The 129,461-nt window shown below is 50.7% G+C and overlaps 4 protein-coding genes and 2 non-coding genes across 9 annotated transcripts; 2 read left to right on the top strand and 4 right to left on the bottom strand.

Annotated features, from left to right (window-relative positions):
* Positions 1–37,415: 37,415 nt before the first annotated feature.
* LPO (lactoperoxidase) lies at positions 37,416–62,070 on the top strand. Its single transcript, XM_027517588.1, has 13 exons — positions 37,416–37,491; positions 38,835–38,922; positions 42,717–42,769; positions 43,472–43,714; positions 45,284–45,401; positions 45,813–45,942; positions 46,680–46,886; positions 48,324–48,648; positions 50,257–50,417; positions 58,837–59,089; positions 60,159–60,332; positions 60,956–61,193; positions 61,381–62,070. Exons 1-13 carry the CDS (start codon positions 37,416–37,418, stop codon positions 61,586–61,588), a joined length of 2,274 nt encoding a protein of 757 aa, XP_027373389.1. The 3' UTR covers positions 61,589–62,070.
* LOC113878727 lies at positions 41,414–41,520 on the bottom strand. The gene has a single exon (XR_003507141.1). It is a non-coding gene; the product is annotated as a U6 spliceosomal RNA (small nuclear RNA).
* MPO (myeloperoxidase) lies at positions 58,014–74,796 on the bottom strand. Of its 4 annotated transcripts, none has more exons than XM_027518966.1 (14): positions 74,686–74,796; positions 74,451–74,528; positions 74,208–74,301; positions 73,738–73,913; positions 73,426–73,549; positions 73,201–73,330; positions 72,923–73,129; positions 71,763–72,081; positions 69,516–69,676; positions 67,463–67,718; positions 66,850–67,020; positions 65,299–65,536; positions 64,339–64,553; positions 58,014–58,181 (listed from the first exon to the last, which is right to left on the bottom strand). In XM_027518966.1, exons 2-13 carry the CDS (start codon positions 74,524–74,526, stop codon positions 64,346–64,348), a joined length of 2,160 nt encoding a protein of 719 aa, XP_027374767.1. In that variant the 5' UTR covers positions 74,527–74,528; positions 74,686–74,796; the 3' UTR covers positions 58,014–58,181; positions 64,339–64,345. The 4 variants fall into 4 exon arrangements, with proteins under 4 accessions (XP_027374767.1, XP_027374764.1, XP_027374765.1 ...); XM_027518963.1 differs by lacking the exon at positions 58,014–58,181 and adding an exon at positions 63,540–63,622 and having other exon boundaries at positions 74,686–74,795; XM_027518965.1 differs by lacking the exon at positions 58,014–58,181 and adding an exon at positions 63,629–63,774.
* A 2,115-nt stretch (positions 74,797–76,911) lies between these two features.
* LOC113878610 lies at positions 76,912–77,015 on the top strand. Its single transcript, XR_003507039.1, has one exon. It is a non-coding gene; the product is annotated as a U6 spliceosomal RNA (small nuclear RNA).
* Positions 77,016–88,474: 11,459 nt separating this feature from the next.
* TSPOAP1 (TSPO associated protein 1) lies at positions 88,475–114,859 on the bottom strand. Its single transcript, XM_027516888.1, is given in 31 exon segments — positions 88,475–89,598; positions 92,103–92,213; positions 92,420–92,491; positions 92,575–92,678; positions 93,382–93,453; positions 93,829–93,997; positions 94,602–94,756; positions 94,841–94,940; positions 95,595–96,500; positions 97,060–97,236; positions 97,568–97,807; positions 97,900–97,998; positions 98,000–98,278; positions 98,671–98,822; positions 98,991–99,821; positions 103,167–103,276; positions 103,520–103,635; positions 104,851–105,026; positions 105,606–105,810; positions 106,515–106,535; positions 106,845–106,895; positions 108,501–108,605; positions 108,838–108,960; positions 109,127–109,216; positions 109,461–109,544; positions 109,630–109,707; positions 110,835–111,020; positions 111,578–111,757; positions 112,312–112,440; positions 112,727–112,834; positions 113,623–114,859. Coding segments are annotated over 31 exon segments (5,739 nt in total). The 5' UTR covers positions 113,953–114,859; the 3' UTR covers positions 88,475–89,418.
* Positions 114,860–117,075: 2,216 nt separating this feature from the next.
* On the bottom strand, positions 117,076–117,970 carry LOC113877469. The gene is made up of 2 exons (XM_027517589.1): positions 117,909–117,970; positions 117,076–117,645 (listed from the first exon to the last, which is right to left on the bottom strand). Exons 1-2 carry the CDS (start codon positions 117,968–117,970, stop codon positions 117,162–117,164), a joined length of 546 nt encoding a protein of 181 aa, XP_027373390.1. The 3' UTR covers positions 117,076–117,161.
* Positions 117,971–129,461: the final 11,491 nt, after the last annotated feature.

The raw sequence follows: 129,461 nt of genomic DNA on the forward strand, positions 1-129,461 counted from the left end.
CAAGGGAAAATCTCATGCAAAGATAGGTACAATAAAGGACAGAAACTGCAAGGACCTAACAGAAGCAGAAGAGATTAAGAAGAGGTGGGAAGAATACACAGAACTGTACAAGAAAGGTTTTAGTGACCCGGATAACCCTGATGATGTGATCACTCACCTAGAGCCAGACACCCTGCTGTGTGAAGTCAAGTGGGCCTTAGGAAGCATTACTATGAACTAAGCTGTTGAAGGTGATAGAATTCCAGTTGAGTTATTTCAAATCCTAAAGATGATGCTGTTAAAGTACTACACTCAATATGCCAGCATATTTGGAAAATTCAGCAGTGGCCACAGGACTGGAGAAGGTCACTTTTCATTCCAATTCCAAAGAAAGGCAATGCCAAAGAATGTTCAGACTACTGTACATTTGCACTTGTTCCACATGCTACCCAGATAATGCTCAAAATACTTCAAACTAGGCTTCAACAGTACATGAACTGAGAACTTCCAGATGTACAAGCTGGGTGTACAAAAAGCAGAGAAACAAGAGAACAATATGCCAACATCTGTTGGATCATAGAAAAAGCAAGAGAATTCCAGAAAAACATCTACTTCCGCTTCATTGACTGCGCTAAAGCCTTTGTCTGTGTGGATCACAATAAACTGTGGAAAATTCTTGAAGATATGGGAATACCAGACAACCTTACGTGCCTCCTGAGAAACCTGTCTGCAGGTCAAGAAGCAACAGTTAGAACCAGACGTGGTACAACAGACTGGTTCCAAATTGGGAAAGGAGTATGTCAAGGCTGTATATTGTCACCCTGCTTATTTAACTTCTATGAACAGTACATCATGCAAACTGCCAGGCTGGATGAAGCACAAGCTGGAACCAAAATATCAATAACCTCAGATACGCAGATGACACCACCCTTATGGCAGAAAGTAAAGAGGGACTAAAGAGCCTCTTGATGAAGGTGAAAGAGGAGAGTGAAAAAGCTGGCTTAAAACTCAGCATTCAAAAAATGAAGATCATGGCATCTGGTCCCATCACTTCATGGCAAATAGATGGGGAAACAATGGAAACAGTGACAGACTTTCTTTTCTTGGGCTCCCAAATCACTGCAGATGGTGACTGCAGCCATGAAATTAAAGGACATTTGCTCCTTGGAAGAAAAGTTACAACAAACCTAGACAGCATATTAAAAAGCAGGGACATTACTTTGCCAACAAAGGTCCATATAATCAAAGCTATGGTTTTTCCAGTAGTCATATATGGGTGTGAGAATTGAACCATAAAGAAAGTTGAGCACTGAAGAACTGATGCTTTTGAGCTGTGGTGTTAGAGAAGACTCCTGAGAGTCGCTTGGACTGCAAGGAAATCAAACCAGTCAATCCTAAAGGAAATCAGTCCTGCATATTCATTGGAAGGACTGATGCTGAAGCTGAAGCTCCATTACTTTGGCTACCTGATGCAAAGAGCTGACTCATTAGAAAAGACCCTGATGCTGGGAAATATTGAAGGCAGGAGGAGAAGGAGACGACAGAGGATGAGGTGGTTGGATGACATCACTGACTCAATCAACATGAGTTTGAGCAAGCTCTGGAAGATGGTGAAGGACAAGGAAGCCTGGCATGCTGCAGTACATGGGATCACTAAGAGTCAGACATGACTGAGCTACTGAACTGAATTGATATATATACATATATACACTCTCCCTCTTGAGTCTCCCTCCCATCCCACCCCCCACCCCCCATCCCACCCCTCTAGGTCATCACAGAGCACCATGCTGGATTTCCTGTGTTAAATAGCAGCTTCCCACTGGCTATCTATTTTACACATAGCAGCATATAAATGTCAAAGCTACTCTCTCAATTCACCCCCTCCCAGGACTTAATGTCAGGGTCACCAGGCAGAAATTGAAGAATCAGAGTATGAAGACCTTATCAGTTGCTAGCAAGTCTGCAAAGGACAAAAGGGGCCAAGGCCACACAGGGCAAGAAGCAAAATTTCCCAATTCAGTTAAGGGCAAGAGTTGAATGCCCAGGTACAGGAAGAAGAAAAAAGGGATTTCAGAGGTAGACTTCCATTCCTCCCCGCTCCTCTGCAGCCCCAACACCTGAGTGGAACTCCCTGGCTACTGTGACGTAGGTTTTGTCAGTTATGTTGGTGGTAGTGATGGTGGTTGGCAGGTTGATTATCTGCTTGTTTGTTTTTTAAAAAAATGCTTATTAATTTCCTGGGAGGCAAGGAAAATCCAGCCTTCTAGGACACAAAGCTTTTAACTGCTCTCTTGAGGGAGGGTGGAAGGAAAAGTATTTTTATTCTTTCAACAGAAGAAAATAGTTAAGATCTCAATCAGTTTGGAATGCTGCAATGAACAGATTTTAAATCTGATGAAACTGGCTGACCTGGAAAGATAGGGCTGGAAAGTTAACAATCCTGTTTGGGACTTAGCATCACAGCTCCCAGTGCTGCTGATCCATGGACCACCCTTTGTATAGCAAGGTGTTAAGCTGGTGTCCTGGAAGAGGGTCCATGTGCCATGCTTGCTGTTGCATTAGGAGGAGGTACGAGAAAGTCAGGATGCAGGATTGTGTGGCCAACTTCTTGTAGCCCTTGATAAGCCTCTTTTTTTCTACAAAAAAAAGAGGCATGCTTAGCCTCACACTGGCTTGTGTGAAAACAGAGAAAGAACAAAACATATTTCTGTTAAGAGAGGTTCTCGTTGCCTGTGAGTTACACTTTTTAAAAATGGCTGAAATGTACTTTTCACAATAGCCAAGATATGGAAACAACCTAAATTCTCATCAACAGATAAATGGATGAAGATGGTGATGATGATGATCACATATATACACACACACAAAATGGCATACTACTCAGCCATAAAAAAAAGAATGAAGGAATGCCATTAGCAGCAACATGGATGGGCCTAGAGATGATCATACTAAGTGAAGTAAGTCAGACAGACAAAGACAAATACCATACGAAATCACTTACGTGTGGAATCTGCAGTATAACACAAATGAACTAATCTGCGGTTCACAGATTCACAGATGTAGAGAACAGATTTGTGGTTGCCTGAAGGACAGAGCTTGGTGAGGGAAGGCTGGATTGGGAGTTTGGGACTGGTAGATGCAAAGTACTACATGTGGAATAGATAAACAACAAGGTCCTACTGTATAGCCCACGGAATTATATTCAATATCCTGTGATAAATCATAATGGAAAAGAATATGTAAAAGAATGTATATATATATATAAAATTGACTCACTTTGCTGTACAGCAGAAATCAATACAACATTGTAAATCAACTATACTTCAATAAAATTTTTTTAATTTAAATGGCTGAAATGTGATAATTGTTTCTCTTGTTCAACTTTTTAGAGTGTGCCCATAGTAACAGAAAATACATGTGAATGAGTGAATAACTGAACTCACTCTAAGAAACAGCTACTCAGTAATAAGAACCACCCACCAAAGAAGCACGTTGCCATGTAATGAGGTCTCCAACCAGGAGTTTTAAGCAGAGACTTGGTGATCTGTCAAAGATGAGATAGAGCGGTACTTCTCCAGCTTTAATGTGAATAAGTGTTACCTGGGGATCTTGTGGAAAGGCAGATTCTGATTTGATAGGTCTGGGGTGGGCCCTGGGAGTTTGTATTTCTACATAGCTCCAGAGGATTCCAATGCTGCAGGTGCAGACTCTTTTACTCAAAGTGCAGACCACACTTTAAACAGGAAGGATATAGCAGGGGATCTCATAGATAGATAGAAAGGTCAACTAGGTTGCGTGCAAGCTAAGTCGCTTCAGTCGTGTCTAGCTCTATGATCCCATGGACTGTTGCCCACTAGGCTCCTCTCGGCAAGAATACTGGAGTGGGTTGCCAGGCTCTCCTCCAGGAGATTTTCCCGACCCAGTGATCAAATCCATGTCTCCTATGTCTCCTGCATTGGCAGGTGGATTCTTTACCACTAGCGCCACCTGGGAAGCCCTCTACCAGGTTATTAGTTTCCAAACCTGCCTGTACATCAGACTCACCCAGGAGATGTACTAGAAATAAAGGTTCTTAAGCTCCAATGCCAGAAATTCAAATTCTGTAGATGAGGAACAGAACCTGGACCCTTGTATTTTTAACAACCTTTCCACTGATTCAGACACAATCTTTGGGAAACTCTGAACCAGAGGCTTCCTAAATTTATTTCAAACTCTACACTTCCTTTTCTCAAGAATCTGACAAATATAAAGCAGAATGGGGCAAGTGTAGGCTGACAGCAATCCTTCCGCTGTATGTGTGTGTGTGCTTAATCGCTCAGTGGTGCCTGACTCTTTGGCACCCAATAGACTGTAGCCTGCCAGGCTCCTCTGTCCATGGGGATTCTCCAGGCAAGAATACTGGAGTGGGTTGCCATGCCTTCCTCCAGGGGATCTTCCCAACCCAAGGATTGAACCCAGGTTTCCCGCACCACAGGTGGATTCTTTACCATCTAAGCTAACAGAGAAACTTGTCCTCATGTATAGATGTTGTAAATAGCACAGGGTCAGAACACGTCCCTGTTATTTAGGAGTCCTAGCTTTACACTTATTCCCTCTCCTGGGAATTTGGCATTTTCCATCCTTTTGCAGAGTAGACTTTGCTCGTACTCTCAAAATAGCTCTATTTAGTGATTCTTTCCTTGGAAGAAGGGCTATGACAAACCTAGACAGCATATTAAAAAGCAGAGATGTTACTTTGCCAACAAAGGTCCCTATAGTCAAAGCTATGGTTTTTTCAGTAGTTATGCATGAATGTGAGAGCTGGATGATAAAAAAGACTGAGCACTGAAGAATTGATGCCTTTGAAATATGATGCTGGAGGAGACTCTTGAGAGTTCCTTAGACAGCAAGGAGATAAAACCAGTCAATCCTAAAGAAAATCAACCTTGAATATTCATTGGAAAGACTGGTGATGAAGCTGAAGCTCCAATACTTTGGCCACCTAATGTGAAGAACTGACTCATTAGAAGAGAACCTGATTCTGGGAAAGACTGAAGACAGGACGAGAAGAGGACAGGATGAGATGGCTGAATGGCGTCACTGACTCAGTGGACATGAAACTGAAAGTGAAGTTTGCTCAGTCACGTCCTATTCTTTGCAACCCCATGGACTATACAGTCCATAGAATTCTCCAGGCCAGAATACTGGAGTGGGTAGCCTTTCTCTTCTCCAGAGGATCTTCCTGACCCACGGATCAAACCCAGGTCTCCCACGTTGCAGGCGGATCCTTTACCAGCTGAACCACAAGGGAAGCCACAAAGAAGATGTGGTACATATATACAATGGAATACAACTCAGCCATAAAAAGGAATGAAATAATGCCGTTTGCTACAACGTGGATGGAACCAGAGATTATCATACTAAGTGAAGTCAGACAGAGAAAGACAAATATCGTATGGTATTGCTTATATGTGGAATCTTCAAAAATGATACAAGTGAACATATTTACAAAACAGAAAAAAACTCACAGGCTTAGAGAATTTATAGTTATGCAGTGGCGAAGGGATAGACTCAGAGTTTGGAACTGATACGTACACATTGTTACATTTAAAATAGATAACCAACAAAGACCTACTGTATCGCATAGGCAACACTACTCAATAGTCTGTAATAACCTAAATGGGAAAAGAATTTGAAAAAGAATAGACACACATATATGTACAACTGAATCACTTTGCTGTGTACCTGAACTTAACACAAATTGTTAACCAAATATGCTCCAATATAAAAATGTGTTTAAATAAATAAATAGCATTGCCCACACCCTGTTGTTCACAGAATAGAGGGACATTCTATAGCACCTTAAAAACTTGTATTTCTTAAGACAAGAACAAGAAAGCAGGACCTTAAAGGCTCTTTCTCTCTCTTCCCCTGGCCTCTGCCCGCTTTCTAGGACTTTGAGAAGAGTGATAGGCAAATAACCACTTAGGCCTCCCTGGGTTCCCAGGAAAGCAGAACAGATTCTATTAGAGCAAGTCTACTCTAGCACCCCACCCCATTCCAGCCTCACCCCAGGCTTTCAGAGCTCATTCTCTTTGCATATCCCCAAATTATCTGGGTGGAGCCCCAGGAAGAAGTAGTTAGATCTCAACCATTTACGGCATGTCTCAGGCAGCCACCACCCACAAATGCCAGGGCTAGTCAGCCGCTGTGCGGGGTGCCTTCTCAAGAACATTCTTGTGGAATTCCAGCCTCCATCTGGCCAAGAGACCTAAGGATAAAGTTTCACAAGACCAGGGCAGGTGTGTCCTGCTGCTTCTGAAAGATTCTTCCGTCATTTAGGAAACAGATGTTGAATTTCCACCTCCAGGCTGGAAAAGTGGCTTGAGCTGCTGTTTTCATCCAACTCTAAGTGAAGTTGCTCAGTCGTGCCCGACTCTTTGCGACCCCATGGATAGTAGCCTGCACCAAGCTCCTCCGTCCATGGGATTTTCAAGGCAAGAGTACTGGAGTGGGTTGCCATTTCCTTCTCCAGGGAATCTTCCCAACCCAGGGATCGAACCCAGGTCTCTCATATTGTAGACAGACTCTTTACCATCTGAGCCACCAGGGAAGCCCTGGCTCATCCAACTGTAAAAGGACCAAAATTCAAATGACGCTCATGCTCTCCTGGCTCTCTTTGTTTTTGTGCATCCTAGGTTGGGCTCCAAATAAACTTAGTGGGGCTTCAAGTTGGGGAAAATGAAAGAAAGAAGAGAAAAATCCAGAAATGATCCCCTCTAGCTATGAATAACCACAGTGTTTTAGTCAATCCAGAAACAGCTTCCAAAAACAGCTTTAGAACCAACAGCTGAGACTTTGGATTTGAATGACAAAATTAGGCCAAGGTCATTCTTACACCCATGTCATCATCTTTATCCTCAAAATAAATATCATCGATTGCCCAATACAATTTAGAGCTCTTGAGGATTTTATTATCTAATCTGGGCAACAGGTAAGATGCATAAAGACATGATAAATAGGAAAAACAAAAGAAAGAAAAGGAGAAGCAGTATCTGGTGTTCCCTGGAGCTTGGCAGGTAGGGAAGGCTCCATGGACAAGACAGAGTTGAGATACTGGTTGGGCAAGAAGGGAGCCAGCCAGCCAGCCATGGAGGATAGCAGAGAAACAGTCAGAAGCAGGAGTGTGGGTGACACAGTGGGGGAAAGGAGAAGGTTAGTTTGGCTGCAATGAAGAGCTTGGGTAAAGGAATGGTGTATGAGGGACCGGAAGAGATGGGAGCTTCCAGGCTAGAACCTTGGATGAGACATGAGACTTTGTTCTGTGGTAATAGGGAGCTCGAGAGGGAAAACCTTGGTATAGAGGAGAAAAGGGTGGAGAGGATTGGTGGCAGGGGGACCAGTGAGAAGGATATGATCTTGGGGCAAAACTAGGGTGAGTCAGGGCAGAACCAGAATGTGGGGAAAGGAAGGAACTGACCAATGCAAGAGGCTTATGAAAGACAAATGGATAGGAATCAATGACTGAGGTGTGAGATGGGAGGAAAGCAGAGTGGGAAAAAAGAGTGAAAGTCACTCAGGATGACTCCCTGGTCAGAAAGACTTCAGTGGCAGAGGGAATGATCATGTTCCCAGCAGCATTTTCCTTCTCCTTTCTCAACAAGATTCCTCTCATTATTTTATCTCCTTATCCCTCAGAACTAAAGGCAACTCCATCCCAGCTGATTCTAACAGAGAATAAAATAAGATTCTGACCCCCTTTTGTATAAAGAGGACCTGAGGATACATGATTTGTACAAGATTGAACAGGTAGGGCAGAAGGAGGTGAGTACTAGGAGCTCCTGGATCTGATGATGCACAAGAGAATCCTAAACACCAGAACGTTGGGGAGCCAACACAAGTGTTTAGTGGGCCCACTTCTCTTTATAGATAAACTGAAAGCTGCAGATAAAGAGTGACTTCCCCAGGGTCACACAGGCAGTGGGTAGCAAGGTTAGCCCAGAACCTGGCCTCCTGAATCTTCATCCAGAGCTGCTTGCATTTCTATTTGTTGCTTAGTGTTTTATCTGTGTGGTGTGCACATGCTTGCTGAGTGATGGGGCATTTTGTTTGAATGATATTTTCTCTGTGGATTTACCACAAAATGTACCTCACCTTACTCCTCATATAATAGCCATAATACCTCAAGGTTGACTTTTGTTTAAAATCCTGAGTGTGTGACGTATATGATAGCTGGTTTATCTGCTCTTCTCTACCCTGACCATCTCTGGATCTATTTCAGGTCAAAAGGTCTTGGCTGAGCTGTAAGATCTGTCTGTCACCTTTCCCAGTTCTATCCCTACACCATTCTGCAAAAGCAAGGAACAGATCTGACACCTTTTTCATCTGAAGCCAACTTTATCAAAATGCATCATTTGTAAACTAATTAGGAAAAAGGAGGGTTGGGTAAGAAAAGGAAACAAAACAAGAAGCACATAATACCAGGTGCTCTCTTAGAGGGAGAGATAAGGAAGGAAGAGATCTTGTCAATATCTGACAGAAAACCACAAAATTCTGTAAAGCAATTATCCCTCAATTAAAAAATAAATAAAGAGGCAGAAAAAAAGAAAGGAAGAGAAATGGGACAATGACGGAAAGTAGGAGACTGGCCTTGATCAAAAAAGGATTTTAGATTAATGGAAAGAAGGGTTCATTGGTTCAAGATGGCGGAGTAGAAGGACATGTATGTGCTCATCTCCTCTTGCAAGAGCACCAAAATCACAAACAGTTATAGAATAACCATCAACAGGCAGATGCTGGAACTCAAGGGAAAAAAAGACGTGCCACGTCCAGCTACAAAGGAGAAGCCACAGTGAAACAGTAGGTGGGGTTATAATCATGATAAAAGCAAAATCCATACCCTCCAGGTGGTTGACCCACAGACTGGAGAACAATAATATCGAAGAAGTTGTCCCACTGTTGTGGAGGTTCACAGTCCCATGTCAGGCTTCGAAGTCTGAGGATCCAGCAAAGGCATTATAAATCCCCAGGGAACCTGACTTTGAAGGCCAGAAGAATTAGATTGCAGGACTTCCACAGGACTGGGGGAAATGGAGACTCTTACTCTTGAAGGACACAAACAAAACCTTGTGTGCACCAGGACCCAGGGGAAAGGAGTAGGTTAATGGAGAGAAGAAGGAACATTCTGCCCAGTCCATCAGGGAGGTTCTTGGAAATTCCCTCTGCCTGTTCAACCAGAGTGCTTCCTGGAGGCTCTGAACAAGACCCAGACCACGGTTCCAACATTCTATGGCTGATTGGAAAAACTCACTGATACTTGGTTTACCACTAAGAACCCGGATGTTATGCCAGTCTCAGAAGCCAGCAAACATCCAACGACTCTTCCCACTAAAAAGTACTTAGAGAAGACAGGAGGCCTCTTCTCACCTGCTGAGGAAAGCACACAAACCATTCCAGACACTTTTCTGTCCCACAAATCCCTCTTTCTCCTGAAGGGGGTTGTCTTGCAATGTCCCCGTCCCTCCCAAGGGCCTGTGCTGCCAGGGACACCATTCAGAGAAGCTCTATCATCTCTACACCTCTCCCAAGGCCAAGATGGCTTACGTCAGAGCACCTGGGTTCCTCCCTTCTCTGGGGTGAACAGGGGGTACATCCCAGAGACGGGAAACATTGGCATATGGAACCATACTGGGGACAAGAAGTCTGTTTGTTTGGTGTTCTGAGAACCAGCAGGAGGAAATGCATTTTAGCCAGGGAAGGAAAAAAAAATAATAACATGCCCAGCTGTGAATGACAGCCAAGCCAGCAGAAAGTGGGTGAAAACGGACAGCTGAGGAAGTGACTGGCTGGACTTCCAAGAAGCTGCATCACCTAAAACAGTGAATGACTGGAAAGTCAGAGCCCTGTGTGAGAGTTACAATCACCTCATACACATCTGTCACTTTGTCACTCACTGACCATGAATGTCCCTTGACCAGCATGGAATATATGCACAGCACACGGAATTGTACTTCTGGAAGTATAGGAGGACATCCAACCATGTCTGAGGTCAGCCTCACTTATAAACTGTGAATTCGTGGAAAGTGTACATGTGTGTGTGTGCATACATGCACACACTGCCATGCACCAGTGATGGACTTCATCTTCATTGGCTATGATATTGTGCAGGGCCCTGTGGGGCTCCTGGGCACAAGATGTTTCTGTGTCCCCCATTTCTTTAATTAAAGGAAACAGCTTCATTCAGCCTTCATGATCTTCCCTGGGTTCCAAGTGGCAGATACAAGCGGTTGTTAATTAGGAAAAGGAGGGGAAGAGATACCAGGGAGAAACAAACAGTCAGAAGCAGGCTTGGGCTAAAGTTCTCTTTTCCCATCAGCGGATACACAGAACAACCTTTGGCCTATTTTGCAGATACTGAAACCGCTTCCAAGTGGGAGAAGTTAATGATAAATGATAGTATGCTGCCCACAAGCCTGGAGACTCCAGAGCAGTTGGACCTGAAGGCTCATGATGCTGACTCCTCCTTACCTCACCACCAGCCCATCAGAAGAACCTCCAGGAGCTGATCATGCCCTCTTTGAACAATTACTATAAAACTCACTATCTTCCCCAAGTGTGGACACATGGTTTTGAGGGCATTCGCCCACTGTGGCTCCCTTTCCCTGGCATAATAACAAAGCTATCCTAGTCTACTTCATCTGAACTCTGTCTCTGAGATTTGATTTGGCACCAGTATACAGAGAAGTTGGGCTTTTGGCATCAAATTTGGCACCCAACTTGGGGCTGACTCAGAGACAGTCCCAGGGAGGGATCCCTAGAGGCCAGATTGTCTAGGACTCTTGCTTGAAAGGCTGAGCCCTAGTCATACCGATCTGCTATCCTGGCAGCTGGAACTCCAGGGTGGAGGAGGGACCACCCTACCAGCTGCCAAGGCCCTTTTGCCTTGAGGATATTCCTCTCTTCCTCTAGCTTGAACAGCCCTGGACGTCCTACTCTGCAGAATTACTTTGAGAAAGCAGAAAAGATAGTGTCTGACATCCAGACACCTCTACCAGAACCTGGTAAATCCCAGGAGTGCACTCTCAGGCTCCTTCAACCTTGTCCCTTTGAGGAAATTTTGGTTCTCATTTGGGATTGTTCATTTCAGAAAGGAGATCCCGTCTGTAAGGCTCTGCTTGGACTAAGGTCACAGGCTTAGTGGGACTTGGAAGCAGCCACTCTGAGCTTTGTGCTGTCTGTTGTTTTCTGGAATAAACAGAAAACAACATCTTCCGTCTGCTGGCAGATTTTGTTTTGTTTTCAGTCCACTAGTGAGGGTTTTTTGATCAGTATGGGAAGTGCTTCTTCAATCAATATGGAAAGAGCTTCAGTTTCATCTGATAGCCCCCAGGGGAAATTTTTCACAGCTTGGATGACCTATAGTTATAAACCTATGACTAACAAAAGAAATTGTTTCCAAAATTTTTGGAAATTTTTTTCCAAAAGAAAAAAAAAATTGTTTCCAAATCCAAGCTTGCTCTGCTTGCCACACAACAGGCCAGTGAATCAGAGAGACAAGGTGTGAGGCAAGGAATAAGCTTTATTCAGAAAACTAACTGACCAGGAAGGTGGCAGACTAATGTCTCATAGTAACCATCTTGTCAGGAAAGTTCTTTTATAGAGTAGAGACAGAGAGAAGCAATGAGGAAATATAGTCAAAAGGTATTATACAGAAGAAGAGGTAGAGAGGAAGTAAAGTAAAAAGGGTCTTCAGTCTTGCAAAACATCTCCTGGAAGGGTCAGCCTCCCACGTAATTTAACATACCAAGTGAACTTCATTAGGTTAATATCTTCTTTTGGGGTGTTTCACAGGCTGTTTGAAGCATCCCAAAGTTAGATACAGGTAATTTGGCTTGAGAAGTTTTGTCAGAAGAACTTAAAAGAAGTTTTTATAAACATAATGGAATCATAAGTCACTGTGAAATAGTTATTTATTTAGCCAAAGTAACAATAAAGGAGTTCAAAGGCAAATACAGAGCACTTAAATGGTAAAGAAACTTAAAATCTGTTATCAAAGGCAGTTTAGCATCTTCAGAAAACTTGGCCATTTTAACAGAAAGAAAAGCCAAATTTGTATTTTGCACTAGCTTACTTTTAAAGTTCATTTACTCAACCAAACTTATTTTAAAGTTAGTCAATCCTGACTGATCATGGGGTCCATTTTCCACAAACCTTTCATCATTTAACTTATTTTAGCACAATTTCGGAGAAGGCAATGGCACCCCACTCTAGTACTCTTGCCTGGAAAATCCCACGGATGGAGGAGCCTGGTAGGCTTCGGGTCCTTGGGGTCGCTAAGAGTCGGACACGACTGAGCGACTTCACTTTCACTTTTCACTTTCATGCATTGCAGAAGGAAATGGCAACCCACTCCAACTGTTCTTGCCTGGAGAATCCCAGGGACGGGGGAGCCTGGTGGGCTGCCATCTATGGGGTCGCACAGAGTTGGACACGACTGAAGCGACTTAGCAGCAGCAGCAGCAGCACAATTTTAGCTTGTTGTAGAATATCTGGAGAGATCTTAGAACATATATTTCTAAAAGTTCACTCAAAACTTTTTTCTCATTTGTATTTTCTTCCCTTAAATTTCTTTATCTAAAAAACTCTTATTTCATTTTCACTTCTTTAAAAGTTTCTTTACCTTGAGTTGGGCCACCACTCACCTGTGGGTGCATCACTTACTTTACTCATGTGTTACAAAGAGCATATACAGAGGCTCCAGATCTAGTGGAAGTAGACTAGTCCACCATCTTGGATCTAGTTGCTTATAAACAGCCTTTGTAATATCCCTGGATTATGTCATCCTTTCAAAGGTTGTACCCTGCCCACTACACTCCTATTTCATTTCCACCCTCAGAGGTTTTACTCCCATATTCTTCTGGGAAGCAGAGGAGTCATGGTCTATCTTCTGTAACTGCTTCAAGGCCGAGTAGGGCCATAGACCCTGCCTGTCAGGGAGTAAAAATCTCTAGATACCTGGTCTAGGGGCCCTAGGGGCAGGACAGCTCCTTGTTTTAATCTGTATGGGCTGGAGTCCTCACCTATTCGCATTTTGAAAATGAATCTTGAATTTGAAAATTAATTTTCAAAAATGAATTTTGAAAATCCTCACCCAACATCATTTTGATGTTGAACTGTTGTAACTGCTTCCATATTCTTCCTATGAATCTCCTTGATAACTAAGACCTTTTTGTAACAGGATCAGAGTACAAAAGTATCTATAAATGACAAAAGAATCATGTTAAATATCTGATTAATTGATAAAGAAACTTGGACAATAATTATTCCTTAACCAAAAAAAAACCAGACATCTCAAAAGCAAATACAAACTACTTAAAGGCAAAGAAGCTCACAAAATCTGTTATCAAAAATGGCAGTCCAAGAAAATTTTTCTCTGAACAGGAAAAGAAAAGCCAAATCCAACTCTTAGTTAAATGATGAAAAGTTTGTGGAAAATGGACCCAAAAAGGGTTTTGTACATAGTCAGTCAGGATTGACTAAGTTTAAAATACGTTTTACATGCTAGCAAAATAATGCTCATTTCACATGCTAGCAAAGTAATGCTCAAAATCCTTCAAGCTAGGCTTCAACAGTACATGAACCAAGAACTTCCAGATATACAAGCTGGATTTAGAAAAGGCAGAGGAACCAGATATCTAATTGCCAACATCCATTGGATCACAGAAAAAGCTAGAGAATTCCAGAAAAACATCTACTTCTGCTTCATTGACTGCGCTAAAGCCTTTGACTGTGTAGATCATAAGAAACTGGGGAAAATTCTTCCAGAGATGGGAATACCAGACTACCTTACATGTCTCCTGAGAAATCTGTATGCAGGTCAAGAAGTAACAGTTAGTACCAGACATGGAACAATAGCCTGGTTGAACATTGGGAAAGGAGTATGTCAAGGCTATATATTGCCACCCTGCTTATTTAACTTCTATACAGGGTACATCATGCAAAATGCCAGGCTGGATGAAGCACAAGCTGGAATCAAGATTGCTGGAAGAAATATCAAAAACCTCAGATATGCAGATAACACCACCCTTATGGCATAAAACAAAGAGGAACTAAAGAGCCTCTTGATGAAGGTGAAAGAGGAGAGAAAAAAAACTGGCTTAAAACCCAACATTCAAAAAACGAAGATCATGACATCTGGTCCCATAACTTCATGGCAAATAGATGGGGAAACAGTGGAAACAGTGACAGACTTTATTTTCTTGGGCTCCAAAATCACTGTGGAATGTGACTGCAACCATGAAATTAAAAGACATTTGCTCCTTGGAAGAAAAGCAATGACCAACCTAGACAACATATTAAAAAGCAGAGACATTATTTTGCCTACAAATATCCGTATAGTCAAAGCTGCGGTTTTTCCAGTAGTCATGTACAGATGTGGGAGCTGGACAATAAAAAAGGCTGAGCGCTGAAGAATTTATGCTTTTGAACTGTGGTGCTGAAGAAGACTCTTGAGAGTCCCTGGGACTTCAAGGAGATCAAACCAGTCAATCCTAAAGGAAATCAACCCTGAATATTCATTGGAAGGAATATTCAGGGAAGGACTGAACAACAACAACACATTCCTAAAACAATTATTCCTAAAGTGTTTACCCAAAAGCTCTTAACTCACTTGCATTACTTAACACTGATGACTCTAAAAATGGCTATATTAATCAAACCAACAATCTTAAACCACCTTCAATAACACATATCAGTTCAGTACTGAATATTTCCCAGATCATGTACTCCTAAAATTGAACTCGGCCTATTCTCTAGATGTGCTCAGTCATGTCCAACTCTTTGTGGTCCCATGGACTGTAGCCTGCCAGGCTTTCTCCTCCCACCTTCAATCTTTCCCAGCATCAGGGTTTTTTCCAATAAGTTGGCACTTTGCATCAGGTGGCCAAAGTATTGGAGATTCAGTTTCAGCATCAGTCCTTCCAATGAATATTCAGGACTGATTTCCTTTAGGACTGACCAGTTGGATCTCCTTACAGTCCAAGGGACTCTCAAGAGTCTTCTCCAACACCACAGTTCAAAAGCATCAATTCTTCAATGCTCAGCCTTCTTTATGGCCCAACTTTCACATTCATACATGACTACTGGAAAAACCATAGGTTTGATTATACATACATTTATAGGCAAAGTAAGGTCTCTGCTTTCTAATATATTGTCTATGTTTGTCATTGCTTTTCTTCCAAGGAGCAAGCAAATGTGTACTGAAGAATAATCTCTTTAGCTACTTGGTAGCTTAATAATTAAAGATAAATGGTGGAGGTTTATTGAATCAGTGAGTCATTTCCAAGTCAAATAAGGTGCTGAAACAGTCATTTGTGAATATTGGCTCCCCCCCCCCCACCTCTTTTTTTAAATCTGACTTTTTTCTTCTTTGAAAAAAATTTTAATTTATTTATTTTAATTGGAGGCTAATTACTTTACAATACTGTAGTGGTTTTTGCCATACATTGACATGAATCAGCCATGGGTGTACATTTGTTGTCCTTCCTGAACCCCCCTCCCGCCTCCCTCCCCATCCCATCCCTCTGGGTCATCCCAGTGCACCGGCCCTTGGCAGAGAGAGACTAAAGTATTGTATTTAGGAAACAAAGAGTTTGGTGCCATACTGAGCTATTCTCCATAAGAAAGCCTGTGTTTTTAGAGTTGTGCATGATCAGAATTTTCTTGTTGTTCAGTCGCTAAGTTGTGTCTGACTCTCTGTGATCCCAAGAAGGCACACCTTCTTGTCCCTCACAATTCCCAGAGTTTGCTCAAGTTCATGTCCATTGAATCGGTGATGCTATCCAACAATCTCATCCTCTGCCTCCCTCTTCTCCTCCTGCCCTCAGTCTTTCCCAGCATCAGGGTCTTTTCCAACAGGTCAGCTTTTTCCATCAGGTGACCAAAGTATTGGAGCCTCTGCTTCAGCTTCACTTTCTGCCATTAGAGTGGTATCATCTGCATATCTGAGATTATTGATATTTCTCCCAGCAATCTTCATTCCAGCTTGTGCTTCATCCAGACCAGCATTTTGCAGGATGTACTCTGCATATATGAGTACATATGCACATATGAGTTTGAGCAAGCTCCAGGAGTTGGTGATGGACAGGGAAGCCCGGCGTGCTGCAGTCCATGGGGTTGCAAAGAGTCGGACACAGTTGAGTGACTGAACTGAACTGAACTCTGCATATAAGTTAAATAATCAGGGTGACAATATACAGCCTTGTCGTACTCTTTCCTAATTTGGAACCAATCCATTTGTTCCATGTAAGGTTCTACTTCTTGCTTCTTGACCCACATACAGGTTTCTGAGGAGTCAGGTAAGATGATCTGGTATTCTCATCTCTTTAAGAATTTTCCACACTTTGTTGTGATCCACACAGTCAAAGGCCTTGGCAAAGTCAATGAAACAGAAGTAGATGTTTCTCTGGAATTCCCTTGCTTTCTCTATGATCCAGCGAATATTGGCAATTTGATCTCTATTCCTCTGCCTTTTCTAAACCCAGCTTGTACATCTGGAAGTTTTCAATTCAAGTATTACTGACACCTAGCTTGAAGGACGGAGAAGGCAATGGCACCCCACTCCAGTACTCTTGCCTGGAAAATCCCATGGACGGAGGAACCTGGAAGACTGCAGTCCATGGGGTCGCTGAGGGTCGGACACGACTGAGCGACTTCACTTTCACTTTTCACTTTCATGCATTGGAGAAGGAAATGGCAACCCACTCCAGTGTTCTTGTCTGGAGAATCCCAGGGACGGGGGAGCCTGGTGGGCTGCCATCTATGGGGTCACACAGAGTCGGACACAACTGATGTGACTTATCAGCTTAGCAGCAGCAGCAGCTTGAAGGATTTTGAGAGTAACCTTACTAGCATGGAGGAGAAGGTAATGGCACTCCACTCCAGTACTCTTGCCTGGAAAATCCCATGGATGGAGGAGCCTGGTGGGCTGCAGTCCATGGGGTCGCTAAGAGTCGGACACGACTGAGCGACTTCACTTTCACTTTCCACTTTCATGCACTGCAGAAGGAAATGGCAACCCACTCCAGTGTTCTTGCCTGGAGAATCCCAGGGACGGGGGAGCCTGGTGGGCTGCCGTCTATGGGGTCGCACAGAGCTGGACACGACTGAATCGACTTAGCAGCAGCAGCAGCATACTAGCATGGAAGTGAGGGCAATTGTCAGATAGTTTGAAACATTCTTTACCACTGCCCTTCTTTGGAATTGGGATGAAAAGTGACCTTTTCCAGTCCTGTGGCCACTCCTGGGTTTTCCAAATCTGATAACATATTGAGTGCAGCACTTTAATAGCATCATCTTTTAGGATTTTAAATAATTCATCTGGAATTCCATTATCTCCACTAGCTTTGTTTGTAGTAACGCTTCCTAAGGCCCACTTAACTTCACACTCCAGGATGTCTGGCTCTAGGTGAATGATCACACCACCATGGTTTTCTGGGTCATTAAGACTTTTTTTGTATAGTTCTTCTGTGTATTCTGGGCTTCCCTTTTGGCTCAGCTGGTAAAGAATCCACCTTCAATGCAGGAGACCTGGGTTTGATCCGTTGGGAAGATCCCCTGGAGAAGAGAACGGCTACACACTCCAGTATTCTGGCCTGGAGAATTCCATGGCCTGTATAGCATAGTCCATAGGGTCACAAAGAGTCAGACACAACTGAGCAACCTTCACTTTCACGTTCCCTTTCTGTGTATTCTTGTCACCTCTTCTTAATCTCTTCTGCTACTGTTAGGTTCTCACCGTTTCTGTCCTTTAGGTGCCCATCTTTGCATGAAATGTTCCCTTGGTATCTCCAGTTTTCTTGAAGAGATCTCTAGTCTTTAACATTCTATCATTTTCCTCTATTTCTTTGCATTGTTCGTTTATAAAGGTCTTTCTATCTCTCCCTGCTATTCTCTGGAACTCTGTATTCCCTTTCTCCCTTGCCTTTCACTTCTCTTCTTTTCCCAGCCCTTTGTAAGACCTCCTCAGACAATCACTTTGCCTTCTTGCATTTCTTTCTCTTCGGGATGGTTTTGGTCACTGCCTGCTATACGATGTTATGAACATCCATCCATGGTTCTTCAGACACTCTATCAGGTCTAATCCCTTGAATCTATTCATTACTTCCACTGTATAATCATAATGGATTTGATTTAGGTCATACCTGAATGGGCTAGTGGTTTTCCTGACTTTCTTCAATTTAAGTCTGAATTTTGCAATAAGGAGTTCTTGATCTGAACCACAGGTAGCTCCAGGTCTTCTTTTCACTGACTGTATAGAGCTTCTCCATCTTCTGTTACAAAGAATATAATCAATCTGATTTTGGCATTGACCATCTAGTGATGTCCATGTGTAGAGCTGACTCTTGTTTTATTGGAAGAGGGTGTTTGCTATGAACCATGTGTTCTCTTGACAAAACTCTGTTAGCCTTTGGCCTGTTTCATATTGTATTTCAAGGTCAAACTTGCCTGTTACTCCAGATATCTCTTGACTTCCTACTTTTGCATTCCAATCCCCTGTGATGAAAAGAACATCTCTTTTTTTGGTGTTAATTCTAGAAGGTCTTGATTCATCGAACCAGTCAACTTCAGCTTCTTCTGCATTAGTGATTGGGACATATATTTGGATTACTGTGAGGTTGAATGGTTTTCCTTGGAAATGAACCAAGATCATTCTCTCGTTTTTGAGATCGTAACTAAGTACTGCATTTTGCACACTTTTGTTGACCATGAAGGCAACTCCATTTCTTTTAAGGGATTCTTGCCCACAGTAGTAGATATAAAGATCATCTGAATTAAATTCACCCATGCCCTTCCTTTTTAGTTCACAGAATCCTAAGATGTTGATGCTCATTTTTGCCATCTACGGTTTGACCACTTCCAATTTATTTTGACTCATGGACCTAACATTTCAGGTTCCAATGGAATATTGTTTTTCATAGCATCGTACTTTACTTTCACCACCAGACACATCCACAAATGAGAGTCATTTCCTCTTCAGCCCAACTGCTTCCTTCTTTCAGGAACAATTAGTAATTGCCCTCCACTCTTCTCCAGTAACATGTTGGACACCTCCACCTAGCGGGGCTCAGCTTCTGGTGTCATATCTTTTTGTTTTTTCATATTGTTCATGAGGTTTTCATGGAAGAATACTGGAGTGGTTTGCCGTTCCCTCTTCCAGTGGACCATGTTTTGTTAGAACTCTTCACTATGAGCTGTCCATCTTGGTGGCCTTACACAGCATGGTTCATAGCTTCATTGAGTTATGCACGCCTCTTCTTCACCATGACAAGGCTGTGACCTATGCTCTAGTAAATTGCTATCAGTCATAATTCTAGTTATTTTTAAATGTTGCACATAACAACAATAACTCATTTTCTTCTGTCAAATTGTGACCAAATGCTTAACTGTGACATTTTAAGTCTTTCTATGATTTATAGACAGCTATTGTTGTATTATTAAAAATCTCAGGTTATGCTGGGGAACAGGTAAGGAAGAAAAAAAATCTTAAGGAAAAATGTGATAATTTCATTTAAAACAAGTTAACAGAAGGATTAAGAGGACTGGTTACTAAATGGACTGGTGAATATGGTTATAATTTTATGGATTTTGCCTGAAACATTACTGGTTTTGATCTGTGTTTTTTCAAATATAGGGAAGCCCTTCCCCTCAAGTTGGTTATGATTTACAACAATTTGGTAAGCTAGGACTCTGTGAGTAAAACTGAGATATTTTTCTTTTCTGTCTATTCCCTTCAAAAATTAGAGATTCGTGGGTTCCGAACAGCCTTAAAAGGTGAATGAGAAAGACTATCTCCTGGCGTGTGTTTGGGGGACTTCTGACAAAAGAAATCCACCTAGGCAAAATCTGATGGCATGCCTTTTGGAAATTTAGTCTGAGACTCCTTCAGAGGAATTACACTGGAGTCCATGTGGAAGAACATACATAGTCAACGGACCAAACTTATTTTAAAAACAAATTAGTCTTGGCTGTACTTGATGAATGGCTTCCCGGGTGGTGCTAATGGTAAAGAACCTGCCTGCCAATTCCAAGAGACTTAAGAGATGCGAGTTAGATTCCTGGGTCCAGAAGATCCTCTGCGGGAGATCCCGGCAACCCACCCCAGTATTCTTGCCTGGAGAATCCCATGGATTCTCCTCTGTCCATGAGTCTTATAGACTCTGTCCGTAAGGTTGCAAAGAGTCAGACACAGCTGAAGCAACTTAGCACACCCACATGTATTTGATGAAAATGTGGGTAACTTTAGGAAAACTAGGTTTCACAATTTTAAATTCTAGTTTTGTTAATAAAGTTCTGTGTTTACCAAGACCCACTTTCCAGATAGTTCCTTGCTGTTACATTATGCTGTTACAAGATTTTATTAAATTGTCAGAAGAACACTCCAAGTTTGTTTCTGAAACCTAACTTTGTAATCAATCTTTGGATAAAGATCAGATGCTGCAGGAGATTAACACCAAATTACGATCATCTAAATTTAAAGGCTCCCTTATGCTGGGGACAATTAAATCATTGTTACTGTTCAGTCACTCAGTCATGACCAACTCTTTGCAAGCCCATGGACTGCAGCATGCCAGGCTTCCCTGTCCTTAGCCATCTCCCAGAGCTTGCTCAAACTCATGTCCATTGAGTCAGTGATGCCATCCAACCATCTCCTCCTCTGTCATCCCCTTCTCCTCCTGCCTTCAATCTTTCCCAGCATCAGGGTCTTTTCCAATGAGTTGACTCTTCTCATCAGGTGGCCAAAGTATTAGAGCTTCAATTTCAGCATCAGTCCTCCCAGTGAAAATTCAGGATTGGTTTCCTTCAGGATTGACTGATTTGATCTCCTTGCAGTCCAAGGGACTCTCAAGAGTCTTCTCTAACACCACAGTTCAAAAGCATCAATTCATCAGTGCTCACCCTTCTTTATGGTCCAACTGTCACATTAATGCATGACTACTAGGAAAAAAAAACCATAGCTTTGACTATATGGACCTCTGTTAGCAAAGTAATCTCTCTGCTTTTTAATACACTGTCTAGTTTTGTCATTGCTTTTCTTTCCAGGAGCAAGCATCTTTTAATTTCATGGCTGCAGGCACTGTCCACAGTGATTTTGGAGCCCTCTTAAGAAAATAAAGTCTCTGTGTTGATTTTATATCCTGCAACTTTACTATGTTCATTTAAACACATGAAAAGATGCTCAACATCATTCATTATCAGAGAAATGCAAATCAAAACCACAATGAGGTACCACTTCACGCCAGTCAGAATGGCTGTGATCCAAAAGTCTACAAGCAATAAATGCTGGAGAGGGTGTGGAGAAAAGGGAACCCTCTTACACTGTTGGTGGGAATGCAAACTAGTACAGCCACTATGGAGAACAGTGTGGAGATTCCTTAAAAAACTGGAAATAGAACTGCCATACGACCCAGCAATCCCACTACTGGGCATACAAACCTAGGAAACCAGAACTGAAAGAGACACGTGTACCCCAATGTTCATCGCAGCACTGTTTGTAATAGCCAGGACATGGAAGCAACCTAGATGCCCATCAGCAGATGAATGGATAAGAAAGCTGTGGTACATATACACAATGGAGTATTACTCAGCCATTAAAAAGAATACATTTGAATCAGTTCTAATGAGGTGGATGAAACTGAAGCCTATTATACAGAGTGAAGTAAGCCATAAAGAAAAACACCAATACAGTATACTAATGCATATATATGGAATTTAGAAAGATGGTAATGATAACCCTGTATGCGAGACAGCAAAAGAGACATGGATGTGTAGAACAGTCGTTTGGACTCTGTGGGAGAGGGAAAGGGTGGGATGATTTGGGAGAATGGCATTGAAACATGTATAATATCACATATGAAACGAATCGCCAGTCCAGGTTCGATGCATGATACTGGATGCTTGGGGCTGGTGCACTGGGATGACCCAGAGGGATGGTACAGGGAAGGAGGTGGGAGGGTGGTTCGGGATGGGGAACACGTGTACACCCGTGGCAGATTCATGTTGATGTATGGCAAAACCAATACAATATTGTAAAGTAATTAGCCTCCAATTAAAATAAATAAATTTTAAAAAGAAAAGAAAGTCTGTCACTGTTTCCATTGTTTCTCCACCTATTTGCCATGAAGTGATGTGACCGGATACCATAATCTTCATTTTTTGAATGTAGAGTTTTTAAGCCAGTCTTTTCAGTTGCCTTTTTAACCTTCACCAAGAGATTTTTTAAAATTCCTCGTTGCTTTCTGCCATATGGGGGATGTCATCTGCTTATAAGAGGGTACTGATATTTCTCCCAGCAATCTTGACTTCAGCTTGTGCTTCATCCAGCCCAGCATTTCGCATGATATACTCTGCACAGAAAAGCAGAGTGATAACATACAGCCTTGATGTACTCCTTTCCCAGTTTGGAACCAGTCTATTGTTTCATTCAGGTACTAACTATTGCTTCTTGACCTGCAGACAGTTTTCTCAGGAGGCAGGGAAGGTGGTCTGGTATTTCCATATCTTTCAGAATTTTCCAGTTGGTTGTGGTCAACACAGTCAAAGGCTTTAACATACTCAATGAAGCAGATTTTTCTGGAATTCTTTTTTTTTTTTCTATAATCCAAGAGATGTTGGCAATTTGATTTCTGGTTCCTCTGCATTTTCCAAACCCAGGTTGTACATCTGGAAGTTCTCAGTTCACGTACTGCTGAAGCCTAGCTTGAAGGATTTTGAGCATTACTTTGCTAGCATGTGTTCAGTTCAGTTGCTCAGTCGTGTCCAACTCTTTGCGACCTCATGAATCGCAGCACGCCAGACCTCCCTGTCCATCACCAACTCCCGGAGTTCACTCAGACTCACGTCCATCAAGTCAGTGATGCCGCATGCGAAATGAGTGCAATTGTGCGGTAGTTTGAGCATTCTTTGGCATTGCCTTTCTTTGGAATTGGAATGAAGACTGACCTTTTCCAATCCTGTGGCCACTGCTGAGTTTTCCAAATTTCCTGGCATATTAAATGTAGCACTTTAATAGCATCATCTTCTAGGATTTGAAATAGCTCAACTGGAATTTCATCACCTCCACTAGCTTTGTTTGTAGTGATGCGTCCTACTCAAATTCACACTCCAGTATGTCTATTGATCACATCATCATGGTTATCTGGGTCATTAAGACCTTTTTTTGTATAGCTCTTCTGTGTATTCTGGCCACTTCTTCTTAATCTCTTCTTCTGATAGGTTCATACCATTTCTGTCCTTTATTGTGCCCATCTTTGCATGAAATGTTCCCTTGGTATCTCTAATTTTCTTGAAGCCATCTCTAATCTTTCCCATTCTACAGTTTTCCTCTATTTTTTTGCATTGTTCACTTAGGAAGGTGTTCTTATCTCTCCTTGCTAACCTTTGGAACTCTGCATTCAGATGGATATATCTTTCCTTTGGCTTTCACTTCTCTTCTTTTCTCAGCTGTTTGTAAAGCTTCATCAAACAACTGTTTTCCCTTTCTTTTTCTTAGGGATGGTTTTGATCACAGCCTCCTGTGCAATGTTACAAGCCTCCATCCATAGTTCATTAGGAACTCTGTCTATCAGATCTAATCCCTTGAATCTGTTTATCAATTTCACTGTATAATTGCAAAGGATTTGATTTACGTCATACCTGAATGGGCTAGTGATTTTCCCTACTTCCTTCAACTTAAATCTGAATTTTGCAATAAGGAGTTCTTGATCTGAGTCACAGTCAGCTCCTGGTCTTGTTTTTGCTGACTATATAAAGCTTTTCCATCTTCGGCTAGACAGAATGTAATCAATCTGATTTTGACATTGACCATCTGGTGATGTTCATGTATAGAGTCTTCTCTTGTGTTGTTGGAAGAGGGTGTTTGCTATGACCAGTGCATTCTCTTGGCAAAACTCTATTAGCCTTTGCTCTGCTTCATTTCGTACTCCAAGGCTAACCTTGCCTGTTACTCCAGGTATCTCTTGACTTCCTACTTTTGCATTCCAGTCCCCTATAATGAAAAGGACATCTTTTTTTGGTGTTAGTTCTAGAAGGTCTGGTATTCACAGAATCATTCAACTTCAGCTTCTTTGGCATTAGTAGTTGGGGCATAGATTTAGATTTCTGTGATATTGAATGGTTTTCCTTGGAAATGAACTGACAGAAAAAAATCATTCTGTTGTTTTTGAGATTGAACCCAAGTACTGCATTTTGGACTCTGTTTTCGATGAAGTCACTCCATTTTTTCAAAGGGATTCTTGACCACAGTCATAGATATAATGGTCATATGAATTAAATTCGCCCATTCCCATCCATTTTGGTTCACTGATTCCTAAAATGTTGATGTTCACTCTTGCCATCTCCTGTTTGACCTCGATTCATAGACCTAACATTCCAGATTCCTATGCAGTGTTGTTCTTTAAAGCGTCGGACTTTACTTTCACCACCGGACACATCCACAACTGGGCATTCTTTCCACTTTGACTCAGCCTCTTCATTCCTTCTGGAGCAATTTCTCCCTTCTTCTCCAGTATCATATTGGGCACCTACCAACCTGGAGAGTTCATGTTTCAGTATCATATCTTTTTTGCCTTTTCACACTGTTCATGTGGTTCTTAGGACAAGAATGCTGAAGTGGTTTACCATTCCCTTCTTCAGTGGACCACGTTTTGTCAGAACTCTCCACCATGACCTGTCTGTCTTGGGTGGCCCTACATAGCATGGCTCATATTTTCATAAAGGCTGTGGTCCATGTAATCAGTTTGGTTAGTTTTCTGTGATGGTGGTTTTCATTCTGTCTGCCCTACGATAGATGAGGATAAGAGACTTATGGAAGCTTCCTGATGGGAGGGACTGGCTGTGGGGAAAACTAGATTTTGGTCTAGTGGGCAAGGCCATGCTCAGTTCAGTTCAGCTCAGTCGCTCAGTCGTGTCCGACTCTTTGCGACCCCATGAATCGCAGCATGCCAGGCCTCCCTGTCCATCACCAACTCCTGGAGTTCACTCAGACTCACGTCCATCGAGTTGGTGATGCCATCCAGCCATCTCATCCTCTGTTGTCCCCTTCTCCTCCTGCCCCCAATCCCTCCCAGCATCAGGCCATGCTCAGTAACTCTTTAATCCCATTTTCTGCTGATAAGTGGGACTGTGTTCCCTCCCTGTCGTTTGGCCTAAGGCCAAACTGTGGTAAGGATAATGGTGACCTCCTCCAAAAGGATTTATGCCAGCATGCTGCACCTCCCAGTACTGCAGTCAGCGTCCCTGACCCCATAGCAGGCCACTGGTGACCCATGCCTCCACTGGAGAATCCCAAACACTCACAGGCAAGTCTGGCTCTGTCCCTTGTGGGGTCACTGCTCCTTTCTCCTGGGTCCTGGTATGCACAAGGCTTTGTGTGTGCCCTCCAAGTCTGTTTCCCCAGTCCTATGGAAGTTCTGTAATCAAATCCCACTGGATTTGAAAGTCAGATTCCCTGGGGGTTCTCAGTCCCCTTTGGATGCCCAGGTTGGGAAATCTGGTGTGGGCCTTGGAACTTTCACAACAGTGCCAGAACTTCTTTGGTATAATTGTTCTCCAGTTTGTGGGTCACCTGTTTGGTAGTGCTATATAGGGGCTAATGGCAACCTCCTCCAAGAGTGAAACAGGAATCCCAGTTCTTGGCAGCGCTGAAGAATGGAATCCACGAACACTCAAACACTCACTGTAGCAAGTGAAAAGGGTTTATTAGAGGGGAGGAAAGCACAAAGATCTTGGCAAAGACACTAAGAGGGGGTAAAAAGTCCCCCAAAGGTGGAACTTACAACAGTTTTTATAGCTTCAATCTGTGGATTTTTGGTTGGCTCCTGTCCTTAAATCATGTTATTTTTAACCAATCAGCTTAAAGGTCAAGATGCTTAACTTAAGTCTCTGTGGCTTTTCTTGATACTCAGATTAAGTCACCATCCTTTTTCATGCCCCCTGGCCATTTTACAATGGGCCAAATGTATAGGATTAAGATTAATGAAATAACACCCCAAAAGATGTCCTTTTCATTATAGGGGACTGGAATGCAAAAGTAGGAAGTCAAGAAACACCTGGAGTAACAGGCAAATTTGACCTTGGAATACGGAATGAAGCAGGGCAAAGACTAATAGAGTTTTGCCAAGAAAATGCACTGGTCATAACAAACACCCTCTTCCAACAACACAAGAGAAGACTCTACACATGGACATCACCGAAATCAGATTGATTATATTATTTGCAGGCAAAGATGGAGAAACTCTATACAGTCAGCAAAAACAAGACCAGGAGCTGACTGTGGCTCAGATCATGAACTCCTTATTGCCAAATTCAGACTTAAATTGAAGAAAGTAGGGAAAACCACTAGACCATTCAGGTATGACCTAAATCAAATCCCTTATGATTATACAGTGGAAGTGAGAAATAGATTTAAGGGCCTAGATCTGATAGATAGAGTGCCTGATGAATTATGGAATGAGGTTCGTGACATTGTACAGGAGACAGGGATCAAGACCATCCCCATGGAAAAGAAATGCAAAAAAGCAAAATGGCTGTCTGGGGAGGCCTTACAAATAGCTGTGAAAAGAAGAGAAGTGAAAAGCAAAGGAGAAAAGAAAAGATATAAGCATCTGAATGCAGAGTTCCAAAGAATAGCAAGGAGAGATAAGAAAGCCTTCTTCAGCGATCAATCCAAAGAAATAGAGGAAAACAACAGAATGGGAAAGACTAGGGATCTCGTCAAGAAAATTAGAGATACCAAGGGAATATTTCAGGCAAAGATGGGCTCGATAAAGGACAGAAATGGTATGGACCTAACAGAAGCAGAAGATATTAAGAAGAGGTGGCAAGAATACACAGAACTGTACAAAAAAGATCTTCACGACCCAGATAATCATGATGGTGTGATCACTCACCTAGAGCCAGACATCCTGGAATGTGAAGTCAAGTGGGCCTTAGGAAGCATCACTACGAACAAAGCTAGTGGAGGTGATGGAATTCCAGTTGAGCTATTTCAAATCCTGAAAGATGATGCTGTGAAAGTGCTGCACTCAATATGCCAGCAAATTTGGAAAACTCAGCAGTGGCCACAGGACTGGAAAAGGTCAGTTTTCATTCCAGTCCCAAAGAAAGGCAATGCCAAAGAATGCTCAAACTGCCGCACAATTGCACTCATCTCACACGCTAGTAAAGTAACGCTCAAAATTCTCCAAGCCAGGCTTCAGCAATATGTGAACTGTGAACCTCCTGATGTTGAAGCTGGTTTTAGAAAAGGCAGAGGAACCAAAGATCAAATTGCCAACATCCGCTGGATCATGGAAAAAGCAAGAGAGTTCCAGAAAAACATCTATTTCTGCTTTATTGACTATGCCAAAGCCTTTGACTGTGTGGATCACAATAAACTGTGGAAAATTCTGAAAGAGATGGGAATCCCAGGCCACCTGATCTGCCTCTTGAGAAATTTGTATGCAGGTCAGGAAGCAACAGTTAGAACTGGACATGGAACAACAGACTGGTTCCAAAGAGGAAAAGAAGTATGTCAAGGCTGTATACTGTCACCCTGCTTATTTAACTTCTATGCAGAGTACATCATGAGAAACGCTGGGCTGGAGGAAGCACAAGCTGGAATCAAGATTGCCGGGAGAAATATCAATAACCTCAGTTATGCAGATGACACCACCCTTATGGCAGAAAGTGAAGAGGAACTCAAAAGCCTCTTGATGAAAGTGAAAGAGGAGAGTGGAAAAAGTCGGCTTAAAGCTCAACATTCAGAAAACGAAGATCATGGCATCTGGTCTCATCACTTCATGGGAAATAGATGGGGAAACAGTGGAAACAGTGTCAGACTTTATTTTTTGGGGCTCCAAAATCACTGCAGATGGTGACTGCAGCCATGAAATTAAAAGATGCTTACTCCTTGGAAGGAAAGTTATGACCAACCTAGATAGCATATTGAAAAGCAGAGACATTACTTTGCCAACAAAGTCCGTCTAGTCAAGGCTATGGTTTTTCCAGTGGTCATGTATGGATGTGAGAGTTGGACTGTGAAGAAAGTTGAGCACTGAAAAATTGATGCTTTTGAACTGTGGTGTTGGAGAAGACTCTTGAGAGTCCCTTGGACTGCAAGGAGATCCAACCAGTCCATCCTAAAGGAAATTAATCCTGGGTGTTCATTGGAAGGACTGATGCTGAAGCTGAAACTCCAGTACTTTGGCCACCTGATGCAAAGAGTTAACTCACTGGAAAAGACACTGATGCTGGGAAGGATTGGGGGCAGGAGGAGAAAGGGGTGACAGAGGATGAGATGGCTAGATGGCATCACTGACTCGATGAATGTGAGTCTGAGTGAACTCCGGGAGTTGGTGATGGACAGGGAGGGCTGGCATGCTGTGATCCATGGGGTCGCAAAGAGTTGGACACGACTGAGCGACTGAGCTGAACTGAACTGAACTGATGCAGGACATTACAAAGCAAGAGAGACGATTTAGAATATAAGGGTCAAAAAGCAATAAGAGTAAAATAAGGCTTCCAATGAGGACCAGGGGTTTCCACAAGATGGAGGCTGATTTCCAGCTCCGTAAGCCAGTCCCAAAAGGAGGAGTGGAATCAGCCATCTCCTGGACTTGACTTTTCATATCTTAAAAAGAATCAGACACATTTTGTGAGTAATCATGTATATGTACACAACATTCTGTATAAATTATGGCACGGATTCCTCCCTGTGCAGTCATTAATATATCTAATGCCATTCTATTTTGGAGTACAGCTTTGCACAGTAAAGCTTGTTCTGAATTTAAGGCAGCAATCGCCATCGTACTATCATTTAAAGCTTGTCTTGTAAAATTAGTCAAGGCTTCTACACTGAACCTTATGTCAGTGGTGCCAAGTGATGGCACAAATTATAGTGGAACCAAGATCGTGTCCAAAGGGCCCAGATAAGTATCTCTTTTAACACAAGATGCTCAGACACACACTACCCTATTTTGTTCTTCTTAATGTAATAATGACCTCTCAAGTGCCTTTGGATTGGACACAGGATAATGTTTTCATTTCATGGGCACATTATTATGCAATGTTCCAAAACTGGTCAGACTGTTGGGTCCGTAGAGCCTTACCATTATCCTCCATTCACGGACTGCCTTGGTTAGTGTCACCCTTAGATGGACCTAATTTTCAAAAGGTATGTCATTCTATTCAAGAAGATCAAGCCAAAAATATAAAGGTCCTTAACATGACTTTATTGACTTGGTATAATAATATGAATGGACTGGGACACAATTTTCATTTTGATTATGATCAAACAGAAAGAGATACTTATAGCTATTATATAAAAGAAACAATCAATACTAGCCATGCCCACAGAGAAATTAAAACTACATGATATATTGCCCAACAAATATACCAAATTTGGCACCAGGATATGTGGATAACTCCAGAAAAGGGACGATAAAACAGCTCCCATTTGTTGGGGACAAAATAATCATACCAAGTTATATCCTGACAGTATTAAACCTTTAGGATTCTTACCAAAGTCTTTATGTAATCAAGCAATAATAGCAAATCACATGAGCTCAGCAGATTCAGTCATATGGCCAGGGACCGATTGGGTCACTGTAGAGGACTCATGCCACTCACTGTGTCTCCCAGGGCTGCTGCTGCCGGAGCCCCAGTCCCTGCAGTAGGCCACCTCTGACCTGTGCCTCCGCAGGAGATCCTCAAACACACAAAGACAGGCCTGGCTCAGTCTCTGTTTTGCCTGTTTTACAAAATTACTGCTTATTGCATAACCACACGTGTGACTGAGCTTTTGATAGAATGATGACATATAGTTCCATATGAGATCAATGATTGTAATAGTGTAACTCTGGCCATGGGAAGAAGGAACAAGAGGGAATATTTTCCTGGACCACAGGAGGCTAGTGAGACAGGTGGTCTGGAGCCTTTTGACAGTGTTAATGAGGCCTAGTCTAATATTAGCAGCATATTGAGTGGCCTATCAGGGAAATCTTTGCCAGACCTGGGAATAAGCATTCTTAGCACCGTGAAAGGGGTGAGAGAAATAAACAGTCAAGAGCAGCCTTGGGGCAAAGCCCTGGTTCCCCATCACTGGATACACACAACATCTTTGACCTATTCTGCAATATTGAAACCCTCTCCGGGTAATGGTTAAAAACAGTATGCTGCCATAGGCATGTAGACCCCAGACCAGTTGAACCTAAAGAATGACAATGTGGACTGCTGCTTCCCTCACTACCAATCCATCGGAAGAATGCCCATGAGCTGATCACGCCCTCTTTGAACAATTACTATAAAACTTCTCACTATCTTCCCCAAGTGGGGACACGTGGTTTTGAGAGCATTAGCCCACTGTGGCCCCCTTTGCTTGACAAAACAGTAAAGCTATCCTTTTATACTTCACCCCAAACTCCATCTCTGAGATTTGATTTGCCACAGCTGTACAGAGAAGCTGAGCGTTTGGCATCAGGTATTTCCTGATGCTGCTATTACTAAAATGTCTTGAACTCTCTGTGCTGACGTATAAGAAACTGTTGGCCTTTTTAGACTGGACTACTTGTCTTCCTGTCTCTATTTCTCAGGCCAGTTCCCTGATGGGGAGGCATCTAACTGTGCTAAACCAATATAACTAGACTGAGATAAGTCCATGAACACATGTCATCACATGTCAGCAAAGCTCTGAAAATGCTAATTAGTCTCAGGATAGTTACATGTCCACTGTGATGCCTCCAGGTCTGCTTCACACCCAGAGCAAAAGGAGGACCAGCTCAGTCTAGAGCTGACAATGTCCCATCTCTGCCCATTCCAAAAAAATTCAAACCTAAGACATATCGCATCATAACTTGACCAAGAGCCAGGGACAGTCAGACCTGTAACCCTGACTCCAGTAGCTCACTATATGCACATAGGAAGATAGTGTTATCCTACACAGTCTTCCAGAAGGAATTTCCATCTTGTAATTGTTCAGAACCAACTACGTCAAGATTCACCTACAGATACAGCTTCATTAATTCGTAAAGCATGAAACCCAAAGGTGAGAGCCTTGAGAATCATGCACCAAAGTTCAGGGAATGGTCAGACAAAGAAAAACTTGGCTGAAAAGCAGAAATGTCTTTCAAAGAAAACAAGAAGAGCCTGCAGGCCCTCACTTGCCTTTCCTGGACAGCTGCCTTCTTTTGAGATGCCCAGCTCATTTGTCTAGATTCATCACAAGAGAAGCAGCTTCTAACTACCTTGCATCAGCCAGAGAAAAGGAATATCACTTTTTGGAAGGTAAATTCAAGGGACTGGTTTTGGGGTGATGAATTCCTGACAGTCCCCCAGAGTATTTCCAATGCTAAGTATAATTTTATAAAGAAGTTTATATTTTAATTTGTCTGTCTGTAAAATCCATTTTCATGAAGTTTTGTATTCTTTAAACCCTCCTGTTTCATTCCTATAATGATCTAATGAACTGGATGGTGTATAACATTATAATCGGGCTTTAAATCAATAATGCCTTGAATATTGGTGTTTTTTAATGGCTCAGCCTGTAGAAGGTATGAAGTCATAGAATCCTAGGAATCATCTAAGCCAACCACTGGTTTTGCAACTAGAGTATACAAGGAAACAGAAGGTGAAGTGACTAATCCAGAGCCACACAGTGACAGAGACAGGAATTTAATCTACCCCTGACAACAAGTCCAGGGCTCTTGTCACTTCTCTGGTGGCCAAAATGGGACTGTATTTTGAAATTTTGACCATCCAAAAAGTGAACATTTGAAAACTATTGTAAACCTCAGAGATGAATCTATTGGCTTCCACAATGATAGGATGAAAAGTAAAAGAGAAATCAAAAGGACAGTGGATAAAGGAATGGGGAATAAGCCATTTAATTGTTCCTAATTTTAAGAGCTAAAGTGACAAGCCTGCTCAGAGACTGGAGTTTTGCCTTCCACGACTGCAGCAGGACCACATAGTTAAACTGGAAAATGAGAAGAGGGTTTGTCTCATCCAGGGTCAGTGACAGTGTACCAGCCAATCCCTGCCACTCAGCAGTTTCCTCCTGCGTGAGCCCGGAGTCCCAGGGTGTTTCCTGCTGAACCTGAATCTCCTCCAAGCCACATGCCAGCCCCTCAAAATCTCTCTTTCTGGGCCTTTCCCTGAAACTAATTCCTGATAGATGGTATAAAAGACAACCAAACCCTGCCATTTGGCAGCTTCCTCGTGCATCTGTCTAGAGTCACAGGGAGTTTCCTGCTGAACCTGAGTCTCCTGCGAGCCGCATCAGCCCCTCAGAATCTTTCCTTCTGGGCTTTTCTCTGAGATTAACTCTTGATAGACGGTATAAAAGGCCGGCTCCTCCAAGCAGAGAAACTCCCCCTGGCTGCCACAGGAGGCCAAGGCACTCAATAGGTAAGACTCATTGACTTCAATTTTTCCTGGTGTCTGCAAAGTCGATGATGAAATTTCCTAAAGGCTTCTCAGAAAGCTTGGTACAGTAAGTCTCCTGCATAGGAACCTTCAAGTTCTGAACTTTCAGAGATGGGAAGGTGCGTGTTATCAACGGCAGGTGTTAGTGAACTTGCCCCTTGCCCTCAATCTCCTCTATGTTGGCAGTCCTTCAGCTCTGCCATCTCCCACCTCCTCGCCCTCCTCTGGTGAGTAACTCTTCTTGCCTGTTCACTCGGTGCCAGTCATTGCATGCCAGCTGTTGTACTGTCCCGCTGTGCTTTTCAAGGTACTATACTGTAAGGTTTCGGATGTTCTATTGTGTTTGCTTTTTATGTGTTATTTGTGTGAACAGTGTTATAAACCTATTAGAGTACAGTGTCATGTAGCCGATTGTGTTAGTTGGGTACCTAGGCTAACTTTGTGGGACTTATGAACAAATTGGACTTACAAATATGCTCTCAGAATGGAACTCATTCGTGTACAGCGGGCTTATAGTACTGAATTTGGACTTGTCATCATCCAGCATTTTCTAGTGCCAGATTCAGCTGCCACCCTGAAAGGTCATCCCTGTTCAGTGTAAGGGAGAATATTATTGAATTCATTGTGGGGAGAAGAGGCCTTTCTGAGTCTAAAAACAGAGTCATAGAATTGTAAACTCTTAGGGCTTGAAGGTACCATATTACTCTCATCCATCCTGTTTGGGAAATAAAGCCTAAGAGAGACCATGTGTCCCAGACACTCAGAAAGTTGGGGGAAAAAAATACAGAATGATGCTCCATATGGTATTCTTGAGACTGATGCAATACAATATGATCCATAGTGAAAATTTTGTGGTGTATAAAGTATTGTCTATCATAGCCAGGCATATCATATCTTTATCTTATTTTTAATCAGTATTATCTCATGCTATCTACAGAAGACCTGAACATCTAGTTAACCCTGAATGTCTGCTTAAGTGTCTCCAATGTCCTGTGGACACTTGGTTGTTAATCAGATTTATGAATTGCAGCAGTATTTAAATGTGTTTCATCTGGGGAGAATACAGAGTGGTTGAATCATATTTTTTTTTATGGAATTGGGTAACCCTGGACTTCCCAGGTGGCTCAGTGGTATAGAATCCACCTGCCAATGCAGGAGATGGAGGTTCAATCCCTGGATAAGAAAGCTCCCCTGGAGTAGGAAATGGCCACCCACTGCAGTTTTCTTGCCTGGGAAATTCCAAGGACAGAGGCGCCTGGTGGGCTACAGTCCATGGGGTTGCAAAGAGTCAGACACAAAAGAGTGACTGAGAAGGCAGGCACATAACCCTATGGCTTAGGGGGATTTTTTCCTGCTGTAGAGAGCTTGATAGAGCTCTCTCTTTTCCATTTTCCTCTTGATACTGGAGCCGCTCAAAAGATCAAATAGAGTATTCCTGGGGGTGATGGGGAGTCTGTTGGTTTTCCTTCTGGCTCATCCCACCACCCTCAACAGAGCACTCACCATTCCTTTCTCAGGGCTTCCTGCAGCCCTTTTGGTGACTTCCCAGCAAAGTCTGAGAGCCCGACTCTGGGAGGTCATGGTACTCAGTGTGGTCTGTAGACCAGCAGCATTGATATCACCTCCATGCTTGTTGGAAGTGCAGGCTTTCAGGCCCCTTCTGAGTTAGAATCTGCATTTAACAAGGTCCCCCGGTGATTGGTAGCCACATTAAGGTGGGAGAAGCCTATTAAGGGACCACCACCATCCTCTCTCTCTGTACCATCCAGATGCTGAACTCCTCTGCCCTGGGAATTTCATTCATTCAGTGTGTACGCAACACCTATTACATGCCAACGTTAGGCTTGGGCACTGAAAAAACAGAAGACAGTTCTTGAGGAGCCCAAGGTCTGGTAGGGGAGACACATGAAAACAGTGATACCAAATGTGAATAAAGTACTCTGGGAAGACAGAAAAAATGACCTCACTTTGCCTGGAGAAATCTGGTACACTTCACAGAGAACGTGGCTTTTGGCCTGGGTTTTGAAGGATGAATAGTTTATTTGGCCAAGCAGACTTTGCATAGGAAAGAGTGTGAGTAAGAAGCAGGGGACTGTGGAAGCGCCTGGCATTTTAGAGGCAGAGGTTGTGGTTTTGTCTCCAGATAATGCTTCATGTCTCAGGAAAAGCTTTAAGCTTTGATGCAACCCAAAGGGCCTGGAAAATGATTTCTTCCTTGAGCATGATGATAAGAACGTGGGTAAAAATCCAGATGTCCCAGAAGCCTCTTGGCTCTGGCTGCAGACAGTGTTCCTCTGGGACCTTTCTGCACACCCGTTTCCCAACGGCATGACCTTGTGTTTGCTGGGCTCGGTGTTCTCTCCCTTGTGCTTCCTTCACACCTACCAGGAAAGATGATTCAGAGATGACAAATAACTTAGCTTTGGCTTTGAGGTTCCTTCCCATCACTTTTGCTGGCTTCCTTGGTGGCTCAGACGGTAAAAGCGTCTGCCTACAATGTGGGAGACCCGGGTTCAATCCCTGGGTCAGGAAGATCCCTGGAGAAGGAAATGGCAACCCACTCCAGTATTTTTGCCTGGAAAATCCCATAGATGGGATTTTCCATCTATGGGAACCTGGTAGGCTACAGTCCATGGGGTCGCAAAGAGTCTGACACGACTGAGTGACTTCACTTCACTTCACTTCCCATCACTTTTCAGTGGGGGGAGTATGAAGGGGGTTTCAAGGAAAGGAGAGGAGAAATGAGTCTCTGAGGACTTTTCCCTGTTCAGATTTCTCAACTTTTATTTCTTGGCCTATGATATTTTTCTTCCTCAGTCTATCTCAGCTGATGCCCTTTTCCACAGGCTAACCTTTCACTTTTTGTATTTGATATCATGACACACATTAGTCATTGAAAGAATAATATAATGAATACTTGTATGTGCCTCAGCTGTCTTTAAAAATCAATGATATGGTGGCTGCCAGGGCCTGGGAGAAAGGGGGATGGGAGAGTTGGTGTTTAGTGGGTACAGAGATTCAGTTTTGCAAGATGAAATAGTTCTAAAGATCAGTTGTACGATAATGTAAATACATTTATCATTACTGTACTCTCTGGTTAAAATGATTAAGGTGGTAAATTTTATGCTATGTGTTTTTACCACAACTTAAAATAATATCGATGATGCTTTTACTCCAAATCATCACCTGTGTTTGCCTGAAAAGGCAGATTTCTGCTGGCTCAGTGGTGTCCCTGAATCACAAAGAGGAGGACTGTGTTTCTTCTCAAGGCCCCAGAGGTGTAAGGACAGGAGCCCCCTGAGGAGTCTAACTGTTTTTCTCTTGGGAAGAAAACTGTGCCAGGGAGAATCCTGGCCAGAGAGGTATTTAGTCATACTTTGCCCTTTCTTTTCCTACAGTTAGCTTACAGAAAGCACATCCAAGATGAAAATCATCCAGGGGATCATCCAAGGTCAGAGAGAAAGAGTGACAGAGTGTAATGGAGGCTGAAACTTACCTGTACAGATACATGGTTCATCTTTTCTGGAGATTATCTGGAGGCGGTGCCTGGGTGGTCTTTCAGGCAAAGCCCCAGAACCACAATTTCTCTTGGGGAGCTTTGAGTAGACACGGAGTGGGCAGCCAATCTGAGGTCGTTTCTGGAGTCTGTCTGTTGAATGCAGACTACAGGGAGAACTTGTGCACTCTTAAGAAGAACAGAGTCTAGATACATGATCGTTCCACCTGGACACCATGGGTGCCTCCCAGGCTGGAGCTAGAATCTCCTCAAATGATACTCTGGGTCTGTTCCACAAAACCTAATAAACACTCTGAGCCCCAAAGCCCCTTATCAGCAAACAAAGCTGCCCGATTTTAATCTGATGACTTAGTTTAAATCATGAGTTAAAGTTCATGATGAAGGCGTTGATCTAAGAGCAGGAATCTCTCCAGGCAACCTGGGACACAGCTGTGAGCTCTGCCACAACTTTCATTCTCATGCTCCATCAAGTCAGTTCTTGAGGGAGGGTGAAGCCCTGCCAGGCCCTGAAGGAAGGAACTGGGTGTCCTCCTCTGAGGCTCACTCCCCTGGGGCTGGGCCAGAGCAGGATGGCTTCCAGGGAGCAATACATCCTGAGGGGACAGAGGAAGGGGACTCCAAAGATGTGTTTTAGGCTTGGTAACAGCATGTGTTACTGGTCACAAGACGGGTTCAGGATCTTGGGTCAGAATCAGACATCCTGGATCACCTGGTCCAACCCTCTCACTCAATCGGGCCAGGGGCCCAGAGATGTTAAGTAACCTGCCCAATATCACAGAGCTAGTTAGGGCAATGCATAAGTACAACTCAGGCCCTTCTGACCCCAAAGCCTAAGTCCTTTTCCTTCTACTATGGCCCCTTTTATCTCCCAGTACTTAGCATGTGCTGGGCTGTGCTTAGTCACTCAGTTGTGTCCGACTCTTTGTGACCCTATGGACTATAGCCCGCCAGGCTTCTCTGTCCATGGGGATTCTCCAGGCAAAAATACTGGAGTGGGTTACCATGCCCTTCTCCAGGGGATCTTCCCAACCAAGGGATTGAACCCAGGTCTCCCACATTTCAGGCAGGTTCTTTACCGTCTGAGCCACCAGGGCAGCCCAAGCATGGGTCTGCACATATTGCAAAAAAACTGCCTGCCAGTGAAGAAGATGCAAGAGGTGAGGGTTTGTTCTCTGGCTTGGGAAGATCCCCTGGAGAAGGAAATGGCAACTCACGCCAGTATTCTTGCCTGGGAAATCCCATCGACAGAGGAGCCTGGTGGGCTACAATCCATGGGGTCACAAGAGTTGGACATGACTAATGACTAAACCACAACCAGCATGGTCCAGTGCTTAGTTACTATGGTTTCCCCTCCTTTGCTCTCATGTTAGGGTGTCTGGTGTTCTCTGGGCTTTCCCTGCTTTCTCATCCTCTTTCTCTGAGTCAGTCCTACCCACAGGGATCCTGCAAGGCTCACACCCTCATCCGGGGTCTTGTTTCAGCGATGTGGGTCTGTCTCCAACTTCCAGTCTTTTTGGCTTCCGTGACCTTATTCGAGGTTGCAGCATCTGACACAATTGGTAAGTGCCACCCTGCACTGGTTTCCTGGGGCTGCGGTTACAGAGGACCACAGTCTGGGTGGTTTAAGACAAGAGATTTCGTCTCCTCCAGTTCAAGAGGCTAGAAGTCCAAAATCAAGGGGTTAGTGGCCCATGCTGCTCTAAAGGCTCAAGGGGAGAATACTTCCTTGCCTCTTCCTGGTGGCTCCCAGCCATCCTTGACTTACAGCTGCATCACTCCAACACAGCCTGCTTCTCTGGGGGGGTCCTCTTGCGTGTCCTTGCCCCTTGTGATAAAGCCACTAGTCAACAGATATAGAGCACCCTCTAATCCCGGGCCCTTATGACTTCTTCTTAAAGTCACATTCTAAGGTTTTAGATGGACATGTATTTTGGAGGGACACTATTTAAGCCACTACACTCCCCTTGTTCAAAGACTTCATCCTGATTCCCCACCACTCCAGACCCTAATAGGAATGCAAAGAAGGAAACCCACCTCTACTCTAAGCCATCTCCTTCCCTATCTCGGGATCCTGATGATTAGCTAAGCCCTTTGAGGGACTTGTGTATGGGTCCACCTCACCAAGAAGCAAACAAATCCCACAGTCCAGTATCCAGATCCAGTCTGAGTGGTCACACATCTTAATCCCATCACTGGATCCAGCCAGCCCTCTATCCGCAGGTTATGCATCAGCAGATTCAATCATCAGTAGATTGAAAGTATTTTATTTTTAAGATTCCAAGGACTTCCCTGGTGATCCAGTGGCTAAGATTCCATGCTCCCAGTGCTGGGGATCTGAGTTTGATCCCTGCTCAAGGAACTAGATCCCACATGCTGCAGCTAGAAGTTCAAATGCCTCAACTAAAGATGCTACATGTTGCAACCAGCACAGCCAAATAAATAAATATATATATATATTTTTAAGATTCCAGAAAACACACCCTCAAAAAAAAAATGCACTCTGGCAGCTATTTACATGAAATTTACATTGCATTAAGTATTATAAGTTATCTAGAAATGATAACTTATGATTTAAAGTATATAGGATAATGTGATAGATTTACAAATACATTTTATATAAAGGACATGAGCATTCTGGGGGTTCCTGGAACAAATCCCCTGCGGATACTGAGGGATGACTGTATTCTAGTGGACTCCTAAAGAGCGACATTGATAACCTATTGAGGATCAGAGAATATTCTTCTCATTCTTGGCTTTTCCTCCAGAGGAATGTTTCCTAATCTTGACCTCTTCCTGCTCAGATTTGAAGAGTGGGGATAATAGCAGAGAAAGAGGGGGACAGAGCAAAGGGCTTCTCCAAAGAGTGGCGTCTGATACCTTGTTCCTTGTTTCCCTCTCCAAGCACAGGCCGCCAGCACCACCACCATCTCTGATGCTGTGAGTAAGGTCAAGATCCAGGTCAACAAGGCCTTCCTGGATTCCCGGACCAGGTGGGTGAGACACACACACCATGCACATTCCTTCCTGGGCTTCCTGTTAAGGACAAGTGGGTCTAAACCAGTCCTGACAGGCCAGTAAGCCAAAGCAATTATACAGCCTGCCCTCCCACCCCTTGCCTGCGAGCAGGGGCCAAGCAGGAGTAAGAGCCCGTGGCTCCTAAAATCCTCAGCCTCGAAGTTTCCTCAAAGGGGATGTCTCATCTGATCTCATGAGCACTTTCTTTCCTATAGTTAAGTGATTCCTTGGGTCGTGCCTTCCAGAGTCTCAGAAAACCGGTCAGTAGTTTTTCGTTCGTTCAGCATGACTTAGATCAAGCCCTTAGAAACAGAAGCTAAGATCTGCATCACATACAGGTGACTTACCGGGGAGCACTCTCAGGAAGCTCTAGTGGAGCCAAGGAGTGAGGCCAGATGGGTAAAAAGAAGGCCGACAAGCAGGGATGTGGTTTAAGGCCCAGCCCCAGCTGACCCTGCAGGGAGATCCAGAGTGTGGGCTGCATCTCAGAGCCTGTCCTACCTTGAGCAAGGCAGCAGAGTGTTCACCTGCCAAAGGTGTCCTTGACTCAGCCAGATGTGCTGCAAGCTCGGTACTGGGGCTGGGGTGGGGTGCGGGGGCGGGTAGAGCGTATATCCCACTGTGTGACTCCCAGGCATTCAGACAGGCAGCTCCCCTGACTCAGAAGCCATTGCCCAAGAAAGTTAGAGGCATGAGCCATCAACTGCAGCTGCACCCGCAGTAGCCAGGGGAGGGGCCCAAAGGCCACTCGGGGAACATACAGGACACCGGCAGAGTCAGCTACCTCCCAACCCGGGGAGGGGCTGGGCTTCCCAGAATAAGCAGTGCAGACTGTGTCCCTGCCCTCAGAAAGCACATGCTTTAGCCAGAGAGGCAGACAAACCAGAGTAATCACTTCATGGAGCTGAAAACCACATTGCTCATTCCTCTTGCTGTCTTTTTACTGATCTTGGGGTTTCACTCCCCCTTGGCCCTTTCATAAACTCTCAAGAGGTCCCCCAACTTCTTGGCTGACTTTTAGAGGACAAGATGTGCTCTGATCTCTTCTAGTCCCAAGAACAGCATCCTTTCAGGAACTCAAATATCAGCAGAAGAAGATGAAGCCCCGAGCCTCTCACTTTCCTCTGCTCAGAGCTGCTGTAGACTTCAGAGAGAAGGAAGGGTCCACAGTCTGTCGTCCCTCTTTCCCGGGCTTCTTGCCATCCCCCAGCCCAGGTTTCTGACTCTTAGGGGTTAAGCTGAGGGAAAGAAGGAGAGATATAGAATGACAAAGCCTAAATCACTTGGATAATATAGTGCCTGGAGGTGGGATGGGGAGATCAGAAGTCCTTCCCTCCTTGGGCACTTTCGGCTCTCACACACTCTGCTGCCAAGTCTCTGACCCAGAGAAGTATCTGACCAGTAGCTCACAGCTCCAAGCCGCAGCCCGGGAGCTTGTGGCTCCCTCCCTAGTCCTTCCGTATATCATCTTGACCCAGGTCCCCTTTAAAGAGGCTCCAGAAGACCAAACAGTTTTTCAAGGCAGGACCCTGGTGTGTCTCCCTTTGCTTGGCAAAGCAATAAAGTTATCTATCCTTTTCTACTTTACCCAAAACTGTCTCTGGGATTTGATTTGGGACCACGGTACAAAGAGGGGCTTCCCAGGTGGCTCAATGGTAAAGATTCTACCTGCCAATGCAGGAGACGCTGGTTCCATCCCTGGGTCAGGAAGATCCCCTGAAGAAGGAAATGGCAACCCACTCCAGTATTCTTCCCTGGAGAATCCCCTGGACCAAAACAAAACAAAACAAACAGAGCCTGGTGGGCTACAGTCCATGGGTCCCAAAGAGTCAGACATGACTGAGCATGCACACACGGGTTAGAGAACTAAAAGCTTTGCCCTGCCGCTGGAGGATGTGTGGATCAGGGCCCTGCGCCGGCCTGTCTGGCTTACTCTGCTGTTAGGGGCGCAGTGTCAGCCACCTCCTCTTTTCTTGTTTTCTTTAGGCTCTTTGGGCAGGTGTCAACCACCAGCCACAACTCCAGGACACACAGCAGCACCCTCTTCTTTTTCACTTTTTTTTAAATTAATTTTTATTGGCGTATAGTTGCTGTACAATGTTGTGTTAGTACAGCACAGTGAATCAGCTACATGTATCATATATCCACTCCTTTCTGGATTTCCTTCCCAATTAGGTCAGCACAGGTCATTGAGTAGAGTTCCCTGTGCTATACCCTCAGTTCTCATTAGTAACCTATTTTGTACATAAGAGTGTATATATGTCAGTCCCAGTCTCCCAATTTGTAATATCCTCCCCTTGGTATCCGTAAGTTTGTTCTCTATATCTGTGACTCTGTTTCTGCTTTGCCAATAAGCTCATCTGTATCGTTTTTCTAGATTCCACATGTAAGTGATATTATACAATATTTTTCCTCTTTCTGACTTACTTCACCCTGTATGACAAAGGTAAAAATCTGTCTCTAGGTAAAAATATGGAACCTTTCACAAATTTGCTTGTCGTCCTTGTGCAGGGGCCATGCTAATCCTTTCTGTATAGTCCCAATTTTAGGATATGTGCTGCCAAAGTGAGCACCTGTCCTCCTTGTAAGGACCTTGTCACGGGACTGAGAGCAAAGAGGAAGCCCCACAGTGGTGGGAGGGAAATGTCCGGTTTTTCAGCCACTGTCTCCCAATGAACCTTCTCTCTCCCTCCTAATGTCAACCCTTTTATAGCCCAAGGTGGGGGGAGACTAAAAGCCACAAAATCCATGTTCAGCACCTCCTTTTTGAGTCATGCTGCCCAGGATGAGCAGCTCTGCCTTGGAACTCATCCCCACTGGTTAGTTCCTGGATTCAGGGACCTCGTGGAGACATAATCACATTTAAACATTTTTTTCACAAGCAAATAAACACTCCAGTGCCCCACAAACTGTGATGAGGACAATGAAGGAAATAAACAGAGCAGTGGCTGCTACTCTAGTTGCAGAAAGCAGGGAAGCCTGATGGAGGATGAGAAGGAACAGGCCATGTAGCGAGCCAGGGGCTAGCATTACAGGGCCTGGGGGCAGTGTAGGCAAAGGTTCTGAGGCAGGAAAGAGTTTCGGGTGCTTAGGACACGGAAAGAAGGCCATGCTGGTGGTGGCGGTAGGAAAAGAGGACACACAGGTGGAGCCTGAGAGTCAGAGGGTCAGAGGCAGAGCAGTGGCTTGGAGGGGCTGGGGGAGAAGGGGAGGTCTCAGGCATGACAGTTCATGGGTGTGGGGTCTCCTTTGCAGGTGATGAAAATGTTTGGGAGCTAGACAGAGGCAAAGCTCACATAATGCTATGAGCATGTACACTATAAGACCATGGATTCAGGAACGCCACAGGGTGAGCCAAGAAAGTGCTTAAATCAGAGTAGCCTGGTCTGCTTTTCATTCGAAAAAGCTCCCTCCTGCAGCCAGGTGGAGAATGGATGGGAGGAGGACAGGAGGGGAGGCCGTAGTCTGCTGCAACCATCCAGGTGGGGGAGGGTGAGGACTAGGAGGAGGCCAGAGGCCTGGAGATGGAAAAAGAGTTCCTCCACAGCCCTGCCTGCTCCCCCGGAGCCCAGGTCGGCCTGCTTGTCCAAGTCACCCCTCCGGCTGAGACACCAGGCCCCTGCATGCTAGAAGTAAACGACTTGATCCACAGGGACAGGCCAGTAGTCACATCCTGTGAAGTGTATCCCAAAAGCAAGGTTGTCTTCCTGAGAGTTTAAGCCACTTCCAAAATTTCAGATCATCTAACAGGACCCCTCATCTCACACAGGAGTGGGGAGAGGGTTCTCATGCAGGACTGCACCCACCTCACCTTGCTTAGAGGTAGAAGTCTATTTCCTCTCTGTTTTTCCAGACTGACCTCATTCTATTGACCTGTCTTCAATTCTGTCTTATGTCCACCTGACTGCTGGGTCTAGCCAACAAGCTTTTTATTTCAGTTAAGGTATTTCCAGGTCTATAATTTCGACTTGTTGTTTTCTTTTTTTAATAAATTCTACTCTTTTTTTCAAACTTTAACTTTTTATTTTGTACTGGAGTATAGCCGATTAACCATGTTGTGGTCGTTTCAGATGAACCGCGAAGGGACTCAGCCCTACATAATAAATTCTACTTTTGTGGAATGGTCTGGGTTTTATTTTTCCATTTAAGAAAAACTTAAAATTGATTATTAAACCATTTTATGACAGCGGATTTTAAATCATTTTAAAATCTTTATCAGATGTCTCCAGCATCTGGTTCACGCCAGTATTGGCATCAATTGGTTGCCCCCAAGGCTCCGTAAGAGGGGGTTCCACAGTCAAGGGCTCCTCAGTCGGAATCGTACATCCGGGGACTAAGCGTATTTGGTTTCCCCAACTGAGCCGCAAGCCGCCAATGCAGCGGCAACCCTTTGATTCTAATTCAGGAAGCTCTCAGGTCCATCTGCCTGCCTTCCCTCAGAAACAGACTGCACCAAGCTTAAAGACACACTGCAGCTTCCTCCTCCCAGAGGCGGTTTTCCAGAGGCATCCGAGGACAGCTGAGTAAAAGTCCTGAGAGCACAGACGTGGGGGGCTCCTGCTTGCTGCCCACACCCCCATGGCTCCCCCACTGCTCTCCACTGTAGGCTGAAGACGACCTTGAGCTCTGAGGCACCCACCACCCAACAGCTCTCAGAGTACTTCAAGCACGCCAAGGGCCGGACCCGCACGGCCATTCGCAACGGGCAGGTGTGGGAGGAGTCCTTAAAGAGGCTGAGGCGGGACACAACCCTGACCAACGTCACAGGTATGGAAATCCCACCAGCCCCCCAGTGGCAGGAAGGGCTCGTCTCCCTGGGGGAAAGAGCAGAAGCCATCAAGACTGCAGCTCCTATTGGGAGCCCTCTTCTCTCTCCCTCAGAGCAAAGAGGGGCTGGGAGGACAGTCAGGTCAGTGCTCTTTCGGCAGAGAAAGGAACTCGGGCCCAGCAAGGTCACATTGCCAACTCCAAATGAGGCGACATTCGTGCCCTTTGGCATAATACCAGCTGTAAGGCCTCTGTCCAGAGGAAAAACTAAAGTCAATAAACATGGGATCCCTGTCTCAAACCACAGTGCCACCACTTCCTCCTGTAAAAAGGATATTTAATCCACCTGTGTCAGGGGAGATTTACTGGGATTATGTCACGGATGAGGAACTGTCCCTCTTGTTCTGGATACTGTGGAGCTGAAACAATGAGCTTGCCAATTAATCATGAGCTCCTCGACCCCTCCACCCCACCCCTGGCCAAATGTCACAGTTCATGGACGGTCATGGAGGAAGGGGATTGATCTTGACGGAAGGAAGAGACTGCAGGTTCTTGCTGGGAAAACTTCAAGTGAGGGAAGATACCTGGCCTAGGACATGGGAAAATTCCAAAGTTCCCAAAGGAAGGAAGGAAACCAGGACAAGGTAGGGAGAAGGAGGGAGCGCTTTGAACTCGATAAGACTCAAAAGGTGCTGGGGCTTGAACCTTGGCCCCTGCCCATTTCTGCAGATGAGCCCCCTGAAGAAGCCCCCCAGGGCTGGATCCCCCTGACTCCTTTTCCCTGCAGGTACCAGAATGGAGTACAGGCTGCTCTAGGATTTGGGCGGCTCTCTCTTCTGTGCACTCATGAAGGCCTCTGATACCTAAAACAACCCACTGTTACCTCCCCCCACCCCCGCCCAAGACCACAGGGCTCCTCACTTAAAAATGGCCAGTCCCTTCCCAATATCTTTCCATTTAGATTCTTGTGTGCTTAGTACTTTAGAGGTCAGTGGAACTTTTTTACTTTTTTACTTTTTTTTTTTTTTTTGCAATGCCATGTGGCATTTGAGATCTTAGTTCCCCAACCAGGGGGTGAACTCTTAACCCCTATGGTGGAAGTGTGGAGTCTAAACCACTGAACCACCAGGGACATACCCATCAGTGGAGCTTTAGAAGAAAAGCAATCTTATCAAACTAACTCATACTAACATGCACCTAACCTCTCAGGGGGTACTTTTATTCTAAAAGAAAAGTCCATTGATTCAAATAATCTGATAGACCAAGAATTACTAACAGTTCTGGAGATACTACTAATCTGTGCTGCCTTGGACAAGTCTTGGGAACCCTGTGATCTCAGTTTCTTCTCTGTAAAATGAGAATTAAAAGTTTTACCTTAATGAGTTGTCAGGATTAAAGGTGAAACCCCTTGAGAAACGCTTGCTTAGAATGTAAAATGTATTCTCCCAAAAATCAGGTCCAAAAGATGAACCTCCCCTCAGGGCCTCGGAATGGAGGAAGAACCCAGGCACAGGAAGGATAGAGGGTTTTCTGACACCACCTTGCCCTGTGGCATCTCTTCTCTTTCAGACCCTAGCCTGGACTTGACTGCACTCTCCTGGGAGGTGGGCTGCGGTGCCCCGGTTCCTCTGGTGAAATGTGATGAAAACAGCCCTTACCGCACCATCACGGGAGACTGTAATAACAGGTGAGCGGCCATGGGGGTGTGTAGTGGGCAGGGTGGCCCACCTGCCCCACCCAGCCCAGCCAGAGGCTTGGCTCCTTGGGCACTACAGGCAGGACTCCCACGACCTCACCCTCCCAGGCCAGCGTCCCTCTGGAATCCGTTCTGTTGGAACCCGCCTCACTTTCCCAACTTGTCTAAAGAAACCACCGTATATCCGGCTGGAAGGAGCGCCTTTCCCGGGGGCGGAGGAGCCCGGAGCCTTCGGGGATGGGAGTGGTCCAGACCACCTCACACAGGAGAGGCACCTCCTCCGCATCCAGTCTCCCTGGGGCAGAGGCTCCCGTCCTTCCCTGGGGGATCCCCGTAGGATGTGCGGAGAAGCAGACCCGGGAGCCAGCCGAACGAGGCTGAGGGCCAGCCTTGCCGTTTCAGGAGGAGCCCCGCACTGGGCGCCGCCAACAGGGCGCTGGCGCGCTGGCTGCCGGCGGAGTACGAGGACGGGCTCGCCCTGCCCTTCGGCTGGACGCAGAGGAAGACGCGCAACGGCTTCCGCGTCCCGCTGGTGAGCGCGGCCGCGGGGAGGGGGCGAACCCCGAGCTGGCGCGGGCACATGGAGTCAGAGGGGAAGGGAGGCGCCCCGCTAAGTACCCAAGCAGAGGACGCAGACACGGGCGCGAGGAGAGACGGACGCGCGGGAGAACCACACCCGGGGAGACACGGAGATGGGGACTCGCTCCCTCGTCGTGTTCCGGAAAACGCCACTAGAGGGCTGCAGATCCCGCGTCCCGAGCCCAGCCACGTGGTGGTCATGGCCCAGCCGCCATCAAGCCAAGTACCCCGGGGTCTCCCAAGCAGATGGCCTCCCTGCGCCATCCTGCTGGCGCTTGTCCTGCCGCAGCCCCTGGAGTGCATCAGCTGTTGTTTGCCTGGAGGTCCCATCTATTGGCCTCATCTGAGTTGGCAGGCCCTCCCCAGAGCCCCTCTGTTCCTGGTTCCAGACACCTGGCACCTCCTCCGTGGCATTTACTTAAGGGACAGCCTGTCTTTGTTTACCCTCTTTGAGTGAAAAGGGCATTGGCCTTGAAACTATCAAGTCATACAGACCTGGCCCTTTGTAGCTGCAGGAAGTGGGTGATTGCTCTCACCCCTCTTGGACTCAGAACGGGAGTAATGCCACCCACTTCAGAGCTTGTCCTGAAGAGGAAGTGTACCTGTTACGTCATGGGTACTCAGTGTACTGCGTTCAATCTGAATCTTCAAAGCACCTTTTCTTCCCTCTCTTTCTGTCTCCATCTGTAGGCCCGTGAGGTATCCAACAAAATTGTAGGCTACCTGGACGAAGAGGGTGTTCTGGACCAAAACAGGTCCCTGCTCTTCATGCAGTGGGGTCAGATTGTGGACCACGACCTGGACTTCGCCCCAGAAACGGAACTGGGGAGCAACGAGCACTCTAAAACCCAGTGTGAGGAGTACTGTATCCAGGGAGACAACTGCTTCCCCATCATGGTAGGCCCCTGCAGCGGGGTGCCCCTGGCAAACTGCTTGCCTCCCTGGTGTAGCAGGTGTTCCCAGCCCATCAGCCAGGACCTCCTGGAGATCGTGAATGCTGATCTGACAGCTTCCCAAGCCTCTCACATTCTATTCATTCATTCGCCCACTTATTTAGTAAGTAGACATCCATCATCTGCCATCATCAGGCAACACACTAAGCACTTGAGATTCAAAGGTGAACGAGACAGCATCCCTTCCCTCCAGGACAGAGGACCTGTGTGGGAAATGGACAAGTAATCACTAGTGGCAAAACTGGGAAGCTCTGGAGAGGGTTTTCTTCATCCCTGGCCCAGCAGCCCTGATGTCACCGGGGGTCTTATTAGAAATGTAAAATCTCAAACCGCACCCCAAACATTGGGAAGCAGGATCTACATTTTATCCAGATCCCCAGGAGAGTCATTGTATACCCAGTAAATTTGTGGAATGCCACCGTGAGTCATCATGGCGTCCAGGAAGGCTACTCTCAGAAAGAGCTGAGTGATGGATGAGTCAGAACGAGCAGCAGGGACTTATGGGAATTTCCAACAGGAAGGGAAAGGAATTTGCAGTGGCGCACCTTTCGTCTTATTCGTGGGTTTTACAGTGAGAGCGTGATTTATTCACTCAAGCATATTAAGAATATGTGTTGTGTTATGAAGAACACGGGCTTCCCAGGTGGCACTTATGCCAATGCAGGAGACATAAGAGACATGGAGTCGATCCCTGGATTGGGAAGATCTCCTGAAGAAGGGCATGGCAACCCACTCCAGTTTTCTTATCTGGAGAATCCCATGAACAGAGAAGCCTGAAGGCTACTGTCCATAGGGTCGAAAAGAGGCGGACACAACTGAAGCGACTTAGCGCAGCACAGCACGTGAAGAACATAAGCTGTAGAGTAAGGTCAACCTAGATCTGAGTCCCACATCTTTCCCTTTCAGTTTGTAAGTTCTTGGGCAAATTACTTAACCTTTTGGAGCCTCAGTTTTCTCATCAAGTGGGACAGAATTACCTACCTTACAGGATTTTATGAGGACCAAAGTGAGATAAAGTATGCACGATACCAAGCACATGGTAGGTCCAAAATAAATAAATGGTAGCTGTTGTTAGTAGTAATTATTAACAAACTCTTTCCTGCCTCATGTCCTGCTTCCCTGTGCCCAGATCTCAGGACTCCCTCACAACCAAAAATTTGGAGCTTTTCCTCTTGGCCCTTTTACACAGCAGGAGGTAGTGAACTTCAGGGTCCTGGGGGCCCAGGATGTAGCGTCAGCACGAGGCCTCTGGAGCCAGTGTCTGGCACCAGGGTCCCAGGAGGGCACCATCAGCATCTTTGCCAGCTGCATCCAGACCTACCCTGGGGAGAGGCTGCTGGCTGTACCACCTCTGCAGTCACCCACCCCCATCTCTCTGCAGTTCCCGAAAAATGATCCCAAGTTGAAGACTCAAGGGAAATGCATGCCTTTCTTCCGAGCCGGGTTTGTCTGCCCCACTCCACCTTACCAGTCATTGGCCCGAGAACAGATCAATGCTGTGACCTCCTTCCTGGACGCCAGCTTAGTGTACGGCTCTGAGCCCAGTCTGGCCAGCCGTCTCCGGAACCTCAGCAGCCCGCTGGGCCTCATGGCTGTCAACCAAGAAGCCTGGGACCACGGGCTGGCCTACCTGCCCTTTAACAACAAGAAGCCAAGCCCCTGTGAGTTCATCAACACCACCGCCCGCGTGCCCTGTTTCCTGGCGGGTGAGTCTAGGCTGGGAATAGAGGGGCCCAAGGACAAAGGGATTATCCTGGGGACTGAGAGCAGAGAGAGGCTGGAAGAGCTTCTCAAGGGTGCTGGGTGGCTTCCAAGCACTGGAGGCTTCTTCTCATTGTCTTCTGGAAAAATACACACTGAAAGCCACCACTGCCGCAGGCACTGGTCCAGGACTGGCAGAAGGGCCCAGACAAATACAGGATCTAGGAACATGTGTTCAGTGGATGTAAAAAAAAAAAAAAAAAAAAGAATTATGAAAATCCAGAAAAGCACAAAGAAAATAAGAAAATCCACAAAATCCCACTACTCACAGATAATAATCGTTGACATTTTAAGGCCTATCTTTCCAGCTTTTTTCCTATCATAGATCTTGCTCTACATTGTTTTACACAATTGGGGTCATACTAGAGTGCCGCTCTGTAATCCGATGTTTTCTCTTCACCTATCATGTCTTTAAATATTTTTTCTTCTACATCATGATCTTTAATGGTTACCTGGCATTCCATGGCATATGTTTATCATAATTTATTTTACCAACCCTATTTGGAGACGTTTAAGTCATTTTTAGCTTTTCTGTGATTTTGTTGCTGTTTTTAAGGTCGTGAGCATCCTTGTTGATGAATCCTTGTGCTGATTTTCAATAAGTTTACTAAGATAACTTCCTAGAGGAGGAAGTTCTATATAAATCAAAAGGAATGTATATTTTTAAGGCTTTTTATAATCTTGGCACAGAGGCCCCACTCCATGCAGCCTATGCAACTGAAGCCTCCAATTCTCATTCTAGGGGCTCATTCCTGGTCCTCTTTGCCTTTGGCTTCCAGAGGTCTTATCTCTTCCAAAAATCCAATCTTCTAGGATGAAGCCCACTCAGACATGGCAGAAGGCCCAGGTCTCTTGCCAGATCCCTGGGATTCTGTGTCCACACACATCTCACATCAGTCCAGACACAAAACCAAGCCCTTCCTGCTTTCCATAAAAATATCCACTAAGACCAAGCATTTGTGAATTTCACAGACTTTCCTGACGATTAGAGGACACAAAAACAAGCCCCCTGTAAAGCATCTGGTCTTTCACCATCTACACGACCCTCTCCTCCCAACAGCCCCCATCTCTAGATTCGTCTCCTTATTACACGGAATAATTTAACCCTTCCCAGGTTCCTGCCCTCAAACTTGCATTCCTAAAACCGTCAGAGTTGCTCTGAACAATAAAAAGCCCCTCAATCATTTGTAGGTCCTGTCTTAGAAGGCAATTTGGATTTAATTAGCAAAATTTTACTTCTTAATGTCATTTGTAGTCTTTACCACAGTCTAGTTGGGGGGTCAACCTTATTATCCCCATTTTCACAGATATGAAGACTGAGGTTTAGAAACATTAAGTAACTTGTCCAAAGTCACAGAACTAAAAGGTGTGTGTGCAGAGCTGGGATTCAAATCTGTAAATCACAACTCAGCTCTCTTTCCAGCTTAAATTAACTATAAGGAGGGACTTAAGAGAGCTTCCTGCTGGAGCACCATCATGTATTTCTTTGCGTAGGTTACTGGGTTCAGGGGCTGCTCGGGGTGAACCCACCTTCCTGCCTTCTGGGCTTTCAGGAGATTTTCGAGCCTCAGAGCAGATTCTGCTGGCCACTGCCCACACCCTCCTTCTCCGGGAGCACAACCGGCTGGCCAGAGAACTAAAGAAACTCAACCCTCACTGGAATGGAGAGAAGCTCTACCAGGAAGCCCGGAAAATCCTGGGAGCCTTCATACAGGTGAGTAGCCCGGGAGCACTGCCTGTACACCAGCCTCGCTCACTCACCCGGCTCTGCCTTCTGCCTGCTGCCAGACCTCCATCCCCGCTTCCTCTCCTCTCCTGCTTCTTTCCCACTGTCTCACTCTTGTAAACCCTCCCTTCTGTTTCTTCAGCTTCTCTGCCCCAAAATGAATCCCTGGATTCGGGGTGTCAGCAGGTCATTCATATGTTGGTCACTCAGTGTGCCCCCTCAGGTGCCGTCACTGGGACCATTGGTTCCATCACTCCTGGGATGGTTCCATCACCATTATTTTCCATCACCATTATCTTTTAATCCCACACCTAAGCCACAGGTCACAGACACGAGTCAATTGCTATTGTTGATCAACTGATTGACTAGAATAGACTTAGAAAGGTGGATATGTTGACATTAACCATACACATTTTTTAAAAAAACATTTTATTTAAAAATACTTGTAGATGCTTAGGGAGTTGTAGCCCCCAAAATGTACATGCACCTAGTCTCCCCCAATGCTAACATTTTGCATAGCTATGGTACAATTGCAAAAGCCTGAAGTTAACATTGATATGAATCATAAAGTTTAATAGATTTCACCAATAATAAATGCAGTCAATTCGTGTGTGGTGTGTCTATGTGTGTGTGTGTAGCTTCATGCAATTGTATCATGAAAAATGTGTAATTTCATGTAACCACCACCACAATAAAGACACTTAGCTCTTCCGTCACCACACTACTCCCTTGTGCTACTTTTTTACCAGCTGTAGCTCAGCTGGTAAAGAATCTGCCTGCAGTTCAGGAGACCTGGGTTCGATCCCTGGGTTGGAAAGATCCCCTGGGGAAGGGAAAGGTTACCCACTCCAGTATTCTGGCCTGGAGAATTCCATGGACTGTATAGTCCATGGGATGGCAGAGTCGAACACGACTGAACAACTTTCACTTCACTCGCCCTTTCTGATAGGTATGTAATGATACTGCATTGTGATTTTCCTTTGCATTTACCTGATGGCTGATCACACTGAACATCTTTTCACATGCTTTTTTTTTTTTTTTTTTTTTGCCATCTGGATATCCTCTTCAGTAAAACTTTGGTTCATGTATTTTGCCCATTTCCTTTTTTTTTGTTTGCTTTTATTTTGTTTGTTTTTTGGCTGCCTTGGGTCTTAGTTGCAGCACGTGAGATCTTTCACTGTGAAAGATCTGTGAGCTCAGCAGTTTCGGTGCACCAGGGTAGTTGTCCGCAGTGGGAGCTTAGTGCACAGACCAGGATTGGAACCCGAGGCACCTGCACTGGAAGCATTGGAAGGTGGATTCTTAACCACCGGACCACCGGGGAAGTCCCTATTTTGCCCATTTTCAAATTAGAGTTTGTATTTTGATGTTGAGTTTTCAGTGTGTATTAGTCACTCAGTCGTGTCTGACTCTTTGCAACCCCATGGACTATAACCTGCCAGGCTCCTCTGTCCATGGACTTCCCCAGGCAAGAATACTGGAGTGGGTTACCATTCCCTTCTCCAGGGGATCTTCCTGACCCAGGGATCAAACCTGGGTCTCTTGCATTGCATGAAGATTCTTTACTATCTGAACCATCAGGGAAGCCAGTTCTTTTTACATTCTAGCTATGAGTCTTTTGTCAGATATGTGACTGTAAATATTTTCTCCCAGTCTGTACTTTGTCTTTTCATTCTCTTAATAGAGTTCTTTGCAGAGTAAGGGTTTTCATTTTAATGAAGTCAAATTTATCCATTTTTTCCTTTCACGTATTGTGCTTTTGGTGTCAAGTCCCAGTTCTTTCCCTGAGTCTTAGGTCCCAAAGATTTATCTCCTGGTTTTATTTTTCTAGACGTTCTATGGTTTTATCATTTACATTTAAGTTCATGATCCATTTGAGGTTAATTTTTGTATAAAGCATAAGGTTTAGGTCAGGGTTTATTGAGGGGCAGGGTGACTATGAATTTCTGATTGCTCCAGCACAACTTATAGAAAGGCTATCTTTCTCCTATTGAATTGCTTTTGCTCTTTTGTCAAAAATTATTAATATTTGGGCATATTTATATCAATCTATTTCTAGATTGCCCTTTCTATTCCACTAATCTATATGTCTATGCCTATACCAGTACCAGTGTTCAATAACTGTAGTTATATGATAAGACTTAACATTAGGAAAAATGACTCTTCTCACTTTACTCTTCTTTTTCAAAATTATTTTGGCTATCATTAGTGTCTTCACCTTTCCATATACATTTTAAAACATGCTTATCCATATCTACAAGGAAGTCTTGCTGAGATTTTGATAAGAATTGTATTAAACCTTAGATCAATTTAGGGACAATTGAAATCCTTACTATGTTGAGTTTTCCAATACATAAACAGTGTGTGTGTGTGTGTGTGTGTTAGTCGCTCAGTCATGTCTGACTCTGTGACCCCATGGACTGTAGCCCACCAGGCTCCTCTGTTCATGGGGATTCTCCAGGCAAGAATACTGGAGTGGGTTGACATGCCCTCCTCCAGGGGAATCTTCCCAACCCAGGGATCAAACCCAGGTCTCCCGCATTGCAGGCAGATTCTTTACCATCAGGGAAGCCCATAAACATAGTATGTCTCTCCAAATGTTTAGATTTTCCTTGATTTATTTCATCAGCATTTTATAATTTTAATCATACAGATCCTATACATGCTTGTTACATACCTGACTATTAACTTCCTTTGGAAGAATTGTAAATGGTATTACATCTCTTATTTCAGTTTCCACATATTCATTATCAGTGTGTAACAATGTAATTGATTTTTACGTGTTGATTCTGTATCCTATGACCTTGCTAAGCTCAGTTCTAGGAATCTGTAGATTCCTTGGGATTTTCTACAGATAGTTGTGTCATCTATAAATAATTAGTTATATTCCTTCTTTTCTAATTTGTGTGTTTTTCATTTCTTTATCTTGCCTTATTACAGGCAAGAAAAGTATAACTTCCAGTACTATACTGAGTAAGAGTGGTGACAGCAGACAGTCTCATCTTCCCAACAGTAAAAGAAAAGCATTCAAGGTTTACCATTAAGTATGTTAATTGTGAAGTTTTTGTAAGTGCTGTATATGAAGTTGAGGGAGTTCTGCTCTTCCCTAGTGTACTGAAAGTTTTTAAATGAACAGATGTGGGGTTTTGTCAAGTGGTTTTTCTGCATAGATTTATATAATTATATGACTTTTCTTCTTTAGTCTATTCTGGTTGCTTTAGGTTCATTTTGTTCTTACTGCTTGTTTATTGAGGTGAGAACTTAGATTATTGATCTGAGAGCTTTCTTCTTTTCTAATATAAGGATTAGAAGTGATATAAATGTCTCTTGGCACTGTTAATTGTATCCCACAAATGTCAATACACTGTGTTTTCATTTTAATTCAATATGTATGTTTTGTTGTTACTTCCTTTCTCTTTGACCTGTAGGTTATTTAGAAGTATATTATTTTATTTCCAAGTGTTCAGAGATTTCACTGCTGCCTTTCTGTTACTGATTTCTAGTTTGATTCCATCATTGTCAGATAATATACTCTATACTATCTCAATTCTTTCAAATTTGTTAAGGTTTACTTTGTAACTCTGGTACAGTTATCTTGTTGAATGTTCCACAGATCCTTAAGAAGAGCTTGCGCATTCTGCTATTGGGTGGAATGTTACCTATTACATTGTTCCTTCCTTTCTGAGGTCCTAGCCTCCTTCTGTTATCATTTCTTTATATTTAAAGAGTTTCTTTTAGCCATTCTCTGAGGATAGGTCTGCTCACAGTAAATGCCCTTCCTTTCCTTCATCTGAGAATGTCTTTATTTCCCTTTTATTCCAGAGGAATAGTGTTACCAGATACTAGATTCAAGGTTGACAGTTCTTTTCTTTCAGCACTTGAAAAATGTTGTGCCACTTCCCTCTTGCCTCCATGGTTTCAAATGAGAAATTCACTGCTATTCAAATTGAAAGTGAAGGTCGCTCAGTCGTGTCCTACTTTTTGTGACCCCATGAACTATACAGTCCATGGAATTCTCTGGGCCAGAATACTGGAATGGGTAGCCTTTCCCTCCTCCAGGGGATCTTCCAACCCAGGGATCGAACCCAGGCGTCCCACTTTCCAGGCGGATTCTTTACCAGCTGAGCCACCAGGGAAGCCCAAGAAAACTGGAGTAGGTAGCCTATCCCCTCCAGGGGATCTTCCCGACCCAGGAATGGAACCAGGGTCTCCTGTATTGCAGGCGGATTCTTTACCAACTGAGCTATGAGGGAAGCTATTCAAGTTGGTGTTCCTTTGTAGGTAATATATCATTTCTCCTTGGCTGTTTTTAAGAATTTTTGTGTTTAGTTTTCACAAACTTAATTATGATGTGTCTTACAGTAGATTTCTTTGGGTTTATTCTGTTTGAAATTCAACTTCTTATATATGTTAATGTATGTCTGTCACTAATTTTGGGGGGGGGTGGTTCAGACATTATTTCTTCAAATACTATTTCAGTCCCATCCAATTTCTCTTCTAATTCCATTAATGTGAACATTGGATTTTTTGTTATTGTGCCACAGAACAGGGAGGCTCTGGTTTGTTTGACTTTTTGTTTGTTTTTGCTTTTTTTTTTTAGTCTATTTTCTTTCTGTTTTTCAGATTGACTAATTTCTATTGATCTGTCTTCAATTCTATCCTGCCATGTCCACCTTACTACTGGGTCTAGTCAACAAGTTTTTATTTGAGTTAGTTATATCTCAGTTATATCCTATTCTTAGTTCACGTTAGTTTGCGTGAACTCCAGGAGTTGGTGATGGACAGGGAGGCCTGGCGTGCTGCAATTCATGGGGTCGAAAAGAGTTGGACACGACTGAGCGACTGAACTGAACTGAACTGAACTGACTGATTCGCCTTATTGGAGAAGGCAATGGCAACCCACTCCAGTACTCTTGCCTGGAAAATCCCATGGGCGGAGGAGCCTGGTAGGCTGCAGTCCATGGGGCCTGAAGAGTCGGACACAACTGAGCGACTCCACTTTCACTTTTCACTTTCATGCATTGGAGAAGGAAATGGCAACCCACTCCAGTGTTCTTGCCTGGAGAATCCCAGGGACGGGGGAGCCTGGTGGGCTGCCGTCTATGGGGTCGCACAGAGTCAGACACAACTGACGCGACTTAGCAGCAGCAGCATTCTCAGTTATATAGTTTCAGTTTGTTCCTTTTTTATATAAATTCTACTTCTTTCATTGGAGAAAGAAATGGCAACCCATTCCAGTATTCTTGCCTGGAGAATCCCATCGATAGAGCAGCCTGGCAGGCTACAGTCCATGGGGTTGCAAAGAGTTGAACACGACTGAAGTGACTTAGCACTTCTTTTATGGAATGTTCTGTTTTTTCATTTAAGATAACTTAAAATTGATTATTGAGGCATTTTAATGACAGCTGCTTTAAAATCTTTATCAGATGATTCCAACATCTGATTCATGCCAGTATTGGCGTCAGTTTATTATCTTTTCTCATTCAACTTTGGCTTTCCTGGTTCTTGGTATTATGGGTGATTTTCAATTTTACCCTGGACAGTTTAGTTATTATGTTAGGAGACTCCTGATCCTATTTAAATCTTCTATTTAGGCACATATTATTTAATAATAAGTTACCCCATGTAGGTTTGGTTGTAGGTTCTGGCAAGCTTTTGCAAGCTTTACTTCCAATGAGAGTTTAGCTTTCTAAGCCCTTACAATGCTATTCTGGTCTGCTTCATTCTTCTTCATTCTTCTGGGGTCCCCACCCAATCCCTGCTGACTCTGTCTGCAGGGCAGGAAGGTACTTTCCTGGCTGCCTTCTGTTGCTGAGTAACTTTCTAGCGTTATGGGTTAACCTTCTAGAATTATGGAAGCTACTGTGCCTGAGTCTCTATGCCACTGGGTGAAGAACAGAGACACGGGGCTTCACTGCTGCAGGCAGATCGTGGGGTGGGTTGTGAATCAACAGTTGAGATGGCTAATGGCTTGAATTGTGAAGCAGATTTGGGGACTCTTTACTAGGTTTTTGCTGAACTTCCCCCTAGGCAGGTCCTCTGGAGAAGGAGAGAGAAGGTTTTTCTTAACTGCTCTTGTCTATTTCTATTGGAGGTTGAAGATGGCCATCCTCCTATGGACCTAATCTGGGGTATGCAGGAACTCACCATTGTGTCATTCCTTGACAAGGTCTTTAGCTAGTCCATCTTACCAGCTTTCGGAGTCTATTTAGTGCTGTCTGTTGGATAATTTCCAGGGCGTTTAGTTCTATTTAGTGGAGGACACATTTAGGTTTATTTAGTTACAGTCAGTAAGGAAAACTGAGTGAACTCCACCTTGTTTTGGAACCAGAAGCCCCATGCACATATTTTTAACCATCCAAGAAAACTATTTCCATTCATTTCTTAGCAAAATCTCCACAGTTCAACACTTATTTTTTTTTTAAATTTAGACCCATAAATCTTGCTGCTGGAGATATGTATAGGAAATCAAAGGATAAAACTTACCTACCTGAAGGCTATCTGAGTTGAGGCTTTTATTAGTTTGCTTGGGCTGCCATAACAGAGTAATGCAGACCGGGTGGCTTACACAACAGAAAGGTATTTTCTCACAGTTCTGGAGACTGGAAATCCAAGATTAAGGAGTTAGCAGATTTGATTTCTCCTGAAGCCTTTCTCCTTGGCTTGGCCACCTTCACTGTATGTTTTTCTCATGTGATTTTCCCCCCTGTGTGCATCTCTCTTGTAAGGACACTAGTCTTATTGGATTAGGGCTCCACCCTTATGACGTCATTTAACCTTAATTACCTCTTTACAGGCCCTGTCTCCAAATACAGTCACAGGAGAGAGTTAGAGCTTCAGCATAGGGTTTCTTGGACTACAAGAAAAAGAAACCCACTCGGGATAATTGAGATGTTCAGTATTGGTTCACCCTACTCATGAATCAGATGGAAGCTCCTAAAGGTTTCTCCTGGAACCCCAGGGAAATGAGTGTAGTGTAGTCGGGCCTCAGCAAGGGTGAGAGCCAGAGACTAGAAATCATTTGGAATTAAGGCAAGTCATTCTCACTGTCTCTCCCTCGCCTCTTCTCTCCTCACATCTCTCTTTCTCGGCAGATGGGTTTTCTCTGCGTTTCTGCTCATGGTAGAAAATGACAATCCGTCTGTCCCCTCCGATCGAGCACCATCAGAAACAGTCCAGGATAGCTGCATCTGAAATCTAAATTCCTGAGCAAGAGAATCTGACTAACCAGCTTAGTCTGGGGCCCCAGTCAGGCCAGTCCACTGTGACCAGGGGCAGGGTTCCATCTCCTGCTGCCTCCCAGAGCCTGAGGAGCAGGTGGCCTGCTCCAAGGATGGTGTCCCCAGAGTGTGTGCTGCTGAAGGGATGGGAAGGACCCGTGAGGACAAGAGAATATTATACACGTTCAGTGGATAATAATCGTGAGCTAGATAGAAACGTGAGAGATGTTAGGTGGAAAAGCAGAATGCATTTCACATAAATGTTTTCTAGGATTACGACCAAGTTAAAATATGCATACCATAAAGATTAGAAAGAATAAACAATTAACATAATTATCGTGTTGTGGGATGGCATGACTTTTTATTTTTTCAAAAATTTCTCAGTTTATGTTAGTTCACTCTTATGAGCAAAATAAAACAAGACACTGACCTCTCCATGGAGCAGCACTTCTTTCAGAATGGGGGATTGAATGAACTCCCCTTGGTTACCCTGTGACTCATTCCTGTGGTTCTCCATTCCTCTTGCCCTGGCCTGTGGGAAAAAGTTTAATAATATAATTTTATGTTAAAGTGATACACAGAGACTGTGATGTTAGCTTCATCATAAATTTAGAGCAAAGATGGCCAAGAGAGTACATTTCAAATGTCAAATTCAAGTGACTGATCAGTAGAGCCTATATTGAGACAGATCATGGAAGATCAGCAGAAAGTATGTCATGATCAATTACTAATGTCTGCTAGGGCTACGGAGAAGGCAATGGCACCCCACTCCAGTACTTTTGCCTAGAAAATCCCATGGACGGAGGAGCCTGGTAGGCTGCAGTCCATGGGGTCGCTAAGAGTCGGACACGACTGAGCGACTTCACTTTCACTTTTCACTTTCATGCAATGGAGAAGGAAATGGCAATCCACTCCAGTGTTCTTGCCTGGAGAATCCCAGGTACAGGGGAGCCTGGTGGGCTGCCATCTATGGGGTTGCACAGAGTCAGACACGACTGAAGTGACGCAGCAGCGCAGCAGCAGCTAGGGCTATGGGAAGGAGAATTGGACACATGCAACACATAAGACACATATGCAATCCATTTGCCATCCTTGATTTTTGACCACTCATCCTTGGCTCCAACTTCACTCCTCAAAGGTTTGAGTCTTCTCACATCCTTTTTTTCATGACTTGTTTTTCCTTGCAGATCATCACCTTTAGGGACTACCTACCCATTGTGCTAGGTAGTGAGATGCAGAAGTGGATCCCGCCCTACCAAGGCTATAATAACTCTGTGGATCCCCGAATTTCCAATGTCTTCACCTTTGCCTTCCGCTTTGGCCACATGGAGGTTCCCTCCACTGTGTCCCGCCTGGATGAGAATTACCAACCATGGGGTCCGGAAGCAGAGCTCCCCCTACACACCCTCTTCTTCAACACCTGGAGGATAATCAAAGACGGTATGCCCTTTCGGGGATGCACTATCACCTGGCTGTCTCACTCTGCAGCCTGCTTCTAGAAAAACCTGGCATGGAAGTCAGGCTTCCACCACTTCCTGTGCAACCTTGGGCAAGTGACTGCACCTCACTGAGCCTCAGTTTCTTCGTTTGTAAAATGGGGACACTAATAATATCTATCTCACTAAGATATTAAAAATGAAATATATACATAAAGTGCCCTACAGTGGTTCCTGACACACAGGAGGTGATCACTAAATATTAGTTATTATTCTTTCTTTCCTGCACTGTCCTTTAAGGTTATGAGTTTTCCCTGCTTCCTTTCCCTCCCTCAGGCTTCCCTGACCCTTGCAGAAAGAATTCCTGTGTCTAATAAATAAATAGGGCTTCCCCGGATAGCTCAGATGGTAAACAATCTGCCTGCTACGCAGGAGACCTGGGTTTGATCCCTGAGTCGGGAAGATCCCCTGGAGAAGGGCAATGGCAACCCACTCCAGTATTCTTTCCTGGAGAATTCCATGGACAGAGGAGCCTGCCGGGCTACAGTCCACGGGGTCACAAAGAGTCAGACGTGACTGAGCAGCTGACACACACACACAGTAAATAAATTGCTCTTTTCTGCTCTTCTCTACAGCTTTCCACCTCCATTAAGTGCCAAAGGTTGGACCCCGCTCTCCTTTATCCTGGGCTGGGCTGTGTTGAAACTGGCTTTTACTTAAGGCCTGACAAGTCAGGGCATTTTTCTAGAGATTTCTGCCATCTCTTCTCATGGTGCACAGTTCCTTGGGGGACCATATGGAGGAGAAGGAGCCAGTTCTCTGAACTGGAGCTTGGAAGAAACCCTGAATCTTATGCTCACGCATCACCACAGGATGGCAGGCAGTGTGGATGGGCCTCCAGCCCCCAGCACACCCTGTGGGCCGAGCTGTGTTCTTTCCTCAGTTCCAGCCCCAGAGGGGCAGTTGGCCCGTCTTTCACCTGAGAAAGAGAAACTGTCAGGAGGAGGGCGTGCCCGGGAATGGAAGATGTCCCCAGCTGCCCCACCCCAGAAACCTCTGGGTCTCCCTTGCAGGTGGAATTGACCCTCTGGTGCGGGGTCTGCTGGCCAAGAAGTCCAAACTGATGAATCAGGATAAAATGGTGACGAGTGAGCTGCGCAACAAGCTTTTCCAGCCCACTCACAAGATCCACGGCTTTGACCTGGCTGCTATCAACTTACAGCGTTGCCGAGACCATGGGATGCCTGGTGAGTGGGCCCAGGGTCCAGCCAGGCCTGGGGAATGTTTTGCTACTTTCTGGGGTTCCCAGGGACTCTCCTCTATATCCCTGAGGAGCTGATCAATTCTAAAACAGAAGGCAGAGATGCCTGTTTTAAAAACACACCTGTGAAATGGCATCTTCCAGTCTCCCTAAAACAGAGACCAGAGAACATATCTGGTACTATGCCTGGTACTAGGCTCCTCAAATGAAAGCGATCAACCACTGATTTGTGAAAGCAGTCTAAAAGTCCAGAAAATATTAAGAAAAGGAGAATAGAGGGAAAGCGATGACTACTGGACCTTCCTAAATGTAGAACTTTAACAGCCAGACTGTCTGGGTTCAAATTCTAGTTGTGTGACCTTAGACAAGTGACTTAACATCCCTGTTCTTCAGTTTATATATGTGTACAGGGCTTAGAGCAATGCCTGGACCCACAGTAAGCACCACGTATCCTGCTAGCTCCCTTGAAGCCCAAGTGCTGCAAGGTGGAACAGTGGCTCACTGCCTCCCTGTTCCCAGAGGCTGGGAACACAGACTGTCTGGGGCTGATGGAGCTGGAGTGGGCATGTCCTCAAAGGGCATTAGACAGCTTCCACCTCTCTGCCCTAGGGTACAACTCCTGGAGGGGCTTCTGTGGCCTCTCACAGCCCAAGACACTGAAGGGGCTGCAGACCGTGCTGAAGAACAAGATACTGGCTAAGAAGTTAATGGATCTCTATAAGACCCCCGACAACATTGACATCTGGATTGGAGGCAACGCTGAGCCCATGGTAGAAAGGGGCCGGGTGGGGCCACTCCTGGCCTGCCTCCTAGGGAGGCAATTCCAGCAGATACGTGATGGGGACAGGTGAGTGAGACCTCAGCGGGGAGGGCGGGTGGGGAGGCCCTTCTTGGAGGTGGGCATTGGGGTGGGCGTCCTGCAGGACCGATGCCAGACCTCAGCATGATCCCGGGGACCTCCTCCCTTCCCCTTTGGCAGAGTGGGAAAGGGCCAGCAGCTGGGCTGCATGGAGACCCTGCTTGCGTCTCTGCAGGTTCTGGTGGGAGAACCCTGGGGTCTTCACTGAGAAGCAGCGGGACTCTCTACAGAAAGTGTCCTTCTCGCGCCTCATCTGTGACAACACCCACATCACGAAGGTCCCGCTGCACGCCTTCCAGGCCAACAACTACCCACATGACTTTGTGGATTGCTCAACCGTTGATAAGCTGGATCTCTCACCCTGGGCCTCCAGGGAGAATTAGGGGCCCGGACTCCACAGCCTCCCACACTGTGCAGTAGAGCTCCCCTTGGCCACGATGCCATTTCAAGTAGACTCAGTGACCTGGCCCCTTCGGGCTCCCTACCCCGCCCCAGGCCTTCTGTCCAGCCGAGTCTCTCTGCACGCCCCCCAAGCACACCTAGCTCAAGCCCAAGGCAGCCGCCTCGCCGCTCCAGCTCTTCCCATTGAATCCCACATCCTCTCCGTCTTCAGAAACCCTCCTTCTGTCAAGACTTACACCCTCCAAAATGCCTTCTGATCTTGCTTGCCAGATGTCACCCATCCTTTCCCCAAAAAAGTCTTGGCTGAGGCTGTGGCCTTGACACCCGTATCTCTCCTCCCCTTGAACTAGATTGTAAACTTCTTGAGCTTGGCCTTCAACCTGCTTCCAAGTGTGCCCTGGGGCCCCCAGCGTAGTCCTTGGCACACAGTGAGTGCTCAGTAAACACCTGATGATTGAACACAGATGCTGGCGATGACCTTGTTCCCCTCTGGAAGGCAGGCCTTGGAATCACTGCCAAATGAGCAACAGTGTTTACAGCTCGGACATGTCTCACCACAAAGGGGTCACGTGCGTGAGTCTAGGCAGTGAGAGGGCCCAGTTTGGTGCTCTCAGCTTCAAAGCGCTCTCAAAGAAAAGGAGGGAAGGGGCTCCTGCGCAAAGAAGGTATGGCTGTGGGGTGGCAGGAGAACTTTCAGGGCATCGCCACAGGGGTAGAGAAATCCAAGCCAGAGCTCCTTTGGGGGAATTCCCTGGTGGTCCAGTGATTAGGACTCCACACTTCCACTGCAGGGGACACAGATTCAATCCCTGGTCAGGAAACTAAGATTCCCGCATACCATGATGTGCAGTTAAAAAAAAAAAAAGTTAATTTCTTTTCTAGGGGTCCTTCAGGGAAATACCCCCTTATTCTAGGTTAGTCCTGGGGGCCTGTGAGGCCTCTGACCGCAGATCCAGAATATTCCTAGTTTGCCACCCAATACACACTCATGAGTTCTTTCTCAAAGACCCTCCTGGGTCAGGTCAGCCCAGGGGGACCCCCAGGCCCCCTGACTGGCACGGCAGGGGCAGGAGGCCTGCAGCCATCCTACAGGAAAGCCTGGGAGCCGGAAGACCTGGGTGGCCCTGGCTCTGGGACCCCCTTCTTGGAGGCCTCAGATGAGTCCCTTAACCCCCCAGGACCCCTTCCTGTCCTCAGAGAGAGGGGGTTCAGCAAGGTTTCTCCCTCTTCAGGGAAGTGCTAATATCCGGGGCTCCCGTGGGTACACAAGCCTCTCATCCTTTCAGGCCCCAGCTGTGGGTGTCCCCCTCCCCAAATGTGGGAAGAAGGGAGAGAACAGGAGGGAATCCACCACGCAGGCAGAGGGATCAAGTTCCAGGCACGTTCATCAGGGGAGTCTGCTCCTTCCCCTCCCTCAGCCCCACCTGCTGTCCTGGTCTGGACCCCTGGCGAAGGCAAGACTAAGGAGGCATCTACCGTCCTGGGGCCTCTGACCCACCGGGCCGGCTGACGGGATCCCCAGGTGTCTTGTCACCTGGGAAGGGAACCACATTCCCATCAACCTCCTGCTCTTTCCTCTCCTGAGCGCCCTCTGTTTCCCAACACTTGGCACAGGCCCGATGCAGAGCGAGCACGTAGCAAGCATAATACTTCCCGGGGCAGGGCACCAACAGAAGGGCTTGGTGCCCACGGTTCCTGCTCTCTGGTGGGAAGAGGGAACCGGTGAGGGAAGAGGGTCTGCTCAGTTTGGCCTGGTCCCTAGGCATCCAAGGACTGACGGCCTTCTATGTATGAATCAGCCCAAGGAGAACGCCTGGACGTCCTGACCTCCAGTTTAGAAAGGGCCCTGAAGCACAGACCACTCTTCAAGTTCAGAGCCCAGAGCAAGCCTCTTGCTGAGGGTCCAGCCCCACTGCAGACACAGAGCAAAGATCTCCATCTATGGTGCTTTATTATCATAATCATCAGGTATAAACAAATGGTATAAAAGGGCCAAGTTCCTCTCCAGGCAGCTCCTGTGAATATGCAAGACAACAGGGTAAGGAAGAAAAAGGGGAGCCATGGACTGAGCCTGGCGAGCCTGGGCCCGTAACTCAACCCACGCGCAGCCCACTGCTAATAGCCACTCCTCCGAGGTCGTCACTCCTCCAGGGTCGCTGCTTCACCTCTGATAACAGGACACAGTCAAGGTATAAGCTCCACAAGGGCAGAAATGGTGTCTGACTTTTTCTGTGTGTTTCCCATGCGGGCCACACTGCCTGGCAAGTAATGGGTGCTCAATAAACCCAATACTAGAGGATGCAATGGACCCTCTAAGAAGCCATGTCAGCAGTTATTTACAAAGGAAATTCAGGCTTAGCAAGGTCGAGGAACTTGTTAAAGGTCACACAGCTGGTAGGCTGCAGGATCTGAACCCAAGCAGTCTGGCTCCTTAGCCTGTACGTTTCACCAATCCACTCTGCTGCCTTCCACACACCTAGTATCAGCAAATACACACTCATGTATACACAGCACACAAAACACTACCCACGTTCACATGCAACACGCACAAAATGCAATTTCGATTCACTGTGTGCACGCACACACACACACACATGAATGTCCAGTTGTTAGTGGTGTCTTTGACTGGCACCCAGAACAGGGAGGGGCTCACCTAGAAAAGGGAGAGCTCTGTGGACCCAACCAGCCAGCCGAGAGATGCCCAGCCTCACTTCCCCGCTGCCCTCCTTACCCTGCCTCTAGCGCCTTTCCCTCCAGGGAGCCAGGTTCAATGCCGGCACCCTACTGCAGCGGACAAAGTCCCGAGGGAATCTGTTGGACATGAAGATGTTGTTCTTGGACACGAAGGTGATGCCTGTGTTGTCACAGATGATGCGGGGCAAGGAGATCTTGGCGAGGGCCTGCTGCTGCTTCTTGCTGAACACGCCCTTGTTCTGCCACCAGAACCTGCACGGGAACACCCACAGCCACTGTGCCTGAGGCCCTCCTGGGCTGGGAGGGCACCCACTGGCTGGAGCTGTTCCTGGTTGACAGAGGACCACAGTGGACAGCGGCCCCACAGCACAGGAGAGCTCCAGGCCCTCAGGCAGCCCAAGAGGGGATTCAAACAAATAGAGCCCCACTCACAGCTGCCCAGGTCCGCCCCCCCCCAACCCGATCCCACCCCAGCAGCCTCCAAGCATCACTAATGACAGACGGGCCCACTCTCCCATGAAACCCCGGGCCCTGGACAGGGCTACGTCCAGGCGGGGAGACGGGATCTACGGAGTGTGTCTCATTTGTCCACCCAGAGAGGGACACCTTGTTAAGAGTTTCCCCAAGGCACATTTCATGCCAGGTGAGAACTGGGTGTGAGAACTGGGTGGGTCAGGCCCACAGTGGAATGAAAACAGGAGCGGCGGCCGAGGGGAAGCAAGGATGGGACCTTCCAATGGAGACTGGTGGCCCCGTGACCACGCCTGGGACCTGGAGAAGCAGTGACTAAGGGTGGCATTTTCTCTCGTCCCGCTCCTTGACAACCACAGATCCCTTCTTTTTGCACCCTCAACAGCTTCAGGGTACATCAGTGACGACCTTGAGGCTCCCCAGAACACACTGGAGAATCACGGACTCCTTCTAGCAGGAGGAAGCAAGGGTCCCCCGAGGGGCAGGGGCAGGGGCAGGGGCAGGGCTGCGGGGCCTCCGCCCTCACCGGTCACCATCACGGAGCTTCCTGAACTGGGTCCCAATGAGGCAGGCGAGCAGCGGGCCCACGCGGCCATTTTTGTTCAAGGGCTCAGCTACGCCGCCTATCCAGATGTCAATGTTGTTGGGCGTCTGGTACAGTTTCATCAGCCTCCTCGCCAGGTCCAGGTTCCTCAGGACTGTGCCCAGCTCACCCACCGTGTTGGGCACTGGGAGCCCACAGAAGCGCCTCCAGGCGTTGTACCCTGTATGGGAGGAGTGGAGAGTGGTTGTGGGTGGGCCGCAGAAAGGCCACCCTCCCAACACAGTGAGGCCACATACAGAGGTCCATGCAGGAAAGGAGGGCACAAAGGGGCTGCTTCCCGTCTACAAACCCCCCAGGGAATCCTCTGGCCTCCCCGGGAGCCTGGGCGCAGCTGGGTCTCTCCAGGAGCCTCTCTGTCTTCCCCTACCCTTCCCACTCTAAGGTAAATCCTAAATTGTCATCACTCCCGCTGGGTCCAAGAACAGGAGCATCTCCTTGCCCCTGTGGAGATCTCAGACCCGCGATGGGTGCAGTGTGTCTGGAAGGATCAGCCCCATACCAGCTGTCCCACAGCACAGGCATCAGCAGGATGGTAGGCTGATCTGGGCTCCCATTCCAGCTCTGTCTCTTACTTGACTAGAGAACCCGGGCAGGTTCTGAATTTCTCCAAGCCTCAGTTTCCTCATCAGTAAAATGGTGGTGGTTTAATTGCTAAGTTGTGTCCAACTCTTGCGACCCCATGGACTGAATCCATGGGATTCTCCAGGTGAGAATACTGGAGTGGGTTGCCATTTCTTTCTCCACATCAGTCAAATGGAAGTGATAATAATCTCTTCCCTCAGAATCCACACAAAATGAAGCAAAATAGATGGAGGTAGGTTTTCAGGGTAGTAGGGGCTCGTTGTTATTATGGCGATGCCCTAAATTGGGGGGTTTCAGCAACACAATTTAGGGCATCACCGTAATAATATCAAGCCCCTACTGCCCTGAAAACCTACCTCCATCTATTTTGCTTCATTTTGTGTGGATTCTGAGAGGAAGAGACTATTGGGGGGGGTTCCAGCAACACAACAGAGAAGGCAATGGCACCCCACTCCAGTACTCTTGCCTGGGAAATCCCATGGACTGAGGAGCCTGGTGGGCTGCAGTCCGTGGGGTCGCTAAGAGTCGGACACGACTGAGGGACTTCACTTTCACTTTTCCCTTTCATGCATTGGAGAAGGAAATGGCAACCCACTCCAGTGTTCTTGCCTGGAGAATCCCAGGGATGGGGGAGCCTGGTGGGCTGCCATCTACGGGGTCGCACAGAGTCGGACACAACTGACGCGACTTAGCAGCAGCAACACAAAGTAGGTGGAAGCTGCTGGAAATGGGGCAGAGGGGCCCAGGGGCCTGACTTCAGGCCGCATCCTAAGAGCAAGGTTCTGAGGGTTGGCGGTGGGGGTGGGGTGCCCCGGTAGCTGGGGGCACTGGAGAGGACAGGCGCTGGATTGGGAGGTGGGTGGGCCCGTGAGGCCAGGGCAGCCCCCTTACCAGGGAGGCCGTGGTCGCGGCTGCGCTGCATGTTGAGCGCAGGCAGGTCCAGCCCGATCCTCATGACCTGCTCAAACAGCCGCTCCCGGATCTCGTCCACCGCGATTTGGTTCTGGCGGTTCAGCTTCGCAGGGGTGGCCATGAGGCCCCGCAGGATGGGGTCGATGCCACCTGGAGCAAGGGGAGCACGCTGGGGGAAGGTCCGGCTCGGTATCGGAGCTCAGACTGCAAGGAGCCGGACCCGGGGGCAGTGGCGGAGAGCGCTGAGCACATGTGGCTCCTGGCACCAAGGTCCCCGGTGGGCAGATCCTCACTGAGGCTCTGCGGCCTCGGGGATAAAGCCATTCAAACCCGTCAGGCTCAGATGCTCCCAGCCCTCCTGGGTCCCTGAGGATCCCAACGCACAGGAAGGAGCCAGCTCCCTATAAGCTGTCTCACCCCACTCTCTGTTGTTCGATGTGCAAGCAGAGTCAAGTGAACTAGACCGGAAATCAGATGCCCAGAAGACAGAAGGAAAGACAATTCATTCCGCCCTAGCTCCCTGTGACCAAGTCCACGCCCACCCCACCGGCTGCCAGTTCACTCCCTCACTCCCTGACAGCGTCTTGCTCACCTTCGAGCACAACCCTCCAGCTGGCAAAAAAGACTCTGCTGAGCGGCACGCGGGGGTTGGGCTGCATAGGTTGGTATCGACTGTTCAGGCGGAACATGAAGGGTTGGATGAGGGTGTGGCCGTAGCGGAAGGCGTTGGTGAAGACGTTGGAGATGCGCGGGTCCACCGAGTCGTTGTAGGAGCAGTAGGGGCGCAGGTACTTCCGCATGGCCTCCCGCCCCAGCACCAGCGGCAGGTAATCCCGGTAAGTGATGATCTAAAGGAAAGTCACTCAGAGTGGCCTCTCCACTCACCCCTCCCTGCGGATTCTTCACCTGCTCCTGACTCGGCGGGATCCCTCCCTCGTCTAAGGCCAAGGATTTGCCCCCCACAGTACTGGACCTGGGTCCCACAGAGTGGGACCAAGTGGCATAAACAGGGCTCAAGTGCTTGCCTGCTGTGTGACCTTAGGCCAGTTATTAACCTCTCTGAGCCTCAGTTCCTCAAATGTAAATTACGGGTAATTATGCTGCACTGTGCCTTAGAGGATTAAATAATAAAAGGTTCTGTGAGTCCTTTCATAGCTCCCTTGCCCTTGAGTTATTCCTGTCTCATTTCTCTTAACTAGCATACTAGCTGGAGAAGGCAATGGCAACCCACTCCAGTGCTCTTGCCTGGAGAATCCCATGGACGGAGGGCCTGGTAGGCTGCAGTCCATGGGGTCGCTAAGAGTCGGACACGACTGAGCGACTTCACTTTCACTTTTCACTTTCCTGCACTGGAGAAGGAAATGGCAACCCACTCCAGTATTCTTGCCTGGAGAATCCCAGGGACGGGAGCCTGGTGGGCCGCTGTCTATGGAGTTACACAGAGTCGGACACAACTGACATGACTTAGCAGCAGCAGCAGCATACTAGCTCCTTGAGGGCAAGGGTTGGATCTCATTTCTCTTGAAATTACTCAGTAGGCAACAAAGTGCCTGGCCCACAGTAGGGTTCAATCTAGTGTCTGCAGAAGGAGGGGAGGCAAAATGGAAAAGGGCCACCCTAGGTGATTTCTCGCAGTGAAAAGGGAGGAGAGGGAACAGACACACTCTAGATTCTAGACTCTGGAATCTCAGAGTTAAACAAATCTTATTTAAATTCTTTGTGCCAATGGAAAACTGGTCACCCTGGTCACCCTCAGCAGCAGCAACTCTCTCCAGTCCAAAGTTGAGGAGTATTAACAAGCGGTGTGTGTGTGTGTGTCTATGTGTGTGTGTATGTGTGTGGTGTGTGCACTCGAGTGCATGTTCATGACCTGGGAGAGGATGAGGATGCTGGAGCATCAAAACTTGGGAGAAAGGAAATCCCTTGGCAGTCCAGTGGTTTGGACTCTGCATTTCCACTGCAGGGGGTTCAGGTTCAATCCCTTGTTGGGTGACTAAGATTCCAAAAGCTAAGTAGCACAGCCAGTAAATAAATAAAGCATTTAAATATTTCCCCCCAAATTGGGAGAACACCCCTCAGGGATAAGCGAGGATAAGGAGAGTGGGTGAGCTGGGATAGAGCCGTAAAGAAGAGGGAGTGTGTAAAGGACCCAAGAGTGACAAGGTGATGAAGGAAAGGAGAATTTACGGAACGCCTACTGTACGCCTGGTGGCTCAGCTGCTAAAGAATCCGCCTGCAATGCGGGAAACCTGGGTTCGATCCCTGGGTTGGGAAGATCTCCTGGAGAAGGGAAAGGCTACCCACTCCAGTATTCTGGCCTGGAGAATTCCATGGACTGTGTAGTCCGTGGGGTCACAAAGAACCGGACACGACTGAGCGACTTCCACTTTCACTGTGTGCCAAGCATTTTAGACCCACCTGTTTAAACCTGTCAGTATTATTCCTGGTAGACAGGAAAGTAGAAAGGAGAGCAAGCCTGGGAATGAGGGGATGAAAGGCAAGTGACCCTTGTCAGGCACGTAGTATCTGCCAGGTGTTTTCACATAGCTCATACGGGTTAATTTGCACAGCTAAGATGCGGCAGAGGCACTTTGGCATCCCAAGTCTGCTGACCCCTGGCATCACAGATGCCCAGGACTGCCTACCTGGACCATGGCTCCCACGATCTTTCGGGCTTCCTGATAGAGCCTCTCTCCATTCCAGTGGGCGTTCAGGCGCTTGAGCTCTTTGGCCAGCCGGTTGTGCTCCCGCACAAAGAGTGTGTGCATGGAGGTGAGCTCAGGCATCTCACTCGCACGGGAGTCCCCTTGGGGAAGCAAAAGCTACTGTCATTCCTAAGACCTCCCTCCCAGAAAGGACTTGCTCCACTGAAACTCCCTCTGGGGCCAAGGCCTCAAATGCTGCTCATCTCCACTCAACATTTCACGCCATGCTCAGTCTGCACCCCATCTAGGAGGCCTCCGTTGATTCCCTGGTCCACCATAGCAGCTCTTCAGTGCTGGCCGGGGATGCTCATCTACTAAGCATCAGATCTGACACAAGACTTGCCACCTCCCCATACCTGAGACTGCTGGCACCTGGAGGACAAGGACCATGGCTTGTGCCTTTTTGTATCTGACCCTCCCACCCAACATACACACAAACACATGGGGTTTAACACACTGCCTGGGACAAAATAGGAGATCCATGAGCACTGCTTGATTGACATTTTCTTGATTCAGGGAAGGCCAAAAAAAGTAGCATGCATGTTGGCTGTCCCTGTCTTCCTGCCCATGTCAGACACAGCAAATGATCACAGCCTTTACTCCTGATAAAATTAGATGCAGACTTCCCTGGCGGTCCAGTGGTTAAGAATCTGCCTGCCAATGCAGGGGACATGGGTGTGACCCCCGGTCTGGGAAAATCCCACATGCCATGGAGCAACTAAGCCCGTGTGCCACAACTACCGAAGTCTGCGTGCCCTAGAGCCTGTGCTTCACAACAAAAGAAGCCACCACAGTGAGAAGCCCACACACTGTGACTAGAGGAGTTCCCACTTGCCACAACTAGAGAAAGCCTGCACATAGCAGTGACGCACTGAAGACCCAGCGCAGCCGAAAATAAAAATTAATTAAAATTAATATAAAAAAAGAAATTGGATGCAACCTCAGAATCCTTCTTAACACAGGACTCTAGAAAGCCACTACCACCTGCTCAGAGCTGCCATGCCCACCTTACTACACGCTAACTCTGCAGCCTGCTTGGGAGAGAGAGTCAGGGCACAGGAAGTTTAAAGGCCACACCTGTTCAAAAGAACCAAGAGTGACCCTCTGATCCCTCTAGTCCTCCCCTAACCCTGGGGAGGGGTTAGGGGAGGACTAGACACTGGGTTCAGTCCTCCCCAGCTCTAAAAGTCGGTGGCAAGGAAATTCCCTGAGAGTAGCTTTTCCTTCTCATTACTTTACAAGAGGTCAAGATCATCTGGGCCGGGGACACGTGACTCAACACCATGTGGAGGCAGAGGACTGCTGCTCTTTCTCCTCTTGCCCAGAAAAGTCCACAGTGGGGCTGACCTTGATTCTCCTCCCCAGGGCCCAGCCAGCAAAGCCATCATGAGGAGAGGTTGAGAGGGCAGAGAGAAGGGCCTCAGACCCACTGCTGGGTTCATAGTTAAAAACACTGTATCAAGTAAAATTTCTGGGCATGGCCACCATCACTGCCCCAACCTTATCCCCAGGACTGCCAGTTGTCTAAATCAAAAATCCTACCCTCTTTCATTACAGGAATCAAGGTGGGTAAGGTGGTGATGTTCTGGAGCAGCTCTGTCCCACAGAAATTCTGCACTGATGAACACGTTCTACATTTGAGCTGTCCTGTATAGAAGCCATTAGCCTCTGGGGCTACTGAACACTTGAAATGAGCACTTGAAAGGTAGCTAGCACAGTGGAGCAAGCTTGTTTTTAATTTAAGCTAAATTACATATAAATGAAAATAGCCATGTGTGCCTAGTGTCTGCCATATTGGATACTGTTGTTCTAGAGGGTTGAGGGAGCCATGCTGCTCTCTGTCTCTTTGGTTTCCTGTCCCTGGAGGATTCAGCTTTCCTCTCTCGCAGAGCCCAAATGGAAAGGGAGCAACAGAGGAAGGGCTAGATAGATGGAGCCAGGCGCCTTGGCCATCCCTGAGTCTCCTTCTTAAATTTGGGGGGTTTGTTCTTGTCGTTTTGGGGGTTTGCTTTTGTTTTGCCTTTCTGGCTCCATCCAACTTGTTACCAAGGCAACAGCCTATTCACATCCTGTAAGTTGGTGAGGGAAGTCTCTGAATGCTAACCCCACATGGGGCTCTGCAATAGGCTCGCCGTGGCTCCAGTAGGGGGCGCCCTGCATCAGTCCAGGTCCCTGCCCATGACTGACCTGCCAGGAAGCAGGGGATGTTCGCAGAGCGGTTGGTGAGGCGGCAGGGGTCATGGCGCAGGGTGTCGAAGGGCAGCAGGGCCCGGCCGTTGTCCTGGAAGCGGGTGTTGACGGCCAGCAGCCCCAGCTGGTTGGTCAGGTTGCGCAGCCTCATGGCCAAGGGGTCCTCGCTGCCGTAGACCATGCTGGCGTCCACGAAGGAGGTGAGCGCGTTGATCTGGTTGCGGATGGTGATGTTGCTCTGGGTGCAGGCAGGACTGGAGCGGAAGAAAGGGATGCAGTCCTGCTGGTTCTTGATGCGGGGGTCATTGGGCGGGATCTGAGGTGCAGAGAGAGAGGCCCCGCAGGCTCGCCGCGGCCAGAGACAGAGGTCAGGAGTGGCTCTCTCTGGTCCACCCGCCTTTTTAGGCCCTGAATTCCCGCCAGGGAAGCCGTCTGGAACCCAGGACCAGAGCGGGCAACCCAGACAGTAAACAGAGCCCCTCGGGCCCCTTAGCTGGCAGGAAGGCTTCTCAAGGCCCCCGAGGGATGAGCCTTAGGTTCCACCGGCAGAGTGTCTCTGAGCTGGAGGGGCGGTGACTGGAGGGCCGGCATGGGGGACCTGGGCACTTCTGGAGGTGCGCTAGCCAGTCCTCCGACCCTCCCCCTCAACCTCCTTTCTCTCCTCTCCTCTGACTCTCTTCCTCTCTCCTCGAGTCTCTGGCTCTCTCTCTGTCCTCTCCGGCGGCCTCCTCTTCTTTCCCTTCCCCCTTTTGTCTCTCTGGCTCTCACTCCGGCCCTGTCTGCCTCTGTCCACCTCTCTCTGGGACCCTCCTTCTTTCCTTCTCTCCCCTGCTACCTACTCTGCACGTGTCCACTCTCAGCCCCGCCGCAACCCCACTACCAAGCTCTGTGTGATGTGGGCTGGGGGCCCCCCCGAGTCGGGAGGGAAGACGACTGAGCCCCTGGCGCTTGCACACAGAAGTCTGAGGGGCAGTGGGAAGGTCCTCAGCACAGAGAGGGTGGGAGATGGTGGGGGGTGGAGGGGAGAGGGCGGTCAGGGGCAGGCTTGCTGGGACCCAGGGAAGGAAAGCTGGGCAGGAAGGGAGATGGCCCCTTCGGGGAACGATGCCCCCCTCCCCCGGCTCAGCGGGCTGCAGGGTGGGGCCGGGAGGAAGCACCTTGAGCGGGAAGCAAGGCGGCTGCTGCAGGCAGCTGGTCTCGCAGTTGATGCCGGTGAGGAAGGAGACGCGGGCGGCCGGTTCGGGGGAGAAGTCGAGGTCGTGGTCGAGCAGCTGGCCCCACTGCATGAACATGAGTGAGCGCTGCTGGTCCGGAGTCAGCTTCTCCGTGGGGAAGCGCACGATCTCATTGGACACGGCGCGAGCCTGTGGGACACCGGGCGTCAGGGGCCGCTGTCTCGGCCGGGCTGCTCTCCCTCCACCCGGCTGGGACTCACCAGGGGAACTGGGAAGCCGTTGCGCTTGACCCGGGGCGTCCAGCCGAAGGGCAGCGAGAAGCCATCCTCGTACTCCGCCGGCAGCCAGCGTACAAAGGGGCGGTTGGAAGCCCCCAGAGTGGGGCTGCGCCTGGAGGGCAGGAACACGGTGCTGACACCCCTTGGTAGGGTCTCCAGCCTCCAGCCACCGCCCGCCCATCGAGGGCCGGCCCCCAGCGGCCGCACCTGTTGTTGCACTGCCCGGTGATGGTTCGGTACTCGTCCTTCTCTGGGCAGCTCACCCCCAGGTCCTGGTGGGCGCAGCCGCTAGTCTTGGACAGCAGGTTCAGCTGGGCTGGGGTCAGCACGTCTGTGGACCGGGCAAAGTAGGAGGAAAGTGGGAGCTGTGCCCCTGTTTTCTACCCACTGCTAGGGAGCCTTGCTTGGGAGATGTGGTCTGAGGACATAGTAGGGGGATGCTAGGATACCCCCCGGAAGGAGGGATTGGGAGACCCACAGGGGTTGAGTGAGGCGCTGGAATAGTAGCGGGAACTGTACCTGTGACGTTGAAGCGGCCTGGCCACAGGGCCCTCAGCTTCCTCTCCAGCAGGCTGAGGGCCACGTGCAGGTAGTCAGCCGCCCTCACAGCGGTCCTGGTGGCCGCCACTGGCTGCTTGAAGTAGGACAGGAGTTCCATGGGGCTGGCCAAGCCACTGTGAAGCCGCTGCTTGATGCTGCTTGAGGGAAGGAGGGGTGAGCCCAGAGAAAGGACGGGGAGACACTCAGCAGGGCCCCAGCCCAGAGCTGTGGGCTCGAAAGACCCAGAGCTGGGAAGCAGGTTTGTCTTTGTAAACATGGTTTGGACCTGGGAGTCCAAAGATGAGGCCATGGGAGGCATGGTCTTGAAGACATCTTCACACCCAAAGACAGAAAGACCGCCCGGCAGAGGGCCCCGCCTCCAGCCGCACGTTCCCCGCTGCCTGTTCCTTCTCTAAAAGGCCGGGGCCAGCCTCACCCAGAAGCCCCACCTTTCCCGCCGCTCCTTGTAGACTTTGTCCACTAGCCGCTTGGCCTCCTCCATGCAGGTCAGCACCACCGAGGTATCCACTTCCCCTGGGACAGCTGCCCAGAACAGAGGTCAGGAGGTCAGGAATGGACCCAAAGTCCCCATGGGGCCCCAGAGCCCGGCTGGCTTACAAGGAGGAAAGGAATCCCGGGGACTCGGAACTACCCTTAACACGCCACCTTTTCCCTTCTTTCTGAACTGTTACCTGGAGGGACACCCTCCGAGGGCTGGAGCATGATCAGAACTGCCAGGAGTCCCGCCAAGCCCAGGAGCAGCCTCATCTCTGCAACAAGACCCCGTGCCCACGAAGTGTGCAAAGCCCACAGTGCGCTGGGGAGACAAGCGCCCCAGAGCCGCCTCCTCCCAGGCCCCTCACCCCCTCCTTCTCACCCAGTGCCCCCGCAGTGGGTTCTGCCTACAGACAGAGTCTAGGACCCTACCTCTGAAGTTCCAGGGCTCCACCTGGCATTGGCATCACCTCTTAGCTGAACCTGGGCTTTTATGTTCTCCAGGCTGGGGGAGGGCTGGGGCAGGTGGGTCCCGCCCCTGGAAACTCAAGTGTCTCTCCAACCCCACTGGGGCCAGGGAGCACAGAAAGAGCCCCCTCACGTGGGAGCAACAGGCAGTGGAGGAGGGACCAAAACCGGCTCCAGCCCGTGAACTTGGCACTCCTCCAGAGAACCTTGGCTCCCATGTGTGCTAGACCAGTGCTGTCCCCAAAGCGTGAAAAATTTACCCCCCCGCCTCCAAAATTCTGGTTCAACTGAGTATCCAGCGTTCCTTTGCAAGGGATGAAAGTTAGGAACCGACAGCCCAGGGAATCATGGGAAACAGAAATTGGAGTGATGATGGCCCGATCTGCCTCCGGACACCGTTCCCCCACGCTCAATAGTAACCAGGCCCCTGGGGCCAACCATGGTGGGCAGCCCCTCATTCCTGTCCCCTAAGGGGACAGGAAATCTGACTGGAGATCGTTGAGCTTTACAGGAAAGAGGAACGTGGGGACTACGGTCTGAGGACCAAGGTAACTTCCTCTATCCCTCTCCTCATCGCCTTTCCTCTTGGCTCTTGGTAGCGGACTGCCTCCAACAACCACTCCATCTGCTCCCAGATTTCAGGAACCAGGAGAGAACAGAGCTGGCTGTGGTTAGTGGTCAGCTGGGTGACGCAGCCCAGACCCAGAGGAAGGCTGGCAAAGGGAGTGCCGGTGGGAAAGGTGCCCTACAACTCATGACAGTGTTCATCCGCCTTCCTGTGCCCTCGTCAGGCTGGGCACATGCCAACCATGGCCCCCATGTCCTGTTCGGTCTACCCACACCTCCTACCTCCAGACACCCTCCTGCACTCACTCTTGCCATCTATCGCCAGACCACTTCTTGGCCTAGAAACAAGGGACAGCAAACACCTTCCCGGTGTACCTTCCCACCTGCTAGGAAGACCCACGAGAAAGGGGCCATTCTTCCAGGGCTTGCTATGTGTGAACCTGGACAAGTGGCTCTTCATGAATCAGGTTCTAGAATTTTATAGGCTTTTGAAAAATACTTTTTTTTTTTAACCCTGTAATGTATTTCCATTCATGAAATGTTATAGAATAAATAAATAAACTATTTACAAACAGGTGAGATTATGGGTAATTTTTTTTCTTTCCAGCTTTGTCATCTTTCACAAAATAAAAAAAAAGAAGGAAAATAATTTCCCATATTCCTAGCACTGACTAATCCTCCCATTTCATAATTTCATATGTAGATGTAGGTATAATATGTATTTTATTTATTTATTACTTCATTTTGGCTGCACTGGGTCTTTGTTGCTGCTTGTGGGCTTTCTCTGCTTGCGGCAAACAGGGGCTACTCTCCAGTTGCGTTGTACAGGCTTCTCATTGCAGTGGCTTCTCTTGTCGTAGCGCATGGGTTCTAGGCGTGCAGGCTTGAGTAGTTGCAGCACGCGGGCTTAGTACTTGTAGAACACAGGCTGTAGAACTCAGGCTTAGTAATTGTGGCTTTTGGGCTTTGTTGCCCCTTGGCATATAAAATCTTCCCAAACCAGGGGTGGAGCCCATGTCTTCTGCATTGGCAGGTGGATTCTTAACCACTGGACCACAGGGAAGTCCAATATGTATTTCAAACAGTGATAAGAACATATTTATCCCTGATGGTCCAGCGGTTAGCACTTGGTATTTTCACTGCCATGCCCTGGGTTCAACCCCTGGTCAGGGAACTAAGATTCTGCAAGATGCAAGGTATGATCAAAAAAATACCCAAAAAACCATACTTTAAATATTATTTTATAATCTGACTTCTGTGTCAATAAACAGATTTATTTCATTCTTATGTCTGCATAATATTTTGTATGAGATGCTATGTTTTATTCACTAATCCTCTCTTGTTAAGATACGTGGGTCATTTCCTATTTTCACTGTTAGAAGCAGTGCTGGGATCGTGATCCATGTAAATCTCCAGTCACCTCTTCAATTATTTCCTTAGGTAAAAAGTCCTGAGGGAAAATTGCTGCATACCTGGGTATCCACATTTTTAAAGCGTTCACCCCCCCAGCCGTGCTTGGAAGCACCCCATCACCCTTGTTAGCTCTGACAGTTAGTGTCCTTTTACTCTTTTAAGGGAATGGTCAGAGCCCAAGAGGGGAGAGACATTTAATACAAGCTCCTCATGCTCGCTTCGGCAGCACATATACTAATATTGCAACGATACAGAGATTAGCATGGGCCCTGCGCAAGGATGACACGCAAATTCGTGAAGCGTTCCATATTTTTTAAGAGACACTGATGTATAAAACAGTGTTTTGGACTCTGTGGGAGAGGGAAAGGGTGGGATGATTTGGGAGAATGGCATTGAAATATGTATAATATCATATATGAAACGAGTCGCCAGTCCAGGTTCAATGCGCGATACTGGATGCTTGGGGCTGGTGCAATGGGACGACTCAGAGGGATGGTATGGGGAGGGAGGAGGGAAGAGGGTTCAGGATGGGGAACACATGTATACCTGTGGCGGATTCATTTCGATATATGGCAAAATCAATACAATATTGTAAAGTTAAAAAATAAAATTAAAAAAAAATACAAGCTCCTCTTAGCACAGATGAGGAAGACGGAGGTCTGGGAAGGAAATGACTTTGCTGATAGCAGTGATGTGACAGCTCGGAATAATCTACTGGTCAGATCTCTTGACTTACAAACAAGCGCTCTTTACCCAATGGCCTCTGAAGGCTTACTCCTGACCTTTCACCCAGCACTGTTCAACGAGCAGTTACCAAGCCGTTGCAAATGTCAGGTACCGTGCCCTCTAGTGAGCAAAGACCCTGACCTCAACGAGCACAGGAGGATGCGGACAGACAGCACCCCAACAACCCTGGGCAGAAGTCTTCAGGAGCACCGGAGAAGGCCTTTTTGAGGAATTAGTATTTGAGATTGCCTTGAAGAACGCTTAGAAGTTGGACATAGGAAGGAAGAGTGCTCTGGCCCCTGAGGATGACACAGCACAGCTCTGACACTGGTGGGCTTCATCTGGACGGTCCCAACATGGGGGAGAGGCTGGGGCAGGCTGAGGCTGATGAAGCAGGCTGAGGTCCAGGACACAACACTCTTGCTGACCTCCTGAGAAGTTCTTGTTCTGAAGGCTCCAGGGAGCCATGGAGGCCCTGAAGTGCGTGGGCAGAGTTCATTTTAGAAAGCTCACGTGGGCACTTCAGGGACCAGCCCAGAGGCCCAGTGCCAGGCATGAGGCAGTGATTCATAGGCATCAAGAGACCTGCCCTGATTTCTCACACACACGTGGCGATGAGGCAGTGAATTTTGAAAAACTGAAGCATTTTCAAAGAATGATACTAAAATGCCCTAAATTCCCTGTGTGGATGGGGGAGGATTCTCAAGATGGACCATCCCAAACCGCCTGCCTTTGGCCCACGATGGGGGCTGTGGGCCTGCATTTGTGTGCAGAGGTTTGAGATGCTCTACGATGATGTGCGATGCTCTTTATGATGTTTGCAACCAATTAATAACGGGCCAAGTGACATCGTTGAAGGCTGACCAGTCTGTATCATTGTTGATTCCTCTTCTCTGCCCTGTTTGTCTGAATGCATGCAGGCTAAGTTGCTTCAGTCATGTCCAACCCTTTGCGACCCTATGGACTGTAACCCGGCAGGTTCCTCTGTCCATGGGATTCTCCAGGCAAGAATACTGGAGTGGGTTGCCAAGCCCTCCTCCAGGGGTTCTTCCCGAGCCGGGGATGGAACCCTCATCTCTTACGTCTCGTGCCTTGGCAGGCAGGTTCTTTACCACTGGTGCCACCTGGAAGCCCAGGTGTAACTGAGGCTCAGAGGGCTTCTCAGCATGCAGAGTAATCAGAAGGAGAATGTGTCTGCCAGAAGAGAGACTTCTGACAAGCCTCATGGTGCAAATTACCCCTAGCTTCCCATCCTGGGGTAGCCTCTGGAAGGTGCTGCTGAGACTGCTACATTTTGACTACAGTCCTTTGTGGGAGACCCCCTCCACCCACACACACTGCCCTTCTCCGCACTTTACCTTCCCAAACATCCCCACTCCTAAGGTGAAGTCCAACGTCTGTGGGGTAACGGGCTCTCTCTGCTACTGCTTGCAAAAAAAGTTTTATCTGTCTGTGGGGTAACGGGCTCTCTCTGCTACTGCTTGCAAAACAGTTTATTCTTTCTTAATGCTATTTAGGAAACAGTTCAGTTGGGATTACAGTGTGTGTGTGGCTGGAGTGAAGGAGGTTATGGAAGCTGGGGAGGGGGTAGGGACAGTGACCCCTCAAACACCCGAACTGCACCCAGTCCAAAGTCTTTGCTTTCTCTCTCCTTCAAGTTTTAAAATTAATATAGAAGTATGCAAGTAATTCATACCTGGATATGTTTTGAATAAAATTAAAATGTTGCAGGTCAGTTTCTGGATTAGATTATTGCATCATTTTCAATTATAGTCCCTTCCCCCCTACTCTTGAGACATAAATACTGTTGTCATTTCTGTGTTTGTCCTTCCGAATCTTTTTACCTTACATTCATTTATGCGGGTAGATCTGTGGGAAATATTCTTGTTTGTTTGTTTTTCCATAAATGATATCACATTATACACACTGTTCAGCAGCGTGCTTGTCTCACTCAACAAGACCTCTTGCAGATCTGTAATCATGTGTTACTTACAAAACTGTCTCACTTTAGACCCGAGAGACACAGGTTTGATCCCTGATCTGGGAAGATCCCCTGGAGTAGGAAATGGCAACCTGCCCCAGTATTCTTGCCTGGAAAATCCCATGCACAGAGGAGCTGTATGGGGTCACAGAATCAGACTGAGCGACGGAGCACGCACACTCGGTGTTCTTTGGATGATATACCACCGCTAGGCAACTCTTCATCATTGTTGGAGGCTGACACTTTTCCATTTTTCACTATTAAAAACAATGCAGCAAGAGCCTCTTTGTGTGCACACGTGTGTTCTCCAGAGTAAAGACTGAGAAGTAGGGCATAGGTTTTATGCATTTTAAATGTTTAATAGGTATTTCCAAAAAAGTAAAATTCTTGTAGGCGAAGATCAGAATCGCACTATGGGTTCAGGTTTTACTTCTTTGGTTAATAGTTTGTGCATCATTTTAGTTCTATTTAGTTCTGTAAATTTCCTGTTTGGTTTTCTCCATTTTCCTACTGATTATCACTCTTTTTATTGAAGTGCAAAGTTATTATCTGCTCTGGATAAACAGTAATCTGTCACCTGTCATGTGTGTTGCTAATATTTTTTTACAGTCTTGTCACTTTTCATTAATGTTTTGTAGGGTCTCAATTTTAAGGTGGTCTGATTTATCAATCTTTTCCTCTATGGATTTTTCTTTTCAGACTTAAGAGGATCTACCCTTTTTCAAAAATCATAAACTTATATATCCTCCTATATATTTTTCTGAAAGCTTTGTTGTTGTTCAGTCTCTAAGTTGTGTCTGACTCTTCGTGACCCGGTGGACTGCACCACACCAGTCTTCCCTGTCCTTCGCTATCTCCTGGAGTTTACTCAAACTCATGTCCATTAGTGATGCTATCCAATCATCGCATCCTCTGTCACCCGCTTCTCCTCCTGCCCTCAATCTTTCCCAGCATCAGAGTCTTTTCCAATGAGTCAGTTCTTCGCATCAGGTGACGAAAATATTGGAGCTTAGATTGCTAAATCATCTGGAATTTTTGTGAGTGAATAGTGTAAGGGAGAGAGCTATCTTCATTTCTTTCCAAATGGAAAACCAGTTGTCCCAATGCCTTTAACTGAATAATCTGTTGTTTCTCCACTGAACTGAGATGCTACTTTTATCATTTACCATAAATGTGTGTGTTTCTAGATTATTCTGTTCTATTGATATACTAGTCTATTTATCCGTTTCTATGTCAATACCTAATCATTGCAGTTGCCATAGCTTTCTAATATGTTTTGATTTCTTATAAGATAAATTCTCCTTTCTTATTCTTCTTTTTCAAAAGAATCCTCAACATTCTTAACATTGTGGTCTCTTGTGAATTTTTGAGTGTCTAGTTCCATGAGAAAGACAATGGAATTTTATTAATATTATTTTCAATGTATGCATAAATTTGGTGACAGTTGGCATCTTATGATAGTAAATCTTTCCATCCATGCACATTCATCCATTTAACATGTATTTACTTAGCATGTCTGTGCCAGCCCTGTTCTTGGCGCTGGGGATATAGCAATTAACAAATTACTTGCTCTCGTGGAGTTTACATTCTTGAGAAATATCGTATACCATTTTATTTAAGTCTACTTTTATAGTCTTCATTGAAGTGTTATTGTTTTACCCTCTTGCTAGGTTTATTCCTAAATGCTTTCTTTTTGAAAAATGTATATAAATTTGGTCATTGAGTTTCCACACAGAACCTATAAAATCTATAATAATAAATATTCTCTTTCCTTTAAAAGCTTTCAGTGTAAGTATTTTTAAACAAAAGAATTTAGCATACTTCTTTTGGTTTTCTTTAGACGGTAGATTCATAGAGTTGAAAAGCACTGGACATTTTTAACCCTCTATTCTAGAAAGGTTGCGCTTCCTACTTTATGAACAAGATTAAAAATTTTTAAAGAGTGAGCATTCAGACTTTTGTTAGTTTCAAATAACGACTTTCAAATTTGTTTAGGATAGTATGATAAAAGTAAAGATAGGTTAAGTTACATGACTACATAAATATTTAATGGTTATTTAGTTAATTCCTTTTATACTTGTGATTTTTGGTGGGGGTTAGGGGAGGAGGACAGAGGGCTGGGATAGGTGGTAAGCTTCCATGAGACAAAGTTCTACAAAATGACACTAAAAATAAGAAGCACAAAATTCAAAGTAAAATAATTCAACATCATCTTTATCAATCAGACAGACTAGCTAAAATTTAAAAGGATGGATAAAGCCAGTGCCAGACAATGTGTGAAAAAATAAGTGTAGATTGGCTCTGTGCCATGGGATGGCACTCTGGCACTATCAGTCAAAATCTAAAATGTACACTTGCTCTGACTCAACATTCTACTTCCAGAAAGGAATTTACTTTTCAGATGCATTCTCAGGAAAACAGAAAGATACCTACACAAGAGTGTTCATTTCAGCCTCATTTGCAACAACCAAGAAGACTATAAACAAGCCAAATGTCCTCAACAAATTTTTGCCATATTGTGGCACATCTACATAATAGTCTTTTATGCAGCCCTTTAACCCTAACAAGGCTTGTGTTCCCTGGTGGCTCAGACAGTAAAGCATCTGTCTACAATGCAGGAGACCTGGGTTCGATCCCTGGGTCGGGAAGATTCCCTGGAGAAGGAAATGGCAACCCACTCCAGTACTCTTGCCTGGAAAATCCCATGGACGGAGGAGCTTGGTGCAGGCTACTGTCCATGGGGTCACAAAGAGTTGGCAGGACTGAGCGACTTCACTTTCACTTTCACTTTAAGCCTAACAAGGGAGGTCTGTATGTAGCAATAAAGCTACCTTGGGACTTCCCTGCTGGTCCTGTGGTTGAGAGTCCATCTTGCAGTTCAGAGGATGGGGGTTTGATCCCTGGTCCGGAAACTAAGGTCCCACTTGCCTTGAAGCAACTAAGCCCACCTGCTGTGACTACTGAAGCCCTTGACGTCTGGAGCCCGCAGCACAACTAGAGACTCTGTGCACTGCAACGAAAGATCCAGTTTGCTGCTGCTAAGACCCAACACAGCCAAATAACTAATTTTTTAAAAAGATAGTTTAAAAAACAAAGAGATGTTGCTGAAAGGAAAGAACTAATTATAAAACATTGGTTGACTTGCTAAGTCGTGTCCGACTCTTGCAGCCCCATGGACTGTAGCCCACCAGGCTCTTCTGTCCATGGGATTCTCCAGGCAAGAGCACTGGACTGGGTTGCCATTTCCTCCTCCAGGTGATCTTCCCAAACCAGAAATCAAACCTGGGTCTCCTGAATTGTAGGCAGGTTCTTTACCAACTGAGTTACAAGGGAATCCCTATAAAACATTATGCATAATGCCATTCATACAAAGCACACACATTCACATGACATGTATAGGCAACACACATATTTTAAATATGTATAGAACATTCTAGAAGCAGACGCAGAAGCCTATTAGCAGTGGTTACCTTTGGAGAATGGAACTGAAAAGGCTGAAGCAGTGGAGGCTTTACTTTAAAGTCAATACCCCTCTGAGAGTTTTACCAGGAAAAATATAATTTTACCACAAAAGATTAATAATCTCTCCCTCCTCCTCAACCTCCCCTCAAAGTAGCAAACTTTGATTTGTTGTACATAATCTGTGCTTTTGGATTACTTTTACTTTGATTTCTTAAAATAAAGTCAAATGTTATCAAAGATTGAAATGATAACCTTGGCACACATGGCATTTAGGATTAAGGGCCTCCCGTGTGGGAGACTTCAGTATCATAAATGATAATTTAAGTATAGCATTCAAGTCCAAATTTCTTTGTCTTCAATACTTGGAAGATTTGTTGTTGTTGTTCAGTCAGTATGCTGTGGCCAACTCTTTGCAATCCCATGGCCTGCAGTACACCAAAACTTGGAAGATATTGCTCTATTATCTTTATGCATCTAATATTGCAGTCAAGTTCTCTGTCACAAGTAGACTTCCAGCTCCTGAAATTCTGTTAACCCTGATTTCAGACAAAGCAGAATTAATGTGGGTTACAGGATCTATTAGCCAAACTTGACCGTGGAGATATCATGGAAGTGAGACATGGAAGTGAAATTGTTGTAGAGCAAGAAAATAACAAGAGCTGTGGGAAACCCCCAGGGAGACAGAAGGATCCTGGAACCTGGTGGGGAAGGCAGAGAGCGGATAAGGCCAGGACCAGGCATCTCCAGAGGGGGTGGTGCTAAGGAGAACTTTCTAGTTATGCCCTCCTCTCTGCAGGGACTGCAGGCAGGAAAAAGCCCCTTGCGACCAACAGAAGTGTGTGAGAGAGGGCGTTACACAGTGGTGCTGGATCCTGGTCACATTCAGAAACAAGAGGTCCTTTCCCCTGCTCTGAGGACCAGAGTTCCATGACCCAAGGGGAGGTTCTTACTTTAACAGAGAATGGAGACTCCCTAATGGGTAAGGACCCATGGCTGAGGGCAGGTAGGAAACGGAGAATGGATAAGCCCAGATGTTAACCCCAGAATCTCTCTTGCACGTGAGTCTCCCACCGTCGCCACTGCTCTTTACCCAGTACACACTCCTCAATTCAGCATAAGGGGTTCAGCCTAGAGAGTAGGCTTTCATCGTCCTCCCAGCTCATGACCATGTAGAATTTATCCCAGGAAAAGTAAAGTTGGTTTAACATTCCAAAATCAATCAGTGAGATTCGCCACAACTAAGAAAACTGGGGCGATCTCTCATCAGATGCCAAAAGAGCATCTGACAAAATCCAACATCCATTAGTGATTGTTCAAAAACAAAGCTTCTCTGCAGATGAGAGAAAAGAGAACTGTCCTACACACTGCTGGGGAGTGGGAGGGAGGGTGAATGTACTCTGGTGCCACCACGATAGAAAACAGCATGGAGGTTCCTTAAGAAACTAAAATAAATAGGGAATCCCCTGGCCATCCAGCAGTTAGGACTCGGTGTTTTCACTGTCTGGCCTGGTTCAGTCCCTGGTCGGGGAACTGAGTCCAGCAAGCTGCATGGCCTGGCCAAAAGAAACCTAAACATACAGTTGCCATATGATCTAGTAATACCTAGGCATATATCCAGAGAAAACTATAATTCAAAAAGATACATGCAGGACTTCCCTGGTGGTCCAGTGGTTAAGAATATGCCTGCCAGTGGGGTTCAATCCCTGCCGCAGGAAGATTCCACAGTCATGGACCAACTCAGTCCAGGCACCACAATTACTGAAGCCCACACTCTCTAGAGCCTGTGCTCCACAAGAGACGCCACGGCAATGAGAAGCCTGTGCGCTAAAATGAAGAATAACCCCTTGCTCGCCACAACTAGAGAAAGCCCAAGTGCAGCCACAAAGACCCAGCACAACCAAAAATAAATAATTTTAAAAAAAGAAAAGTAGAATAATAAAAAATTGGAAAAAATAAAATAATTTTTAAAAAGATATGTGCACCCCAATGTTCATAGCAGCACTTTTTACAATAGTCAAGAGAAAAAGACAACCTAAATGTCCATAGGCAAGTGAATGGATAAAGATATAATATGTATACACAATGGAATATTACTCAGCCATAAGAAAACAGAATGAAATAATGCCATTTGCAGCAACCTGGGTAGGCCTAGAGATTATTAGGCTAAGCTTGAAGTAAGTCAGACAGAGACAAATATATGATATCACTTGCATGTGGAATGTAAAATGTGATACAAATGAATTTATTTGCAAAACAGAAACAGACTTACAGACGTAGAAAACAAACTCATGGTTACCAGAGGGGAAATCTGAGGAGGGAAAAATTAGGAGTTTGGGATTAGCAAATGCAAGCTACTATATATAAAATAGATTAACATCCAGCTCTTACTGTATAGGACAGGGAACTGTATTCAATATCTTCTAACAAGCCATTATGAAAAAGAATATATATATTTAAAAATAAAAATAAATTAAGACTGATTCTCTTTTTAATTAATTAGTCAATTTTTTGAAGTATTGTTGATTTACAATGCTGTGTTAGTTTCTGGTGTATAGCAAAGTGATTCAGTTATATATCTTTTTTAAAGATTCTCTTCCCTTATAGGTTATTACAAAATATTGGGTGTAGCTTCCTTTGCTATACAGTAGGTCATTATTGGTTATCTATTTCATATGTAATAGTATGTATATGTTAATCCCAAATTCCTACTTTATGCCTCCTATCTCAGTTCATAAAGAATCTGCCTGCAATGCAGGAGACCCGGGTTTGATCCCTGGGTCGGGAAGATCCCCTGAAGAAGGAAATGGCTACTCACTCTAGTATTCTCGCCTGCTCGCCTGGAGAATCCCATGGACAGAGGAGCCTCACAGGCTAAAGTCCATGGGGTCTCAAGAGTCAGACGCGACTTAGTGACTAAACCACCACCACCGACTTCCCGTTTGGTGACCATAAATTTTTTTTCTGTTTGAGTCTGTTTCTGTTTTGTAAGTAAGTTCATTTGTATCATTTTTAAAATTCCATATATAAGTGATTTAATATGTATTTGTCTTTTCCTGGCTGGCTTACTTCACTTAATATGATAATCTCTAGGTCCTGTTGCAGCAATCTATGTTGCTGCAAATGGTATTATTTCATTCTTTTTTATGGCTGAGTAATATTCCATTGTGTGTGTGTGTGTGTGTGTGTGTGTGTGTATACCACATTTTCTTTATTTTTTTTTAATTTTATTTTATTTTAAAACTTTACACACATTTTCTTTATACTTTTCTCTGTCGATAGGCATTTAGGATGCTTCTATGTCTTGGATATTGTAAATAGTGCTAAAATGAACATTGGGGTACATGTATCTTTTTGAATTATGGTTTTCTTTGGATCTATGCCCCAGGAGTGGGATTGCAGAATTATATGATAACTCTATTTTCGTTTTTTTAATTAATTTGTTTCTTTATTTTTATGGATGCACTGTGTCTTCATTGTTGCGCTGGGGCTTTCTCGATTTACGGTGAGTGGGTCTACTCTTTGTTGTGGTGTGTGGGCTTCCCACTTCGGTGGCTTTCCTTGTGGTGGGGCCTGAGCTCTGGAGCATGCAGGCTTCAGGAGTTGTGGTGCATAGGCTTAGTTGCTCCGTGTCGTGGGGAATCTTCCAGGGCCAAGGATCGAATCCGTGTCCCCTGCACTGGCAGGCGGATTCTTAACCACTGGACCACCAGGGTAATCCTATTTTTAGTTTTTTAAGGAACCTCCTCCATACTGTTCTCCATAGTGACTGCACCAATTTACATTTCCATCAACAATGTAGGAGGGTTCCTTTTTCTCCATACCCTCTCCAGCATTGATCATTTGTAGATTTTCTGATGATGGCCATTCTGATGGGTGTGGGGTGATACTTCATTGCAGTTGTGATTTAATGTAGATTCTCTTTAAAATAAAACAAAACAAAAAACACTTCTCTGCAAATGAGGAATAGAAGAGAACTTCCTCAAACCAGACAAAGGGCATCTACCAAAAAACCCTATCACTAACATCATAATGGTAAAAGACTGAAGGCTTTCTCTGTAAGACCAGAAACAAAGCAAGTGTGTCCTTTTCTTGTGTTTCTATTAAGCGTTGTACTGGAAGTTCTATCAGTGCAGTGAGGCAAGCAAAAGAACTTAAATGCATCAAAATTTGAAAGGGAGAAGTGAAACTGTCTTTGTTTATACACAGTATGATCATATGTGTAGAGGATTCTAAGGAATCTATAAAACAACTGTTAGAACTAATAAGTGGGTTTAGTAAGGTTGCAGCGTGCAAGCCCAAAACACAAAAACCACTTGTGTTTCTGTTTTCTAACAACAAAGCATCAGAAACTGGAATTTAAAGTAATAGTACCATTTATAATTGTATCAAAAATATCAAATAATTAAGGATAAATCTGACAAGATGTACACAATCTATACTGAAAACTACAAAACATGGCTAAGAGACATTAAAAACATACGTAAACAGAGAGATAGACTTTGTTCATAGGTTCATATAATTCAAATGTCAGTTCTTCCCAAATTGATCCGTGTGTTTCTTGTTTCCTTGCCTTAGTAGTTGAGAGTCCCTGTAAAACACCTGGGTGGGTACTGTTGGTGACTTGGAGGGTTTCAGTGAGAGAGGGAGGTGGGAACACTGTGCTCACCTTGGTGGCGCCTTCCCTGGGCAGTGATGCTTCTGGTTCCTGGCAGGGTTCTGCCAGCCATTTACCATCTGGTCTCTGGTCCAAGCTGCCACTCCCACTGTTTTCATTAAAGGCAGCCATCCTCACCTTTGCCCCTTGGCCCATGGAGAGGAGAATGTGCAGCCATCGGCCTGGAGGCTCCCCACGTGGAATCCCAACTAATCGTGCCGTCACGGCCCCTGTGGTCCTTCAGCTGTTGGTGCCTCCTCTAGGCGCAGAGCTGTGCAGAAGTCTCCCGAGCTCTGCTTTGAGGTTTCTGAATGTGATTTCTCATCTGTTTTCTTTTTTTCTTGTAAGACTGAGTGATTGATTTAGCTGTGCCCAGTCTTAGCTGTGGCATACAGGATCTTGTTCTCTGACCAGGGATCAAAGCCAGGCCCCCTGCATTGGGAGCTTGGCGTCTTAGCCACCGGACCACCAGGGAAGCCTTCCCATCTGTTTTCTGTCTTTTCTGGAATCCTGCTGTTTCTCATCTAGTGGGAGTCCCCCTTCTTCAAATGGAGCTATGTATGTTGTTTATTTGGGTGTTTGGCTGGTTTTTATTACCTCTATCATTCCTACGAATTTGGTCCAGGAGAACCAAGATTGTAGTATGTAATCAGTTCAGTCCACCACCTTGAAACTGGTACCTTCTCTCCTCCTTTCTCCGCACCCCCTTCCCAGGTCTCTTTCTTCCTCCAGGATCCTGACCCAACTCTCAACACCTGACCCAGTGATCAGGAAGTCAAGAAGCCCCAGACCTTCTTGAGAAAACAATTCCAGAGCTGCTTGATCTTCTTGGTGTTCATTAGTTTTACCCCTGGTCACCCTCAGATGTTAACTTCTGGATTCTAAAGTGGAGTCCAAAGCCCACCATGACCCACCCCTCAGGGGTCCTTCATCCCAGGTAGAGCCCAGCATGGGTTTTGTGAAAATAGACTTTATTATAATAAAATGTCTTTTTAAACAAATGCCCCCACCATTCCACACCCCTGGAGACCAAGGTGGGGGTGGGAGTTCAAACAGTCTCCCACCACAGCAATGGAAACATGCAGAGACACTCACCCAGCCAGAGTGTGAGGCAAAGGGTGCTAAGGGGAGGAGGGGGACAAACCCCCACCCCACTCTGAACAGGGAATGTATGAAAATAGTTGCATAAATCTGTCCTCTCCCCCAGCCCCCAGACTCCAACAGGGGCCAGAGGAAAACGATGCAAAAGAGAAGTTGAATCCGATGAGCAAAATAAGGCAAACCCAACTCCTGCTTTCTGCCCACAGGCCCAGGGTCTAGGGTCTCAGGTCTCGAAGCGGGGTGCGGAGGGGCGCTGTGGGGCGGGGTCAGGCCCGCTTTGGCTTGGCCGTTCTCCTTCCCAGGCCTGTGCGGTGGAAGCGAGAGGGAGGAAGCTGAGCTGAGGCACTGAGTATGTACATCTATATACACAGCTCCGCCCCCGGGGTGGGGGGCTCGGCAGAATCCAGTGCAAACTTTCCTTCAGGGAGGGAAGACATGAAGAGGACGGCCAGCGCCGTCGGAGGGAACAGGATCTCCCCGAGCCAAGCATGTGGAGGCCGAGAGGGGACTGGCATAGCGCGGTAGACAGCAGGCGCAGACGGGTGAACCAGGAGTGACAAGTCCGTGTCCCCGGCCGGCTCAGGGACCAGGTGCTCAGCCCCTGGACTCACTCCCGCGCCGGGGCTCAGGGTCCCCGCCTGTAAGAAGACGATGCCCATCCAGAGGACCAGCCCCTCCTCTAGCTCTGACCTTCACTGAGTCTGCGTCCTGTCCCAGCGCCACGGCGCTAACTGGGGAGAACCAGAGTCCAGGGTCTTCCCCGCGCAGCTGGGGCCTCGGTTGGGCCACAGCATCACTCCTTCTTCCCCGAGCCCAGTTTCCTGAGGAGCTGCTTCCCCTTGGAGAGGAGAACCCACACCTTCCTGCTTGGGCCCTGTGGCAACTCCAGTTCAACCTTGGGGAAGTGGCGAGGGCCAGGAGCACAGGGCCAGCCTGGGGGCGCTGGGGGCCCCTGGGTTGAGCTAACCCAGTCCTAGAAAGTGAGAGAAAAGGGGCAAGGTCAAGGACTGACCCCCACCCCACCCTGCCTCCTTTACCCCACGACCTCAGGAGCCCGCAGGCCCCAGGTCATCACAGAAGCACAGGCGTGAACCAGAACCCACGGTCCAGCCGCCACCCCATGCAGAGCACCAAGTGGGCATGAAGATGGGGGAGCACAGAGCAGGCAGTCAGAAGGGATAGACAAGGAGGCTCAGTTCTGCTTCAGTTCTCTTGGACGGGGGCGAATCCCTTCCCTCCTCTGGGTCTCTCTGCAGGATGCTGGGCTGATGGAGTTCAAGAGCCCTTGGACTTGACCCTTGGAATGGGTGCTCCAACACTCCCCCCCACCCCATCATCCCCTCCCAGCCAAAGGGAGAGCAAGGACAGGAATGCTGGAAGGAGCCAGACACTCCAGGGAAGGTGGCTCCTGCACCACCGCACAGACAAGGAGCAGGCCCACATGGTGTCTGAGGGCCTTCAGGGAGGGGAGGAGTGCCCACTCCACGGGGGGAAGGTGGAGACTTTTCCTTGAATGGCCCCGGAGAGGGCTGCAGGGAGGCAGGGCCAGAGGCACTCACACTCAACACGAGCTCTCTCCAGAGAGAGCTGCTCCCCGCCCGCCCCTCCCTGCCCTTAGCATGCCCCCTCTGCAGAATCTCCTCGTTCTATGAGCCACCATGAGTGGCTCCCTCTGCCACCCGCCTACCCAGACTATGCTGTAAGTGGCCTAAAAACTGGGACTGGACAAACGAGAGAGCCACGAGGAAGTGTCCCCCCACCCGCTGAATTCCAACGTCCCCTCTGTGACCTCCTGTGCCTGGTACAGCCCTGTCAGGTCCTACCAGCCTATGTGTTCTCCACCCCCGCCCCCTACTCCCTTCCCACCAGGGCCTGGCAGTCTACCAGCACAACCAATCACAGAGCCCAGGTGCTGGGTGCCCAGCCTGGGGCCCGCCTCCACCTAAGACCCTGGTGATCTGGCAGAGCTGCCCGCAAAGAGGTCTGCTGGCACCCAGAGGGGGCTTCCCAGGTGGCGCAAGTGGTAAAGAATCCGCCTGCCAACGCAGGAGATATAAGAGACGTGAGTTCAACCCCTGGAGTCGGGAAGATCCCTTGGAGGAAGGTAGCACCCAGAGGTCAAAGAATCTCTTTCCAACTAGCCAGGGCTGATGGCTGGCCAGGGTGGGGAGAAGATCAGAGACCCTTACCACTCCCGCCCAGGGCTCCCGGGAGGGAAGGCTTGCTGGGGAGACACACGGAGGGGCCCCAGAAATGAATGGTTTGAGGTTATCCATGGACTCCGACTGTTTAAACCTCCTCTTTTATACCCGCCCCCAGCAAGAAAATGGAAAGTTGGACATAAAATCATGCCTCTGATGCCCCTAAGAGGTCATGACACAGAGGACAAGGGTGGGGAGATGGAGACTATTATTACTGGTGGCGTTAGGATCACTCTTCTGTCACCAATAATAATCACAATATTATAATACCATAGTCATATAGTATCATAATACACTGATGAGCCACAATGTGGATGTCACACAAAATTCTATGAGCCGCATGTGCTATAGAATACGGAGAGTCAGCTAACGTGGGACAGTACACACTAGGATGACATGTGCTCCTAAGGCAGCTGGCACTGCCCTGAATAAGGTAAGGGGAGGGGCAGGATCCGAGTGCCCAAGCGGGCTCACGGCAAGAGCTCCCTCCCCTGTTCCTAGAAGAAGGTGGACAAGCCCGTGTCTGAGACAAGGAGCACTATCTGATCGTGTGCGATGAGGAACAGGGTGACGTGGACCCAGGGGGTCAGTCCCCACTTACATGTCGCTCTCTCTACATATATCTATCTCCATCTAGCACTGGACTCTTCTCCTCCTCGTTCTCTGAAGAACAGGGAACAAAGAGAGGAGACGGGTTACCAGCAGACCACGAGCTCTCCACCCAGTCTCCAGGTCACCCAGGTCACTAGGTCCTGCTTGCACAGCCCCTGACTCTGGAACTAGCGCAGATGGAGGCCCAGGGCTTTCTGGTGGGGGCCCGGCCCCCTCATCCTCTTCGTGCCCTGGGAGCCTGTAAGTGTACTCCACCCACCCAGGAATTGGAGCCTTGCTGGGCATCTGGCTTTAAAAAGTGCCTGGGAGCCGGGGAGCTGCAGCAGGGGATCAGGGAGGGTCCCTGTGATGGGGGCTGTGATGGCGAGAGGTGTGGGAAGCTTGAGGTCCCTTTTCCAGGGGTCCTCCCCTGCTCTGGCCAGGGGTGTGGACAGCCGGGTCAGATGAGATGGGGATCAAGGTCTCAGCCTTGCCCCACTGTGCAAAGGGGCACACGCTAGGGGGAGGGGGGCAGGGAGAGTCACCCTGGCTGGTTCCCTCTGGCCGTGGGCACAACCCCCTCCTGGGCACCATGGGCACCTGGACCGCTGCACGCAGCTGCACCCCTCCCACGACGCAGCATAGAGACCCAACTGCTGAGCCTGGAGCCCAGGTCCTCACTGACCTGGCCCTCGGATGGGGCTGCCCCAGGCTCCCTGTCTGAGCCGCCTGCCTCAGGCCCAGGGCCCTCCAGGAAGTTGGATGGAACCAGGCCCCGCTGTCCATTCAGCTCCCCCTGGGGAGGAGATGCGGGTGAGACAAGACCAGGAAGGGCCTCAACAGCACCCCCTGGACCCTGAAGCTCCGGGGGGGACGGCCTGGGGTTGACGTTCCCATCGTGGGAGGCGACTGGCCTGTCCCTCTGGGCTTCCATCAGGAACCTGGCTCCCCACCATGGCTCCAGGAGAGCCCCCTTGGGCACACCCCCCACCACATCCTCACATAGTAGAAACCGTCATCGTCCATGGCCCCGAACACAGTGATGACGTCCCCTGCCCGGAAGGGCAGCTCTGCCTACGGAGAGACCACGAGGCAGGAGTCAGGCCGGGGCAGGCGCGGTCACCACCCCGCCTTGGCTGGGCTCTGAAGGGGCTCACCTCCACATCCATGTTGGGAGAGCTCTCCCGGGGGTTGTAGTCAAACGCGGCCACCATGGAATGGGGAGCTTTCAGGCCAGCAGAAGAGGCCAGCGCAGGGGGCCCTGGAGGGGGAGGAGAAGACGACTCGGGACTCTTTCTAGGCACTCCCACCCCTCTCCTGTCCTCGGCGCTGGAGACCTGCCGACCCGAGTCACCACCTCCACAGCAGCTGTGGCTCCAGGGGAGGCTGGAGGCGCAGGGAAGCCCCTCACCTGCACAGGGCTGGGCGGGCCCTTCCCACTCAGCTGCGGAGAGAAGGGGCCTGTGAGCCCTGCCCCTCTGTCCCTCCCCTTGGGGGGCAGGAGAAGGCGGGGGGCTGGTACTGGGCAGGCAGGATGCTCAGCCTCACACAGGGAGAGATGCAGGAGAAGGACCATCAGCCCGAGAGCAGACCCGCCCTGTGGTCTTCACAGCGAACTAAGGGCCAGACAGGGTCGGTGACTTGCTCCAGGTTGCACAGAACATATAGCCAGGTACTTTCTGGAATGGGGCTTCCCAGGCAGTGCTAGGGGTTAAGAGCCCGCTTGCCAATGCAGGAGACATAAAGACAAGGACGCTTTCTAGAACAGAGGTTCTGGTAAAACACTGCCCGTCCCCATTAGAATGAAGCTCCCTATGGGACGCATGGCTGTGGGTGAAGGTGGGGCTGGTTCCCTCCACCTGCTCAAGACAGACCTCGCATGTGTTTCCCGAGAGCCAGGCAGTGCCCCCGCTGCCTCCCTCCTCATCCTCAGGGGCCCTGAAGAAGAAGAGTATCACACCCACCTTTCTTGGAGCGGCGGGGCTTGGGGGGAGGCCCGGCAGTATGGGCTGCAGAGTAGACGAAGAGGCCGTTCCCTGATCCAGACAGGTAAGCAGACGTTAGAGGGAAACTGAGGTGAGGGAGCGAGATGGACAGTGACTCTGGTCTCCTCTTGGGGCTGTGCTGGGGTTCCTGCGCTCAAGCCTCTAAGACCACTCTTCCCTTCCCATCCCTGACCTCCAGGATCCAAAATACATGGCCAGTCCCCCTGCAGCGGCCCCCGTGCCACGTGGCAAGCTCACTACTGCGGCCACGCGGGCCCAAGTCTCTGAGGGCCCCAGTGACTCTGCCAGTCTCTGGATCAACCAGATACCCTGGATGCTCCTGACGTCCCAATTACTTGGGGTTAGGGGGTGTTGAGTCGGAACTGGGGTGGGGGACAGTGGGCGAGGGGCCAGAGCTAGTCATACCTGAGCCCTCGGCGAGAACCTCTGGGGACAGATGGCCCCGCTGGAGCAGCTGCTGTGTCCCCGCAGGGCTGTCCACGGCCACCTCAGCCACCATGTTGCAGGGGATGTAGCCCCACCGGCCCCCACCCTCACCCTGGTAGAAGCCATCTGCATCTTTGTCTCCAAACACCTGGAAGCAGAAGAGACCAGCTGTGTCAGCAGGCCAGTTCTGCATGCTCCCTGCACCCCGAGCCCACAGCGCCCCCCAACCCGGGACTGCAGAAGAATGCTCTACCTTTCATGGAACCGGAAATAGGGGGAAATAGCCAAGAAGAAGGATCAGAGGGATGACAGAAAACAGCTCTATCCGTATGATCATCACTCACGATCCTCACATTCATTCCCCCAGTCCACCCCAGACTGGATCTCCCTGACCTCAGAGTTTTAGCCCAAAGCCTTCAGGAAATCCTTGGAGGCTCAGTAGAGGTCGTCATGCTAACAGCAGCAGTATCACGCTGTGCCACATGCCAGGCAGTTTCAGCGCCCTGTGGGTACTGAATCCTCTAATCCTCAAACAAGCCTGTGAGGCAGACACTCACGTGATCCTCACTTTACCCATGAGGCCCAAAGGAAAGAATCTGCTTCGGGTTTCACAGCTCGAAGTGGCACTGTCGCGACCCCACTCCACATCACCCGGCTCTAGAAGCTGCGTTCCCACCTGGGTGTGGCTATGATCCCTCCAGGACAAGGCAGGAAAGGAGGGAGGAAGCAGGACCAGACAGCAAGTCAGTCACCTTCAGGATCTGGCCCTCCCGGAACGGGAGCTCCTCTTCCCCAGCATCAGGGTTGGGTGACATTGACACGGGGTCGTAGTCAAACAGAGCCACAAAGACCCTGACAGGGAGGTCCCGGAGGGCCAGGGATGCTTCTGGAGGGCTCCTCGGGGGAGCTGCGCGGGAGAAACAGCAATCAACTCTGGCCAAGGAAGCGGGAGAGGACCCCTTGGCCTGGCCCAGCCCCCGCAGAGGCTCACCCAGCTCTGTGGAGCCTGGCCTGGGGGCCCAGCCCCTTCTCCGCTGGGAGCCGCTCTGCCCTGGGCTTTCCAGCCCTCTGGGCTCTCCAGACTCTGCTGCCTGCAAAGAGAGGGCAACAGACAGCAGGAGTGATGCACCACCCCTCTGATGGTCGCCTCATTAGGGGCAGGGCCCCAGGAGCGCTCCCCCCAGCTCTGCCCCGTCGGCGGAAGCGGCACAGCAGAGCAGGGACACATTCCTCTCCTGGAGCCGTGGCCCAAGCTCCCTGGAGCCATCGGACACCCCCACGGGTGGAGGAAGGGCAGGAGGGGAGGCCCCGGCTCCGACCACCTTAGCAGATGAGTGCAGTAGAGGGACTAAGGTTTAGATCTGAGAGCTGGCCGAGGAGCGTGTGAGAGGAGGGCCTCTTCTCGGTGTCAGGGTTGGGCGATGCTGGACATCGCAGGCTGGGTCCTGAAGCTGTCACTAGCTAAGCGGAGGAAAGGGTCACGTGCCCCAAAGGCAGGGGGCCTGCTGGCAGCAATGGGCGACTTATGGCCACAGAACATCGGCGCATCCCAGTTCCGATCGATCGGCAGAAGCAGCAAAGCAGTGGAATGTGGGTGAGAGGAGGCAGGTGAGGGAGCCCCGAGGCCCCACCCCACCTCTGCTGATGGAGGCGGCAGCGTGGAATGGGAGCGGCCGGTGGGCAGCAAGCAGGGCCACCAGGCGGCGGTAGGCAGGGGGCTGCCCAGGCAGGGAGAAGGCACGGACCCGGGCGGGCGGCTCCTTGGCTCTGCCGGTCGCACTGCGGCCTCTCCGTTCCGGCTCCCCCTTCTCCCAGGCCGGGGAGTACGGATAGGGGTGGGGGCCTGAACCGGCCTTCGGAGGTGCCCTGGGCCTTCCCACGGGGGCTGCACCCCAGGCCTCCCCATCTCCGAGGCAGCCGGAGTTGGCGATGCTCATGTCCCCGCCGCCCGTCTCTTGCTCATCCTCAGAGTCATATTCGATGCTGATTTCCAAGCACTTGGGGGAGAGGCAGCTGGCCAGGCCCGGTTCCGGTTCCGGGGCCCGTCCCCGGGGGCACTTCCTCGAGGGGGCGGGCCGCGCCCTCCCGCCGGCGTCTGGCGGAGCCCTGGGGCCCTCGGCCGCAGCGGGGCCGCCCCTCTCGCGTGCAGGGCCCGGTGCTCGGCCGGGGGCCTGGGACCCGCCGCCGCCGTTGCTGAGAAGCCGGCTGCAGTGTTCCCGGGGATCCGGGGACCGCCTGCGGCCAGGGGGCTTTTCGGGGGAGCCACTTCCTTTCCTCCAGCTGCTGCCACCGACCAGTCCCAGCGGGTCCTCTGGGCGGTCCCCAGCCCTACAGGGCTGGGGGGACGAAGCGCAGAGGCCAGGTCCGCGGGGCCGCGCGCCGTCGCAGCCCAGACCCGGAGGCAGGGGTGCAGGCGGGCCGGGGTCTCTGGACGCAGACCCTGCCCCTGGCCCTTTCTCCTCCTTCACGGCCTCTCCGGCCTCGGCCTCCTCCTCCTCCTCCTCCTCCTCCTCCGCCTCCTCCTCCTCCTCTTCCTCGGGGATGCTAAACAGCTTCTTGCTGCGGAAGTGCTGGAGGGGCGGCTCCAGGATCTGTTCCAAGATCTCCTCGTCGCTGTCGGTCTCACAGAAGGGGTCGGGCTGGGGCTGGGGCTGGGGGTCCGGGGGCGGGCGCAGGGAAGAGAGGTCCGTGGGGAAAGGACAGAGCTGTGACCTTTGCCCTCAAAGGAGGGCAGGGGTTTCAGGTAACCCAAAGCCCGGCCCCCCAACCCCAGTCGCCTCCCTCCAAGAAGGAAGACCAGAGAGAGTCTGGCCCAGAGTCACACAGCGTGTCCAGGGCAGGGCCACGGGGAGCACTAAGGAGCCCGCCCAAGAACTGGGTGCGCAGAGGGGCTGAGTGTAGGGAGCAGGCCAGGCCTGAGATGATGGGGGGCCTCCCAGCCCCTCCTCGGAAGCTCCCAGCACCGCGAGGGTCTCAGAGGGCGCTGCATCAAGCGGGCTTGAGTGGGAGAAGTTACAGAACGGGGCGCCTCGGTCCCCCCTTCCTTTTCAGGAGGGTCGAGGCTGGGCCTGAGCTACTTCCTAGCTGCCGCCCGGCAGAGGGCCCAGGCCGCACACCAAGAATGCTGCTGGCACACCGAAGCAGCTGCTGACTCTGGGGGCGGAGGCCACGGGAACCTGAGGGGCCCCCAGCCCCTCCTCACCCCGATACCTTGGCCCCCTGCCCCCCGATGCTGTGGCCAGCCACCTGCTTCGGGAAGGAGCAGGTGATGACACTCAGCTCTTCTTCCTCCTCCTCCTCCTCTTCTTGGATGTCTGACAGATCCGAGTTGCGGCCCTGGTCCACAAGGGAGTTCCCCGGACGGACCCCCAGCTCAGCTGCATCCTCCTGCAAGAGGCCAGACGTGGGAGGACAGCGGGGAGGTGAGCAAGGGCACATGGGGACCTTCCAACAGGGTCAGCCCCAGCCAGGATGAATGGGGGGTCCCCCTGCAGAAGGAGAGAGGGGCATGCCCCCAAATTGGGGCACAGGCACTGTGCGGGGTGGGAAAAGAAACCTGGAAGTCAAAGCGGCAAACACAAACAGCCAGACACACAGCGCAGAGCAGAGCGAGAGTGGGGTGGAGAACGGGCAGAGTGGGCAACCAGCTCTGGGCTGGCAGAGGCAGGGAGGAGGCCCTCAACTCCTTGTGGTGGCCCGGGGTGCCCCTGCTCCGTACCTCAGCCCTGGGCCTCAGCCCGGACCCTGCGTCTCCTCCACGGCAGGCCTGGGCACAGGGCAGCCTCTGGGCCAACGCTCCCTGGGTGGTGCCGGGTGCCAGGCAGGCCTCTCCCGCGGTCTGCTCAGTGTCCTCCTTGGCCACGGAGGAGGTGGCAGGGCCAGGAACGCACTCTCCCAAGACGGGCTCACTGGCCTTCCCATCCCCAGAGGCACCCAGCACAGCCGCCCCAGCCTGCTCCTGGAACGGCAGGCATTGAGGAAGGGTCCCCCACTCCGAGCCCAGACCCTCCTCCCAGCCTCCGCCAGCCGCCCTCCTCCCTGGCCGGGTACCTGCGAGACAGGCGCTGGGGGCTCCTCTGAGGATCCTCCTGCCATTTCTCTGGGAGGGCTGGCTGGAGGGGCGCCCGGGGGCTCTTGAGCTCCACGGGGGTCGGGGGTACCGGAGATGAGAGCTGGGATCCCCCAGCCCCGGGGAGGCTGGAGCAAGGGGCGGTCTGGCCTCTGGGCCCGGTCGTGGGCAGGCACAGGGGACCCTGGCCGGCCAGGAGGCCTCAGGCAGGGCGGGGGGGACGGGAGCTGGGAGGGAGTCCGCCGACTCGCCGTGGGGCGACATGGTGCGCACAGCCACTGCACGGCATGCCTGCAGCAGCTGCAGCTGCGCCAGCTCCACCAGCACGCTGCCCGCCGTGGGCGAGGCCACCTCCATGATCTGCGGGGGGGGGGTAGGGACAGAGCAAGGGAAAGGGGGGCTGCAGTGACGCCCCCACTGGCTGCTGGCACTGTGCCGAGAGCTGCATCCTTGGGTGCCTGGTCTCATCTGAGCCTCCTGGCCACGGGGTCTCAGGGCTAGAGTCCTAGTCCGTGGGCAACCAAAGCCCAGGCTCTTAACCAGTCTGCTACCCAGTGCCCAGATGCCTGGGGCGGGCAGCTCCACGCCAGGCCAGGGAGACAAGGCCTCTCCGTGTGGAAAGGAAAGAGACCCATGCCCCGCTCCCAGGGTACGGGAGAGGGCAGAGACCCATACCCCACTCCCAGGGTATGGGAGAAGGCAGAGACCCACGCCCTGCTCCCAGGGTACAGGTGGGCACCCCCGGGCTGTACCTTCTGCCCATCAGCATAAACGGCATAGCCTGTGACCCGGACACCGTTGGAGGTGCCAGCCGCATCAATCGTCACTGGGAGCCAGCTGATGATCAGGATCCCAGGGGAGGGCCCTGGCTCAACCTGCACATCCAGGGGGGCGTCAGGTGGGCCTAGGGGAGGGGGCACAAGACCCAGGATTGGAGCACTCCCGCCAGAGAGGACAGCCCGCTCTGCCACTTCCCTAAAGATGCAAGTAGCAGCCAGTGTGCCCCTGGGGCTACCCTCCCGGGCCTGACCTCCCCAGGGCTTACACACACCTGGCGCCTGTGCCCTCCTACCTGCTGGCAGCGTGGTGAACTGCAGGGTGGCAGCCCGTGGCTCTGGCCTCTCCCCGCCTGGTTCCCAGGACCCTCGAGGAGGGAGCTGAGCCTCCACTCGGGCCTGATAGAGGGTACCAGGCCGCAGGTGGCAGAAGGTGGCCCAGTAGGTGCTGGGGCGGGCAGGGGGACATTCTTCCCCGTTGAGGTAGACGGCGTGGGCCAAGCTGCTGTTGCTGGGCACCCAGGCGATCTCGGCAGATGTGGCGGTCAGCCGATGGACCCGCAGCTGGCTAGGAGCCACGCGGGCCCGGGCCCCCAGCAGCAAGCAGCAGCGCAGAGGGTCGGAGCCACCCCGGCTGGTCAGGGCCTGCACAGAGACCCGCAGGGGCCCCGCCTGCAGGTCCAAGTTCTCCAGCACAGCCGTGGGGGGCGCCCCGGACCCCAGGGCCTGCCGCAGCTCCCCATTCACACAGACATGGTAGCCACACAGCTCCACGCGCTCAGGAGGCGGCTCCCAGGCCAGCACCACGCTGTGGGCCAGCTGCTTCAGGACGGCCAGGCGGCGGGGGTAAGGCACGGCAGGGGGCTCCCCCAGGCCCTCTGGCGGGGGGCTCGGGCTGGGCACCTCCCCGGCCGCCTCATCCTCTGGTCGGGGCTGGCTGCGTCCCCCGCTGCTCTGGCCCCCACTACTGCTGCCGCCTCCGCCACCGCTCAGAAAACTGAGCTCGGGGCCTGAGCTGTGGGACAAGTCAGCCAGCTCCGGAGGCAGGGAGGCCAGCAGGTCGTCGTCGGACACGCGCTCAACAAAATTGGAAGGGACCAGGCCCCGCCGGCCATCCATGAGCTCCCCTGGGGAGAGGAAGACAAGAGAGGAGACAGAGAAAAACACAGCCCGATCAATGCATTGTAGCAAGGCTTGGTGAGTGATCCGAAGCATGTGATTCACCTGCTGGCACTTTTAAAAGAGCAGTCAAGATGTGGACTGGGAAATTATTGTTAATTTTCACTGGTGTGATAACAGTACCGTAGTTCTACAGGACAGACGTCTTAATTTTTAACGGGCAGATGAATCACCTGGAGATTTGTTAAAATACAGATTGTGACTCAGCTGGGCCTGAACAGGGCTGAGATTCTGCACTTTGAACAAGCTCCCAGGCGATGCTGCAGGGATGAAGGATGTCCAGGTTCTACGGAGAGGCACATGCAGGTGTATCTAGGTGAGATATCGTGTGTCGGAGTTCCCTGGGAGCACAGTGGTTAAGAGTCTGCCTGCCAACGCAGGGAACACGGGTCCGATCCCTGGGCCAGAAAGATTCCACCTGCCTCGGAACAACCAATCCCGTGCAGCACAGCTACTGAAGCCCAAATGCCTAGAGCCTGCGCTCTGCAACAAGACAAGCGCTACCCTCTCGCCTCAACTTGAGAAAGCCCATGCACTGCAACAGAGACCCAGTGCAGCCAAAATTAATCCATTCAATTAAAAATAAATAAAATATCATCTGTCAACAACTTGCTTTTCAATCCTATTTTTAACCCAGGTGGGGAAAAGGCAATTATGACCAAATATTAATAACTGTTGAATCCAGGAGGTGAGTACCTAGATATTCATTTTACGATTTAACTTTTCTGTCTGTTTGAAACCTGTCATATTACATGGGTCTGAGGAGTGAGGGCAAGGGCACCCCTCAGCCTTCCTGTGTGGAAAGCAGACATCCTCAAAGGGAGAGTGAGGTCCCGTCTGGCTAGAAGAAAGGCAGGAATCTTTAGAGACAAAAGACATACATGCCAGAGGAAAGAGCCCCCTGTGGGTTCTAGAAGGCACTGAGATCCACAGGCCTGGGTCTAGGAGCGTGACCAGCAGTCACTTCTTCTTTTAACATTTATTTGTCTGCATCGGTCTTAGTTAAAGCAGGCAGGGTAGGGATTTGTGTCACACAGACTCCCTAGCTATAGTGTGCAGGCTTAGCTGATCCGAAGCATGTGGGATTTTAGTTCCCCACCCAGGGATCAAACCCACATCCGCTGCACTGCAAGGCAGATTCTTAACCACTGGACCACCAGGGAGGTGCCTGTCAGTCAGTTCTGACAGCGCTTGCAGGAAATGGACCAGCTCCCCTGAACACTTGGTAATAGAACATTATAAAACATTTCTTAGATTGTTTGTGGGATGTCAAGGATCAAAGAACCTGGACAAACGGCCTATCATATCACAGCTAATTTGGGAAAAGGAAAAAGAGTCCCAGGGCACAGAGGAGCTGGCGGCTGCTGGGCCTTCTTGGGAAGAAAGGGGAACAAGGGCCAGGTTTAGGGCCATGGGTGGGTGTAGGCGGTCCTGAGCAGCAGGAGAACGTGGAAGCTTCCCCAACATCATCTCTCTCTACTTAGGCTAGGAGTTGGGGGTGGGGGGTGTAAGAAAATGAAGAGAAACAAGAGACTTTCAATAAGTTAGGTAACAGTGTAAGTAGTGGGTTGAAAGGTGGCCTTCCCAAAATACGTCCACATCCTAAACCCTGAACCCTGTAAATACAGCAAAAGTGTCTTCCCAGACGCAATTTTAAGGAGCTTGAGATAAAGACTGTCCTGGATTATCTGGGTGGGCCCTAAACTCAATGACAAGTGTCCTCATAAGAGGACACACAAGGAGAGGCACTGAGAGAAGAGGAGGAGGCGACGTGACTGCAGGTGCAGGGACTGGAGTGATGCAGCCGCAAGCAGGGAACAACTGGACCCCCCCAGAAACTGCACGGGACAAGGAGCAGAATCTCCTCTAGGGCCTCCAGAGGCACAGTGGCCCTGCCAACACCTTGCTTTCAGGCTTCTGGCCTCTGACGCTGTGAAAGGACACATTTCTGTTGCTTTAAGCCACCACCGAGTTGGTGGAAACTTTTTACGGCAGCACTAAGAAATTCATCCAGGCACTAACACTGCGGGGTGTGATGCTAATGGGAGGAAACATCACACTAAGCAGGTCCGCTGCCCTGCAAGGCTGGTGCGGGAGCCGGGGCCACAGTCAGGCTCACGGTCTGGAAGCCCCTGTCGCTGAGAGCGGCACAGCTGTGGGATCAGATACTGATGAAGCAACCAAAGTTAAGAAGAGGAATAGGGTATCTGACACCCACTTGCCTGCATGCCTTTCCAGCCATCCTAGATCGCATAGTTCAAATTCTAGTAACTTGGGGTTAGTTAATATTTATGTTGTTGCTGGTGCTGATGGTGGTGGTTTAGTCACTAAGTCGTGTTCGACTCTTACGACCCCATGGACTGTAGCCTGCCATGCCCCTCTGTCCGTGGGATTGGACAGAGTTGGTGTTTAGATTTTTTTTTTCTCATTAAAAAAGCCATTTTTCTGGGAGCTATTTACTTCTCTCCATCGTCCATCCCTAGAGAGAGTTTAGTTGTTTTCCATCATTCCCAGCACCTGCTCAGATAACAGGCATGGGGCCCCAGGAGGAGAGACTGAGCAGGCCCCACAAACCAAAGCTTTGGGTGATACAGACCCAGACCCGAGCACTTTGCTGAATCTGCACACACCACTGCAGCTCTCGCCCTGCCCTGTCCACCCCTCATCCTGGTCTCCATACCACACTGCCCTCCATGCTGTGAAAGGACGCAGCCTGGTGCCCAGCCAGGGCACCCTGCAGAGTCTGCCAGGCCCTGCCCTATTGCCCAGTCACTAACGCGGTGTCTGCCTCAGTGACCTGATCACCCCACGGGCACCACAGAACTGCCCTGGGCACTGTAGAACCACCCTGGAGCGCAGCCCTGCCTGGGCCCTGGCAACTGCTGACCACTTGCTGACACCCTCTCCCAGGCCCTGGACCCCGACGCCTCCTCCCCACACTCACTGGGTTCAGCATCAGCTCTATACACCACGTGCCCGACCTCGAGGTCACTAGTGCTCAGCGCTGCAATGCCCTGTCTGCCAACAGAAAAGCGAATTTAGCTGAAATTCCCTGTGACGCTCTGTCCGCCCTCTGGACTGTGCTGGGTCCTGTCCTGTCCTGCACGGGGCACACGTGGAGTCAGACCAGCTGCCCGCAGAACCCTTTCCCCACAGGCCATCGGGTCTCTCTATGCCTTTCCACCGAGTCTGAAAAGTGACGGTGGGCTCAAAGGGTGCATATGGGTAGAGGGCTTTGGGAAGAGGAGTTTCAAAGTAAACATATGGATGTGACGGTCCCCGCTACCTCCTACCTTCAAAGAAGCCATCCTCGTCCATGCTGCCGTAGATGTAGATGTACTCGCCGGCGGTCAGCGGCAGCTCAGCCTCTGGGTTCTCGTTGGGGCCCTCGAAGGGGTTGTAGCTGCGGGGAGGCCCGGAGGAGGAGGGGGATGGTGACCAACATCCTGTCTCCTCCCCCCCGTCACTTGGCCTTGGGGACACTTTGTTGTCCACCGTTAACCACAGGGAGCGCCCGCTGCACCCACCCCAGCCCAAGGAGGCGAAGATGACTTCTCCCGCCGTGACCCCCACCACGCCCCCTCCGTCTCGTTCCCCCCACACACCCCAAATGCCGGAGGGCCGGGGCGCAGGGGTCAGGGCCCACCTGTAGCGAGCTAGGAAGACCTGGACCCTGGCTCCGCCCCGGCCGCCCTCTGCCACTGCCGGGAGCAGCGAGACGCTGTCTGCCTCCAGTTCCTCCACCTCACTGGCTGTGTCCACCTAGGGGCAAGCAGAAAAGGGCCAGTCCTCTCCAGGACTCTGGGGCCGACCGCAAACTCGTCAGGGGAGGCCCCGCTGTCCTGAGACGAGAAACAGAGCAGATGCTGGACGAGGCCAGCAGCGGTGAGCTCCGCCAACGCTTTCTAAACCAGAACATCAGCCCTCGGGGCCTGGTGGAGCCCAGAGGTCCTGGGTCAAGGGACAGGGGTCAACAGTGACCCGTCCCTGAGCCCCGGCCTCTGCTGCACCAGCTCAGTAAATGAGACCACCGTGCCCAGCGCAGAGGGGGCAGCCACTCTGGTGGCGAGGGGCAAGGGGGCACCCAATGACAGTCTGTGTCTTTAAGGTTAAAAAACTGCAATAAAGCACTCTAGCTGGAAGCAAAGGGGCAGAAGGGGCTGAGAAGTCCCTGGGACAGAGGTACTGCCAGGATAAGCGGGGGCACCCAAAGCCAGCACCTCCACTCATGCCCACAAGGGGACGGTAGAGGCCGCAGCTGGGCTCCACCGCTTCCCACACCCAAGGCTGCAGGGCTGCTCCAGACATCCCCATCCTGCACCACACCCCCCCACCCCCGCCCCTCACACTTTCTCGGGTTTGGGAGGGAGAGAGAGAGAGGGCTGCGGTTGTGAGTGATACCAAAGAACTTGGCAGTAATACCAGCTGCCATATGTTAAGCATCTACTGCGTGCCCCACATGGCGGGAGGTTCCGTCCTTGTTTTGTTTTCTCATCATCCTCCCCACAACCTCACCGGGCAGGTTTGTTAGTTCAAAACTCAGATGACAGCGAAACCCAAGCCCAGAGAGGGTCAGCGACCTGCCTGAGACACAGCTGGGACCTCAATCCCAGAACCGGTGCCCCTCTTCACAGCGCCACCGGCTTCTGCCATGGACACACTCGCCACCAACCTCGTGATGTGGGTCCTGGCCCCAAAGGGTCTCCCTCCCTGCAGCCCAAGACTCTTGGACCTCGCTGGGCCCCAGAGGGGCGGGTTGGGCAGCCCCTGAGTAGGAACAGCAGGCAGGACCGGCAGGCAGGGCAGGCCCCATCGGAGCTCCCCGCCTGCCAGGAGGAATCCACGGGACCCTCTCCTCCGGGGCCTGGCTAGACCCCCGACACGGGCCAGCAGCCCCCCAGCTCCTGGGCCACCCCCTCCCTCCACCCGCCCCCCACCAAGGCAGAGCTGGAGCCCATGCCCCTCCCCAGCACTGACCTCGGGGGTCGGGCAGGACTTGGGGCTGTTGTGGATGGACTCAGAGCGAGAGGAGTTGGACAGAGACTCTGCCCTCTTGGCTGGCGTCCTTCGGGAGACCCCAGCAAGGGTGGCAGAGGCAGTCTCGGAAGACTTCGGGGTGCAGCGTCCCGGGGAGGCTGGTGGGAGGTCGAGGTCTACGGGAAAGATGACACGTGGCCTTGGGGGTCGGTGTCCCAAGGAGTGACCAGTGACCACGTGTCCTCTTGGAGCTAGCGATCAGGCCCTCCGTGGCCAAGTTCCCTTACAAGAAGGGAAATCCTGGGGGAGCTTACTGAGTGGAGATGGAAGTGACTTACATGTATTATATCACAGCATCCTCAGAGCAACTCGATGAGGTGTAGTGGACGCCCCTGTCTCAGAGCCTAGGACACACGGCCCACAGCTTTAGCAGCATCACTCCCTGAGTGAGTGGAGCCGGAACCACCTGATCTGACCGATGCCCAGCTGGCTCTTCGCCAACCCACACTGCCTGCCACTGACTCCTGGTGCCCACCTCCCAGCCAGGACCACAGAGGAGGGGGAGGAGCAGCTACCTGAGATTCTCCAGTGGGCTCAGCTGTTTCCCTCCCCACCTTCCCCGACCCAGAGCCTGGGTCAAGCTAGAACGGGCTCTAACTTGCTGTGTGACTTTGGGTGAGCTGCTAGCCTTCTCTGACCCTGAACTCCGCTCGGGACAAAAGCACCAGGCTGACGGCGCTGGGGGTCTACCTCACCTTTGGGGCCGGATCCGCGGCAGGGCTGCGGGGTGGAGCAGCAACAGGGGTGTGGCGGGCTGTCCCCCGGGGCACCGCAGCCCAGGGCGGAGGTGAGCAGGTCCAGGGGGCCAGGGTGCAGGCGGAAGGCCTGGAGCTCCCGCGCCAGCAGGCTGAAGCGCTCAGTCTGGCTGCGACACTGCTCCTCCAGCTCCCGGACCCGGACCTGGGCCGAGAGGCAGGGTGAGCCGCCGGGCCGCGGAGCTGCCTGGGCCAGCCCGCTTCAGATCACACTCGCCCAGGCCCGAGGGCTGGGCACGAACCCTCAGCCTGGCCGCCCGGCTGCCCCAACATAGGGTGGCTGAGGGTCGAGACACCGTCACTCCCAACCCCCTCTCCAGCTCAGCTTCATGCCCCAGGCGGTAGCACTTTCTGGGCCAAAAGGGGTCACCCCACCCCATCACCACCACCGTATCACTTCAGGGGTTCTCTCCGCTCCATGGCTCATCACCCTCCCACAGCCAGTGACCCATATCCCTGCCCACAGAAATGTCCCCAGAGACCCCAGAGCTCGGGACATCGTTGGGACAGGAGTGAGCCAAATCCCAGGAGTTTTTCTCAAAGATCAGGAGAGTCCCCATCAAGGGGCTCGTGGGTCAAATTGGCTGGCTTTGGAACCTCCTCCTGGTCTCAGAGATGGGCAGGGCCTGTATGTGCCAGGCACAGTGGCAGGTCTGGGGCCAGGGCAGTGAGAATCCCAGCCCATCTACAGAGTCTCGGCCTGTGACGGGTCACACCCCTGTCGTCGGACAGGAGGGCTGGAACCGCTTAGGCCTGAGGGAGGAGACTCAGCTCAGCCAGCCTGCAGGGGTGTTGAGGAGAGCCCCCCGCCCCTGCTCCCCAGGGAGGTGGGGGATCAGGAGGCTGTACCTGCATGGAATCCAGGGTAGACTGTGGCGGGAAAAGCAAGCCCAGAGGAGAGGTTAGAACTCTTACCCAGGGGGCATTACCCAGAGAGGGAGAGAGGGGCCCAAGTGGACACAGCTCAGTCAGCTCCCTGGACTGACTAAGCAAGTGCTAACTGGAAAGATATTTCAGGGCCAAAGGTGGAGGGGATCGCCCCAGCCCCCAGAGCATTTAGGGGCCCTTCCTGCAAGCCCACATCCCCACCCACACCCCGGGAACCCCCTGCAGCACTCTCTGAACTGCCCCAGACTTCCCCCCGGCTGGAAGCACGGCGGCCACCTCCAGGGACCCTACCTCCAGCAGCTGCACAGCGCCTTCATGCTCCCTCTGGGCTTCCGCCTGGGCCTACAGGTGGGAGGAGGCAAATGCTGGAGGAGAGGGGTGAGGACTGGGGTGGGATCAAGGGAGGAGGGCAGGCAGGATGAAGGAGGAGAGAGGAGAGGGAAGGGGGCTGGGAAGCGGCTGTGGGTGCCTCCCTCCGGCTCCCATTCTGAACCGCACCTCGAGTTCGAAGGCGAAGGGGCCGAGAAGAGGGGCTTGGGACTGCTTCCTGCTTCCCAGACCCTCCCCCTTGGGGTTTTTTTCTCCTCCTGTCTCTCTCGATGCCCTCTGCCTGCTCATCTTTTTCCCCTTGCGTGTGTGAGGGCCCCACAGGGCACAGTGCTGGGCCCGCAGTCACTCTCTCTAGACTCCCATCTAGTCGCAGGACCAGATGCACTGAATACTCCAAAACCTGTCCCCAAGAACGACCTCCCCAGGACCCAAGACTCACAAGTCCAGCTGTCTATGGGGCTCTCCACTCAAGTGGTTAACACACAGCCCAAACTTGGCCGAAATGGAACTCAGAACTCAGGATGCCCGACCTCGCAAACCTGCTGCCCGTCATCCCTCACTCCTGGCGGGTGAAAGGCCCAACCATCCATGTAGTCAGCACTTGGGTGAAGGCGTGGGGCACTCAGTAGGAAGCCCACAGTGAGTCCTGTCGATTCTCTGTTCACAATGTACTTCGGATCTGCCCACTTGTTCCCTGCCATGGATTATACTCTCACCCAGGCAGACATCATCTCCCACCTGGACCCCTGTGGCCACCCGACACCTGAATGCTTTGCTTCTTTGCCCACGCCCCTGTCCATCGTCTGGAGTGCTGCCGAAGCGACTCTCTAAATGACGAATCAGACCATGCCACTCCCCTGCTCGGGACCTTTGGACGGCTTCAAACGACTCAGACAGCAGAATACCCAAACTTCTCCCCTGACTTTGAAGGTCTGATGCTATCTGGCTCTTGCCTTCCTGCCATCCCGTCCATCCTACCACATGCTAGCCACACTGGTCTGTACCCCTCAAGCTTCTCCCTACCACAGGGCCTCGGCATGAGTGTGCCCCCTCTCCAGAATGCTCATCAGCTGACTCCCTGTGACCCTCGAAGTATTAAAGGCCTTCCTTGCCAAGCTCGCTGAAGAGGCCCCTCACCCCATCCCCACCACCCTGTGTTACATCACCCTGGTAACTTTCCCCACTGTACTTGTCAATGCCTGCGATCAGCTCACGCATGAATCTGTTTATGTGCTGCTCGGTCAGGGACCTGGCCTTTGCCCCTCACAGTCCCTCCAGGGCCTGGCACAGTGCCTGGCACACAGTGTGTTGGTTAGATAAGTGTTAGTTGCCCAGTCGAGTCCGACTCTGTGATTCCACCGACTGTAGCCCCCTAGGCTCTTCTGCCCATGGGATTCTCCAGGCAAGGATACCGGAGAGGGTTGCCATACCCTCCTCCAGGGTATCTTCCCCACCCAGGGATGGAATCTGGGTCTCTGCATTGCAGGTGGATTCTTGACCGTCTGAATCACCAGGGGTTCTCTATAAATGCCCACATTGGATGAGGGTCCAGAATCTACAGCTGGGGTCTGGCAGCCCCCCCCTTTCCACCCACCCCTCCCCGGACGCCGCCCCCACCTGCTGCAGCCTCCGGACCTCCTCCCGCTTCTCCTGCAGGCTGAGCCGAGCCTGCTCATGTTCCACCTCCAGCTGCTGCCGCCGCTGGGTCACCTCCCGCATGTGCTGAAACGCAAGAGCCTGCGTCAAGGCCCGAGCCCTGCTCTACTGTCTCTACGGAAGATCTAAGATGAGGGCGCCTCAGACACCATGTGTTCCAGACACTCTGTTAAAAAGGAAACTGCGGCTAGAGAAGGAAAGGGCCGCGGGCGCCCGGACTCAGCCTACACCCCCGCGCCCCACGCAGGGCACGTGCTTCGCCAGCCCACTTTCGCCCCGTGCCGCCCGGTGTCCTCACCTTCAGCACCTGCTCCAAGCTCTCCAGCTTGCTCTGCAGGCCTTGGCTCTTGAGAAGGGCCGAGTCCCTCTCCTGTGTCACCCCCAGGAGCTGGCCCCTCAGCTCTGCATTCTCCCACTCCACCTGGACAGGGGGGAGTGCAGGGAGCTGAGAGCGTGAGCCTCACCCCCCCAGCACCCTCGCTCCCAGGGGCCACAGGATGCTCTGTGCTCTCCCCAACTGGGGAGCTGGCAGAGGCAGTGCCTTGCCCGGGGACGGGGCCCTGGCAGGACCTGGGCAGAGCCTCTACCTTCTCCTTCTCCGTGGCTCTCCCACTGAGCCGAGAGTTCTCCTCCACGAGGCGGGCATTCTCGTTCTGGGCTGCCTTGAGCTGCAGTTCCTGTGAGACCAGAGGGGAGCTCCAGGGAGGCTCCCAGCGCCCACCTCCTCCTCTCCCCACACAGGCACACGTGGGACCCTGTCGGCCCCTTCCTGCATCAGCCAGGAAAGGGAAGCCCCACCAAGCAGGAGGGAAAGTGTGCTTTCGGGGCAGGAGAGAAGAAACTGGCGTTCTGGGGGAGCCCTCCACCTGGTGGGCCTGATGGACCCAAGGAGCCGGCCTTCCAAGGCCCCACAGAGCTCACCAGCTCCTCACATCGCCTCTGCTTTTTCCGGGCTTCCTGCTCCAGACTCTCGCATTTCTTCCTCTTCTTGCTGAGCTCTGATTCCTGCGGGATCAGAAAGGAGCTCCTCACACAGGAAGGCAGATCCACCCATAAAGGGTCTCCTCCAGCGCCTTAACCCGGGTCTTACCAGTTGCTGCACCCTCTGCTGTTTCTCTGGCTCCCCTAGGACCACAGCAGGGTTTTCCACATCCTCCTGGGGTGTGGCCTGAAAATGGCCAGGGGCAGTGGGCTGGCACCTGAGGGCAAGGCCTCAGGGCAGCCTGCCCCTGGCCCAGCCTGTCCGAAGGGGGTTCCCACCCGACCTCACAGTCAGCAAAGAGATCCCTGCTCAGGAAGGGGAAGGGGTGCTGTGTGCCCCCTCTCCCCCATCTCCAGTTGATCCTGAGTGCTTTGAGATCCAGAGACCCATGATTGCCCTGGGAGATGGGTCCTCTATCCAGGCCAAAGCTTTCCCTTTTTAGCTTGCAGCCCTGCTCTGCACTCAATAACTGTCCTGGGTGTCCTTCAGCGACTGGCAGAGAACTAGGAGGCTGCCTGGGCCCCCAGGGAGGTGGTGTCCCCAGAGCTAGGGGTCATGGATCCATAGTCTTGGCCTAGGGCCTACAGACCTGTTCAGACCCTCCTCCCAGCTTCCCCAAGCCCACCCTACGGGCACGCCCCGGTTATCCATCCGTGCAAACTCTGGAGGACAGGTCTTGATGAGTAATGCTCCCTCCCTGGACCAGGCAGAGGGGCCAAATCCCTTCTCCCTATCCTCTTCCCGGAAGGAGGGGGGACCCAGGTGCCGCCCAGGACAGAGGATGGAGAGGAGCCAGAACTCTAAGTTATGGAGGTCCGGAGCGGGGTCCCCAGCTTTCGGGCCAGGGGCCGCCTAAGCCCGACGCCCAGTGAGGGTCGCCCGTACCTGGAGCCGGGGAGGACACCGCGCCGCCCCCGGGGAGCCGAGCCGGGTCTGACGGACCGGGCAGGCGCTGATGGGGGCGTCCCCGCGCTGCTGCTGCGGCGGGAGGCAGCGGCGCGGGCTGGGCCCCGGGCGGCTGCCAGGGCAACCGGGGATTTGCGGCCGGGCCGTACCACTGGCGGCGCGGCAGGGGCGGCGGGGCGGGCCGCGGGCCTCAGGCCTGCGGAGAGGGGGGCCCGAGCCCCCGGGGGCGCGCGCGGCTCAGGTACGAGCCCTGGGAGGCCGGGCCGAGGACCCGGCCCGGGCCGTGCGCGCGCCGCCACCTCCTCGTCGGGGCTCTGAGCGCGGTGTACGGGGAGGAGGGAGATCCCGGAGCCGCTCCCACCCCATTCTCCGCAGACCTACACACCTGCCCTGGCGTCGGCGCTCACCTCTCCCGGGGCCCCCGGGGCGGGCGCCCCTGCTCTGGCCGGGACAGAGGGGCCCGGGGGCCGGGGCGGCGAGGGCGGCTCCCTCTGGTTGCGCAGAGCGATCTGCCTCTGCAGCCGCAGCACCTCCCGCTGGGACTCGCGCAGCAGCCGGTCGAAGTCCCGCACGTGGAGCCACTGGGGGCCCTCCTGGAGTCGGGGGACCGGGAGCCGAGTCGGGCCTAACCCCGACCCGACCCGCGCCGTCCCCAGCTGAGCCCGCCCTCCGCCGGACTGCAGGGGCCCTCGGGCGCGGGCAGGTGCGCACCCTCCCCATGCATCTATGCCCGGTCGCAGATGCATGCCTACACAGCCCCATGCTTCCGCTCGCCTGTGTGCAAACACTCCCGGGAGCTCGTTTACTGGACACTCGCGGTGTCCTCGGCACTGTGCTCAATGCCTTGCGAACATCTCTGCACCCCAGTGTGAGGTTATGCTTGAGTTCATACAGCCAAGCCCACTGGCTTGCAGCCTGAAACCTGGAGCCCAGAAATTGCCAGGTCTGGGACTCACGGCTCCACCCCCTTCGGTTCAGGCGCCGGGTCCCCGCTCCCACCTGGGCCGTTGCCAGGGGAACCTACTCCCAGCAGCCTCCACCTGCTCGCTTCATTTGCATCTCATTAACATCTCAGTCTGCATCCCACACCGCCAGGCCGGCGACCCTAGGTAGGGCTGAGCCGGAAGGGGTGACCAGGGCCTCCTCGCACCTTGCCTGCCAGGGTGAGCCTGGCCTGCAGCTCCCTGCACTCCCGCTGCAAGGCAGCAATCTGCTTGTCCTTGGCCAACAGGGCGCTGGCTGTCTCACTGAGGTCCCGGGCTCGTTGGCGTGCCAGGGTCTTCCGGCACAACTCCAAGCTGGCCCCTGGACTGAGCATGGGAGCACTCACCTGGCCGGGGGAGGGGTAAGGCCACTGGTCATCTGAGGGCTGGGGCACTTCTCCCACTTCTCAGCTCCTCCCAAAGGAAGGGTTAGGATGAACACCTTTGAAATGTGGCCTTCACCTGCTTCCACCCTGAGTCCGGATCTACCCTCAGCCTCGCTTGACCCCTTCCCTGCAATCCTCAAGAGGGAGTGAAAGGGTTAACTCCACCTCCTAGCTTAGGCCCAAAGGATGCTGCTAATTGAGGGCTGCCAGTGTGATGGGTCTTGTCCCTGCCCCAACCAGCTCTGCACCCAGAGATGAGTGCCAGCACTGGCAATCCAGAATTCTGCTCTCCCTGCCCGGGACCCCACCCCACCCCCCCACCCAGCCCTTCTCTCCCTCCTGTGGTTCCAGAAGCCCCCAGCCCCCTAGCCTGGCTGGCACTGGCCCTTCCTACACCTCAGCCGCTGGGTTCCTGCGTCCCTGGGTACTAAGAGTCCACAATGCCCAAGCCCCACTGCCCTGGCACCCCTCTGCCCTGGTCGCCCAGCCTCCATCCAGTGGCCTCCCATCCTCACCACCCTTAGGTTAGTCTCCTGCAGCTTTCGGGCCCTCTCCTCCAGGCGCTTGGCAATGACCGCCAGCTCGGCATTCTTCCGCTTCAGCCTCCGCACCTTCTCCTCCGTCTCTGGGAAGCTGCTCTTCCTCTGACAAGGGGTCAGCCAGAATTGGGGCATGTGGGGAGAAGCCCGGCCCCTGCCCCAGACCCAATCGTAACAGCTTGGGCCTTGGGCTGGACTCTTGGGCTCACAGTGGGGCTCCTTGGCAACTCTAGGTAGGGGTTCACCCTCTCTGGGTCTTGGGGTGATGTCAGCTCCATGTAACTCCCACTTGGAGGGATGTTCATGGGATGAGAAGGATGCTGAAGCAGAGAGCCGGGGTGTCTGAGTCTGCCTCCCCCCCAGGACCCAGGACTTGCTTTCCAAGCCTCACCAGCATCTGGTTCTCCTCCTTAAGGATGGCACAGCGCTGCTGCAGCTCCCCCATGGCCCTCAGCAGCTCCAGATTGGGCCTGTCCCCGAAGCCCATTTTCAGCTTGCCCTGGCATGGGAAAGGATAGGGTGCAGCCCCTCAGGAATCACCCTACCTATGGAAATCAGAGCCCTCCGTATGGACGCGTTCCCCCTCCACAGTCCAAGGAGACATGGAGACAAGAAGGTTCTTCCCCATGCCCCAGGCCTTCAGGGTGGAGTACAGGAGGGGCTGCTTAATACACGAACATCTCCCAACCCTGGAACCCTCTCTGCTCATCCCCAGCTCTTCCCACCTCTGCCCAGCGTCGCCTTTCGGGAAAGACCAGCCTGAACTCCCACCCCCACTCCTCCAGGCTCCCCCAAGTCCTGAGTCCCCCAAAGTCCAGGTCCCTTCGTCATCTACAGGAGACGGCTCACACCCACCCCAAACCTTATCCTCCCTGGCTTGGCCCAGCACTGAGCCCCCCTCTACTGAGTCACTTCCTCCAGACTCTGATTCCATCACACACACCCCCACACACTCCCCCAGTATCCCCCAGCCCCCAAGGACAGAGAGATGCAGAGAAGAGAGACAGACACAGACAGACTGTCAGAGAGAGACTCACAGAGGGAGGGGGAAGGGGAGGGTTCAAGGCAGACAGACAGGCCAAGTCAGAAGGACAGACAGATGGTGAAAAACGGAACCACTGAGATTTATGCCCAAAGAAGGGAGGACAGACGGTCACTGAGATGGACCTGCAGACAGAGATAGGCCCGGAGAAGACAGGGGGCAGTGAAGTCCCTGACCATGCCCAGGCCGGCAGGCAGGGTGAGAGCCCTAGTCTCGCAGACCCCGGCCGACCTCAGCTCCCTTACCTTAGAGAAAGCCTCTGCCTCCGGGTCCTCCAGCCTCTGACAGCCGGGTCCGGAGCTCAAGGCTCCCCGTGCAGGGCTGGGCAGCCCAGTTCCTGTTCTTCCAGGCTCCATGCCCCCCACAGGCCCCGGGCTTCGGGCTCCCTCAGGCTCGGAACTCTCCTCAGGCCTCAGTTCTCCAACACGCAGATCTGTGGTGGTACCAGCCATGCTTGGGGATGCACCTCCAGCATCACCCCCCCGGCCTGGAGTCCAGCTCTGCCAGGCGGGCAGTGCCCACCGCTCCATGTTTCCGGGGTCCCCCAGCGATGGAAGGGATGTCAGTTGCTCCATGGTTCTGCCAAGGGTCCCTAGGACCCCAGCCGGGGGACATCACCCAGCCAGCTGGAGGGGCCGATGAGGGTCGTGCCAGGCCAGACCCTCTCCTCTCTGAGCTCTTGGCTTCACTGAAATTCCATCCAAGGTTAGCCGAGTGCTTCCTCCCCACAAAGGAGGCTGCGGGAGCCGGGGCTGCCGGAGGAGCTGGAGCCAGGGGTGTGCGAGCTGTGTTTGCTCGTGTGCACGAGCCTGTGGAGGAGCAAGGGTGTCCCCGCAGGGATGGGGAGAGCGTGCTGAGGCCACCGACAGCAGCTCCGGCTGAGGGTGTGCGCGTGTCTCCAGGTCGGCCTGTGCTGGTCAGCACTGCTGTGTGTGTGTGAGTGTGTGTGTGTGTGTGTGTGTGTGTGTGTGTATCTGGAGGCTGGATGATCCTACTTGTGTGTTCTGGGGGCTATGGTTTTGTGTGTCACTGCCTGTGCCTGTTTCAGAGTTGCCAGTTGTTTCTGCGTGTGTGGGTGTCTACTGCAGGGCTGTGGCAGTGTGTGATGCTGTCACTGGTTGTATCTGAGTGTCTCAGTGCTGTGCTGCTGTGTGCATGGCTGTCATTGTGTGTCCGTTTCAGCATCTGTGAGTCTGACCATCCATCACGATCCCTTAGCCGGCTAGGGTCCACAGGAGCTGCTGGGGGTGATCCCCAAAGGTCCGCTGGAGTCCTTTATCTCCCGCTCCTCTCTCTGCCGCTGCTGGCCAGCTTGCTGGGCGGTTGGGCTGGTCCTAAGGAGGCCTGGGTCGGTGGGCTGCTTGCCTCATAGTCTCTCTCCCTGCTGGCCTCAGCTCTGGGGACTGAAGGGGTTCCCTGTAGTCCCAGAGCCCCGAGATGGTGGGCACGGAGGAGGGCCGAGCCTCAGAACCAGGGGGGTGAGCGAGGGAGAGCCAGCCCTTCCCTCCCCCTCCCCCTCCTTTCCCGCCCACCAATAGGAACTCGGCTGCTGGTTTCCATGGGGATGGCGCTGGACTGGTGGGCTGGACCGGCAGGCAGGGCTGGGACAGAGGGAAGAACAGGTTCTTCAGGATGTCGACCCAGTGCCCCCAACGTGTGAGCGCCCACCCTTCCCACACACACACCCACGTCTTCCGGGATACGGAGACGGGGGGCGGGGGGCTGCAGACAGGGGGGCTGTCTCCATAGCTGCCCCAGTCCAAGCCGGGTAGAGACAGAGACAGGGTGTTGGCATGACAGAGATCCAGCCACGGAGAATGGCAGGAATAGAAAAGACGGAATTTAAGATGAAACAAAGAGGGACAGGGAAATCGAGATAATGAAAACAAGAGGAGAGAAACAAGGAGACAGAGGTGGAAATAGGCTGAGATAATTGCTTTTGCTTCCTCCTGGGGGCAACCTGGCCATCTCAGGCCAGCGGGGAAGGCCACGTGGCTTGTTAGGCTGGCTTAGCCCCAAACTGTCAGGAAGCTCACCTTCTGTCTCATCCTAAGCCTTTTTGTTATGGTAAAATGGCATTTTGGGGACAAGGATGTGGAACTCCTCCACTCTTAAACCAGCCTCTATGTGGCCGCAGAGACCTAGATGGAGTCCCCAGGAACACGGATGTTGGGAAGGACCTCAGAGAGGCCTCTGGACCGGAGACAGTCCCTCCAAACCTGAGGCTCAAGCCAGTCTCTCCTAAGGGAGGGGGCCCCCGTGTGGCAGCCCCTGGGGATAGCACCAGCAGTGCTAAGCCACAGAGCCCCTGACAGTGGGCTCTACCTAGGCCAGAGCTGATGGAACTCTTGGTGGTGGGGAAGCATGAAGAAGACGTGTCATCCTCACTTCCCTAAATCACTGTACAGATCCATACGTGCAGGGTGTATGCAGATGCCATCATGTGCATGCGTACGTGTAGTACACATATATAGGACATAACTTTGTCTCTGTGTATGTGGGCATTGTGTTGCTTTATATACATATGCACACGCATACAAGTATGCATGCGTGTATGCTATTATGGGTCTGTGGGCCTCCCTGGGTATACACGCATGCATGTTTCTGTGTATGTGCCACTGCATATATACTTGTCACGTCATCCACGTGTGTGATATGTATGTGAGGCTATGTTGTGTGAGTGTATAAATTACAACATGTGAGTCATCTTAAATGTATATGGATATAGCACCCTCTCATACAGTCACGGATCTGTAATGACATACAATGGCGTGGTTTTATTTATATCTATATGTGTAGTTATATACATCACCATGTCTCTCTTGTATATTCATTGTGTAGGAACGTGTCACTGTATGTTCATGTGTACAGAAGCAATGTGTTTATGTGAATGTCACCATATGTGTATTTGTATGCTTTTCTGTGACACATATTATATGTATTTGTATCATTGCATGTGTGTTTACTATTGAATATATGTGTGTCCTGAGTGTGGGTATATCCCTGTGTGTCACTGTGTGGCATGCTGCCATGTATAGGTACCATTTCAATTTTTTTTTTTTCTCTTGGCTGCACCTTACAACTTGTAGGATCTTGGTTTCCCAACCAGGGATCAAACCCTGCCCCACCCTCATAGTGGAAGCGCAGAGTCCTAACCACTAGACCACCAGGGAAATCCCTATACAGTTTGTACTGATAGCTTATGTATATGGGGCCATGTGTGTGATTGCACTCATGTGCTGGTGTGTGCTTTGTATATTAGCATCTGTGCCCTTGTCTTATGTATAAGATGCTTTTTGTGTGTGAGCCACAGTGAGTTTGTTCCCAATTCTTAGACTACCAAGGAGCCCCTAGACTTTCTGAGATTACAGCTTAAAGGTAGGCAGCCTTCGTCTGCGGGTGTGAAAAGCAGGTGGAGGGCAGCGCAAGGTCGGAGCTCGGGTAAAGGGCAGGAGGTCCTCAGAGCCCTGCCCTTGACGTCCTGCCCACTTTCCTCCTTTGCAGGGAGGTCCTCCCTCGGGGATGGCCCTCCGCAGGCCACCAGCCGACCAAGCCCAGAGCCCCCTTCTGGTCTCTTAGGCAGAGCCAAACCCATTTCTCTCAGGAGAGAGTGACTTTCCCTCCGGCCTTTCTGCGCATCCATGTGCCTGCTAAGCCCATTCGCTCCACCGCACCCAGCAAAAGAGTCTCAGACAAGAGAGAAGGAGTCCACTCTTTATTAGTGTCGGGTTCCCGGGCACCGCTCCCGCCTCCATGCCGTCTCCCGCCCTTTCCCGCCTCTTGCTCATCCGGCATCCGTCCGCCGACGCCCGGGCCGCTCGAGGGGCACCTCTCCGGCTGCATCGGGTCCAGACGTCCACCTGCCGGCCCTCGGGGCAGCCGAGGAGCCCAGGCCGCGTTTCCACGCGGGCCACGGCTGGCAGGGGCGGCCGTTCAGGAGTCCGGGCGGCGTGCGGGGGGCGCCCGCGGGGCTCACCTGTCCCACGCGGTCCCGATGGCGGGGGATTCGGCGACGGCGGGCGGCGGCGGCGTGGTCTCCGAAGCCCACAGTACACTCATCCATAAAGTAGGAAACACTACACCCTCCAGTGCTGTTAGTAGTGCTTTCTACTTTATGGGTGACTGCACTGTCTGTCTGTCCGTCTGCGGTGCTCTTCAGGCCGCCGGCTCTTCCTCCAGGCTCCAGCCCGATGGCCCCCCAGCCCTCCCCCTGCGCCCCGAGACCCCGGCCCCCTGCCCGCTGGCCCGGCACCCTGCCTGCCCGGGCCCTGTGGGCGGTGACTCAGCATGGCGCCAGACCGGGCCTCCCTCCCCCCACTTCCTCTTTGGTTCCCTCTTCCCTTCCCCCCCCACCACGAACCCGGCTCCACCCCATCGCCCCCACATTCGGGGGCACTCAGGTGGAGACCGTGGCCACTCAGGAGGCCTCACCCTAGTCCCCGGTTCTGACCCCTGGCGTGATGCCCTCCAGAGCCAGACCAGAGGCCTGGGTCCCCGGCCTCCTCTCCAGCCCAAGGCCGGAATCCCTCACCACCCACCGCTGTGGCTCCCCATGTAGGAGCCCAAGGCTGTCTTGACAGAGATGGTGGCCATGTTGGGTGGAGGGAGACCTGAGCACCTCTCCGTGACACCAAGTCCCCCTTTCCAGCCTCTCCTCACCCTCTGCCATCCCCACCCTATTCTCCCGCCCTTGTCCGTTGAAGCCGTGGACCCCTCTTTCTTCACTGAGGGCTAGGAGCCATTTTCATTTCCCTTGTCTAGAGAGAAGTCAAGGATTTTGAGGTGCTGGCCTACCACAGAAGCTGTAGACCTGAGGGGTCTTGCCCTTCTTTGCCCAGCGCTCCGCTTGGAAGCCTTGGCACCAGAGCCTCCCAAGCCCCTCCCCAGCGCCTCCACCCAAAGCCTGCAGCCCAAGCCCCTCTTCGCCCCTTGAGGCCCAAAGTCCAGGATCCCCAGCTGGGGCTGAAGTGAAGGTTCAGATCCTTACCTAATGCTGCAGGGCTGAAGGGCGCAAGCCCTGTGCTCCAGGCTCCCAAGTGGGGTTCCCTTCAGGGCGGGCAGGGCTTATAACCCCGAGGCCACGTGGGTCAGATCTCAGGGCGCCCAACGGTCTTGGAGCCCGCCCCCACACTGCGGTGCCGATTAGCTGCCCCTCCCCTCCCTGGGGAGGACAGACTGACAGGAAACCAGAGACAAGGCTGGGTATTGGCGGGAGGGGGCTGAAGAGACCATGGCACACACCCTGGCAGGTGGCTTCCGGGACCCCAGGCCTGCCCTTCCCCCCTGACACCAGCCATGGGGGACAGTTCAGAAGTCCGGGGGCTGCCATGGGAGTGACTCCAGGACGTAAGGGCTGCCTCTCAGGGCCTAAATTCTAGCACAAGAGAAGAACCTTTTCTCTGAGCTCCACCCCCACCGACCCTAGCCCAGAAAACTCCCCTCCCTTTGGGACAGCAGTGGAACTCAGACCGGGCCACGGCTCCTGTACGTGCTGCCCAGAGAGGCCACTGAGGAACAGGTGTCCAATGGGGGTCTAGAGCAGCACATTACGATAACCTCCAGGTTGCCCCCAGCACCCCACAAAGCACCCCTCCCCCTGCACCGCCTGCAGGAGACCAGACCCCCTCAGCACGCTGTGGGGGTCGCACCGGGCCTGTTGACCCTAGACTTGGTGTTCCCATGCCCCGCAGGGCCTGTCAGGATAAGAGGGCAGGGCAGGGCAGTGATGAGGTCTGGGGTCTCAGGCAGGGCCTGGGCGTCATTGGGCTTGGAGGGCTGGAGGGAGAGAGCCTCGGAGAGCAGAGGTTCTAAGCTGCTACCGGATGTGGGCACAGGGCCCGCCCACCTGCATGCCACCCCCGCTTTCCCCATGGGGAAGGCAGGAAGCTGCCCATCCCAGGGCCCCTGGCTGGGGGTGGGGGGAGCGGGAAACGGGGTGTGGGGCTGGGTGGGGGGCTAGGGTGAGTGATTCTCCAAACCTCTCAGTGAGCTTGGCTCTGGCATCAAGAAGGGTGGATTGGGCCAGGGCCAAGGAGGTGAGGGAGCAGGTAGGATGGACGAGAATCACCCAGGGACTCCTTCCCATGGGCATCTTCTCTGGGTCCCCCATTCCAGGCCAGGCACGCACAGACTGCGGGAACTCCCTGATTCAAAGGCCCAGAAGAGGACTGGCCTGCCGGGGAGGCAGCAAGGGAGAAAACTCTCTTGCATCTTTTCCTTCAGGCTTGGCAACCCTCAACCTGGAAAATAGTTACCCACCTCCAGGCCCATAAATAGGACAGAGAAGGGCAAACACGGTTCTTCACCTGCAGGCCTGAAGGGACAGTGGCGAGGAAGATGAGCTGGCCAGAAATGGGACAGTGCTCCTTTAACAGACCACTGCAGCAGACCCTGGGTGGAGGGGAAGTGGCTGCCCCAGGCGATAAGAGGATAAGAATATCAGAGTCGTGCAGTAACCTGGGTTCCTAGACTCCCACCCTTCAGGGTTCCTCCTCCATGAGCATCTTGCCACCCCGCTTCTGTCTAAAGTATCACTAGAGTCATCACCTTAGAGGTGTTTCGTCCCAGCAAACGAGTCACAGGCTGGAGGCCAGGGGGCCTGGCTTTGGGGCCCAGCTCTGCCGCAGGCTCCCTCAGCGTGTGACCTGCGGCAAGTCAGACCTGAGCTTCCTTCTGAGAGACACGCTTGTCCCTCAACAGACCCCAACCCCAGCCTGGCCTCTCTCCTGACCCGAGCTGGGTGGGGGGCACCCCTTATGCCTGCCCCTCTGTGACAACAGAGGCTGCTTTCCCTGTCTGACCTCAATGCTCTAGGCCAAGGACCACTGATTTTTTTTTTTTTTTTTAAGGAGAGAGCTGGAGGCTCAGCCTCTCCAACCACAGAGCTTCTAGGGTCTGGCGGTTTCTGGACGGGTTGGGCCTTTCCCTAATTCCATCCTGAGGCTGGGGTTGAGGACGCATGGAACTGGTGCGGGGGTGGTCAGGACCTCCATACCCTGGACTTCTCCCCCAGCCCTGCTGGGCCTCAAAGGAAGAGAACGTGGACACCAGACACAAAGTCAAAGACAAGGAAGGGTCAGGGTCTGAGATAAGAACACTGAGACAGTAAGAACCACCCAGGTGAGTCGAACAGGAGCGCTGGGCTGCTCTGTGCTGCACAGCCCATAGGTGTGGCCTGAGTGAATGACTGAGCGCAGGCCTGCACACACGCATGTACACGCATGCACACTCTCATACACACACGTACATGTACACACACGGATAGACACATACATACACACACAAATATACAAACACATGCATGGGCACACACACATATACACATACATATACAAACACACACATGCATGCACATATACACATACACACACTTACATATACAAATACACACACACACACAAGCATGCACATATACACACAGGGCCTGGAGAGTCCAGAAGGCTCACAGTCCCCAGTCTAGAGAGGCACAGCGAGCTCAGACCCACACAGACGCCCTGCAAGTGACACCCCAGCTCAGGCCTACAGTCTGAGGAAGGCCCCTTGCACACCCCCGGACACAACCTGCTCCTCCTTAGAAAAACCCCGAGGAAGCTCACTTGGGAACCTGAGGCCTGTGCTTAGGAGGGTGACTGTGCGGAGGTGGGGGTAGCTTCAGGACACCGGCGCCCTTAAGAGAGGAGCAACTCCCACTCCTGCCTCCAGAGCTCCCCGGGATGAGAGAAAACAGCCTTGCTGATGGCCAGTGGCTGACTGAGGAGGTGGCCGAGACAGGAGGCCTCTCTTTGTGAAGGAGAGAGGAGTTTGAGTCGATTCTTCCAACTCCACCCCGTGGTGGCTGGCAGGTCTGGGCTCAGCCAGGCACTCAGTGGGCAGCCTGGGCTCACTAAGACTCTGCTATAGAGTGTCCTCCACGGTCCTTCCCAGTTCTGACACTCCTGGAACTCGCTCAGAGGCAGCAAGAGGGGAAAAGGAGTCAGGACCAAGCTAAGAAGGAGGAGGGATGGGGCCGCTGACATCAGAAACAAAGCGAGACCAACCTTTCCACCAGGGCAGGGCCCTGAGGTTGTTGGGTCCAGGACCGGCCTCCTGGAGGGCGCCAGGCTCACAATCTCCAGCCCCACCCGACCTCGCTGACCTTGGGGACAGCCTGTTTTGTGTGCCAGGCTGAGGCTGCGGGCAGGTAAAGGTGTCCCCGAGGAGAAAAGGACACAGCCCTGTCTTCAGGGCTCCCCAGTCTGAAAGCCAGGACACATACACATGCAGGGCATGGGAGCATCACGTGTCACTGTGAGTGAGTGGCTTGTACCTGAAGCAAGGCTTCAGGCCTAATGGGGACACAGGACTCTTGCTTGAGCAGGAGCTGAATCTGCGGGGTGAGAGGAGACACACCACGTGCCTTCACATACGCCGACATCTTATAAAATGGTAGCAACGAGACCATGTCAGTTCTGAGTGGCGCTGAGGGGCCCATGGGGCTGGACTGACAGATGCTTAAGTGGCTGGGGCCCATCAGAGAAGGCTTCCTGGAGGAAGTGAGCACAGATGGAAGAGGATTGGAAGGTGAGGAGATAGAGAAAGGAGCAGTTGACTGGGCAAGGAGAAACGGGGAGCAAACAGCCTTTTGAAGGCATAACACCTGCAAGGGAGAATGGACCCCAAGGGTGGGAGAAATTCAAGGGTCTTGTCTACACAGGTAAGTAGAGAAGAAAACCAAGCCTCCCCTCCAGCTGCACAGGCCCAGGGCCCTCACTCAGCAGACAGGCAAAGATGGCAGCCCAGATAACCTGCCTGGTGCGGAGACAACAAGAGAGAAGCCACGGGCCCGCTGCACAAACAGGAAGTCAGGGGAGAGCAGCCCGCCCTCCCTCGGGCGAGGCTGGGGGACGGGCCTGGCCACAAAGGAGGGAGATGGAGCCCCCGGTGCTGCACAGTGGGGCTAAGGGCGATTGGAGTCGGCAGCCCCAAATGTTAGGATGTCACGCTCCCTGAGGCGGGGGGGCTGCCAAGGGAAGCAGGGGCTGAAAGAAGAAAGCCCTTTGACAGGCCAGGTCCCCAAGGACGCTGCAGCACCTAAGAAGGCTGGTGTCTCAGCCCAGAGCCTGGGGGGACAGGGGAAGGGGCACCAGGAGAGCTGAGCAGCCTCCAGACAAGGAGGGTGGGCACCCTCTGCCCTTGGCCTTGCCTGCACAGCCCGGACATCCTCCAAGTTTAACCTCATGCTCTCCTGTGCTGCTCTGTGAGAGGCAGGTGCGGTGAACCCTGGGAGGCCAGCTACACTCAGGGAGGAGGTCAGGATCAGGCAGCAAACTGACCTGAGTGAGGAAATGGAGCTGCAAGACCAGAGACAGGCCAAAGGCGGCCCGAGGTCACAAAGCAACATAGGGCCAGGTTCAGGGTTTTGTCCCCATCATCCAGGAAGAGGCAGGGTGGGCTGGGTAGGAAAGAGGGTGTGGGTGTGAGGAGGAAGACCACCCTGACCACTGCCGTGGGAGTGCCCATGGAACCAGACACGTCCTCCACCAGATCCCCTAGGGACACAGGAAGGACTGGAAAAAACACCTTCCCGGCTGCCTCCACACAAAGGTACGAAGGTGCCTGGTTTCAGTGCAGATCTGCACCTGCTCCAGTTTTAATTGCTACAAATAAACTCTGTGTGTGTGTGTGTGTGTCCCAAGAGTGGGGCTGGTCAGCTCATCCCTGCCTGGAACCCACTATGGTCTCTCATCAGGCTAATTGCCTACCCCCAACATCAGGACCACGAAAGTGAGGGTAACCCCAGGAAGTGGGAGACCAGGAGTCCGGTCCCCACCCTGGGGCTATTCACAGTGTGACTTTGGACCCATCCCTGAATCTGACCCCCAACCCCCAGCCTTTGTTTCTTCATCTATAAAACTGAAGAAGAGATTGACCCAAGGACCTGTGTGTACTCTAGGAAGTCCCCAAGAGCAAGGGGCCCCAAGGCCCTTGGAGGAAGAAACAGCAGGCCTGTGTCCCAGGACCTGCCCGTGGATTTCCCCACTGAGTTCACAGGCAGACCTCCCATAGCTCAGAGACGGCCGTGGCTGGGAAAGGAGCTCGAGCTGAATCCACCCCTCCTGGTGGCTGAGAACAGGGGCAGGGGGCTGGGGGTCTCCTCTGCCTATTTGTTCCCTCCTGCCTGCATCCTGCCCTCTGGGGCCGACCTCACATCCCAGGGGCAGCTGGAGAAGCAGAAGGTGAACGGGTGGGAAGAGCAGAGAGCTTCGTGAGGACTGTCTGTGAGCTGCTCTGGGCTGTTTCTTCATTCACCTCCACGGTGTGCACAGAGCTGAGGGGCGGGGGGTGGGGAAGGACAGCAGCCAAGAACTTTATAAAACCTCATTTGATCATCATGCTGACCCAGTGATGTAAATGAGAGTATCCTCATCTCAGAGATGAGGAACCGGAAACTTAGCGAGGTTAAGTTTCACCTTCCTGAAAATCAGCCAAGAGCCAGCAACCCATTTCTGTTTCCCTAAGGAACTCCGTTCAAGTGTCCCCCAGGGGACCACACGGACTTCAGCGTGGACACTCAACAGGACAGTGAGAGGCAGCCTGCCTCCCTCCCCACCAGCCCAGTCAGAGAAGAGGGTTGGAAAAGAAGCAGGGAGAGGAACCCAGGGCAGACTTCCTGGGCCCCAGGCTCGGGAGTGGGGGGGTACAGAGGGGTCTAAGTGGGTCCCCAAGTGGTCAACAGCGAGGGGCCACCCCAGCTTCTTCCCTCAGAACCCGTTAAAATTGTCGGGTGGGGGGTGGTGACCACCAGGGCTGGAAGCTGCTTCTGCAGTGGCCGCTGCGGCAGCTCACAGCCCTGGAGCCGTTAAAAAAGTGACTCAACCAGAAAGTGCGTTTGAAGCGACGCCCGCCAGGGCCCCAGAGCCAAACCTCAAAAAGACGAAGTGAGAGAGACGGGCCTGCGGGGGCTGGCCTGGGGGTGGAGGCCGCCTGGAGCAGCCTGGCCAAATAAGGGCAAATGCTCCCAGGCCGGCCAATGGGGCGCAGGCCGCTGTGTCCTGGGGTTGCGGCTGCAGGGAGGGGGAAGGGGTGCTGGGGAGAGTCCTGGGGCCAAACGGGGAGTGGGGACAGGGCCAGGGGCCCAGGCCCTCCAGGAGGGGTCCATGGGCCAGTGAGCCCGGGAGTGAAGTGGACGCCTTGTCCCCAAAGACCTTGGTACTGCAGTCGGCAGACCCGCACCTGCAGACTGGGGCTCGAGGGGGCGAAAGGAAGAACTAGCTCTCACCCCTGCCCCAGTTTTGTGCCTGGGTCCCCATCTGCCGCGGAGGAACCGAAGAGGCGCCTTGAGGACAGCTGGGCTGAAAACCAACCCCCCGTACAGCCTTGCCTGGCCACGGACCTTGGGCAAACCATGTTCCCTGAAACTCAAGTTTTCCCATCTGTGAGAGGGAGATAATGCCCCACAGGATGGTACTGAGGAGCAAATGCGATCATGCAGGTGGCCAAGTTTTTGAACCGAGTAATTGTCATCCCTACAGAACAAATTATGACTGTGGAAGTTCTAGCCCGAGGGCCGCTTCTTCCTTTTATTCTGCCTCCCAGTGGCTGTGAAGATCCCTGGCCTGGGACACCACGTGGTCCCCAGTTCTGGCCTCTGGTAGGGGGAGGAGAAGTGCGGAGGCCGGGGCGGGCAGGTGGGGGGGTCTTTCCAGTCTGAGCTTAGGCCCCCCTGCTGCAGGGGCGGGGCGGGGTGGGGGGGTCTTCCAGTCTGAGCTTAGGCCCCCCTGCTGCAGGGTGGAGGGGTCTTCCAGTCTGAGCTTTGGCCCCCTGCTGCAGACGCAGTAGGCGCTCTCCCAGGTTGTCAGCAGGTGAGTCAGTGCCCACCTGGACCCCTTCCAGCTCCTCACCGTCTGCCTGGCTCTAGGAGCTCCAGACCCCACTCCCTCCTCCTGCTCCCCCGGGGTGCAGGGCTGAGGAAGTGAGTCTACTCAGATGCCCAGAGAAAGTGCCTGCCCAGGGTGGGCGGAGGCAGCTGCTGGCTTCTCCCGGGCCTGTGATCAGGCCCCAGAGGGGGACCACAAGCCCAGGAGGAAGGCTGGGCCTCGGCGGCCAGCCTCAACCTCCCCGTGGACTTCTTCTCTCTCCCAAGCATAGATTTGCATTTTCCCCTCTGCCCTCTGCCACTCAAGCCCCCCAGGGACCAGGTGACAGTTAAACCCCCTCTTCCGGCTACTGGCCCAGAGCACCCACTTCCTTTCAGGTATTTTCCGGGCTCGGGGGAGGGGTTGAAAGGGCGGCAGCGGCTGGGTTTGGGGAAGAAGGGATAGGGCCTCCATTTTGGAGAGGAGCTGGGGTCTCCCCACCCTGGTGTCCAAAGCTGTTCCTAATCTCCCCCCGACCCAGTTCTCTCTGGAGCACAAGACTTAGTGCAGAGGAGGGAGAGGAAGCAGTCAGGAAGCCGCACAAGGACTCGAAGCAGCCTTTTGGCTCCCTGACTTCTAACAGGCCTCCCTCTGCTGTGGGATGGCCACCCAAGGAAAGCCAGGGCTTCAAGTCCTGTGTCCATGCTCCTGTAAGGCCTGCGCTCCACTCAGGGGTGGGCAGTGCTGAGACTAGGAATGCCCAGGTCTACAGGGGAGATGGTTTCTATTGTATGCTCAGAGGTTCTAGCATCGAGGTACCAGCAGCCCGGGGTAGCGTTTTCTCTGCACTCAGTTCCTGCTTCCTGAAATCTTAAAGCAAAGAAAAACAGCGGTATCTATAGGTGAAAGGTGCTGAATCGGGCAGTGGAGGACACACAAAGTCGCAGTGGCCCCTCTTGAGGGCAGGCTGAGCCCTGACTCCGGGGCTCGGTCTCTGTGTCCATACAGTGAGGCCTGTCATGACTCTCCCAGCCCGCGCATTCTCTGCGTGACCTGCCTTCACTCTTTCCCCTGCCACAATGACCTGGACCTCCACCTCCCAGTGGTGAAGGCCTCTGAGCCCCAAGGGCCATGTGCTGTCTTCCTCAGTCCAAGTCTTACTGGCTCACACAGCAGCAGTTTTTATCAGTGAGGCTATCTGTTCTCCTAGTTCAAACAAGACTGAATGTGAGTGAACTCCGGGAGCTGGTGATGGACAGGGAGGCCTGGTGTGCTGCGATTCATGGGGTCGCAAAGAGTCGGACACGACTAAGCGACTGAACTGAACTGAACTAAGGACTTCCCGAGTGATCCGGTGGTTAAGAATCCGCCTGCCAACGCAGGAGACATTGGTTCAATCCCTGGTCCAGGAGGATCCTACCTGCCCTGGAGCAACTAAGCCCAAGCACCACAAGTATTGAGCCCGTGCTGTAGAGCCCTTGCTACAAGAGAAGCCACCACAATGAGAAGCCTGCGCCCCCCACAGCCAAGAGGAGCCTCTGCTCACTGCAACTAGACAAAGCCTGCACACAGCAATGAAGATCCAGAGCAGCCAATAAATAATTAAAAAAAAAAAAAACTGAAGGGGCCAGCCACTCATGAGCAGCAAAAGTTACATCTGACAGGCTGACATGGATCCAAGAGGAGAAAACTAATTAGTCCCAGAGTCATTTCATCACATTATACAAAAATGGAGGTCTTATAACAAATGATCAAAGCCAAGTAGAGGTTAAATGACATTCACAATCTCAGATCCAAATAGAAAGGAAGTACATATGTTTAAAAAAAATACAAAGTAGGTCATAAAAATTGAAAGAACAAAGAGATTAAGATAAAAAGCCATGGTACTTGAAGGAAAATGTTGCAGTTTTGATAAATTTGTGAATGATAGATACACTTGAAGATCTATTGCCCAAGAAGGTTAGAGTGATGACATTCTTACTTAGAACTTATCTAGAGGGGGATGACTTTACATGGAAGTCCCATGTACAGCCTTAGAAGTCACAGCTCTCAAATTGCTCTTACCTGAATGCTTACATTTGATTTTTAAGACTATCCTAAGATAAAAATTGCCGATTCATCTTTCAGTATTTTGATTATAACTTATAAACAGAAAAGTGAACAAATGGTGAGTGTGTAACTCGGGAAATTTCCAGAAAGAGAATCGACCTGTGTTACTAGCATCCAGATCCAAACACAGACGATAACCAGCGCCTCAGGGGCCCCTGTGCCCTCTTCCAACCCCGCCTTTCACAAGGAACCGCTGTCCTGTCACCTGAGACCAAGGTTTTGTCAACTGCGTTTTATAAAGAGGAAACTTACTTTTGGAGAAGTCAAGTGACTTAGAAAGGTCAGGGCTAGTGGGCGGTGGAGGCAGCAGGGCTGGGAGGCAGCGACATCGCCCCTGGTTCCAGTGGAGGGTGAAGCTGCCATAACCCTGCGCAGATGGAGGGTGGCAGCCAGCAGAAAAAAGGCAGGGGAGGCTGGAGAGGGTCTGGCAGAGGGCAGCGGATCCCTGAGAGCGGATGGACAGAACAGAGTTTGCGGCCAGGCGGGATCGGCAGGCCTGGACCAGTTTCCCAATGCTCCACACGGGGATCCTTCTGTAACCCCCAAGCATCTCCTCCCTGGGCCATCCTCCCCATACTTCCTCCCCGTCCCTGGCCAATTTTAGATTTGAAGACTAGAGAGGTAGGTAGTGAGAGTAGGGTGGTTGCGGCGGCTCCATGTGCAGGGACATGTAACTTGCTGGTTTGTGGAAAAATCACAAGGGGAGCAAAGCTGCTGCGTTTGGGGAGAACCGTGTCAGAACACAGCCCTAAACTGGGTGTAGGCAATGCATTTCCTGAGCTAAGGCTCCACCGCTTAATCGTGGCCCAGTCCCTCTACTTCTTAGAGCCTCCGTCTCCTCATCGTTCCCTCGGGACGTTAACCATGACACAGGGGGCTTTGTCGGGGATTAAATAAGATAATGGATGTGAAAGCCCTTTTGTCAGCTTGTAAAATGCCATTTTTTTTGTTTTGGGGGGTATTTTGGGAGGACTGGGTATTTTTTTTTTCTTGGCTGTTCTTGGTCTTCGTTGCCATGTGCAAGCTTTCTCTAGGAGTGGTGAGTGGGGGGCTACTCTGCATTGAGGCGCTCAGGCTTCTCTCTGTGGTGGCGTCTCCCGTTGCACTGGCTCTAGGCGCCGGGCCTCAGCAGTCGTGGTGCACGCGCTTAGTTGCCCCGAGGCCGGTGGGATTTTCTTGGACCAGGGATCAAACCCATGTGCCCTGCATTGGCAGGTGAATTCTTAAGCACTGCCCCAGCAGGGAAGTCCCTAAAAGGCTGTTTAAATGAAAGACTTTACTGATTCTAAATATGAACCAGAGTGCCAGACAGTGAGATGTTAAGCTGTTCTTAAACATTTTCTACCTGACTCTTTTACACACACACACACACACACACACACACGAACCAGGTGTCATGGAAGGGACTTGAGGACCGAATGGCAGGTCACGGACAGACTGGGAATATGAAGGTAACGACCAGGCCAGAGGAGTGAGGCCTCGGTGCCCAAACCTGAAGAGAATGGTTTGAATTTAGGCCCTCACCAGCCCATCCCACTACTCTTAGGGAAACTGCTCCCTCCAAGACCAGAGTCTTCTGACCCTTGTTCTATCAGCTACCTATCCCTGCTTTGGGCTGGAAGCTGCATGCACCGTCAGTCAACCCCTCCATTTTGGGGAGACCCAGTCTTCGCTACCCTGTGAACTGTAGCACACCAGGCCCCTCTGTCCGTGGAATTCTCCAGGCAAGAATACTGGAGTGGGTAGCCATTCCCTTCTCCAGGGGATCTTCTCGACCCAGAAATCAAACGCAGGTCTCCTGCACTGCAGGCGGATTCTTTACCGTCTGAGCCCACAGGGAAGACTAAATCACCTGCAGTGCAGGAGACCCGGGTTCCATCCCTGGGTCAGGATTCCAGCTTTGTTAGGTTCCTGACAGGGGATGAGCCTCCAGCGCCTCCTCGCCTGTCTGGGCTCCTGAGTGGGTTCCAGGACCAGAGAAAGCCAGAAGGTGGATTCAGAGGCAGCTCCCAGGAAGAGGCTGCCGGCACCCCAGTCTGTGAAATCCGGTCACCGTGATGGGCCGGCCCTCCCCCACAACCGCCAGCGCCTGTGTCTCTGGCTTCCTGCGGAGCTGACAGTTAGGGCCCCTCTGGTGTGGA

The sequence above is a fragment of the Bos indicus x Bos taurus genome, chromosome 19 (assembly GCF_003369695.1).
Source record: "Bos indicus x Bos taurus breed Angus x Brahman F1 hybrid chromosome 19, Bos_hybrid_MaternalHap_v2.0, whole genome shotgun sequence".
Lineage (NCBI taxonomy): Eukaryota > Metazoa > Chordata > Mammalia > Artiodactyla > Bovidae > Bos > Bos indicus x Bos taurus.

Excerpts from the sequence above, each read along its gene's own strand:
- LPO (XM_027517588.1), top strand. The coding sequence starts at position 37,416 with ATGTGGGTCTGTCTCCAACTTCCAGTCTTTTTGGCTTCCGTGACCTTA. Across the intron at positions 38,923-42,716 it reads TTCCTGGATTCCCGGACCAG|GAGTGGGGAGAGGGTTCTCA; the intron begins GTGGGTGAGACA and ends CATCTCACACAG. Across the intron at positions 45,402-45,812 it reads ACGGGAGACTGTAATAACAG|GAGGAGCCCCGCACTGGGCG; the intron begins GTGAGCGGCCAT and ends TTGCCGTTTCAG.
- MPO (XM_027518966.1), bottom strand. The coding sequence starts at position 74,526 with ATGAGGCTGCTCCTGGGCTTGGCGGGACTCCTGGCAGTTCTGATCATG. Across the intron at positions 67,719-69,515 it reads TCGTGGGAGCCATGGTCCAG|ATCATCACTTACCGGGATTA; the intron begins GTAGGCAGTCCT and ends ACTTTCCTTTAG. Across the intron at positions 64,554-65,298 it reads AAGCTCCGTGATGGTGACCG|GTTCTGGTGGCAGAACAAGG; the intron begins GTGAGGGCGGAG and ends GTTCCCGTGCAG.
- LOC113877469 (XM_027517589.1), bottom strand. The coding sequence starts at position 117,970 with ATGGCCACCATCTCTGTCAAGACAGCCTTGGGCTCCTACATGGGGAGC. Across the intron at positions 117,646-117,908 it reads GGGAGCCACAGCGGTGGGTG|GGCCCGGGCAGGCAGGGTGC; the intron begins GTGAGGGATTCC and ends CACCGCCCACAG.